This window comes from Vanessa cardui, chromosome 6 (genome assembly GCF_905220365.1).
Source record: "Vanessa cardui chromosome 6, ilVanCard2.1, whole genome shotgun sequence".
Lineage (NCBI taxonomy): Eukaryota > Metazoa > Arthropoda > Insecta > Lepidoptera > Nymphalidae > Vanessa > Vanessa cardui.
The window spans coordinates 6,610,731-6,754,909 of NC_061128.1; the positions used below are offsets into that span (position 1 = coordinate 6,610,731).

A 144,179-nucleotide genomic window follows, 5' to 3' on the forward strand; every position below is an offset into this window, starting at 1 on the left:
GTGAGCCTAAGGGACTACTAAGTGAGCCTTCCCCGCCATCAGATATTTTAATAGCAAAATAGCAATCATATATGGACTAAGATTAGCCGGCCCCAGTTCGAGACTTTATTTAGTGAAGACTCGATTTCAGGCACAAGTTTGTTCTGGTTTTCTCCGACGTTTTCCCGAGAATTATTAGCCCGGCCGGTGGAGGAGGTGTCTACAGTACTGTCGACTGCATAGCAGTGAATGTTACAGATTTGCAACAAGTCATTGGTATGCAGAAGAAACAGAGTGGGTGATAGAACGCAGCCTTGTGCAATACCCGTATTAACGAATTTTAAATCAGAGCATGCACCATCATGGCCGTAGGCAGGCGGGGGTTTTGGGGGTTCAAACCCCCCCCGAAATTTTTTCGCTAACCGCTATGGTATTATCAAAAAAATATTTTGCGCTAATTAAACAAACAAAACGTAAGTATTTATCGGTTTCTTCAGAAAATTAAGCCGTTTGGTCTATATACGACAATAAATCTAACGAAAATGAATCATTTTACGCAAAGACTAGAGGCGATAATAATCATACCCTTATTCACATTATATTAAGATACTAATTTTTTATGTAATAATGTTAGTAATTTTAGATACTAAAGAAGATAAATCTTTAACAAAATGCCATTACAGTTTTAGATGTGTAAGACAGATTGTAAAATTTCTGATACATTCTATATACAGGGTTATTGGTAATTCGACTTCCAAAAATGAATAAAAAGAAGGAAATTATTGCATATCAATCATATTTCATACGATCAATAAAATGATCAGAAAGGACGCTGGTGGAAATTCTTAGTCGAACATGAACGAATCCGTGCTAAAGGTCGCTCTTTGTTCTCTTTTTTTTTTGTTTTAAAACAAAAGAAAAAATAGATTTTAATTGATACTTTTTTTTAAATAAATTTTTGAAGTTGCATTTTTGACAAATTTTGAAAGAAGCTAAAAAACGTGATAACCCAAAATTGGTTCACTTTTGGATGATGCATATGGGGGTTAAAATTATTGCAAATAGTCACCCCTATCACCTAACGGATATACGTCGAATTTCAAATAACCCCGTATATTTTATTGAGAATATTCATACTATATTATAAAAAAACGGATAGTCGACGCTTTTTACCGAGTAGTCGCCGACTCCAGCCGAACACCTGGAAGAATACTTTGGTGCATCCTATCCCTAAACAGAGCAACCGCCCAGACCCGTCCAATTATAGGCCTTTAGCCATCACCTCCTTGCTCTCCATGGTAATGGAGTCCCTTATTAACCGCCAGATCCTGCGGTATCTAGAGGAGAACCAGCCGATTAGCGACCGCCAGTACGGTTTCCGTCGGGGTCGGTCGGCCGGTGATCTTCTAGTTTGCCTTACTCATAGATGGGCTGAAGCAGTTGAGAGCAAGGGTGAGGCATTAGCAGCCAGCTTGGACATAGCGAAGGCCTTCGATCGCGTGTGGCAGAAATCGCTACTTTCAAAGCTTCCTTTCTGTGGGCTTCCCGGAAAATTATGCAATTGGATTACAAGCTTTTTTGCTCTGACTTAAAATTCGCCAATGCTGGTGTACCACAAGGCTGCGTTCTATCACCCACTCTGTTTCTTCTGCATATCAATGATTTGTTGCAAATCAGGAACATTTACTGCTATGCAGACGACAGTACTGTAGACACCTCGTACACCGGCCGGGCTAATTTTTCTCGGGAAAACGTCGGAGGAAACGGGAACGAACTTGTGTCCGAAATCGAGTCTTCATAAAACAAAGTCTCGAATTGGGGCCGGATAAACTTAGTTCATATATGATTGCTATTTTGCTACTAAAATATCTGATGGCGGGGAAGTAATCTCCCTTAGGGACTGCCCTTAGGCTCACTTAGTAGTTTCGGACCCCCCGGCTAAAATTAGTCCACTTCAACCCCAAAAAGAGGCAAGTTTGCGCGTTAGCCGCTAAAAAAATTACCATTTCTCGTGTCTCCACGATTTCAGAAGATTCCAATAGCCGCTACAACTAGTATTGGAATACTTGACGTGGATATTGCGAGCCTCGTTCAGTTCCGCGGTCAATTGGAACGCAAAGCTAAATTAGCATCAAAAAAGCTCGGTGTGCTCAGCAAGCCAAGACAGTATTTCACGCAAGCCCATCGCCCAAAACTATACAAGGCGCAAATTGAACCCAACATGGAATATTGCTCACATCTCAAGGCGGGTGCTCCCCAATACCAGCTCCTTCCATTTGTCCGTATCCAACGCAGAGCGGCTCGAACTATCGACGATCAAGCCCTTTTCGACCTGCTTGATCCTTTGGCTTTGCGTAGAGATGTTACATCGCTCTGCATCTTATACCGAATATTTCACGAAAAATGTTCCGAGGCATTGTTCGGCTTAATCCCGGCTGCTGAATTTCACCTTCTGACATCTCGTCAAAATTCAATGTTTCACCCGCACCACCTTAATGTTCAAAAATCCACAACAGCACGATTTTTAAGACATTTTTTACCTTGCACAACCACTCTGTTGAACCAGCTTTCGCCGACGCTTTTTCCGAACCGATACTACTTCGGAACCTTAAAAAGAAGAGCGTACTCCTTCCTTAAAGGCCGGCAACGCACCTGCAAGCCCTGAGCTCTGTGAGCCCTGTGAGCCTCATGCTCGTTTGCCTCTTATAACATAAAATAAGTCGTTGGTTGTCTTTTAAATAAATGTGTATAATTTTAATAATATATTTATGCTAATTATAGAATAAACCTGTTGCTCTTTTTTCCTGGAGCACGAACCCCACCCGAAATGAAATCCTGGCTACGGCCCTGTGCACCATATATAACGACTTTAATGTTCCAACTTCCGATCTGCCAAAAAACTGGTGATCCAATTGCATAATTACCCGGGAAGCCCGTAGGGAGCTTCGAAAGAAGCGCTTTGTGCCAAACGCTATCGAAGGCCTTCGCTATGTCCAGACATGATGACATATAATCATATGACAGGTAATCTAGAAGATCGACGGCTGCACGACCCCGACAAAAACAAAACATGGAGGTGATTGGCCTATAATTGGACGGGTCTGGGTGGTTGCTCTTTTTGGGTAGCTTCACTTAATTTTAAAAATTCAAAAGTGCTAGTAAAAGCCCACTTGAATAAAGTTAATTTTGATTTTGATTTAGGGATAGGATGCACCAAAGCAGTCTTCCGGAGACCGGCTGCTTTCGTAGTCAGCAACTATTCGGTAAAGAGCGCCAACTATTTCTTTATTATATGGTATGTATGTTCTCTATATAATGTATATATGAAATGTATCATTTTACAATCTGTCTTACACATTTCAAAATTTAATGGCTTATTACACTTATTTTACACTCTGTAAAAGGTTTATCCTCTTTAGTATCTAAAATTACTAACATGACATTATGACATCAAAAAATAGTATCTTAATAAAATGTGAATAACGGTATGATTACTACTGCCTCTAGTATTTGCGTAAAATGATTCATTTTGTTTAGATTTATTGTCGTATCTAGACTAAACGGCTTAATTTTCTGAAGAAACCAATAAATACCTACGTTATGTTTATTTAATTAGCGCAAAATATTTTTTTGATAATACGATATCGGTTAGCGAAAAAATTTAGGGGGTGGGGGGTTTGAACCCCCAAAACCCCCGCCTACCTACGGCCATGACAGCCTATAAATTTGCCACTGCTAGCCAACGGCTGGCTGGCGTTATCCCTTTCAGGAGAACGTTTAGAACATATTCCACCACGCTGATTCAATGCTGGTTGGTGGAATACACATGTGGCAGAAATTCTATGAAATTAGACGCATGCATTATTCAATACCTTAAATATATTGTGCATTTAACATGGATCAATGTTTAATTTAAATGTAATCCTGTACTACATGGAATTTCAATGAATATCATCGAAAATCATCATCATCATCAGATCAAAGGCTGGGACATAGCGGTTTCTATTGTCTAATGACAAAAAAGCTGTGAAAGTTGCAAGACATTCTACAGTATATTATTTAGTATCAGCATTGCACGTGCAAAGCCAGGGCGGGTCGTTAGTTATGTATAAATAAAGATTTGTCTTTCCTAATATCTCCTGTTAAGAGATTACTAAGCCGAGTCCATATTTTTTATACCTTTAGTTAGCTTATATCGTAGTGATTGATGTAATTCTTTATGTTATGTGCATTTTGAAAGATTCAATGCATTTTATCAGCATGCAAAATGGTTATTATTGATTATTTCATGAAAAATAAAGTGTATGAATATAAATATAAAAAATTAACACACATCAAAAAATTAAATACATATTTTTATTAAAAATATTATAATTAACTTGTCACAGTTACAGTAGTCAATAAGGCACTTCAAATTGTAAAATGTTAAGTATTCAAATGAAAGGTTTACATGAAATTGAAATAATAAAGTATTGAAATATATAAAATAATCAATTTTCATATTGTGAGAATATTAAATATTTTAATGAATAACACATTTACTTCTAACTAATATATAATGTCAAAGACTGAGTTCACAATAGGAAACATATATTTCCAATGGTTTTTGTGTTCATTGTTTGGAATAAGAATTAGATTTAAAGGACTAGTAGATCTGTTCTTCAATGCTATAGTAAAGTACCCACTTAGTACTTTACTTAGTAATGTAAAGGAAAATGTTGTGATTGCTGACAAAGCAATTATTTCATTTTGGTTTGGTCATTCTGTTTATAACTTTATAAAACTACTACTTATTTAATAACAGCACATATAATTGTAAAATATAGTTTCAAAATGCATCGAAAATGCAATAAGTATCATATTTGTTTTTTTTTTATGATCAAAAACCATTCGAACAAATATAGAATATAATTTTTAATATCAATATAAACTTAATGAAGTCTATTTACAAAATGTTTTGGTCGACTTATAAAAATAAAAAATTAAATGAACTTTATGTTCAATATGCAATTCACTGCTATATAGAAATAGAATTTTTTTTACGGTTTACCTTGATAGGTAATTTATCGTGTGAAGTAATTTATCGGGGATAGATGATAATCAACTTAAACAGTGGATGGTGATTTTGGTTCATTAGCATAGTTTAGTCTTTGCAAATTAAATTACCAAATATGTGACGTAGTTCAATGATGCAAAAAATAAACAATGACATTCTGAACAAAATTGCTACTTACATTGGTTGCTGTAAAACAGCAATTACATTACAGAAAATATGAACGAATAACACTACAAGCATATCCTCTACTTAAAAATGTAAATATTATACAATATTATCTATTTGTTATAAATAACTTATTTAATTATTGCTAATACAAAATCTTTGAAAATTTTAATAGTATGATGGTAGTCAACTCTTCAATTCCTACACTTTATTTTAAAGTCCTTTAGAGTCTTCCAGATCTAACGTCAGTGATGACGCCCCATAGTTCTATTATAAATTCATCTGTAAACCCAAATTCCTGTAGATCACTATTGTCAATAGCTTCGGCAAGTTGCATTGAATTCATTTTCTTATCAGCGAGATCCCACATTTGAGTTGCTAATTCTGTGTCATTTATTCCCATAAATGATTCAAGGAGAGAGTTTATTTTATCTATGCCCGCTTGTGATTTCTCGTCGTGCTGAAATAAAATAATATGAATGTTGAATTAATTACATATCATGTACAAATAGTAATATAATCTGTTTTATTAACGTAGTATGTTTGTTCATTCACTTTATCTTGGGTAAACAAGATTGGAAATTTTTACCCTGGAATGCAACGTATAATTGTTGGGTCTAGATAAAAGTCACATGAATAGTTTATACTTATTCAGCTTAAACAATTAATTTAGGTTAAGTATTATTATTAGTATTAAGATACAGTATCAATAACTCATTTGAAAAATAATAGTAATTTACTAATTTGTTCACGAGGGCATGAGACACCTTGGGCGAATATATTTTTACATCGATTTCGATCACAGCGGCAATAGGCTATTTGACTGGTTTTTAAAATCCATTTTATATTATTTAGTAGAAGTTAAGGAACCCAGTAAAAGTTGTGTTTTTTATTTCTAGTACATATTTGCTGAAAAATATCATATTAAAAATTCCATATTTAAAAAACGCTACTTGGACAATATGGCGCTGCATATGGGATATGCGCATATGGGATCGTTGGCATCACTTTCCTGTGGTACATATAGTAGAAAAGCAAAGTTTACAAGAAAGTGACTTTATCATAAGCCCGGCCAATCAGGAGCGTTTTGTGTCACGTGACAGACGTTTGAAAAATGCATTTTTATTTATGGATTTTTGAATAAATTAAGTATTATTTTCAAGTTTCGTTAGTAAATAACCATTTTTAAACTCATAATATACACTGATTACAATAATTCACAATTTATTTTTCGCATTGTCAAATAGCCTATTCTCGGCGAAGTATAGGAAGCGTTGGAGATATTATCTATCATTCTGATAATAAACTAATTCATCGAGTGATTGAATGACTAACATTTATACCCATTTTAATTAGTTTCACAAGATATTAAATAATATGCAAAATGTTTCGTCTTACCTCATTTTCTATCGTGGCTTGGCCGTTTGCTTTAAATCTAAGCGTTTCTTTGCCTGATCCATAATTTTGTTTTTTACCAGACCTAGCGCTGCCACTCTTAGGGCCAATGCTTCCAAAACCACTTTTCAATGGCTCCACAAGTCTTATAGTAAATGTAGTACCCTTGGGTATATCTTTCAGGAGTTTAGCCACCTCATAATGTCTTTTACCGACCATGTTCTCCTCATTTAGTCGTTCAATGTGATCACCAACCTGAAGAATAATAAAAGAGAACAGTTTAATACGATAACTGTTTACTTCCTCTTGCTAAAGAGGCGAATGGCCTCCCGTTAAATATAGGGCAGTTTAGTCGATTGACACGCTTCTTTCATAACCAATAAAGATGAAATGAACATGAGCACTTATTACTTTTACGATTAATGTGGCATCCCGTGAGCATTCTAGATAAAAAAATAATATTGAATTTAATGGAACAATACAATTTTATGTTGTAATTTTGTAGTACCATGTCCTGTCATTTTCTATTTAAAAATAAACTAAAACTACTATACTAAACAAAAATTCGAAAACTTGACCTTGAAAATCAACTTCGTGGTTACTTTCACTATCGTATACGTGACCATGCGAGAGACGAGAGATAGCGCTCTAAAATAAAATGATAAGAGTTTTTGGGACCTACACGAGATAACTTAATTAAATATTCGATGAATTATAGTTACTATAATAATATAACTTATGAAAATATGCATTCACCAATGCAGTTATTATATAAACTATTATGTATTAACTATAGTATAGTTATGTAAACCATTGTAATATTCAGATGATTCATTTCAAAAGAATATAGGAACTCATAATTAAGTTTTATTATTGCATAGCAATGTCTTTAACTTTCTTTATAAGGAAATGACTTATGTCTAATGGCCATTTTTATATTTCTTTCTATAGATAATTATAATAATTCTATGTTACCTCTATATGAGGAATTCTTGCAACAATAGATCCTTCCTTTATTCGCTTTATGAAGGCATATCCTGCTCCGTTGTCAGTAATCGTTAAGCCGAGTGCGTCTTCAGTTTTAACTATTTCTATTTCCTTCGGCCGACCTTTTCTGTGTGCGAATATGAAATCTTCTAATCCTATTTGTCCCCCAAGTAACTTCTTCATATCCACTTTGTGTGTATTTAGAGTGCAAAATAAAATCTGAAACCATAAAAAGAATAATAAATGTTTGTTTCCTTTTAAGCCAATTAGGTCAGGACATACTATTTAACACGCCTAGGTGTAGCGTGGTCGTTGATAATTAAGCACATTTCTTATATTGGCTTTTCTTGAAAATTTCACTGGCGTTAATGACGCAAATCCAACATAGCTATACATTATTTTGGTCATTTATAAATTGAATTGCCAGAAAAAATTACAAAACATGATGAGGCCTGCTTTATAGATTGATTTAGATATACGACGTAAGTATTAGAATTATATAGCGTTGCTTAGTCTATACAGTAATCTTTTTGTGACAACCTTTGTGAATGAGATATAACTAAATATAATAATAGGTTTTTAACTATACCTACTATTAAATAATACCAGATTTTTATATTGATATCAAATGCCTCTTTGTAAATTGGGCCAAGACCCAATTTGAGACCCCATTGAAGAACTCGTTATAAAATAGACTACAACTAAAAAGCAAAAGGATTTTATTGAAAACTTAATAACTAAAAATCGCGATTTAAGAATCGGAAAACACTTCAGTTGGTTCAGTAATTAGTTATAATTTATACAAAATAAGAAATGACTGAAAGATAAATGTGGCTTGCTAACGCTTATTCATAAATCGAAAAATACGATTTGCTTCTTGCTTGTTTTCTTTGGTAATGGAAACTCCATATCCATTACCGAATTTCTTAGACTTCAAAGCAAAACTTCGCAGAAAAGGTCATTATATAGTGCATAAGTATAGACAATCCTTTATTCAAATAGTCCGAAATGGTGTCAACACAACCAACTTTAAAAGAACCATTGAGAAATTCTTGACAGAAGATCAATTTTAATATAAGTTTATATTGGCCCAATTAGTAATTTGAAAATGATATAAGCTTAGAGAGAATGAGAAAGACATTTTTTCACATACAGATTTCACATAACACAATGGATATTATGTCAACATCAACATCATGATATTTAGGCTAAATATACTATTGACATAAGCTTAGCAGAATAACTTTCGTTTGAAAGTCTACTCATAATTAATTATATAAATATTTGGTAACAAATGTAAGTTAATTTTCAAATTAATATTCTTGGCAGTTTAAATAATAATACTCAGTTTGATGCTACAATATTTAAATATGATATTACCACAGTTTTATGTAAAATATATTATGCGTAAATATGATATTAAAACAATTCTGATATTAAAACTTTTCACACCGACTAGCATCTGGTCTAACGAAAGTTAATAAAGTCGTATTAGGTCAAGGTTGTGAGCGATTCAGCCAAAATGTTTCTTTAAGAATACAATATTAATGAACAACAGATAATTTCTGTAAATAGTAATTATATTTCAAACACTGAAATCGAAATTTTATAAAACGTTGTGTTATTTGACTCATGACTCAAAATCATGACTCACTAAACTTTCAGTCATATTTAATTAAAATTTCAAAAACTCCGTTCGTTGGTTTTTTAGTGTTTGAGTCAAGATAAAATGCAAAAATGTGTCGCATTTACGAATAAAGGATGGCTTATATTAAGTTAATTATATTCAAAACGTTCTTCAGAGAATTGAAATGAAAAAATAATGCTATTCATTGAGTTTTCAAGATTTACCGTTGACTTAAAGACTAACTGACGTCAAAAGATATAATAACTACGTCGGAAATTTGCGAAGAATGTCATCTTGCCATTTGTACATTTTTTTAGCACATCAGCACTGTGACCTTATACATGTTGGGAAAATAATTTCAGCTTAGAGAATCGCGATTTCTGTCTTTGAAATAACGGTTTGCTTGCTTGCTCCGCTTCACGTTTTAGATGTGCAATATGCAATGCTTTCGGATTTCATATGGACATTAGCTAATATATTTTAAAATTACTCCCTAAAATGTCATGCGCACATTTAGAAAAATTTAAATAAAAAAACATTATCTCATAATATACGTCGTATAGCCACCTCATTACGACGATTATAAATGGTACCTTTTGACAGCCTTTATCTATAGATTATGTTTAAAGTTTTCATACTTCAGCTAATATGTTCATACGATAACAATATCTTGGTATTTAAAAGATCATAGATAAGTTCGATTTAATTGAAGAAAATTAGACATTGAATACATATTGAGCAATTAATTTAAGTATGCAGACTTTTTAAAACAAAAATACGTTTACTTTCGAACTAAATTAATATAGCTCGTATAGCTATACGTTAGATGGTTAAAAGTGTTATACAACAACATATTAAGTAATGTACATTACAAATTATACTTTAAGGTATTCTAAATTAGATTATATTTTATTATATTAGGTATTCTAAATATTTAAATCAATTTATAAACCTTGCATCATTATTATAAATGGTTACTCCTTTTATATTTATTTCAAGACGCACCCCGATGTTATTTATATAAAAGGTAGATTTAAAGGTATAGTCTTTATTTAAATAATACTTTGAAATTCAAAACTGAATAAACAAATCGACGTACACCGAAAATGACAAACCGGAACTAGAGCTTGTTAACCTCATGTACCAGAATAATATTACGTGTACAATGTACTTACATGTTTATGAATAAATTATGTCCATAAATATGCACTAATTGTCAAATAAGTACATATAGAAAAATTAAAAACGTATACGTTAGAAACTTATTATTTCTACGGCATGCATGTGTTTCAAAACATGTGAGATCTAAGTTAGTCGTTTATAAGCATTAAAATTTCAGGCATCGATAAGAAAATGAAATGTCGTAACACTCGGAATACTTAACTAACTTTCGACTTTCGGTAAACACGACTGCATCGCATTGTATAGTAAATTCTGATATTCGCTTAGTCGACCATCCGGTCCTTGACCCACGAGCAGTGGGTCATCACACAGTCATAGACAGTAGAACGCTTTCAATTTGAATTAAAATGAACTCTATTCGTAAACCAGTATTTCGTATTTCTATCATTTCATTGTTTATATTTTCACAGACTAATTAATCCGTTAATCAGATGGTGTTGCTATAATTTTTAATACTATTAAGAATATTGTGCGCATTTAGACATATTAATGTAACAGTAGTGCCGTAACACACGAGAGGCTGCCGGCTGCGCCCGTGGGCCATTCTACTTCCTGGCCGCCCAGCCGTGCGTGCTTCCGCAATGACAGTTTTGAACTAATTATATAAACATGCAATAATAAAACACAGCGATAACTTTCCGATTTTTATAACGCAATAAACTAAAATGTTAAAGTCGCAACACGATATATCATTTACACTTGTAAAATATTAAGTTACCAAAGCCTTTCGGGTGCATGTTACCGGGCACTTGATCGGTTTCCATTTGCATTGGGGTATTGTCACTATACAGATTATACCTACATAAAAAAATAACTTATCGCATATTATAATAAAAACTCAACCTTATTTAGTGTTTTCATTAAGCGTGAAATATCAAGAAATCGCTGAAATATTTTCGCCAGTGACCTTTACTGGCTAACCGTCACGGTCGTCTATTGTCCTATTAATTACTAACTGCTGCGTTCGACTTCGTTTCGAAAATATTTTCTTTTATCTATTCTTTCTGTATTATTTTCTGCTATAGTAATAAATATTGATTATTAAAATGATCGCTATCTCTATCTAGTTTTATAAAAAACATGCAGTTTCCGCGTACGTATGAAATACTAGTCCCACAAACTATGTTTTTTCAAATACTTATATTATAACAATTACGATTACAAACACTATATTTAGATATGATTAAATGATTCGTTCACTGATAGTGATGGCGTTCAATAATAATTAATCCATGCAGTATTTGATATTATGATGGATTACAGCGTTTTCAAAAATACATTTACACTGTATAGTCTAGCGCTGTCATAGATATTTGTAAATGAATTACAGTGGCAAGACTTTTTTGTTTGATAGTACTAACAGACTTAAAAAAAAACAACTGTTTGTTTTTTTTGTACTGAACTGCATATTAAAACTGAAATGATTGATATCTAGGTCTCCCATAGCTTGGATTAGGAGTTTACCGTCACTCTACGATCGTTTTTAGTGTAAAAAGAAATATAGAAGATGTAACTTCAATTTAAACAACTACATAAAAGGCTAGCGGTGCTGTGAGTGATCCTCTCCTAATCGGACGAAGTTTACCTTAGGAAATGGTAGGTTATAGGTCACATGCAGAGAGCTTATGACAGCAAAAGGTGTGCCTGTTCCATCCATCTTAGACACGCCCCAAAAGCACATAGGGCAAGCCCAAGACCAGAATTACCCTACTCTAAACTATACATCTAAAGATTAAGATTTTATTACACATTAATTTAACGTGCACGAAAATATCACATACAATATATTCTACTGTAACCAATCTACGTAAAAATCCCAGGCAGGATCAGCGTCCTAACACAATTAATATAAGTGCAAGCAAATCGTGGTGATGAAGAGAAACAGGCAACATTAAAGGTACATAGTACAGGTCTAGTAGTAAGGAGATCCTTTTTATTTAACACAATTAATCTCACTCAACAATAACAATTACGCCAACATCTTACATAACCACTAGCCAGTCGCTATACGAAACAACATTACTAAGATACATAGTATGCGATTTCGTGAGTCATTTTCCATACAGTTTATTACAATTAGTAAGCAAACTCACATTAGAATTATTGTATCGAACAAAGGTTGATAATTACAAAAACATACAAATGTGATCTTCTTTTAAATTGGTATACTGACAAGGTTTCCTTTAAGAAATATGCTATCTTTAACAAATATGGCTTGAAATAACTTAATCAATCAATGTCAAATACAGAACAAACATGAGGAAGAATTTTGACAAAAACCGTTTCTATCACACCTCCTAATCGTAAAGATAGTAGCAATATGTCATGTAATGAAATATTAATGAATTGGTTAAATCGCTGTCCTTAATCAACCTTGAAGGTTTATTTTTGATAATATTACTGTTTGCACAACCACTGCAGTCAGAATATAAGATTTATAGTTATTTGCGACGTCAGTACCATGTGATTCATAAATATAATGTCAGTACATGTTATCAATCCGTAATCTACTATTAAAGGTTATAGGTAGATGGCTTAAGATCCGTAAGAGTAGGAACGACCTTTACCCCTTTTGTTTAATGAATAAAAAGTATTTTATACCACAATATGTTAAACAAATTATCGCGAATAAGTTTTCTAAAAAAATTCGTGATGTAATTACATAAACATTTTAAAATATTTTCCTTAGTCTTTAAACATTCATTCATTTTCATTTAATAGGCTAATCACATACTAATAGAAAGCATGAAGTTTATAGAATATCAAACCTTAGGTTGACATTTTTTTCCCATCATAACTACTTTGTAGGCAAATAGGTAAATTCATAAGACACTCATGTTTTTATATTTAAATGATTATATAATGTATGTCAAAAGTTATACTCGCGTTAAGGTCTCTGACATAAATATTAACATCAACACATAGTATATCGTAGTAGGATATCGGATAAATGATTTAAAAAAAATGTACAATAAAAACATATACTCTATTTAATTTTTAGATAAGTAAATAAGTCCGCCCTGAATTTATTAAAAAGCAATAGATGATACGATTTTCTTTCCTCACTATTTATTGCAATTGTATGAATATTTATTTTTATTACAATGCAAGGTAAAACGTCTAATTGTCGAGTGCAGGCACTTCATGCAAACATGTTGACTTAATTTTTTTCTTATCATAACAATGTCAGCATCATATAATTAATAAGTAGTCATAGTCATAAAGTGATGTCACGGTAAACTAATAGAACAATAACTGTAAACAATCGATTTATGCTAAAATCAGTATTCTTAATTATTATTAAATATATATATATAGAGAGAGAGACCGCCTAGTAGGCCAAAATACAACTCAAATTATAAGTAACTTTGTCCAGCTGGAGAACCGTAAATACAAACATAATAGGCAGTAATTGAGCACGTGAAACGCTGTGTTTATTCAACAGATTTTAACAAAATTTAGAAACCTATGACAGGTTTTGTTTAATTTAATTGTAAACTGACAACGTCTGTTAGTCTGTGTACAAAACTGCGCCATAGCGCCACTAGAGCCAGCCAATGGAGCTATATTATTCTAATCTCTAAAATTAATTCTTTGTTAATCGTGACAATTTAAGTAAAAATAAGTAAGTAACAGCCTGTATATTTCCCACTACTGGGATGAGGCCTCCTCTTCCATTAAGGAGAGGGTTTGGTACATATTCCACCACGCTGTTCCAGTGTGGGTTGGTGGAATGCACATGCGGCAGAATGTCGATGAAATTAGACATGCAGGTTTCCTCACGATGTTTTTCTTCGCCGCCGAGCTCGAGATGAATTATAACATAAATTAAGCACATATATATAGTGGTGCCTGCCTGGGTTTGAACCCGCAATCATCGGTTAAGATTTTTCCGTTCTAACCACTGGGCCATCTCAGCTCTTACGTGACAATTTAGTAAATTGCAATTAAGAATCTTCTATATTTTTATGCACATCTTCGGCTGGAGTTCTTCAAAATAAGAATATAATCAATCTATAAATATTATAACGTGCAGCTATCGTCGTGAAAATCGGCCTACGCGTATAATATATAAAAGTGTGCAGACTTATAAAGCATTCAAGCTCTAATTTTAGAACGATTCTGTTTTTGAAGCTACTCTTAATGATTTCATTTGGTTTAAATTCAAAAAACATAAAAAAAAATAAAATCATAACCCATATATAGTTGTCCTTAATCTAGTCTAACAAATAGTCGTCCTTAACCTGGTCTACTTATATATCTTTGCAAACTACCCTCCGAATAGACCAATTCAGAGGTTGTCGGCTTTTTTATCTTAAACTATTTCTGACAAGTTTTTATTATATATTTAGGAATATTAAGTAACACAATACTAAGAGGCTTTTTGGCTTACTAAAACAGGATACTTTTTTCAACATTTTTTAAATATTTGATACTTACAACGCAGTGTTACATCTGATGTTAGACCTCACACACTGTAGACCATACCTCTGACTGATCTGAGTTTTGGATATGCAGATAGTTTGTTTATAATATTCTTTATCAGCATCAAAATAACTTGCCACAGAGAAACATGTTGTAATGTAATTTGTAATTGATAATGTACTAGCGTGGCAAACACAACCAACTATAATAGGTACCTACCTAACACCACATTTACTTATTAAATACCTTAAATATCCATATCACAACTACAATTAAATTATAAAGTTACTATCTTTAGTCATTATCACACATTAGTTCTTATCAGATTTAATTTAAAAACATGATACAATTGTAAAATAAATAGGTGATTTCAAATGTGTAGCCTATGTTTACAACTTACTGTAGAATTGTCAAATCAAATTCTAGGAAGTTATATTACAAGTACATAGACAGCGAATAAACAGGAAAAAAATACAGTAAAACTAAAATAACTGGATACAAATTACTTCAAATAAAGGTTATTGGAAGTATTACACAAGATAATAAACTATTTACACAACACATATTTTACTAGGCAATAGATTTCCTGAAATGTGTACATATGTTAGATAGTAGATATTTAGGTCAGTAAAAGTAACTATCGTCCCAAAAATCTCTTTCATACAGTTACCCCAACAAAGAAATAATGGATGGATTGTGTGACATGCTGCACCAACCGGAATTATGAAATGATTATTCTTATGATTACTCATAAGATATCATTCAGCATTCTTTTCACTTTCAATGCCACATGAATTACAATAAAAACAACTATTACAATTTCTTTACTATTACAAGTTGAAAGTTTAATTTTATTACCTGTTAAAATAAACCAACCAAAATGGGGAATAAGGTTGTAGTCCTCCAAATCCAAATCCGATATGAAGTAGGTAAATATCTAATTTAGACAGAGATAGTGCTTGATAAAGAAGTAAAGTTTAACTATAAAAAAGACATTCTATATAATATTCTATAAATGACAACCACATTTTGTCACTACTGGGCAGTGTCAGAGGAAATTGTAATACCTAATTGTTGATAATAATTTATCGATTATCATCAATGTAAATATAATATCATATTCTAAGTATTCTCTAAACACAAAACTATCTAAAAAATGAGATTACAAATAATTGTTTCATTCAGCATTTCTTCTAGACTTATTTTTAAGTCAACTATTTTTAAAATTGATTAATTAAAATCATTACTGCTAAAATAGATAAAACTTTACTTTTACATAAATACTTTTAATGGTTTTCGAAACTGTTATTCAATTGGTTATACATTTCATCAGATATTGCTTGTATATCATAGGAATTTAATAAAAAGCTATTTCACATAATCAATAAAACATGATTACTGGATATCTAAATATAGCCTAACAAGGTGTAAACATTCCATTCAATTAGATAAGTAGTTTTTGCAAGAACATAAAATACTAAAAATTCACTTGTAATATTAATCATACTATTTAATTAGAATATTTATTTAATAAATTGATAAATTGTTTCACTGCTTCATTACACAACATTTGTGTTTATTATTCAGAAGATATGTATTTTAAGAAATTACTATAGTAAAATTATTAATTCGAGTCAGTAAAATGACATTTCCAGTGTTGCAGGTTTTTAATCTCAAATAAATAGTGATGTGATAGAATCTCGACTATAATTTTGGGAATTTCGACTAAAGCACTATTACTAATTCCAGTCAGTAAAATAACAAGTGCAACTGTCACTGATACTGTTCGGCAATCAATAGACATAGACATTTAGTCATGCTTTATTTTATTAAGTATCAAAGCGTTTTTTTTATTATAAATATTTAATACATATTGCATTAAATAACACGATTTTAGAAATATGGCGTATTAAAATTTCTTACTACAACATTATTACAAAGCTGGGAAAAAATGTATAACGAGGTTCAGAGGAATTAACACTAAAAGGTCAAGAAAAAACAAGTAATTTTATACGTTTTTATTCATTGCGGTTGTTATTAATTCCGACTCCGATTCTGAATCGGTATACTCAATTTATGTAATGTATTGTAAAAATTTTAATACACTGGTAAGGTCCATATTTCTAAAATCGTATTATTTAATACGGTATGTATTAATTTACAATAAAAAAAACGCTTTGATACCTAATAAAATAAAGCATGACTAAATGTCGCAGTCTATTGATTGCCGAACATCACTATTTTTTTTTTTTTTTTTTTTGTGGCTTTTATTTGTGCCAAAGAGGCACAGATTAAGAACATCACTATTGTAGCGGGTAACCCTTTTTTGTATCAGTGACAGTTGCACTTGTCATTTTACTGACTCGAATTAAAAATCGTACTATAATTATTTTTTTCCCTTTGATTTTAAGTTTTTCAGTATATACAGGGTTACAGGTTAAGTCGACCGAAATCCTTTAAGAGAGGATAGATTCCATCATTCCTAACCGATTTGACTATGGAACCCCATATCCTAAACCTAACCCTTCTCAAGTTATTGGCCTTTGAATTTATTTTATAAAAATGACAGATTTTTTGACGATTGCCCCTTTATTTTTGTTTTGTGTCCCAATTTTGTATTCTTTTTGCTATTTTTGAGTAGAAGATTAGTTGCTTTATTATTTTAAGCTACAAAACTGCCAGTAACTATACCAAATGAGTCGTAGTAGACAGTCAATTGTTAAAAAAAATAATTACATTTAAAAAATATATTTTTTATTTCTAAGATATCTTTAAAAAAGTCTATGACAGATGTACTGCAGATATGCTAAAAAATATCTACGGCTCTTCAGCTTTCCGATAAGGTATAATAACATAGGGTATTATTAGAACCCTTGGAAAAAATCTTTAAACAAAGACGCCCGAGTAACAAACGTTAAGCCGCTCGCAGCGCCTGTTGTCCTGCAATGAGTGCGAGCGGGACATTTTTCAATGTAAATAGGTACGAGAGGCATAGGTAAAAACTATTTTGTTGTTATAGTGAGTGCTTTTTGGTAATTCCTTAATTCCTTATTCAGTCTGCTTACGCGATTCGTCCGTGGTAGGTGCGATACATAGTGCTTTTTTACTCGATTTGGCTTGTTTTCTGGACTTTTTCTTCCTATTCGTGACTGTGCTTTTTAACTGGACCTTGATTTGTATTTCTGATTTGGAACTGTTGAAAATGACGACCTTTACAAATGAAGAATATGCTGATATTCTGATTTGTTATGGGTACTGCAACTGTGTATCTTCACGAGCACGTGAAGAATACATAGTACGTTATCCTGGCCGCCGTATACCGGATATTAGTGTCTTTGACGGAGTTTATCGGCAAATTAGAGAGACTGGCTCTGTTTCAAGATGACGAAAAGACGTAGGCAGACCACGAATTCAAGACGACGACGAAGAGCAAGATAATGAGATAATTCGACGATTTCGACAGGATCCCACTACGTCAACTAATGTTGTTGCTCGAGGACTTGGACTCTCACAGTGGAAAATGTGGTTTACAGTGCATACTGCTGGTCTCTACCCCTACCACTTCACGCCAGTACATATCATCGAAGAAGGAGATCCTGCGAGGAGACTAGACTTCTGTAGATTTATGCTCAACGCAGATTTAGAAGATCCGTTGTTATTTAGAAGAATCTTGTGGACTGATGAGTCAAAATTCGACCAAGACGGGATAACTAATTATCATAACACACAAGTTAACAAACGTCACGAATAGGAGGAAACAGTCCAGAAAACAAGCCAAATCGAGTAAAAAACCAAGAGCACTATGTATGACATCTACCACGGACGAATCGCGTAAGCAGACTGAATAAGGAATTAAGGAATTACCAAAAAGCACTCACTATAACAACAAAATAGTTTTTACCTATGCCTCTCGTACCTATTTACATTGAAAAATGTCCCGCTCGCACTCATTGCAGGACAACAGGCGCTGCGAGCGGCTTAACGTTTGTTACTCGGGCGTCTTTGTTTAAAGATTTTTTCCAAGGGTTCTAATAATACCCTATGTTATTATACCTTATCGGAAAGCTGAAGAGCCGTAGATATTTTTTAGCATATCTGCAGTACATCTGTCATAGACTTTTTTAAAGATATCTTAGAAATAAAAAATATATTTTTTAAATGTAATTATTTTTTTTAACAATTGACTGTCTACTACGACTCATTTGGTATAGTTACTGGCAGTTTTGTAGCTTAAAATAATAAAGCAACTAATCTTCTACTCAAAAATAGCAAAAAGAATACAAAATTGGGACACAAAACAAAAATAAAGGGGCAATCGTCAAAAAATCTGTCATTTTTATAAAATAAATTCAAAGGCCAATAACTTGAGAAGGGTTAGGTTTACCGTTTAGGATATGGGGTTCCATAGTCAAATCGGTTAGGAATGATGGAATCTATCCTCTCTTAAAGGATTTCGGTCGACTTAACCTGTAACCCTGTATATGTTATTTTTCAGTATATATATGTTATTTATTATACACACATATTTAGACTTTTCAATAAAAATAATCAATTTTGTAGCTCGGGAAGTAATACAATTTTGATCCGTTCTGATTTCTTTCATCCTTTACAACAATAAACAGCCTCGTGTTTAGATTTCATATACTACATTTATAAAAGGACTAAATAGTATAATGTTTTAATAATGAATTTTATATAAGTTTTAAATAAAGTTACTGAAACTATGTGTCTCTTAATATAATAAACATAATAATAATATATTTTTAATTTGGCATCATGAACTTTAACAGATATTCGTCATGTTTTAAAAATTCATATAATTTGGATATTTAATACCAGGCTATCAGTAGCAAGATATTTATGATTATAAAATTATCTAGGTAGTCTGACAAAATATAGTTTTATTTCAGAGATAATATTGAGTTCCCCAAATTAATAGAACAGTTAAAAGTTAACATTACATTAATCATTTCAGAAGATATGCTTTACATTCATGATGTTGGGCCGGGAAATAAAATCATTCTGTAAAAATTATACATGAAACTGTCTTAGATAACATTTTGTTATTCATTACTATATTGCTTTATTCAATTTATATCCTACTGAGGTTATTGTAAAATATTTAGGTATTGTTTTAATATTATATGAAATTGGATAGTCTACTTACATCTTCCGGAGCAAAGTCGTAACATTCTGCTATTTTCTGATAAAGCTCTTTCACATTTGAAAATCCAGAAATAAGCCCAAGTGGGCTTCCCTGAGCCTGCTGACAATGGAATACTAATTGTGACTTTTGAGCACCGTTGTTATTGTCCACACCGTTAGATTGATGGTTCTGTACGTCTTCCACGGGAGGAGGAGGTACCGGTGGCGCGGAATACTTTGGCGCCTTCTTCTTAAACAACGACATCACGAAAAATATCACTACTATAAAACTGTAAAGTTAAGTTACTTTGTAGTAAAAGTTAACGCGAACTCATTACACTCGCCTACTGCAAAATTATTCACGTCCAAAGCAGAGAACTTGCGACACTGTACATGTGAATATCATCGCGTCATAACTTACGATAAGTTATCACTAAATGACGATACTGGATAAGATTATGTAGAATTCTATTGTTGAAGGTTCTTTAAGAGCGAATAGTTTGTATCACGGATAGAGACAGAACGTTCAAATGATCGTAAATCGTCTGACCGACTGAAGCTGTCGACCTCGACTCCCGACTGATTACTGGCTCAAGTTAACTGTCAAATCACAAGTGTCAGTGTCAGGTGACGCTAGTGAAAGAGTAAATTGGAATTTATAAACATCCTTAGTGTGTCAGAAAAATCCTTATTTAGGTACTACAAATAAATGACATAAATATTTTTAATTATTATAATGTAGTTATATTCATTGATTTATCTATAACTAATGTTGATTAATAACATTAGTTATAAATCACTCTTTCAAGAACCATATACTTTTACTATGTAGAATAAAACCTTTTTTACAAAATTTATTCTACATAATATTTTAATGTGTTTACAAAATGGAAAACGCAATGTTCACTTTTAAAATCGATTTATAAGTTACATTAAATATTTATTATATTTAAATATCAAATCGCTATGTACACACAACGCCAGCCAGCGCCACATTCATATATTTGATTCCCGCGCTTTCTGCGCTGCAATGTATGTCGAACATATTTGCCTTATACTTTAGTTTCTAAACAACAAATAGGTATGCTCTAATTTGTATTCATAATTATCTTTTTCGTTATTGGAGGCTTAACAGGGAAATTACAACCAATAACAGTACCTCCAAAATTTAATTGGTCTTGTTCAAAGGCTAAGAAGCCATGCTAATATGAATATCCCTTATCTCCTACAGCCCATCACGAAATAATTTGTCTTGTTGGCACAATTAAAACCATTGAACTATGAATTGAATTGAATGTTTTGAATTTTCTATACAAATATTGTATCTTATTTTAAAATAATCAATTTTAAGAAATAAAATAACAAATTTTATGGTTTTTTTTTTTTTTTATTGACAATTAGCAATAAGTTTACGAGGAGGCAACAGCTTTCTTCGGAGTAGGCTTTCCTTCCTTGAAACCGTTGCGGAAACGCCTTCTGACAATTTTAAGGTGACGCATACGGCCAGTACCAGTGGTCTTCCTGCGTTTCGCCTTGACTGACCAGTGGTCTGAAAATATGATAAAAAATTTTAGCTTTTAGGGAGATTAAATTAATTTCATACAGAAAAACATGATCTAATCAAATTTACTAAATATAGTTCTCAATAATTTCACATTGATCAGTATAGATGTCATGAAAATTATGATATTAGTGAGTAAATGATAATAATAATATTCTTTATTGTACACCAAGATAAGTATAACACACAGGAAATAAATATAACAAAATAAAGCATTGCACAAAAGGCGGCCTTATCGCTGAAGAGCGATCTCTTCCAGGCAACCTTGGGGCAGAGGAAATGGTCTATTAATGGCACAGGTGTACTATTTTTTAAATGGAATATTCAATATACATACATACGAGTATATTTGTGCATACAAATGAAATATATGTTTAATTATATGGCAATCAATGCAGACAAGCAATTGAGCCACTATTGACAATTGGTAGTTTAACTTAAGATACTATACTAAGTATAACTAATATAATATAGACTGAGGATGATTTCAAATATTACGTATATGGCTAGTAAGTAGTATAATGGTCTGTGCTTTTAAAGTATTATGCATATCTAATCTAATATTCTAAAGCTAATCAGTTTGTTTTTTAATTGAACATACTTAACTCAGTAACTAGGTATCCAATTTGATCCGAAGCACAATTATCAAGGAATCTATAGGCTACATAACAACATCAAGTTACAAGTGCAGAGTTTCTATGAAAAATATTCCCTTTGAGATTTTCCATTGCTTACACTAGACAAAGGAACTGTTTCACAAAGATCATGTATAATCTGTATTGTAGCCGAGCGGATTTGGAACAAACATTTAGTTAATAATAAAGGACACTGGTAGTAAGACCTGTACAATGCCCAACCAGTAAAATCAATATGAACAAATTGTATATGCACTATGTAGAGATAAACAGTTTTATAGTAAAAAATACTGTCCTCTTATTATAATGTGATGTTTTTTTACATTCTCAATACTCATAATAATCTCAGAGTAGTAAAAGAAATATAATAGCATACTATGAATACGAAAATTCTGTAATTTTCTAATATCGAATTTAATTAAAAAGTATAAAAACAATGTTCAAAATATTCAAAAGTGGCATGAGTTTGCTGTAACGAAGCCAAGTCTTTGAACATTTTAAAGAAATGATTTACCTACATTTACAAGGAACCATTTCAAAACGAATAGCTCCTCAATCATTGTAGGCCTCAATAAAAGTTAACAAGTAAGATGAATAGCACGTTCAAATAACCTTACAATATTAATATTATAGAATTACACTTACATGATCGTAACTTAGCTGCAGGGTAGCCGCACTGAGCACATTTAGATTTTTGGATATGATAGGATGATCTTCCACATCTCCTACATAATGTATGTGTCTTATTTCGGCGTTTACCGAAGCTGGATGTACCCTTCGTCTGAAATATTTACCAATAGGTTATTTTCAAAAGAACACAAATTGTCACGAAAATATTAAATATTATCAATTGAACTCTTAATCCAAGATTGTTTTATATCAAAATTTAATTATTTTATTTCACATTTACGGCGATATTCTACGATTTAATTTAAAACTTTTAAATTACACTACCATTTTGTCGGAATTTGACAACCAAAGGACGAATGAAAGAAACGTGAAGATGTTGCCAGTTAATGGCTTTTGATATTGTTGCCCAATAATATTTTTATAAAAAATTATTAATATTATTAATAAAGCTACTAATACAAAGTATATAAATATTATCAATGATATGCACGTTGAATAAATTATTGAGATGAGTAATATATATATATATGGTAAACTTGGTATTTTAAGTATATTGATATCAATGGTCGAAAGCATTACTTATGATATTAATTATAGATTTGAAAAAAATAATGCGTCGTTTTGAATAAGACGAAAATATTGACGAAAATATTGTGAGAACTCTAAAAGTAAAGTCAAGGTGAATTATAAATAGTTCAGTTGAAGATTTAAGACTATATATTTTTGAATATATATTTTTTATAAAAGTTCCATTAGGTTATCCTAATGTAAATAAAAACTTGTCTAAAAATTATATACCATTTCTTATTAAACTATTTTTATCAGCTCTACACAGTTCATATATTGTGGCTTCGTTACTGTGCTTTTGTGAAGCATTAATTTCATGTGAAATTTTCTTCTATTTTAGACATATGAAATATTTGTCTGTTAATTGAGTTATTTTTCTAATTGAGTTATTGTTTACTAATTATTCCCAAATTCTGGTATTAGTCGAAAGACCCTTCAATATATAAAAAGTCAGTTAAAAGTCGATTATACTATTGTCTATAATCATTATCGTATTTATAATTTATTGTTCTTATCACTGTGGCCATAGATAATTAATAATACATATAGACTGTGACTTGACACTTCATGTCAAATTTTTCTACGCTTCATGTGGGCTGGAATTTCAATTTCAAAAAGTCTGTCATTGTAATTGTTATTGTGAGCATCGACTATCAATACATTCATTGTTATTTTATTAATTACCTATATCTAACGTTCTCTTAGTGTTTTGTTACTTTGAAGTGTTATCCTCGTGAACAAACAGTTTCCTAAAAACAATATCAACTTAGTAATAATCAGTACACATATAAAGTAAGTACATGCTTACCAATACATCACTACAATTTTCAACGATCATAATAATAATCCTAGTTTATAGCTCTTTTATTCAGAAACGTACTTTTTTTTTAATAATAAGACGTACCTTTACGGTACATTTTAAATATCTGCGATTGTACGAATAAAAGTAAAGTTTCCATTTTTATTGTAAAATTTTGATGTAAACTTTCCAATTCTATAAGAGATTAAACCCAAATTGGCTACAAATATGATAATTTAGATATCTTTATGCAATTTTAATTTAAGTAAGTTTTTAAAAACATATGTTTATAGAAAAGATATATTTTCATTACAGAATTAGTGTGCACTTTTATAATTACATAAAAAATCTATTCCTAAACAGAGAAAAACATGGAACTTTTAGATGTTATGAAAAATTTAACAATAAAACAAACAGGGAATGAGAGTGAACAAAAATTGTTCAAATCAATAGCAGCTGATATTGATGATGTACCTACAGAAATTGTAATAGCAGAGTATACTGACAAAATATTATTAATTGTGTCTCAGTATCAAAAAATTGGGAGTATGTTAATGATTCAGAGAGACCAAGTGCACAGTCCTTTAGGTATAGACAATATTTATACAACAAAAGTTATTTTTGGTGCTTCAGGAGAGGACCAGCAGGTCGCAGCAAGATATCTGGCAGAAGCAATAAATATTACAAAACCACTTTGCATCTTTATAAATTTAAAGTCTTATGATATTGAGACTGTTAAAGCTTGCAAAGACATTATTTTGGATCTAAAAGGAGAAGAAAGTGAGTAATATATCAGTATGCTTAATAAATTCAAAACTGTCAATAAATATTATGGACAATTGGTTCTTGGTCCACCTGGTGCAGGAAAAACAACATATTGCAGTGAAATGTCAAAGTTATTGGAAAGTATTGGAAGGAAAGTAGTTTTAGTAAATTTAGATCCAGCTAATGACTGTATCTCTTACAAACCTGAAATAGACATAAGAAACTTTATAGTTCTTGAAGATATTATGGATCAACATAATTTAGGTCCAAATGGAGCTTTGGTTTATTGTATAGAATATTTAGAGAAAAATATTGACTGGTTATTAGACCAAATTAATGGTGAAAATTCAACTACTTATATATTTGATCTTCCTGGTCAAGTGGAACTATATAGTCACTATGACTCACTAAGAAACATATTTTCAAAATTATCAACATCTGTACCTCTCCAGTTGTGTGTGGTGCATTTAATTGATTCACATCATTGTTCGGATGCTGGAAAATTTATATCTGCTTTAATATTATCATTAAATGCAATGTTGAAAATAGGTTTACCTCATATTAACTTGCTGACTAAAGTTGATTTACTAAAGAAACATGCAGACAAATTAGAATTTAGCATTGATTTTTACACAGAGGTATTAGATTTAAATTACCTGCTGGATAGCTTAGACGGTGATAAATTCACAAATAAGTATAAAAAGCTTAACAGTGCATTGATATCTATTATTGAAGATTACAGCTTGGTGTCCTTTCAACTTGTTGATATGTTCAAACAGATAAGTTTATTAAGTGTAAATAATTTAGTAGATAAAGCTAATGGCTATGTTTTTAAATCCGAAGAAGGTAGACACATAAATAGTATGTTAGCCTGTGCTATGGGCATAAGTGATAAACTTGAAAGTGATTTTGAATAAATAATTTACCAATTGACAGGATGTTTTATTTATAAATAGTTGTTTTGTCATGCATATCTAATTTTTATTGTTAAAACTGGTGTCTCGTATGTTTACGGTATTATACCAAGTCATTACACTTTTCGCAATATAAAATATTTAATTGTGATTATTATTAACTTAGCAATAATTACTCTATCACCATCGCAACTTGCATTAAGTTCAATTTTACATGAAGTTAAAATAACCTCTTTTTGAGGGGCTAATTTTTTATCAATTAACATACCATATTTGTTTTAAATAGGTATGTTGAGTATTTTATATTATCAAAATCAACCAACACGTATATAATGCCTATGAGTCGATAGATAGATTAACAGTTTAATATATATAATGTTTTATGTTTTATAATATAATGGGATCTTATAGTTTTTGTAGTAACCTTGTGTACAAGTTGAATATGTAGACTCATTACCCGTGGACAACTTGTATAGTTATAAATAATAAGGTCTTAAGTTTAACTCTTTATTTATGCATAGAGAGTTGTTTCTTTTTTTTGTAATAAACCTAATAAAGTTAACAGACTCATCCATCGTGTGGGTTTGTAGCCTCTTTAGAGTTTAAGTTTTAGAGATTAGCCGAAAATGTTTAGAATATATTAATGTATTAAATACTCATATTCCTTTCTATTTACTTTCAGATGTCTAAAAGTAATCAATCCTTGTACATGAAACTTTTAGAAGTTGAAAATAGACTAGATCAATTGCTGCATCATGAAACTACAAAACCCATTCAAGTTGAACTTATGCACAAGTATAATGATATAAAAGATGCGACTCAAATTGTTATTAATCATATAGCTAATATTGAGGGTACATCAATCTCTGAAATACATAAGCGTTTGGAATTAAAAGATTGAAATAAAACAAACTTTAATAATGGAACGTTTTATTTGAAGACAAATACAACTCTTTACAATTTAAATTGATCCAATATTTTTTTTTTGTTCATGAACTAAAATAGTTTCTATGAACATTTTAATAATTTATATTATTTAGCAGGTTTACGTTGTTAAGTTATAAGTGTTTTCAAAAAGCCACAGTTCCATGTTGCTACTTCAATTACGAAAAGTGTTATGTATTACATGACAAATATTTTCTAATATATTTATTATATGTTGACAATATTAAGAGACCATTGTCAGCAAACAAGTTATAAAATGGATTAAAGGTAGTATTATTACACTGTTGAATATTCTAAAACTATAGTGAATAATGGTTTTAAGAGAAAAAATAAAATCTACTTCCTTCTTGGAATCACCGCTAATATTACATTTAAATATGTAACAAAGTATATATGAAAGCAGCAAAGTACAAAGTACGGTATGGTAACATAAAAGGCAATTATTTTATATATTCAAACATTTAAGAACAGTAAATGTTAATAGTGCCCTTTAGTTGAAACCGACTAATATAAAATCTTGACTTCCTCACGAAATATAACCAAACCTCTAACATGCTTTTATTGTTGATACACATAATTCTTAAACAAATGAAAATACATTGAAGTTAAAATTCTAAACGCTACACATCGTGTTTATTTAATAAGCAAGCAATAATATATGTTTATAATATTATGTATGTTTGCCGCATTGGCGGCTGTTTGCTAATATAGCATCGGAGCCGGGCAAGGCCCGCTTTCGGCCGTTTCTGGCCGTTGATTACGAAGTAGTCAGACGCATTACGTTATACTTTGTTAGGCAATCACTAGAGACAGCGGCGTGACCACTGTACGTGTGCATACAAGTTCTGATCATGTTTTCATTATTAAAATCAATTAATATGTTATTGTGGCAACATATTTATTTATGTTTCAGCCAGGGTATAAGCAAATTGTAAAGTCTTCATTTTGTTCCATTCTCTACTGGTGTCAACTGTTCGCATGTTTCGAACTTTCGTGTTTTCATTGAAATGGAATGTAACGTGTATTATGCTGATAAGTCGACAGTTTACCACCAATCGAGTGTATCAAGACTTTGTCTCAATTTTTGTTAGTCATTCCAGCTTAATTTAAGTATAACAATATAACAAATTTACAAAAATACATATAAAGTGAAGAACATTCGCAGTTTTGAGATTCCTAAAATGCATATAAATATATCACTAACATATCTAAGATATTCTATCGAAATAATACCCTATAGGATGTGGAAAGCTCAACACACGAATGTTCGTTCAGTTTTATTAAACGTCTATCAATAGACTTAAATCTAAGAGTTTCAGACTCGTTTCAGGCAGTCCCACAGACTAAATTTCAAAGCACCACCATCATTCAATAAATGCAATTTCTATCCTAAATCTTAACATCTTTTTTACCACTATGGTATAAAATATCCGACTACCCATGTGCATACGAAAACAGTATAATAATAATAAAACTCATTCAAAATGATCTTAGATGATTTCAACAATTGGCCCAATATGGGTTATGAACTGCTATCAAACTAGGTAGAGTTTAGTATAATGCTTGATTAAAAACTGCAGGGAACGCATACAAAGCTTATCTATATAAAGTCAAAGATTAAATTTGTTTTAAGCTGGAATGATAGCAGTTCATACATGTCGGATAATACAAAACATTCACACACAATCAATAATGCCTAAATATACAACAAGAAATCCTATAAACAAGTCTGAACACGATTGGTTTAGCCTATGAAATCAAGAAAATCTGCCACAAATGATTGACAGCGTAGAGAAACTTAAGAACCTAAAATAGTAGTATTTAAAATGAATTAGGGATTTCATAGACCAAACCAAACTTAGAAATAAAACAATAATTTGGTAAATTGTAAATATACTATGTGTAAATAAATAATGCTGACTCAGTACTCCATATGCTAAACTAAACATATTCTTTACTAAGTCATCTCACTTTTTAATAAAACATGACTTAACAATCAACATGTTAATTTTAATATATCTTCTAATTATCACTTGTCAGATAATAGATGTTACGAGAGTTATTATCTTTAAAAAGATATACACTGTACTACTTAAAGTAGTAGACTCTGAATATTTTGCTTTCGCTTTCTTTTAGGAGAACTTGTTTTCAATAAATATTATTATATATACTCCTTAAACATAAAGCAAAATAAACAGAGAGCTGATTGTCTTATTTGGGTTGAAACGTCTAATATCGTCTCAAATAGGTTTTAAACCTTGTCTTGAACCTTACAAGTGGCCACATTTTGTGCCAATCGAATTAATACAAAATCAGTCTCTAAATTGGGAAGTCTCATAGATGTTGAGGCACGTATACACGATTGAATAAATATATTCTCCTCCTTGTACATTCTGTAAGATATTAAGTATTTTTCTCACTATTTCAGATGATTGCAACCTCTGAAGAAATACGTGCTATTGAAATAAGTTATTGTTTCCCACTACGTCATTAACCATTATGAAATTGTTATTAAAAACTAGTAAGGAATACAGCTCAATTATAACACTGATATTCATCACTAGCTATTGAAGATATATGCACTGGTTTTCCAAACAAAAAAAAAATACATAAAGATAGTAACAACATTTTTGTTTTAAAATTGAACCAGTTGAACTTAAATGAATGTAATGTCTAAATATGTACTAAGAATGTAAATGTATTAAATACATAAATTTACCTTTGGAATTAAAGAAACAATTAGTTATTAACTGGTGCATCACCTTGTCCAAAGTGCTCTTGATCAGAACTATGACTAATTTCCGCCACCTAAAAAGATGGAACATGTTAACAACAAGTATGGTATAGTAATTGAGAACATGTAGAAAAAATTTGAGGTCGGCTGAAGTCTGGAACGAGGATTTTTTTAAATTTTGTAACATCCTGATGTTTGTATATAGCCTTAAGGGCTGCTGAATTTATTCTGCAGTCACCTTGTTCTTATCTAGTGGTCCATTGGCTTCCAATGTCTGAGCTACATCAGTCTTGTGGTTAGAGCTCTTTTTTTTACCTTTCCCTAAATTCTTCTTAATATTTTTTCCAGTCTTTGTTTTCTGAGGTTGAGTTCCTGTAAAATTAAATGTATTCTTTTATGATGTCATTATTTTCTTCTTTTTTCGTTAAGTTTATAGGCACTAAGGTTCTCTCAAAATCGGGTACCTTCACCATCATTTTCTGGTTGGGAACTATCTTCATGAGGACTACCATCATCAGCCGGAGGACTCATATCATCAGGCCTAACAGTTTTACTGTAACAAGAAAAACTGTGGATGAAATTAAAATAAACAAAAATATAAATATAACAGAAAATAATACACTCATAGTTATCTAAGTAATGGTTTATTTGTCACATCATATACTTGTACCTATCTGAGTATAGCATTCACATTTTTCACAATACTAGCTGAACCTATGGCTTAATCCACAAAAAACAAACATTCAACTCCCGTTTTACCGTTTTGTAGGAGTGGAGTTTCGTGAAATCCGTTCTTAATCGACAGTTGTGTAGACTGTATAAGATGACTTACAAGGATACTGCCAAATTTCAAGTTTATAGGTCTTTGTTTTTGAGATTCTGTGATTAATCAGTGAGTTCTATTTCATTTTTATAACCAGTGAGTGGTATTTCGCTTAAATATATATCGATTACATATTTAAAGTTTTAACAAACCCGTTGATGCTGAGCGTGGCAGGCTTGGCCGGCTCATGGTGTCTCGGACGACGGATACGTGTGGCGCCCCGGGGGAGAGGGGCGGAGCCACGGCCGCGACCACGCCCTCTACCGCCGCGCCAGCTGCGACCTCCGTACGCGTTGCGAGGCGTTGGCGTGTATCCCACGTAGCTCACCTAGCCGTTCACGTTAGACTTTTTAAAATATTACATGAAAATTAAAGACGTAAATACAAGTCGACGGGTCCCAAGAACAAAATCGTATCTGCGAAATTGCTACTTTACAGTGTGATGGCTTAAAGTTTTGTAAAACTATGTTTTTCGTATATGGTATTTCATATACGGTATTGTTCTACTGTTTATCTCAAAAAGTAAACACTTAATTTAAAATAAAAACACACTACCGTGTAGTTAAAGTTATACAGGTTAATAATTAACAATAAAGTCGATTTGTCTTATTTTTCCATAAGATTTTGTTCTTGGGACCCGTCGAAGTTATTCTCACTAAGTTTCAATCAAATGCGACAAGAACAATGATTACAATTTGCTTTCCATTATCCTATTTATAACGATTAAATAACAAAATAAAAAAGTAATACGTTTACTATTGCGTGGTACCTGGGGATAGCGAGGCGCGCGCGGGTGCGTGGGGTAGGAGCCGCCGCCCCATTGCCCAACCACAACACCAGCGATCTCTAGACGGGCGCCGCGGCCACGACCACGCCACGCCAACGGCTCGCCCACCACGCCCACTAGTGGGAGGGGTGGCATTGCAAACTCCACTTCTAGACCCTCAAGAATAGCCTTGCGCATACGTTCCACCTGCATAGCACGAGCTCTTTGTATTTTCAACCCATTAGATGTTTCTGTGATTTTTAAGATATTATTAATCAGTCCGCTAAATTAATTCGAAAAGTTCGAAAATATAAATAGGATATCTCAAACTAAAAAATACAAAATAGTAAAAAAAATTATGTTTTGCCGATAAATAAATAAAAATATACGAAATCCAAATAAGTTTATTAATTATTTTTTTTTAATAAACGACTGCAAAATACCACGAAACAAACCTTGACGACAGTGTCGAGATGATTGTCACAGAGTTGCGCCAGATGTTTGCAGTGTGCCGCGCGGTGCAGGTTGCGCTGTAGCAGCTTGCCGTCGAAGTAGAGCCAGGGCGCCGCCACGAGCCACGGCACGGGCGCTCCGCACGCGTCGTTGGCGAGCAGAGCCGCCTCCGCGCCCGCCATCACCAGCGCGCCCAGCTGCACGCCGCGGGAGCTCATGCCCTGAACCTACGTACCGCCATTATTAAATTTATGTTTCGTATAAGTCAAGTCAAGTAGCCAAGAGTTTCACTTTCAGTTGTATGAGCTCAACCTAACCCTAACATAACATGATATATAATTAAATTTATGTTTCGTATAAGTCAAGTCAAGTAGCCAAGAGTTTCACTTTCAGTTGTATGAGCTCAACCTAACCCTAACATAACATGATATATAATTAAATTTATGTTTCGTATAAGTCAAGTCAAGTAGCCAAGAGTTTCACTTTCAGTTGTATGAGCTCAACCTAACCCTAACATAACATGATATATAATTAAATTTATGTTTCGTATAAGTCAAGTCAAGTAGCCAAGAGTTTCTCTTTCAGTGTAAGTAGTATGAGCTCAAACTAACCTAACCCAACATGATATATATCGCAAGATAGTTAACACGGGGAGAGTGTAATGCTTCTATATTGAATAAAGTTGTTTAAGTTTGAGCTTTACTAGAGGGCTCTATGTACCATAATACTCACATTTCTAGAAATTAGTTAGTTCGTAGTTTACTCCTAACAACAACAACAGCCTGTAAATTCCCACTGCTGGGCTAAAGGCCTCCTCTCCCTTTGAGGAGAAGGTTTGGAACATATTCCACCACACTGTTCCAATGCGGGTTGGTGGAATACACATGTGGCAGAATTTCTATGAAATTTGCCACATGCAGGTTTCCTCACGATGTTTTCCTTCACCGCAGAGCACGAGATGAATTATAAAGACAAATTAAGCACATGAAACAGAGGTGCTTGCCTGGGTTTGAACCCGCAATCATCGGTTAAGATGCACGCGTTCTAACCACTGGGCCATCTCGACTCTCCTCGTTTACTCCTAAGCCACATCATTATTGCTGATTTTTATTTTTAATGTTATATCTAGGCGGACTGCCGAATGGGCCATCGATGGGCATGTGATTACCACCACCCATAGGTAATAATGTTGTAAAAAATATTAACCATTCCTTACATCGCCAATTCACTACCACCTTTGGGAATTAAATTTTTATTTCCCTTATCCCTTATCTTGTACTGACTAACTTATCCTTCAAATCGGAATACAAAAATACTGGCTGTTTGTTGATAGAATGCAATTAGAAAGCACAAAAAAATGTGTTTATTTACGACATCACATTAGAAACCTCTAAAATTATCAGTTTCTCTACTATTTTATGCATGTATTATTTATATAACCTGTCTTTTAATTTATTCTATCTATTAAAAAAACCGCATCAAAATCCGTTGCGTAATTTAAAAGATCAGACAGCGGGAAGTGAGTATTTATAATTTTATACTAAGTAGTAAAAAAATAACTTACGGTCATTTCTTGTAAGTGAAGAGCATTCATGAGATCATTTGAAAAAGCTGTAGCCAAAAATGCGTCCAACTCCTGTCTTCTTAAGATTTGTATTTGCGATGTCATAATAAACCTAATAATAATGATATTTTGTTAAATATCAACTCAATACATAAAATACATCAAATAATGGACCAAGTTTACCTCAAAACGGTGGCTAAAATAAGCAGATGTTGTGGCACATATGATGTATTTAACATAAGTGGAGTGTCGGAACGCATGCAAGAAAGAAATGCGCGCATACGACGACATTTATCATCTTGTGCTGTGCTGCAATACAACCAAAATATGTCAATATATTTGTTAGACAATTAATAAAAAAAACATATTGAAACTAGAAAAAAAGAAACAACACTCAAAAAGTATATTCAATTTAAAGTAATAAATTAATATATTTAATGCTATAAAAGATTTTATGATCAAATGAAACTAATGAGTGTGAATTTTTGACATAGACACACAAATATCTTTCAATAGCTGTGTTTCAGAATATAAAATATGAAAAGCTTACCCAAACCAGAGCCTCTGTACTGTTGGTACTGGCCAATCAAGAACAATTCCAGGCACAATCTCTGGATTTTTTCCAGGATTAACACGAGAATATATCCATTCTGCTACTTGAACAGTGGATGGACGTTCACTGCTGGTCGACGCAATGGCAGCGCCTTCATCTGTAATATTAATTATTTTATACTACTAGTAAAGGACTGGATAAGTATAAGACTATCATAAATTTCTAGATTAAAATAAAATACCTTTCGCTTTTTGGGCCATGAACCTGTGGTGATGCATATTATACAAGATAGCATAGACATTTTGTCTTATTGGTCTGAAGAAATGGTGTATAGAAGGTATTTCACGGTGATTATCATCTTCCATTAGAACGGGCAAAGTTATTTGACGGTGTGTGAGAATAGACAACATTTGAGGATGCATGAGGCCCCGCGTGTGGCGCTCGGCGCACGTCCGCAGCACCTCCGCGGGCGCCGGCGGACAATTGTCATCGCTTTGAATGTGCTTGGCAGCACTTGTTGTTGGCTGTAATCATTTAATCTGTATTTATTTACATCATTATTTGTATTCATTTCACATTTAAGTATTGAAAACGTGACGTGAGACGATACACGTTGGTATACTGTCAATTACAAAAAAAGAACACTACATGAGTCACACCTCTTTGGATGTAGGTTTCTCGTTTTTGTCAGTAGGTTTAACGGGTAGCTGTTTGACGGATGCTGCGTCCCCGCCGTCCAATGAAAGGCCCGCGACGCTGTGGCTCAATTCGTGACAGTGTTCCTCGATGCCATAGTCGGCATTCATCAATGCATTTGCCGTAGCCAATTTGTAATCTTCCAAGCCTTTTTGCTGTAATTTATCGAGTATCGAATTTTTCATAACTTCCAAGTGCTTACTTCCGATAAAAGTAAAATAAAATTGTACAAAACAAAAAAAATAATAATAATATAAAGAAATTAAAAATAAAATATAGATAAGAATTATGAAATGAAATTAAAAAGACCTGGCACATGGAAATTGTAGTTCAATTTTGTGAATAACATGCATTTCTTGCGTTTTAAATGAATGCCAATGAGTGAGTTGATGTAAAAGGCGTGGATGACCTTAGCTATTATTCTACTTGAAGAAAAAATAAATGGTAAACCTCATGCTCTGAAGACTCGCTGGCCAATTTCGAAGTGTCCAGATCTAAGGATGTTGACTGGGGACTCATGTCTGGCTTTTGATTTTTTTTGTTATTTTTCGGGCGACGACCTTGGAGCAAATAATGTTTATGTAACAATGGATTTTTATAAAAGAAATAGTAAATAAAAAAGTGTTTCTTTTCGATTGTAAACTTACCAGAAGCAGTTCTATACTTGAGGAATCCATCTTTGGTACCATTCAAATAATATTGTACAGCTTGTTTTAATTTGGCAGCACGAAGATCATTCAAGTCACCAAATATTTCAATGCAAGCAGCATCTATATCGGATGATGGTAAATCCTTCACAAATTGGCCAACAGTTTTGATAAGAGTTTCTGGAGGAACTTGTTGCTAGATTAATATGAAGAAAAACGGTCAGAATCAGCTACTTTGGTATATAAAAGTATAAATTATAAAAAAAATTTGAATATATATACCTTCTTTTGAGCAATTCCTAAGCGCTTATAAAAGTCTGTTAGACTTTGTTCTGATAAAATAACTCCACCAAGTAGTGCAGCCATAAGACAAAGTCTATCTTGGGGTACATCAAGTAACTTTGGTAAATCATGGACCATGTACTCTTTGGTTTCCAAGGAGGACTATAGAAATAAATATTAATTAGTATTTAAAATACATTTTCAATCAATATGATATTTTATATAATTGTTTAGCATATACTAACTCTATAGGTAAGTTTAAGTTGAGATGAGCTAAAATATCTTGGTGGCTGAAAAACTAAATATTCTCCAGAACAACCCACGAGACCAGCATATGTTTTTTCACGACACAACCCAACTACTTCTTGACAATGATCATCTGATGATACCATCTATAGAGAAAAATATTTTGTGATATTAATATTAATCATTAAAGTTTCAATTCAAAATCATACATGATACATTACATACAATTGGGATGTTGAGGTATCGCAAGGCTGTTCTAAGGCAAGAATGTAATCCTGTTGGAGGGACCCACCAAACTTTTGGTGGTGGGGTGCCTTTTGTTACAATATGTCGTAGCACCTGCAAAGACCAAGTTAAGTTTAATTGTTATCAAATATATTAAATAGTAAAATGTATTAAAATTTTACTTACAGAGTTAACTCTCTGTCTATATGTTGATTGAGTTTGGATCCAGTGTTGTGGTAAAGCTGGAGGTGTGGGGTGGGCTCCATTGAAGCAAACACATAAAGCCACTTGATGCTCTGCTAATGCTTGTGCCAAAGTTGTGAGAAATTGAACACAACGGGCCCATTGACCACCACATGCCCAATCTAAATTTAGATAAATTAAAAAAAAATTAGTTATCAAACATCATATAGTAGATCATTTTTTTAATTTGATAACTTATTTAATTAAAAATATAAAATTTAAATCTACAAGTTCAATAATATTTTAAAAATAAATAAAATATGTACTATTATTATATGATAAAATAACAGGCAAATATTTTAGTTAGTGTTAAAAGTTATGATATCAATCTCAAATTGCAAGTGCACTGCGTCTATGGATGCCAATGACAGTTCAATACCATTATTTTGATTTATTTAAAACAAAATAGATATTGATTTAGTAAATGGAACAATTGTATAATTTCTTGCTAGAGTAATTTGTGCTTGACGGCAGTGCAGTTTGTGAATTAATGATACTACTAAACATTTTCATTTATAAATATTAATATTACAAAATTTGGGTAATCAATCATATTATTTGAAAGCTCACATAGATGTGCTCAAAAATATAACTAGCAAGGCACACCATTAAATAATATAATAATAATCAATGCAACATAGTTAATAATTAATCTTCATTCTTTGCTAATTTTAAGCCCAGGCAGAATCTTTAGTTATTTAAAATAATAACAAAGTCAATTTACAAATCTACCTTCATAAGATCTGACTGTTAAGAATATGTAATTCAATGTATTTTCTGAAAACATTTAACTTGCAAAAATATATGGATATAACTCAAAAATTACCTGAAAAATATCCTCCGTATAAACGATCTAAGCACCCTTCTGCGTCTAGTACTAATCGAAATCCACCAGGATGAGTTCTAGCGACTCGAAACAAGTCAACACCTACACCCTCGTTTTCTAAAAATATTTGTAGATCTTGAATACCCATGGTCGTCGGCTAGTAAAATCGTCTAAAAATTCGATCGAACGGGTTCGCCTCAACTAATTAAGCGTTCTGTAAAAGATAGAATTTCTTTGGTGTAAATCAATTATAATATACTCCATTTTGAGAATGACAAGGATACAGTTGTTTCTTTTAACAGCAATAAATTATTAGATTAGTAAAAAAAAAACATGCACAAGACGGAATACATAACCGGCACGTTTTCATATTTAATTTTAGTTAAAATACAATGAATCGCGTTTATTGTGTAGTAAAAATTATATTTCTATAAGCTAAAGAAAAAAATTTCAAAGGACATCATGTACGAACCTTATTTCAAAATACCATGCCAACAGTGAATTACGGCAGCCGAAAGTTGGAAACGGAAGCCATTTGTAATTTTGTAATTTTCTAATCCTTCCCTGCTCAGTGCTCGATGTTCGTCTTCACAGATAATGTACAACTTATTGATTGATATACCATAATAAAACTTTGAACACTATATATAGTATACGTCATTGAAAATATAAATATAAACCGTATTTAACTAAACTTCCTTATACAGCTTTATGCTATAAGATAAATAAATATGTTCCTAATAAAAAAAAATGTTTTTTAAATTTAAACATTTTTTTTTTACTGTACGATATTATAGTCTAACAGTACCTCTCACTGTAAGTATACTAGACTCAGATTTAAATTACTCAAATTATGAAATAAAAACTCTTAAAAATATTTCCAAATTCACTTTCATTCGCCCTCTATAGTGATTCATTTTTAAAATATCTTAATCTGCTGTCTTCAAATTTTTGTCATAACTCTACAATTTAAACGATAACTTATCGTAGAATCTTTTATTTCTTATATAATTCGATGTGAAGATTGAATTTTGAAAAAAATCTTGGAGCTCGCTACGTTGTATGAGAAATTACAGTGCAAAATTTGACTTAGGGCTAGATACAGGCCAATTAAAATTGTTATTAAGCAATTTACTTTTATCCCCAAGACTATTAATTATTGTCGCTTTAGTATCCCTTTAGTTTTAAATACAAACTTTATATCTCTATATATCAACATTAGTTCCTGGTTTCAAGGAATTATATTTAAAAAAGAATTAATATATCCTCGCAGTGAAAAGACGATTTTTTGCATAATTTTATAATTTCTTAATATGCAAGCTTCATAATATAAAAGTGTATGGCATGATTTATTCAAAAAAAAAAGTAAATTTTGACGTTAGCTAAGTTAGAGATATAGATAATATCATAATAGCGTCACTCGCCTTGTCATTCGTTGTCTAGGTATGTGATGATTGGGCGTTGTAAAACTAAAAAAATACTAATAATGTGTTTTCACTGTATCAAAAATATAGCTTATTGTTACTTTTAACCGAAAGTATAAAATCTAGTCTGAATATAGCTTTGGAATAGCTTAAAATGCTATAAAGAATCGCATCAATAACTAGTGGAAATACATTTCATAAATTGATTTCTAAGGAGTTAAAAAAAACTAACAATGCCAGAGCAAAGCAACGATTACCGGGTTGTTGTGTTTGGTGCTGGAGGTGTAGGAAAAAGTTCTTTAGTGCTACGATTTGTTAAAGGCACGTTTCGGGAATCCTACATACCTACCATAGAAGACACTTATAGACAAGTAAGATTATTTTTTATGTATATTGTTTGCAATTTAGTATAGTTCATAATTAACTTAACTTTGAAACCTAAAACTATACAACATTTTTTTTATTTATATGACAAATAATACTTATAACATTTTTCAATCAGTATCATATTTTTGTGAGTTACACTGCTTATATTCCCTTAGCTTAAGTCCTCAAAATCATACATAGGTCTGTGTTAAAATTGTTAATGATCTTTTACTCTCGCAATATTGCCAACTTCCTTTAAAATATTATTGGCTATAAGCCAATAAAGTATCTTGAAAATGTCCTTTGCAGGACTATGTTCCAAATTGTATACTTGAAATCTCATATAATGTATTTATAGTATTATTTCTTATATAATAGTTAAAACATAAACATTTTAAAAAATAGCAAAAAAAGATAAAACTAAATATGATTATGACATACACACAAAACATCATAGAAGTATTTTAAAAGTAATGAATAGGATATATATAAATCATTGAATTTTCAGGTTATAAGCAGCAACAAAACAATTTGTACTCTCCAAATTACTGATACAACAGGATCTCACCAGTTTCCAGCTATGCAAAGATTATCTATAAGTAAGGTAAGAATTCATTAAATATCATACTAATTTTTGTCTACAAAATTTGTAACTTATTTTGTTAATATATTGACTTTTAAATACAGATATAAAATGTAATTTCTCATATTGTGATCCTTATATTACAGGGTCATGCATTCATTCTTGTATATTCAGTCAGCAGTCGACAATCATTGGAAGAATTAAAACCAATATGGCAGACAATAAAAGAAATTAAAGGTACAGAATTGCCAAATATTCCAGTGATGCTTGCTGGAAACAAATGTGATGAGAGTCCGGAAATACGAGAGGTTTCAGCTGCTGAAGGGCAAGCACAAGCACAAACATGGGGAGTTTCATTTATGGAAACCTCTGCTAAAACAAATCATAATGTTACTCAGCTCTTTCAGGTAAAATACATTTTGAATTTACTTTTTTTTTAAGTATTTCACAGAAAGTTTTTTTTGTATTAGTATAAAGGGTCTTCTAAAATTACGTAGGCTTCTTAACATTTGTAAGATTGTTGTTAAACAATCTTAAAGCTTATCTTTTATTAAATTATATTTTTATAAACCAATAAGACATTGACATTTTAATTTTAATGAATATTATTTCAATGTGTAATTTCCTTTCATTATTAGCAATGAATTAATAAATTGATTAAAAAAAAATATATATATTTTACTAATGATATTTATTAGTATTGTAAATTATGTTTCATGTTATGTGCTATGGGTTAGAGCTTTATACAAATTGGTAAATACTTTAATCATATTAAAACATTTCAGGAACTTTTGAATATGGAAAAAAACAGAAATGTCTCATTACAAGTTGATGGTAAAGGAAAGAAGAAGAAAGAGAAGGTGGTTAAAGAAGGTGGTGAAGCATCTGCCAGTGGAAGAGAGAAATGCCTTGTCATGTAATGGAAATAATTATTTTTTATCTCATTTATTATTAGTTTCAAGTAATAAGCAACATTGCGTAATACATGACAATATAATAACCATTTTATGTAATGAGGTAGCATAGGTTAATAAGCTAATAATTATTGCTTTTAAAAATATGGTCAGTCTAATAATTGAAACTTTTTTTAAAGCTAACATGCAGTCAATCAATACTTGCAAGTATAATATTATGCTATTTATATATTTGTTGTAGTTTTTTTAGTATTGTTATGAAAAATAATCATTTAATGGTAATAGTTGATATTATAAAATATATCTCTATTGGAGGGAATTCATTTGTGAAAACAATGGACAATCATATTCATATTTTTTAAGTTTTGTTGCTTAGAATGTTAATTTTTATTTTCTGCTACAAGATATACTAAATACTTGAATTTAATATAGTAAAATTGAAGAAACCAATCCATTAAAAAAGTTTTTATTTTAACATTTATAGATTCAATTATCATTTGCATGTAATGTTGTTTATTACTTGTATTCAATTTTAAATATGCTGTATTTTTTATTCTAGTCAACATAATGTTTAAAAGGATTTATTACATTGCATTTAATTAGGAAAAAAAAGTTATTATTACGCCTATTATGTCATTGGTTCTATTGTGATGGATTAACTCATCATCTTCTAAATTTATATTTTGCTAATAATAAGAATTGTTTTATTTACACTAGTTGCATAATACATAATATAATGACTGATGTGACACTAAAGGAGTGACAATTCCATATGTTAGTGTGAAAAATACAACGAAATCAAGTCTGTAGGACTTAATGTTATTGAATTGTGTGCTGATTTATATGAACAGTCATGATGCATTTTTATAAATAAGTATGTTTTGAATATTTAGTACCTGAAATATTTTTTAATGGCTTTTTTGCATATTTAAAGGGTAATAAATTTGCTCTATATCTATATCTTATTTCTGACAGTGATAATGATTTTTTTATGGAAAAATATACATATGCAAAGTATTTTCAGTGTTAATTTTATATATTTTATTTGGATTAGTCATCATATTTATTTATTTCGAATCGCCCTTGTGATGGTCTTATAATACAATTGTGTTAATGTGGTTTTTTTAATTGATCTCAAACTCTATTTTTTTTTAGTTATTTGTATAAGTAACATTGTTATTGTTAGGTATATAAGAATACTATTAATTTGCAAATGAAAAATTGTAAGGATGTCATTGCGAGATTTACAAAGAATGTGCCAAAAAATGTTAATTTATATTATATTTATATACATTAACGTTTGATTATTATACTTAAAAGTTTAATTAGTATAAAATTGGCGAAAAGTTAGATGAAAATCATTTGAGAGTGTTTTCAATTATAATTTTAATATGTTTTATTATTCAACTGCTTTTTATGAATACACTAAGTCCACAAGGAGTATCACATAATATTCTAACATGTGCAAATTTAAAATAATAATAATTGTATACAGTTTCCTAAAAGGCTAATTTAAATAATTTTGAAGAATTTTCATTGACAAAATGGTCATTGGTTATTGAAGGGTGATGTCGCTATAAATGATCGGATGTTCCCTTGCCATATTTAGAAACTAGCGCTAAATCTCGCAATGACATTTTTTGTTAGTATTGTTTATTAACTTATGCATAACTGCATACAATAAAAATAACTTATATAATTATTGTAAAAGTAGCTGTCGCTAGTTTTTAATTCACTTTATTTAATATCGTTCACTTACATATCCAATTAGAATTGTCCATAGTTTAAAAAATTATCTAGTCTATTATCCTTATCACGCAACTTATAGTGAGGTTATCTTTAGGAAAGTATGTTATTATAGGAAGGTTAAATTTGTATGAGATTGTTTAGACCGTGCGTTAATGAGATTTAATTCCAAATGAGCTATTCATTTAATTATTATCGTATAAATTATAAAAATAATAATTTGCTCGTATTTCTATTTTATAATGTGCTTTGCTTTCAGCATGATTTAAAATTTAGATTTAAAACAAAAAAAAAGATTGTTACATTGTTGAAACTGGACCAAAGTTGTTTGATGTTGGTTGAGGTATTTTTACCGTAATTTAATTTGAATGTAAACGTTGATATATTGTAGTCGGTACTCATATAATAACGTCTAGGATACACATGTGTCAAACTTGAAAAAGTGGACTGGGATGTTGGATGACAAATTGTTACTGACAATAATATTTTATTTATTTATTTTTAAAACACTACTATTTTGTGATTTTTGTGAAAGTAAATCACATCTAATAATTCTGACATTCTTAAATGTTCAAGAAATGACTGCTATAAGAAAACCTATGAATGCTGGCAAATATGTTAATAATGATGCAGGAATCATATGACCTAAATACATATACTATAATATTTAATGCATCTATAAAGCTGCCTGCATAATCGTTTTCTGCACTTTGACACCTTGAATGAAAAAAATCATATTGATCTGTTGAGTAGTTAAGACGTGGAAGTATAACAAACAAACTCACATTCGCATTTATAATAAGGAATGACATGAGTACGAATGAGTATTGCCCAATACTCGTATGCCATTAATCGACTTTGACGCATATGTATCCTAAACTTAAATGAAAATGTTTTTATCAAGCTCAATCATGTAATATTATTAAATAATCATTATATTTATTCGTAACCTAAACATATATCATGCCTTGGGTTACCTATTTAATAAATGAATTTATGTATTGTTCAAAAAAGTATTACTACATTATTATCAGGAAAGTATATGTCATTTATATTTAATCAAATGATTATTACTCTAAAGGAAACATCATATTTACATGGTTGAGCTATTTCCTACTTTTTTCTCTATTTCAACTTCACTTCTTCAACTTTGCAAAATTAACGTATATTTAGACGATTATTGGTCATCTTAAGTCGCAATACAACATTATTACTATCTTAAAAACTATAAAAATAAACAGTTTTTTTGTATAAACTCTAACAGCAACATTATCTTAAATATATGCATTTTCTTATTTGCTAAAACTTTACTAGTTCAGCTTACTTGTTAAAATATTTTTTCAAAAAATCATAATAAAGTAGCCACACTAGATACTTCACAGATAGTTTCAATTTATATGATTACAATTTATAGTATTCTAAATAAATTTCAACTGCTTAGTTGATCTACACTAAAACGCGTGTTTAACAATGCAGCTGTAAAATGAATTTATTGTACAAGTTTAAAGGGTAGAAATAATTTAGGAGCTTTACTAACTCAAAACTTCTATAATATTATAAAGATTGATTCAAATTCGTTCAGATATAGATATTAGACGAAACAACACCAAAATCATGTTAACATCTAAAGGTGCCCAAATAATAATGGCAATAATATTAAAGTAGATGCATAAATGATAAATTAATGTAATGTTTCATAAATCATTCAGACACATTTTAACTTATGGTCTTTAAAATATTCTAATTTTAATTACTTAGCTACATTACATCAAAAAGCAAGCAACTAAAAGGATAAATAACTACACATAAGTCACCATATATCCTTTTGAATTGTTTTTTTATTTGGGACGAATTCAGTCACTATAAAATGCTTCAATACAAGCAAATAACCTCTATCTACTCTAGGAATTTCTCTTTAACTATTAAGACATTCAAATTCTATGCCTAAATTTATACTTTAAGTAATTAAATTATAAATTAGTGTTCACATCTATTTAAAATGGTTCATCTTTGATTAGTCCATATAGATTCTATAGTTAACTAGAGTAGGCTAGTTGAGTATAGTGGCGCCACACGAATATTATGGTTAAAGCTTAGCTGGATTTGTGTAAGAGGTATATAATGAAACTTATTAAATCAACCCACAAGTGATAGCTGTACATATTTATAATGTTTTGTTATGTAATCAATTATGGGGTTGCGAATGTTGGTTGACCAATAGCGTTTAGAATGTAAGAAATTAAATCGAGATTAGAATTTGCTTCTTACTTAGATACTGTTGTATCATTTTTTAATATAAAATATGCTTCTTTTATCTGAACGAAATATTTCTAGTTGATAATATATTTTAATTTTCTTACAACACTACTCACTAAGCATCACAAAAATGAAATAAAAATTATCATTAAAAATGTTTATTTATTTACAAACTATATTAAAAAAAAAACATGGTTATTAAAAACATTTGTTACAATACTTAATTAACTTGATTAGACTTCGAATTAAATTTACATTTAAAATTAAATAAGTTTTATTTTTATACTATCCCCAAGTTGTATATACAAGGTTATCCATATCACATTTAAAAAAAAGAAAAAATGTGTGAAAAACAATATGAATAAGTGTTAGTCTCTAAAATGAATTATATACACGAAATATAATGATATAAATATATATATATTCAATAAGTTAAGGATGTATACAGCTAAAACTAGACAAACAATAAATTGATTTTTTAAGCAGATTTTAACATATTTTAAGTAAAGATTAACTTTATTACAGATTACTGGAATGCTAAGTTGTAGTATGACACAACTTAAGATGTAGCATCAGCAAAATTCGTAAAACTGATTACATTCGAATTAAGTACGCTATCCCAAATTATCAATATTAGGTTCTTGTGTGAATATGATCTTTATTCAAACGCTTAGTTGTGTCATACTATACAAGTTGTTGTTATTCAGATAAAAAAGAGTTTAATTTTAATGAGCATCTCCACTTCCATTATGCTTATATGGTTGTAAAATATGGTTATTATTATGACATTCACTTTCATAATTAGGTAATCGTCCGGTACTTGCTGATCTTGTCAATTTTGATTTATATGTCAGTGATGGATTGGTGTTTCGTGGTGTACCTCTTTGTTGTATTTGTGAAGAGTTAACAGAATTCAATGCACGTGTGTACACTTCTAAAAGCTTCGACAAGTTTTCGCCACTAATTCTATCGGTATTGTCCCTTTGAGGTGCACCAATTGGCTCAGTAACAATGGTATTTTGCATACTTCTATTACGTTGACTTAAACCAATACTGAGAATACCCAAAAAACTTAACTTAAATGGAATGTTTAGAATATAATTAAATATTATCATTATCAGCAAAAACACCAGGAGTATCATGAATGTAACAACCAGAATTCCATACATTATTTTGTTCAATGGAAACCACAATCCATCTGAAAAAGAAAACAATTCTTAAAATCGCTTAACATAAATATTAAATTATAATCATAATGATATTTGATCTAAACTAATATTATAAATGTGATAGTAACTCTGTCAGTTACGCACTGTTACACTTTAACAGGCATGTGGTATGAACCTAGGACAAGCTACTTTATCATACAAAAAACCTGACAACCATCCCTTAAAACCAGAGCATAGCCTCATGTGACAACCAACATAAAAATAAGTCTTACCAGTAATTCCATGAATAATAACTTTAATGGTTTCGCTAATTGTTATCATGGGTTCTGATATCAATGTGGTAAACATACGGATGCCAATTTTGAGTGGATTCATGTGTTTCAGGAATATAAGAGGATCGGGCGGTGGCACATGACACTCCGTTGTCCAAATGTACCACTTGCAAGTGTTAACAGCAGTTATGAATCTATCGAGTTCTTGTTTTTCAGCCTCCTAAAATTATTAATAAAACTTAGTATTAAATTCTACATCTTTTTATTATGTTCAATTAGATGATTTGATTGGCTTACCTTATAAGATATTAATACTTCATATAAATAAAGACCAATAATTATTAATATTATTACATGTTTATGTGATATATGATTCCACATCCACAATACTGTCAAGATTCCTGCTGAAATACTTGCAGCCCACATGATGTATGTCTGGAAATAAAATTGACCCTGATTATAAAGTTAAAAAAATTGGAATTCTGCTTTTACTGGACAATAAACTGCTCAGGTAAGATATAAAAAACAATATCATTTTATAATAGCAGTTACTATTGTAAATATAATATGCTAGTTAATTATATATTTTACTGAATATTTTACCTTATATTCTGTTAAATAAAGTTGGAAGTATTCACTCCATGCAAGGACAATCTTCTCACTGATACTTGGTTTAATTATAGCTTCCTCTATATATCCAATCGAACGTCTATACATATCTTCAGAATATGCAGTATTAGGTTTGATATAACCATCAAGAATATTCCAACGTTCTTCATTATATTTCATATGCAGTGATATGTCAATAGAACCATCCTCATTTTTCTGTAAATTTAATATATAAATTTGATTTAGTATTTCATTTTAAACAATTTCCTCATGGTGTGTTTGTTTATTGTTTTGCGTTATTGTTATAGCTTATGTTAAGTATAAAAACTGCCTAAAATGATCTTGAGCCTTGTTAACATACCTTCATTTGGCCCCCTTTTAAAACAATGGTTAATATCCTTTTATAAAACCATTCACCAATACCTATGTTATTGGTAGTTTGTAATTTTCGCTGGGGCTTGTCTTTAAGATCAGGTGGTATATCCTCGTCAATCACATCTGAATTCACATTATTCACGTAGTCCCAAGGCTCTGGGCCTATCTGGATATTACATTTGTTAAGAGCAATATTAACAAATAAAATATAAAATAATATATACATTTTCAACATGATTGAACTTTAGAATGCTTCTTTTTTTCAAAAAATCTTCACATGGGTACTTTTCACGGTCCTAAATATTAATATTCAAGTTATTATTATTAAGTTTGAGGCGAACGTTGACGACATGCATTTGAAAAATAATAAAATGTCAAAACACGAAACTTTAGTTAAATGTCAATACCATCCTTTATTTTGACTTTGCCTTAAATATTTGCCTTTGCCTACAAAGGTGACGTAACACGATACGAATTAAAAAAAGTTATTCGGTTTTGCATACCAATACAAATACCTAAAATCTAAATTTTTTAATTAATTTCATTCATTTCATATTTTAAAATTTAATCATATGGCAGTTTGTCCAATTAAAAAAATGTCTGATCGTTAATAAAACTAAATAAAAAGTAAGACAAAAATCCTTAAAAAAATATAGACCGTTATTAGTAATTATTCATAAGCGTAGGTAAAGCGTGGGTAGCTTTGTAGGCGGACAAACTAATGGGCCTACAATAGCCATAGCCTTATGGCTGAGGCTATTGTTAATCTTTTTTTATTTGTATGTGTGTAGTATTATAATGACATTTATGACATAATACTAATATTAAGAGAAAATTTATAATTTTTTTATCTATACTCCAGCCTAATTCGATGTGGAATGTTTAATAACAAAGCGTTGCTTAGCAACCAACGTCAGGCAGATGCTCAAAACATTTTTAGAAATATGTACAACAATTATTTTTGATGTTAATAAAAATTAAATCTGATGATTAATAATAAAATATTTAAGACAAAGGACTAAGCGCATTCTTGGTTATAATTATAATACTTATGATCATCTGGAATAATGTAGATCTCAAAAATAATACCTCCAATTTTAAAATGATATCAGAAATTACCTCGTAGTTATATAATTCGCTTTATTAACTTTATCTATCGCCTCCCAAACGACAGGACTCATTAAGATTAATTTGAAACAGTGATTTAGTGCTATATTTATGCTAGCCAAAACAAGATATCTTTTTTTAATCTATGTCTAATGAAACATTGTGTGTAATGTTAACATTCTTAACCTGTTGTGGTTATACTACCATTATAATACGACTAAAAATATACTCCACCAATTACGAAGAGCCTGTATCGCTATTATATACCTTCCTAAATCTGCCAATTGCTTAAAAACACTCCAAATGTTACAAACCTGCGATTTCTTTACGTCAGTATTAAAATATAGGGTTGTTAGTTTTGTAATTATATTATAGTGGTAATTAAAATTTTTTAAACTTTTATTTTAAGCTAATTTTCATATAAATTATGTATTGACCGGCTAAATAAAATTTTTGGATTCTGTACTAAATTAAAATTCTTGTCTTTAAACAGGAAATTGTGTTATAATGAATATAGTTGTAATTATAATAATTATTATTTTTTATTAAGAGTGTATCAACCCTAATTATGATGACACATGGTTTGTTTACTAAAATTCCAGATCGAATGTGGCTGGAGTATAGAGCCTTTCCTACGTGACATTGACGAAATAATCTTTGCCCTGCCGGCAAAGAATTGAGTACCTATCTAGAGCCTAGAGTTACCTACGTCTATTTGTTAAATAATAAATTAAGTGTCAACTGTCAACTGTCAAAAGTTTTGTCAACTAGCGCGCTACTAGCTTAGCTTAGTAAGCTAATAGTTATAGTTATTACGCCTGATATACTGATACGCCTAAAACTATATTTTAATATAATTATTTTTGAATTAAATTATTCTGTTAAAGTGGTTACTCTTTTCAGATCTGGCACTCGTATCAAGAAGGGGTTGTAAGCTAAATACATTAATAAAATTTATAAAACTCAGCAAGTCCTGGAAAAGAGTTAGGATTTCTTGTTTATAATCTTATAAAAATGTCTTCAATTGATTTTGACCCATCTATTAAGTTATGCTTAAAATATCTTCATTCGAGTGCTTCCGATTCAACAGAACAATTACGCCTAACGCTTGATGATGTGATTCGACAGACCTATGGGAATTCGAAAACTCTTGGACAAGTTTTACCTAAAAAATATCTTATTGAAGAAAAACTCGAATCTCCGTCTCGATCGAAGCATAAGAATGACAAAACATCGAGTATTACAAAGACTGTTGCGATTCCGCAGCAAAGTCCACAACAAATACAGATTCCAGAGAGAGAAAATGATGATGGGTCGGTTATGGATGGAGAACTTGCTTTTGATTTTTTGCAAGAAGATTTGACTTGCGTTGTTTGCCGTCAAATAGCAGTGCAAGCAGGCAATCGCTTGGTAGAGTGTGATGCTTGCCATTCACTGTATCATCAGGTAATTATAGTTTACTAAATACTTGCAAAATGATAAGTAAAGTTTTTATTTTAATAATTAAACAATTAAAATATTATTCATAATAATTAAGTTATTAATGTTACATTAGTCCCTAAAATATAAACTGTAAATTATCCAAAACCTCAATTTATGTGAAATATTTCATTATGGTATAATTAAAAAACTTTTTTTTTCAGGATTGCCATAAACCTGTAATAAGTGACAATGATATGGCATCGGGATGGCAGTGTGCCTCATGTCTCACGACTCAAGGATTTGCAAGTGGTTTTACAAATACCTCATCATCACCGTCTAAATCCCCTACTCGAGTATCTGGATCTACAACCCCAGTCAAGATATCTTCTAGCAGTTCCTCATCGTCTTCACCTTCAAAAGTTGTCACTCCTAATATTAACATAATATCAGCCGATAAAAGAATACAGATCATGAAAAAAAAGGCAGCAAAGCAACATGAAAAAAAGAAGAACAAATAAATTGAAATATATGTAGTTTGTAATAGAAAACATGGATAATAAACAATATTAACATATTATAAATGGCTTTTTATTATTAACATATTATTAATGTTATTAGTAGGCAGGTTAATCAGCTATCTAATTGTAAGTAGTTACCACTGCCACAATTGTATATTTAATATATACAATTGCCACAATTGTGAATAAAATATATACAATTGTGGCAGCGACCTTGGAAACTAAGATGTTATGTCCCTTGTGCAAGCAGTGTGCCTTACACTGGCTCATGTACCCCTCTAACAACAATACTGAGTATTGGTGTTTGGCACTAGAATATAATATGAATGAGTGGTATTTACTCAAGTAGGCTACACAAAAAAAAAGAGATTTTGTGAAATATATGCGTATAATCCATATCTAATAGTATATAATATTATATATACTATTAGATATGGATTATAATATATAGTAGATAGTTTTAGAAATATTGTTTAATAATTGTTTTATATCAGATATGGGAAATAATTTGAAAATAGTTTTGTAGAACATAATGTAGTTTTTATTTTATTCAAAATTCATTATATTAGAACACATTTTACATTTACTATAAGAGAAAAAATATCGATGACACTGACTTCCAATATATTGTTCGGTGAATTGGTGAATGTATAACCGCAAGAAATATGCTTTACACCAATGTCATTTCATTCATTTCACAGACCTAAATTTGCTATTTTTCATGGCGATGGGCTATCTGTTTAAGATAATAGAACTTTATCATGTGTAGAAACTCATAGGGATTCTATTATTTCTCTCACAATTGGATGGTACAGGCAATCCACAACCAGTATGAGATTACCAAATTTCAAAACAAGAAGGAGAAATGATAAACAAAGATTAGGTTAACAAATATCATGTATTTTTTTAGTTGAGCTGCTATTATGTATCCTAAAATGATATTTAACGACCTCCGTTGTCGAGTAGACTACACCGGTTTTCATGGCTACGCTATTCCGAGGTCCGTGTTCGATTCCCGTCCAAGTTGATGTAGAAAAAATAAAAATAAAATAGTTTTCTGTGTTGTCTTGAGTCTGGGTGTTTGTGGTTCCGTCGTTACTTCTGATTTTTGATAACACAAGTGCTTTAGCTACTTACATTGGGATCAGAGTAATGTATGTGATGTTATCCAATATTAAAAAAATAAAATAAAAATGATTACTATTATAATATATAACACAATAAATTATTTTCCTATTTATATACTCGTAAATATTATGGCCGTATAATTTCCGATGAAAACATTACCACAGTAGAAACGTCATTGTTTCACGAATCCTAAATAATCATGGATTATCATTACACTATACCAGATTTTAGCTAATTATAACGTGTCAGTTAAATCAAATCAAATCAAAATAAACTTTATTCATGTAGGCTTTTACAAGCACTTTTGAAGCGTTACCTATTTTACAATTAAGTGAAGCTACCACCCGTTCGGAAAGTAAATTCTACCGAGAAGAACCGGCAAGAAATTCAGTAGTTACTCTTTTTTAATATTTAAAAAATACAAAGTCATGTTAGTTAAATACAATTGTTTAAATTAATATATCCTGCTTGGAAGTCAACAGGTATTAACTCCACGGTTTTTTATCATCTATAAAATCTTGTATCGAATAATACCTATGCTTTTTCCAATGTATTTTTTACAAACGATCTGAATTTACGAAACGGCAAAGTTAAAAATGTCTGCAGAATTTTATTATAGAAACGGATACCTTGCCCCAAGAAGGATTTATTGACTTTGCGGAGTCGGAAACTTGGCGTTATAAGCTTATCCTTACACCTAGTGCACATACAATGATTATCACTGATTTTTTCAAAGTGATCAATGTTACTGTGAATATACATAATATTGTTGTAAATATATTGCGTCGCAACAGTGAGTATCCTACTTTGTTAAAAACATCCCGAAGAGAGTCTCTAGCTCCAAGATTATAACATTACACAGATTTAAATCATGCAAAAACAAATCATAGTTTTTCTGTCCCTTTAATTTGTTATAGGTACAAATACGGGCAAGAACTATGGTCCTGTAATCTTTAGTTTATACTTAAGGTTTATGTTCATCTCGTGTTCAGTTGCGGAGCAAACATGTAAACATCTGTATAAAATATATAGCGTAATATTTAAATTTGTATGACACAAACGAGATAAAATTCTGTCTCATGTAATATACTCGTATGTTTAAATAAACTTTATTCAATCGGGCTGCTCGGAGCAGCTTGCTCCAGTACGGATGTATAAATATACAACCGTACTGGAGCAAGCTGCTCCGAGCAGCCCGATTGAATAAATGCAGCAGCGACGCCTTTGACTTGCACTGACAAGTCGGTACAATTTGTGAATGTTTATAACAACCGATTATAATTGAAACAATAGAAAACTAGATGGATGTAGGTATATATTACAATTAATAAAAAAAAACACGGTAACGTAAGAAACAGTAAATAGGTAAGTTAAGCTGGCACACTGGTATCCAGTACGTCTACAATTTTTATTTTTTTTTCTCGCAGTGTAGCCTTTAGAAATGTACCCAGACCATAGGGGGAAACCGGGTTATGTGGGTTTCTTTCCCACTAATAATTCTTATACACAATAAGGTAACTCTTGATACGTTTGTGTATGGTCCTCTTGAAAATTTTTGAAATTATGGAGATAAGTGATATTGTTTATCTCTGTAAAGCTACATTTTTTGCTTATTTGTTTTACAACGGACGTAGTTAAGCTTGAAGGAAAATTGCCAGGGTTAAACGACAAATTAATTAAATTACTTAAAATTGGTGATATTTCTTCAGCCTGGCCAACCGATTTCGTATTTTTTAAAGATTATATAAAAGAATTAAGAAAGGAGGACGAAACAAAATCATACTTTCATTCATCACAATGTTTTGTCTTATGGTCTTTTATTGCATGTACTCCTATTTAGGTAGGCATATCTACGTTAGCGCCATATAGCACATGTAATTTATACTAAACATTTTCTCTACCAGTTTTTTCATTTGTATTCAATTTTGTAGTTGCAATAATACATATCATCATATACATTTCTTAAGTGTGATACATAAAAAAGTAGTAATAATGTGTATATATTATTAAAAAAAACTGTGCAATATTTATTTATGCCTACCTTTAGTCTATTCCAATGGAATTAGGAAAAAAGGTAACAAACATTATTTTTACGTATTTCATGCGAATCATGCGATTAAATGATTGTGCACTATTATGATTAATATATCATTATTTATAACACTATTGCACTTACCCACTTATTTACACTTTAATTTTACTTCCAAAATACCGATAACACTTTCGTCGACGTTAAAAACAAATCCATAGTGTATATCACAGATTTAAAAAGCTCTCGACCAACGATATCACGTTTATTTTGCTGTCAGATTTTGTTTATTTGGCTTATTCCTGTTATTTTTGGAATAAAGTATAATATATATTTTCATTTTTCAGGTATACCCATAAGGTAGGTATTGTTACCATTTTCTTTAACGAAATTTTATATTTTATCTCTTCTTATATGCTATAAAAAGGAAAAATACAAAATACTGAAATATAATTATGTAATCTTATAGCACTTTGTTGCTTTTATAAGTGAAATACAAGCCAAAAGCTACACTGTAGTTTCCGTCGTTATGCCAACAACCTATTGTAACCAATAGGGTTGTTAGCAGAATCTGATTGGCTGAATTCCGAGCGGGGGCGGACAAGAATGATCGGGATGCTGCAGTGACTTCAGGAATTTGACTCTATTATCTATAGTATGGGGTTGAGGATTATATGCCAGCTATAGATACCAGTAATTTGTAGCGACGCCTTCCATCTTAACGTTTCGGAGTAAACAATCAAAGCTTATCGATAGTTTCAGGGCGGAGTGTTGTGTGGGCGGTCGATTTTGTTAATTTTTAAAATCTGTGACATATGTTAGATTTGATACAAAGATGCTGGATTTATTTTAAGTAACGATATTTAACGATATTTATAAATTCATAATAATATTATTTTCTAAACTAGGTATATTCCTTTTATTTCAAATTATATGTAATGATACTCTGTGTTTTTTTAATTTACTTGCTCGTCTTCATTAATTAATGTAGGATATATCCAAAGTGTTTGCTTTTGTTTAAATATAAGTATTAAAACTAGATAGGTACCTGATTTACGTAAAAATACGAGTGTAATCTTAAAATGAATAACGGCCGGGCCCGTGTACCGAAATGTGCTCGATGTCGAAATCATGGCCTTATATCTAGTCTCCGTGGCCATAAAAAGGCATGTGCCTATCGAGATTGTCAGTGTCCCAAGTGCGGATTGATAAAGGAGAGGCAAAGGATCATGGCTGCTCAGGTGAGTTCGTTCAATCATTCGATTACCTTATTTCCTATAACAATTTATGTGAATTAATACATGAAAGTAAGATTCCTATGTAATCTACTTAATGTAGAGATATGTAATAGTTAAAGTACCTTGGTATTTCTTTACTACCAATTGTACTGTGCCGCCGATACCTTATTTATAAAGGATTTTGTTATTTTTTATAAAGTATTATGGTACCTACCTATTTTGTTGTCTTTAATTTAATGTAACTCAAAACTTAGATTCCATTTATACACCCTTTTTTGAAAAAAATACACAGCTGGTTGAATTTAAAAGAAATATTTATTTTAATTCATATGTGCATATTAAATCTAATATTTATAAAATTACAGTGTGTTAAATTAAATGTTCATATTTTTTACTTTATTACTTTTGTTTTAATAAAAACAAAATTCGTCATGAGAAAGGCAAGTACCTAGTGGTTACAAGATTTCTTTAAAAATCGACGTGTAAAAAAAACAAAGATTGAAAATTGACTTAGTATAAGTACCTATTTAATAAAATTCTTACACTTATATTTTGTTAACTATAAGGTTTTCCTACAATAGAGCTAAAATTATGGTTAATTAGATTTGATAGGGATCATCTATATTTTTCATCATTTTACCGTCACCGTTTGTTCGATTCCATTCAAACTCGAAAAATATACCTAATCATAATCATAATTTTTAGCGATCTAAGTTTGATTAAATTCAAAATTTTAACTATCTCAGGAATTTTATTTTCCACTAGTTGTCCTGCGAACTGGTACGCGTATGAATCTAACAAAAAAAATATTATTCTAGCCTAAGTTACTCCTTATTATATCAGTTATCTACCGGTGAAAGTCCCGTCAAAATCGGTCCAGCCGTTCCAGAAATTAGCCGGAACGTTTGTTCCGGCTAATTTCTGACAGACAGACAGACAAAATTTTAAAAAATGTTATTTTGTTCTATGTACCGTGTATTTAAGGCTATTTTAATATTACAAACAGACACTCCAATTTTATTATATGTATAGATAAAATGATGTCACTTATTTTCAAACGTCAAACTTAAATTTGATTTCTTTATATTTTATGAAAAATTAAAAAATGTTATTGGATGTTCATTATTTGCGTCATTGATTTCCTTGTTTAATTACTTAGGACAATAAATTATATTAAGTATATGAAAAATAAGTACAGTAGCATAAAAAGTTGCAGAGCTCATAATAATTATTATCCATATCGACAAAAATAAAGCTTAGGTGTTTATTATTAACTGTATTATTTTACGTTAATAATCTGTAACTAGATCTCTCATTAAATTACCAACAAGCAGGTATATTTTTTTATCGTTTTAATAACCGAAACATTTAAAAAAATACATTAAAATTTAGTTAAATAATCAAAATACTTTTAGAAAGCATGTGAATATTGCCGTTGAATAAGTAATTGATATTCGGTACTAGTATATATAGTAGTAGTTCATCTTAGTACTAGTAAATAGGAATAGTGAAAAGTGCCTATCATCTTTTTACTGATTTACTTGATTCATAAAACGATGGATATTCGAAATCGAAATTCAATTGTGGTCGCGAGATAAGGACGGAAGCAAGGATGGAACTGCTATTATTTATATTTTCTAGGTAACACCCTCTTTAATCTTACGGTATATATGAATAATACCTAGCATAGACAATACTTTAAGCGTAAATAAAATTGAAGATATTAATTAATGACGAATAAGTCTAATTATCGCATTCAATGTGTCTCAAACTCAAACTCAAATAACTTTATTCAATACAGAAGCATTATACTTTCTTATTGATGGTTAATTGAAACACTACCACCGGTTCGGAAAAGAAAATACCCTGACCTAAGAAGAACCGGCGAAAAAGAACTCAGCGGGATTTTTTTTTGTTTGTCTCATATTATATTATATAAATAAACAATTTAATATGAGATGAAATAGCCAGGAGACGATCGTTTCATTCCCAAGGTGTGCTATCGATCATAAACTCATTAATTGTATAATAACCTTTTGCAAACGCAACGCTTGTGCGTTCCTTAATATTTTTTTTTTAATTTGGCAACAGAGGCATTTTGAACGCTTTCTGGGATCCTGTTGTAAAACCGTATACATTGCCCCACAGAGGAGTTACTGACTCTATGCAGCCGAGTATAAGGAGTAACAAGTTTGTGTTTGTTCCTTGTACCAATGTTATGAGTATCACATTTTCTCATGAAATCATTAATATTTTTTCGTACATACATAACATTACAGAATATATATTGAGAAGCAACGGTCAGTATCTTGATTTCTTTAAATTTATTCCTTAACGATTCTTTAGCTCCTAGGTTATAGATTGCGCGAATAGCCTTCTTATTCTATAGCACAAATATGGTATGGATAGCGGCTGCGTTGCCCCACAGCACAATACCGTATGACATTATACTATGAAAGTAACTGAAATATACTAAGCGAGCCGTATCAACATCGGTACATAATCTAATTTTTTTGACCGCGAATGCCGCAGAACTCAGTCTACTCGCCAATCCGTTAATATGGGGGCCCCATTGCAACTTGGCATCAATAGTGAGGCCAAGAAACTCAGCAGAATCAATTGGATCCATCGATTCCCCGTTGATGAGTACATCGGCTTTTACATTTTGTACATTTTGTGTACTAAATTTCTCAATTTTAGTTTTATTATTATTTAGTCTAAGATTGTGTACGCTAAGCCAATGTACTATATAACTATATCAATTAATATTTGTATATATATAGTCAAGCATTTAATGTTGTTAATTCTTATGTTAATAAAATATAACTATATCAATGTATAGTACATTGATATAGTTATATGTATATGTTTTCTATTAATTTTAAAAACTAAGGAGGTGTCATCAGCAAACAATACTATATCATGTTTGTTCCCAACAAGAAAGGGCAAGTCATTTATATATGTGAGAAACAGAAAAGGTCCAAGAATTGATCCCTGAGGGACACCCATACCAACTGAGACCCCAGGAGACCTTTTTCATTTAACGTCAACCCTCTGAATTCTATTGTTAAGATAAGAAGTCAAAAGGTGTAATAAAATTATTGAATGCGATTTGCGACATGCGCAAGCGTTATCAGCATACATTCATAAGAAGCATCATACGATTAGACTCAAATCTATTTTTGTAAGAATTAAATGTAGCCTATACACTGGAATCGCAAAAAATATAGAAATCTACTTCATACAGACATATTCACAGTTCATGAGATCTCTCTTGATCGAGCAAGATAAATCTATATATCAGTCAATTGTAAAGTATCAGATTAATGATACATAAAGATTTGATTTTTTTAATTATTATACAATTTACTCACGACATTTTACTTTTATTTATGAAATAACTAGTAGTTGCCCGTGGCTTCGCTCTCGTTTCAGGGTGTTGGTTGTCATGTCATGTTGTCATGTCCTTTCTTGGAGATCAAGTTTGCTTCATACCAAATTTCATCAAATTCGGTTTTGCGGTTTGGTCGTGAAAGAGCGACAGACAGACAGACAGAGTAACTTTCACGTTTATAATATTAATATAATATAGATTAGTTCACTTTTATCCCTCTATTTTATAGACAAATTGTGAGTATCCATAATATCCCTGTCTCGGAATGTTAAAATCAAATTTCTCTGAAATACCGTTAAATACAAATATTAACATAAATTTTAATGACATTTTTATAGGTAAGTACGTATATTTTTCATCTTTTTTAAATATAAGAAATTATCATTTTTTATGGGTATACCGATAACTAAAAAAAGGGTATAGCGAATGAGTTTATAATACCATAATTCTTCTATTCTTGAATGGAGGATACTTCCAAACCTTAGAGAATAGGACCTTATTAGTTAATTAAATTATTTTAAAAATATATTTAGGAGGGTAGGTAAAATATGTTCAATTTTTTTCTCTTTTGCTTACTAAAGAGGTTATATTAATATTATGGATATCGGTGGTTTTAGATACATTATTTATGTAGAAATCACATTTAAGAGATGAGATTTTCACTCCAAAACAAAGAAAATGAATGTTTTTAATTGCAATATACTTTTCCGCAATTCCATAGTCTTATCACATCTACCTATCGCCATTTACATATTTTGAAGCTGATGATATCGACTATAAGGCGGATTAAGTTATCAAAACATATGTTATGTGTCTAACCCTTGATAACAAACAGGAGTAGGCATCTTAGTAATACTCAATTGTCTCTTGACTCTTGTATCCAACTGTCAAATGGATGGAGTTTTATATTATATAAATTGGAAACACATTGAAAACACTAGTAACGACGGCCCATATGGTAATCACTAAGGATATTATGGATTATAATTTAAAGATGAAACGTCCACGATTAATAGCACCAAGGAACTCTTCTGAACCAAGTCAAACTCCAACTCAATGAATTAATCGTCGTCGAAAAGTAGAAAGCTCTCAATACTATTAATATTTCTTTATCCATCAGAATGTAATTAAAGTGAAACTACAAGGTTAATAACACTGAATTTAATGTAATTAGATGATGAGGAGAGTCGAGATGGCCCAGTGGTTAGAATGCGTGCATCTTAACCGATGATTGCGGGTTCAATCCCAGGCAAGCACCGCTGATTCATGTGCTTAATTTGTCTTTATAATTCATCTCGTGCTCAGCGGTGAAGTAAAACATCGTGAGGAAACCTGCATGTGACAAATTTCATAGAAATTCTGCCACATATGTATTCCACCAACCCGCATTGGAACAGCGTGGTGGAATATGTTCCAAACCTTCTCCTCAAAAGGAGAGGAGGCCTTTAGCCCAGCAGTGGGAATTTACAGGCTGTTGTTGATGAGGCGTGGTCGTGACCCTGGTTAGAAGAGGTGAATGATGATAATTCAATGAAAATTGTTAAACATTTGTGATTACTAGATATAATTAATGTTCTGATTATAATTGGTTGTTATGGTCGCATATGCGCGATAAAAATAAGAAGAATTTACCTTCAGTTACGATTAAATTGAATTTTATTTTTATGTCATATGCTACTACAATTTGCCCCTGCATATACCTAAACAATTTACATGCGTCATATAAAAAACCACCAAGCTGCGTTGAAAAGCTCCGTATCTATTCTTCAAAAAGTAGAGGACACTAAGGTGTAAGAAATATACGTTACACTGCATTTATTTCTTACTAGCGACTGGCCCCGGCTTCGCACGGTTGCAATGCATCAATAGGTCATCTCAGTATAAATCGATATTGTCTAACAGCGCTTCCTGTTTAACCTAATATTGGAGCCATTAGCCATTATTGAGACTTTCAAAACGAAATTATGATCTTTTCACATTTGTTTTCTCATTTAAAAAAGAACAATATTTTAATTAATACTTATGTAATGTAAAAATTAATAATATCACAACATGTGGGGTCCTAGATATAGTGGGATCATATTAAAGCGATCCGAAAAGAGTCAAAACATATCGGTTACCTAATTCAGAAATAACATGCAATGTTAAGGCGTTAATGTGTTTTAATGTAGTGAAATCGAGACCAGCTAATGCGCTGCTGGGTTTATTTAAACAAGTGGCACATGTTTACTGTGGATGCCGGATGAAACATCGATCGGTTTGAACAGTAATGCATCGCTGTCGATGTCCTACCACTTTCATCCCGATTTTCTGTGTGTATTAGAATTAATTTAATTTTTTATCTTTGTGGACTACCGACTCTAATATCAACCTTTATCTAACGAAATAATTTTAATTTGTGCATTTTTATTCGGACAGTTTGTACTGACAATCATCTAACTGAATTTTCTTACTGAGTAGAAAAACTAGCAATATTTTAAATATAACTGTTACTTTAATTTTTAAGAGGTAGATATATTACATGATATTTTACTCTTTTTACTTCTTTCCTTTGAAATACAATATTAAAATTTTGAGAGCATATGTATTCCAATAAGTCTTTTAAACAATTTGTATTCTTCATCAGTATTTATTTGATTTGTAGGGATCGAGTTTTGTTTTTATTTCCAATGAGGCAGCGTTCGCCCCGGGTGTAATGGTGCCCGGCTTGATCCCTTGGGTGACCGTTCATCAAACACAAACAATCTTTGTTTGACATTGATTTTCCACTAAATTAATTTATATATCAGGTTACCGATCACTCAAAGTCACGATAAAGTATACAAATCGATGTTATAAGGTGTATTTTTTACAGTAAGATCACAATATTTATATGATATACTTTTTATATACATGTGTCAAATATTGATCGAATTCCTTATTTTTAGGTCGCTTTAAAAAGACAGCAAGCAGCAGAAGATAAAATCGCTCTACATTTAGCCTCAGTCGAGAGTGGAACAGCTATGGAGGCTTTACCACCCGGCCGTATATACGGTATGCGGGTTACTGGTCCCTGTCCTAGTCCTGGTCCCGAGCCAGATTCGGCTGCTGATGATCAAACTGTGAGTTTAAAAATAACAACAGTTGTAGTTAATAGCTACTGTGTTATTTTAATAAAAATTGTCTTAAGCAATTAATAAAAGTGATGAGTTTTTTGCTTTTTAAGCAGCTTTTTAAAATGTAATAATAATTTAAACGAATGAATGGGATTTTTCAGCGGATTTTACTATTAGCTAAAATATTTTAAATATTGATTGAAATAGAATTATATGTATGTATAAAAAATAATTCAAGTATTAAAGTCTTTAATTAATCAATTTTGCAAATAGGTACAATGGATTGTTTCATTATTGTTTGTGTTAACATAACTAATACAGTTTTTTACAGAATACATATTATTTAAAAATTGTAAAATACTTTTTAATATAAAACCCTTTATGAAACAATTTATTATTTTAGCCGATACACATCGATAGCGAGACAAGTGATTCTCTGCCAGACTGTTGCAGCGTGACCCCCGATTCCGTCGGAAACACGAACATAGCGACACGATCATGGTATGATTATATATTTTAACAAGTGTAACAAGCAAATATTATTGTATATTTTAAAAAAATGTCGAAATTAACTTTAATTTGTTATGTCATGTATGTTATGTCATGTTATGGTTTTGAGATCGGCGTAATTGTTAGGGCATTCATGACTATCCCTAGTTATTTATTCGCTGCATATGTAATCCATAAATTTATTATTTTTTAAAGTTTTACATATTGCATAAACTTTATCTATAAAAGGAGGTTTCATTGTACTAGTAATTTATTTTTAAAACAGTGACACAGGACACCGTCGGCCCAGTTCTTTAGACACTATGTCCATAGGCAGCGTAGGAAATAGTATATATCTAGATTTGCCATCCACTAACAAACTAATCAATATTTTACGTCTCTTATGCCGACAGTCATGAAAAGTGTCGCCTTAAATTATAGCGCCACCCTGGCGATCGAAATTGCTTTTATCATTTTCAAAAATATATTTTTGAAGATTATAAAAGCAATTTCGATGACACGAAGAATTGTGCTCCTGGTGTAAATCTAGCCATGGTAATACTGGCTAACTTACGTCGTCAACTGGAACAGCAATATTTACAGAAAAGTATTTATGTTTGGCTGAATAATAATTGATCAGTGCGTGGCTGCGTCTTTCATATTTTATGATAATCTAAAATTAATAAGTATTTTAAGTTATTATAATTAGCCTGTTTAATAATACAGCATAGATTCGAATGACGAAAGTTCAAGCAGCGTCAGTTCTGCGGGGTTGGAGATGTTACGTAAGCTGTTTCCTGGGAAGAAGCGATCCGTGTTGGAGCTGGTGCTGCGTCGATGCAACCACGACCTACTTCGTGCCGTTGAACACTGTAACGCCATACATGTAAAGAATTTCATTTTACAAAATACATTCAAAGTAATTATCTTGATATATTTTATTAACATTGTATTGGTACATTTTGAAATAATTTTAATTTTATTTTAAAGAACCTCAGATTTAAGTAAATAATATAAATTGAGTTGGTAATTAAATACTTTTTGAGAGATTACGACAACGAATGATTTTTTTTAACAGGCTCACCGAGACAAATCATCTGCAAACATTGGCTCCAGCTCGAGTCTTAGATTTGAGTCAGTATCTAGTTCAGAAGAGGTGGAAACCAGATGGTCTGCGTTTCGCCCGGTCGGGCCCAGAGCGCCGTTGCTACCTACGCTAGTGATGGGTCGAGTGTGTGGCTCAGAGTGGTTGGTGCCGCTGCCAGCGCTTCCTACGCTATCTGCTCCACTGCTGTTGCCGCTTCAGCATCCTCACGCCCCACCTACATCTTGTACCCCTGATTGCAGACAGTGTAACAGCCATCATTAAGTTTATTCTATTGATATTTATTGTACTCCTTAAATTCTTATATCTCACAATTAGGTATATGGTTACGTAATCTGCTTGGATCGTTTAAGGTATTGAGCGAATGACTCCCGATGTATCCATCTATGTTGTTTATATTGTAATAATATAACCGTTAAAGCATTGAATGAAAAAAAATTAAGTACGCAATTTTTGACAGTAGGGATGCATAAGTTATTCGTTTAAATTTATTAAGTAATCGATGATAAATGAAATTTCTTATGTTAACATAATTCTATTATTAAAGGCTTCTCATATCTTGCAATTTTAATAAGTTCTAAGTATAAAAAATCAGTACTTGTAGAACTCTCGCTGTTTTTCTAAATCGGCTAAGATACCTTAGCCGACATTATTGATGTCATGTCAATTGAAATTTCAAGTTTAAATTGTTTATTTATTTTTCTTTACTTCTTTTTTCATCGGGGAAGGCTTTACTACAATACTGATAGATTAATTAGAATGTATGTTAAATTTAGTTTATGTTAAGTATAAGCTATAGCTTTTCTTTGGAAATAATCAATTCTAATAGTATTTTATTGATCGTTGTACGCAATAAGAGAACAGTAATCTTATTATTTCTTGAGTATATTCATTATATTCCATCTCAATATTTATCTTTACATTTATATTTATTGTTAATTATATTGATAGGTGATATTTTAATGCCAAATATAATATAATACGTTACATATGGTAACTGCTGTAATTCCAATGTATATAATATACTACTTACGTAAACCGAATAAAATATCGCGTGAAAAAACTTTGATTTATTTCAAACCTTACCAATTAATTGTAATATTGGTTTAAAAAGTTTCTTGCACCCAATATATTTGGATTATATGTATTTACGCACAATGCACACAAAGTAAAATAAGGTAAAGTTAAGATTTATATAAATTAATATGAATTAGTAAACTAAACAAAATTTCCGACCCCACATGCCAGGAGCTACTGTCTGAGACAATAACAAATTCGTGACAATACTCTAAATGAAGACAGACATCTCTGTAACACTGATCTAATAACTTGGATAAACAAAAGATTATTTATAAAATTGATTAACTCCCGAATTTGTACACGACACGACTAAACGCTATGTCACTATTATTTACTGGCTTGCATATTTTTACAACATAGCGCACCGACCTCTTTTGTTGGAGTTTCAATATGGAAATTCTATTCGTTGTTTAGCACGTGAGAACAACTAAAAATGTTAGCATGTTTTTTTTTACATTTGTTAAAGTTATCTCAATGACAAGTTTTATTAACACGCCTAAAGTGTAGATGGTTTTTATTCGCCGATATTTATATCGATAATTGGTATAAAATTATAATAGATAAACATGCCATTATTTAGCCAAATAATATCATGAAAATAGCTCGAAAAAGTCTGAATATCTACAGATAGACATACATGTAGTGTAATAAGTAGTATGTAAGTCAGATGGCGTATAAATATTAAGATCGTTGCAATAATTGATCAGTAATAAATCATCTTCTTCCAAATACACTCGTTTCAATAACATAAGTCCCCTCATGGCGATCCTTGCCATATTTGGGGCGCGCGACGCGAATTTGATCGCAGTATAGTGTTGCAGCTCCAAAATCGGACCATGAGTTGAAGAATTGGATATAAATTCAAATTAAAGCAATATGTAGAAATTTAAGTTTATTCTTCGTTACTGTTTACAAAAAAAAAAAAAAATATATAACTATGTGCCGATCCAGTGTCGAGAAAGAAACAGTATTTCTAAATCAAAATGCCGCAGGCTAGAACCAGGCACAAGTTGAAGAAATACGAATGCATCTGTCTACAATCAGCATAGTTTTATTGGTTATTTGTGTGCTACTGGGCATTGCAGCACTGTACTTGATTTATAAAAAGTACAAAAAATGCCATAAAAATTGGATATCGGATGAGATCACGCAAAACAACTTAAGACGATCATTCGCGCAAGAGGCATACCCAAACAGTAGAGAAGTGACGGCATTAGAATTACGAAGAAAGTGCGTGAAAACCAGGTGTTTATATTTAATATTAATAAAAAGTGCGTGAGTGTTTTGTAAAGTGATCCAATAAAATTTCAGAAATAAACAGTAAACTGTTAAAATGGCTATTTATAAACTTTAAGGTGTTTTTTTTTTGTTAACGAATTAGTGTAGAATCTAGTAAAATAAATGTATCCTATTAATATTATTTAATCGATTAAATATGTATAATGTAAACAAAGAGTTTCATATTGCAATGTGTCAGGTCGTAGTCCCTACCATGGTAACCACTCGTAAGTGAATTAATATACTTGGTATGTATTTCTTTTATTAATATGTTGTTATAAGGGAATGGAAGATGATTTAGTTAAATGTTTAGATGAACTTAAATTGATAAGAAAATATTTAATTAAGAAGGGAAAGTTAAGATATCAAGGTAATGTTATAAAAAAGAAGTTAGCGGAAACTGAGAAAATATTTGAGAAAAGTTCGAATATAATCCAATGTATTACTTCTAAAGAAATAAAGCCTAAGTCTCTTACATTTATTGCTTCAATAAGCGATGAAATAAAGTCATACTACTCACAAATTATCAATTTATGTTCTAAGCCTGCATGTCATATGAGTAGTAGTGACAGTGATTCTAGCGAAACGTGTTCGAATCCTGAACTAAAAATGGAGTTCGATTTGAAAACAGCATGTAGTTTAATTCCTGTTATGAATAATAACGAAAACAGCATTAAAGGTATCATTGACTCTATAGAAATGTATTCGGATATGTTGTCATCATCAGGTCAAAAATTACTAATTACATTTGTTTTAAAAAGTAGACTGTCACAGAATGCTAAATTACGAATGTTACCCGAATACAGTTCTACAAAAGGCTTAATTAAGGATTTAAAAAACAAATTATTGGTGAAGAAAAGTCCTACTGCAATACAATCACGGCTACAAACTGTATCTCAAGGATATCGCACTATAGAACAGTTTGGAACCGAGATAGAAAACTTATTTGCAGATTTAACGATAGCTCAGGTAGACGGCGATACTGAAAAATACGAAATTTTAAAACCTATTAATGAGCGATTCGCAATACAACGTTTTTCTGACGGTCTAAGAAATTCGAGACTAAGTACAATTATTGCAGCACGCAACTACAAACACCTAAACGAGGCGATTCAAGCTGCGAAAGATGAAGAGCTGTCAGCTGCATCTTCGTCGCGAGGTGAGGATGTCATGCATTTCTCCACTCGTGGAAGAGGTAAGTCACATTCTCATTTTAATTCCCATAATAGACCACAGATTCGCGTCCAAAGATCATATTTCCCACAAAATAACGCAGGTAAGCCAAATAATTCCAGTTATTTTAATAAACGAAGAAATTTTAATAATTATCCACGCGGCCAAACCTATTATCATGGTAGACCTAAATTTCATAAATTGAATCGCGGACGAGATTCGAACGAGAATCCATCGAGTTCGATATCTCGTGGTAGTGGCAATAGAAACAGAGTATTTTATTCAGAAAAACTTGAACAAAATCAATCCGTAAACGCAGATAATAATAGTGAAATGCAGTTTTTTCGTGTTGAAACATAACATTTTGGCATTAAATGGCAAAGCCAAATATTTATCATTTTTTATTAACAATAGGAAATATTTTTGGTTAGTAGACACAGGAGCATCATTATCTGTAATAAAGAAACAGGCATTATCCAGTAACAGTAAAGTAATTAGAGACGAAACTATCATAAATGGTATTGGAGGTAAAATTCAGTCCATAGGTTACACTGATGTCATCTTATTTCATCGTGATCAACAGTTTCATGTTGACTTTAATATAAGGCTACATGTTTTCAATAACTTACCTTTAAAGGCTGACGGTATTTTAGGTTTAGATTTTCTGTGTCGCTACGTATCAAGTATCAACTTTGAAAACAATTCCATTACCTTAAACAAATATGGAATGGAATGTTCCTTACCACTTTATGATTCGTTGAATTATTCTAATGAAAATTTACTTATACCAGCGCGTTGTGAATCATTTCATTACTTACTTTTGGATAATAATTCGGAAAATGACTGTGTTATCCACAGTCAGCAATTAGCTGATAATGTTTTCTTTGCAGGTTGTATCAGTAGGATACGAAACAAGAGATTACTTGTTAAAATTTTAAATACCAATGAACATGATGTTACTTTGCCAATGTTTCAACCGGAAATATATTCGATTCAAGATTATGAGTTATGCGACTTTTCGTCAACTGCTAATGACTTAAATAGGGCTAAAGCTTTATTAAACATTTTAAATTTAAATCACCTCAATACAGAGGAGCGTAAATCCATTCAGGATATTTGTGCAAAGTATTCAGATGTTTTCTTTTTGCCAGGCGATAAATTAAATACTACCAATATTTATCAACAATCAATAACTTTGAAACCAAATACGAGTCCGGTATATGTTAAGCAGTATAGATTACCCCATTCTTTAAAAAATGAAGTTAATAATCAAATTACAGAAATGCTTAAGAATGACATTATAGAAGAAGCTAAGAGCGAGTGGTCAAGTCCAATTTTGTTAGTACCGAAAAAAAGTGATAGTGATAAGAAGTGGAGACTTGTTATCGACTATCGAAAACTTAACGACTGCATTGTGGACGATAAGTTCCCTTTGCCAAATATAAATGAAATTTTAGACTCTCTCTGTGGTTCTATCTATTTCTCACACTTAGATCTTAATCAAAGTTACTATCAGGTAGAGTTAGATAAACGAAGTAGGGAATACACGGCTTTTACGACAAACACTGGTCAATACCAAATGAAAAGATTACCAATGGGTCTTAAGACTAGTCCTAGCGCTTTTAGCAGAGCCATGTCAGTTGCAATGTCAGAGTTAACATTTGATAAGTGTTTTGTTTATTTAGATGATTTAGTTGTGTTTGGAAGAAATTTAAGCATACATAATAAAAATTTGATTGACGTTATGGAAAGGCTAAGAAAAGTTAATTTAAAATTAAATCCCAAGAAATGTAATTTTTTGAAGAAAGAGATTCTTTATTTAGGACATTTAGTTTCAAAAGATGGAGTTTTACCTGACCCTGCAAAAATCGAAATCCTACAAAAATATCCCATACCTACTAATACTGACGAAGTTAAAAGGTTCATAGCTTTTTGTAATTACTATCGAAAATTTATCAAAAATTTTGCCGAAATAACATATCCCTTAAATAAATTAACGAGAAAATATGAACGATTTGTTTGGACTGAAGAGTGTCAAAAAAGGTTCGAAACATTAAAACAGGCTTTGACAAGTCCCCCAGTATTAGAATTTCCCGATTTTTCAGAAAATAATGAATTCGTCATTCAAACTGACGCTTCAGGTACAGCAATTGGCGCTGTTTTGTGTAATCAAAATATGAAACCGGTAGCTTTTGCAAGCAGACCTCTTAATAAAGCCGAAATAAACTACCCCACTATTCAAAAAGAGTTACTTGCTATAGTGTGGGCAGTAAAATACTTTAGACCATATGTATACGGTAGATCCTTTACGATTATGACAGACCATAGACCTTTATTATATCTATTCTCAATGAAAGACCCCTCAAGTAGACTTCTTAAGTTTAGGTTAGCACTAGAAGAATACGACTTTAAAATTATATATGTAAAAGGTAAGGATAATAGCGTAGCGGACGCTTTGTCTAGAATTCGCATAACATCGGACACTCTAAAACAAATGAACGAAGAAATATTGTTAGTTATGACTAGAGGCCAAAAGAAGCGTTTAGAAAATAAAGTAGAGCAGGATAATACAATTAAAATTAGTAAACCTAACGAATTGTGGCCTGATCAACCACGAGTAGTTGAGGTACTAAAGATACCAAATGATTCAGTGGAAATGACTTTTATAAATAATGAGGAGTTAAATAAATTGAAAAATAATGATAACTTATACGAAGAGAAAGAATGTTTTATTTATAGTCTACGTAGAAAAATATTATATATTAATCTTAACTTTAGGGCACAATTTACGCGAGCCGAATTTGTGACTAAGTTAGGAGAATTTTGTAAAACTAGAAAAATAAATGAACTATGCATAGTAAAGAATAATGAAATTGAAAATTTCATAAAAGAATTGTTAAAAGAAATAAAAGAACGTAAGGACTGGAGTGGTCCACGTATCTATGTTCTAAGAGGAGTTAAAAGAATATATGATGAGGAAGAAAGAAAATACATATTAAATGACTTTCATTTACTACCCACCGCAGGTCATGCAGGTGTGCGTAGAATGACAAATAATATTAAAAGAAAATTTTACTGGCCAGGCTTGGATAAAGATGTTAAAACATTTGTTAGCAAGTGCATTCAGTGTCAAAAAATGAAACATTGTAGGTATGTCAAGGCGCCCATGGACATAACTACAACGGCTTCACATGCTTTTGAAAAGATCTATCTTGACGTCGTAGGACCTTTGCAAAAGGACATTGAAGACAATTGTTACATTTTAACACTTCAATGTGAATTAACTAAGTTCGTAGAGGCCTATCCTCTAAAAAATAAGGACACGGTAAGTATAGCAAAAGCATTAGTTAATAATTTTATATTAAGGTTCGGGATACCAAACACCATAGCTACAGATCGTGGGACAGAGTTTGTATCTACTGTAATGGAACAGGTATGTAAAATTTTAAATATACAAAAATTAACTTCTACAGCTTACCACCACCAATCTATCGGTGCACTTGAAAATTCGCATAAAAATTTAGGTGCTTTCTTACGCATTCAGTGTGATGGTCAGAAAGACACCTGGAGTCAATGGTTATCTTTTTGGTGTTTTAGTTTTAATAATACTGTTCACACAGAAACGAAATACACACCATTCGAGCTAGTTTTTGGTAGACCTAGTGTAATACCTTGTAGAGTAAGTCAATATATTGAACCATTATATAACCCAGATAATTATGCTTTAGATCTTAAGTTTAAGTTACAAGTAGCGCAGCAAGATGCTCGTGAAAATTTAATTTTAAGCAAACAAAATCGTAAATGTAATTACGATAAATATACAAATAATGTAACTTATACAAATGGACAACTAATTTTAATTAAAAATGAAACGGCAAATAAACTGGACACACAGTGGATTGGACCATTTGTAATTTTGGAAGATTTAGGACTAAATGTAAAAATTTTAAAATTTAATAAGCCTTATATTGTCCATAAAAATAGAACTAAACCATTTAAAACCTAAATTCAGATATTATGTACCTATTCATAAAAAAAAAAAAATTGTATCAAAACATTTCTTTTTTTTTTAATTCGCCCCCGAGGTGTAGTGTAATAAGTAGTATGTAAGTCAGATGGCGTATAAATATTAAGATCGTTGCAATAATTGATCAGTAATAAATCATCTTCTTCCAAATACACTCGTTTCAATAACATAAGTCCCCTCAACAGATTAATCTCTATTTTCTTAGATCTGTAATTAACACCAGCTGAGACTTAAAGAGGATGAAGACGACGACGAGAGAAGTCGCAGAACGCAGGACTATCTGCATTATTTGCTTTCCAAAACTCTATAAACTTCTGATTTCACTCGATTTTTAAACCCAAATTTGACGAAATATGTTGCTTTAAAAGAGTAACATCAATGAGGATGATAAAATATATATTTTGTTTATGTATGTTTATGAATACAATGAAATAAAATTAAAATTCATCAAACACGACTCAACACAATACTCATCGTAAAAATCATTAAAATTCATTATGAATTAATTTGCTTATAGTAGGTAAATGTTACTTACAATAATATTCATTTCGTTCGTCTGATTCGCTCTTAACCAATTCAAAATGGTTTGTATTTATTTTTTAGTGATTGTTGTTGTCCTTTGTATGTTTTTTGACATATTTTACGTCATCAGAACATGCTTTACCGTGATCAGTGGACGACTTTACCAAAGAAAACATTCCTTAAGTGACGTTACAGTTATTTATGGTAAGAAAGTTAACGAAACTACTCTGTTTATTATTGCTTTGAATATGTAAATACTTTGTTTTAATTTTATTTTTAATGACATTTTTAAAGTAATTTATAATAAAATGTTTTAAGTACATCTTTGCAGCGAGTTATATTTAGCGAGTTTTTTAATTACAGGTTAGATTTTACTTTTAATTTATATAATCATTAATAAGAAAACATTAAAAAGTCACGTTTATTTTATATGTTCAGGATTATGTACTTTTCAAGACTGTGATATTTTCTTCAAAGGCATACGATTAGCAAGACTTGTTCGTGAAATTGACTTTGCACGATATCACTTTTATGACAGAACTGGTATTTATTTAAGAAGTAAGCAATTAGGAATAAAGTCCCTACAAGGATCTACTCTTACTGTATATGTCGATCCGGTTCCTTTATTCGTGCCGTATAAAATAACCACAAAGGTAAGAAACTAAGTTTTACTATATCTTTATGCACTCGATGATATAAATTCGGAGTTTGGTTAAAATAAATTTTATTTTTAACTTTAAGCGGTAAACACGTGTTACACTTGTTAGTCTGAGTGATATCTCAAATAATACAGCGCTGCTTAGTGTGTAATAAGTCCTTTAGTTTTCTACACTTAGTGACGGATTTTACTGTATAAATTACCTGGTGCCAACATTAAAATATATTAACTTAAAACAGTAAAGTATTGAACCAATATACAAAGGTTATATAATGTATCGCTTTGTTGTTGTTATATCATTGGTATCATACATCAAATGAAGAATCTACTAATATTGTACTCTCCTTTCTGTTACTATCACCCCTGCGGATGAAATATTTTGTTTACATTAATATCGTACTGTCTTTCAATTAACATCACCCTTGGCGAGTATATTTAGTAATAAGGACAGAAGTGACAAATCAACACTGCCACAAATGTACAACAATAATCACATTTTCGGGATATTTAATAATAAAATTACAAACAATAATATAAACTTAACTAATATTTCGTTTTCAATCCATCACTTATAGTTTACGTATTTACTTTACATTAATTTTTATTATTTTATTTTAAACTTTTCTTGCAGCTTGTGTACTGGGACGAGAGGTCTTTGTTTTTTGAACATGAAGTTATAACACTATTTGATAGCAAAATACGACACTTGTTGGTGTCTCGTCAATATGCAATTGGAAAAGATAAGCAGACGACTGCTAGTCTTTTAAAAGACCTGCAAGGAATAAAATTGTCACCAAAATGTCCTCAGTACATACAGGATTGGTTGAAAAGTATGGAAATATCTAGTGCGAAGTTGAAAAACACACAAAATAGCTTATAGTTTTTTTCTTTATTTTAGTTGTAATAAACTATTTGTTTAAAAGTATTGTTTTATTTTTTCTGTAACTTCGAAATTGTTAAAAAACATCCTATTAATAGATGTGTTTACTAGTCACATAGTCTGTATGTATTTACCGCAAATTTGAATGGTACCTCATTTTTTTTATGTTTTCGTTTCTTTTTTTAATTTGACTAATATTATTTAAATTACTTTTGGGAAAAGATTGGACTATTAAAGTTACCTATACAAGATATTGTCAGTACAGGGTATTTTTCTATCAGAATTGTTTCAATAATATAAAAAATAAAGATAGACTTTTATCAAACTATTTTTTTTTTACTCTATGTATTTGTTCGTGTTTAAATGTATAAACAATAATATACTTTTTATTAAGTAACTGTTATCTGTTACAAAACAACAGGGTAACAGCGTTTTATGTAGTTCAAAACATATCAAAATGTAGTATGATTTTTATCAGATTACACTGAACACTTGACGGATCACTCATTAAACCTTTATCCGCTCTGGCATAATTATAGGTACTATAGCCATTTATTATTACATATCTTATAATATTTATGTATTCTTGTGTTATTCCAATGTGAAAACTATGTAAAGCGAACGAAAGAACGAACTTGAACTTCGTACCGGTTTATATACCGTTGGTCAATGACGTCAGCGATTCGTACTCGGCTGTGTACCCACTCACAGTGTGCATCAATACTTGCAGACCGGCGTACATTCTTATCGCTTGTTTTTTTTTATTTTGATATACTTTTATCAAGATGTACTGTATCATAGCGACGATAGTAGCATTATTATATATTTTCTGGGACGTTAATTACTTTCTACGAGTCGCTTTCACGATAGGCATTGGAAGATTATTCCAAAAGAAGACCGGAATAAATGAAACATCAACTATTTACGGTGAGTTATTTATTTGGTGAAAATATTCATTCATCACTTTGTTTAACATTAAGAAACTGATTAATTATTTTACTTAAACATTTGCATTATATAAATATATTTTTTTTCGTTACATATTAGTACAAAACAAAGTCGCTTTTTGCTGTCTGTCTGTCTTTATATACTGAGAACTTTAAAATTACTCAACGCATTATGATGCGGTTTATTTTAATAGATAGAATGATTCAAGAGGAATATGGTAGAGGAACACTGATAATTTTAGAGGTTTCTAATGTTATGTAGATAAATAGTGTTTATTGTTTTGCGCTTACATTGCAAACGCTGTAGGTACCTTATGAGATAGAATTAAATAATGTACTACAGTATCGTACACCTTAAAATCTCTTAGGGATAACTCAAAATAATATGTTTTTGTCCTTTACTTTATACGATAAATAATATATACGAAGCTATTTTAAGCAATACACCAATATTGCTTATCCAATTAACTTTAATACTTTTGCATTTAATTTACAACGATAAGGCTCTTTGCGGCATGTAATTTTTAAATTAATATTTTCGAAGATTTAAGAGATTGAAAATAAAGAGGATATAATGGTTTGTAATGTCATATGGCAAAAAAGTTGTGAACGATGTACATAAAAACATCCTATAGTAAATTTATATTTTCGCTATTATTAAATAAAGCGTATATATTAAAGTTAATTATGGACTAATCTTACTGGTTATTGAAGCTAGGTAACAGCTTAGCTTAATATTAAAATTTGACGAATCCTTAATGAGTTGCGACACTAACATTTACCTAATATAACTAGGTAGGTATATATAATGTAAAATCTTTTATAATAATGTTCAGTATTAATGATAACATTAGAAATACTAATTAGATAATTATTTTAACATTATTTTTTAATTTTTATCAGTAATAATTATGTTTAACGATTACAGGTTTCTGCACTACCCAAGATGTGGATATATTTTTACGGCATATGAATAATGCTCGTTACGTTCGTGAGTTGGATTTCGCCAGATTCCATTTCTATGATCGAACAGGCATTTACGCAAACATTAAGGCTGTTGATGGTCATGCACTGCAAGGTGCATCGAGCATTCGTTACAGAAGGACCATACCCATTTTTAGCGCATACAAAGTAGAAACAAAGGTGATATTAATCATTAATTATTTTGTTCATGTTAAATTATTCGAATAATTTATTCACGTTTGATGTTGTGAATACATATATAAACTATTGTTATAAAAAATAATGTATTTGATCTTTACGAACTCAAACAAATGCTTTTCATGAATTTATATTTTATATTATCAAATATTTTAGTTTTAAAATGAACATAGCGTATACATATTGTCAATTATCTAATATAAATATCGTCATGTCGAAATTCGACATATATAAAACAAATGATACAGATATATCTGCAATATATTTATTACACATTTATTATATTATGTATAAATAAAGATGATATTATTACTCATGAGTAATAAAAAAAAAATTACTGGAAATGTTCCTATAACATGTTATAGGAACATTTCCAGTAATTTTTTTTTTTTCATTTTTTCACAGTTGGTGTATTGGGAAGACAAAACTTTGTTCATAGAACAGAAATTCATAACATTGAGCGATGGTTTCGTGAGGGCTATTGTGTTATCGAGACAGAATCTTATTAACATTGACGCAGAAACACTTTTGAAAAATATACCAGGCGCGGATGTAAAGCCCGAATGTCCAGAGGAAATTAAGCATTGGCTAGAAGCCATAGAGATTTCAAGTGCCAGACTCAGAAAGAAGGATTAAAATTGTAACTAAAATAATATGCTCATGACTAAGTCTAATATGTTTTTTTTTTATAAATTATTGAATTATAAGTGATTGTTTGATTTGCATATTATTAAGTTATGGTAACTTTATAGGGGAACAAACACTAGTAGTAGAGTATTATATTACTTAATATAGCATTATGGAGCTTATCTCGTGCAGTATTGAGTTACTGTTTACACAACCTGCACATTCTGAATAGTGTAGCTGTGTAGGGAGTTAAGTGATTTTTCGGTGTTAATTTCAAAGCGACAAGACAAAGTGTTAAGAGTATTTAATTTTTAGTTGAGATTATTGTTTTTTTTTGGTTTTGCATATATTTATTTGGTATAAATAATTTGCCTTGAGATATAAATACAATTAATATCACACATCTGTGAAAGGTAAGAGTTGATTTTAAATAAAGTATCGGCCCTGGACTTAATAATCCCAGCTAATTTGCTTTGTCACGTACCGTCCATATTGAGTTACCAAAAACAACTCTTAAAGGCTATAAATGATAGTGGTTTAATCTCGTCCTTAAAGTTGGGTGTAGGTATATTATAATTATCATAAAAACTCAAATTACATTATTAAAACAAGCAATTAATAAATCAAAGTATTTTATAACTATACATAAATAAAAACCAATAAAGTTTGATACATAATAATATAGTTCGATAAATATTATATAATGTTTTTGTAACAAAATTGTACAATAAAAGTCGAAGTAAACTAAATCGAAAGCGTAAGTAGTAGTTAAAGTTTTACACAATTCAAAATGTTGTCGACCATCTCGTCCTAAAAAAACAGGACCACACAAGCGATCATCTTATTTATAGTTAAATCAACTCATCTTGTACCTTTCGTTCCGAACTCAATGGAACTAATTATTAAAAAAAAAAAGAAATTTAAGATTACAAACATATTGTGGCAATATACAAATAATTCTTTTTGTTGTTTTTTTTTTTTGTTAAAGTTGAATAACTTTACACCTTTAATTTCCTTATAAATTTCTAGCAAAGGTGTATCAGAATATTATTTTTTAGCATATGAGTTGATATCAATGAAAGTGATATAAAATGCCTAAATTATAGTTTAATTAATAAACAGTAATAATAAATATCTTTATTAGTCCGTCGCACTAAGCTGGTGGCGCTAAACTGCGTGCCGTGTGTGTCGTGTCGCGTAACAATAATAAAATATCCATTAGCTTTAACAGTTTCAGCGGCCTCACAGAAATCTTCTCAATTATCGGTATTTGTTTTTGTTATGCTACTAAAGAGACCGCTCATTATGCACATACAGGAAAGTTATAGTGGTTCTAATATTACAAATATAAAAAAGAACCGTAAATATATTTTTAGGTCGATTTTTTTAGGATTACCTTCAAAGTTATTTTTTTTAGGAGTATCGCATTGATACACGTTTTTCATAGCTTTTTGTTAAAGTATAAATATATTTTTAATTTATTGTCTGCACTGGTTATGGGACTAAGTGTTCAGCAATGGGAATGCCTAGGATTAATATCCCATCATTGCCAAATTAGGCAATGACTTGTATAGTGGGAGATTTGCTTTTTTTGGTAGTGTAGCGGACGGATTTCTGGACGAACCAGGAAGGCACCAGCGCCGCATGCGACAACTACCGGCCCGCTACCGTGAACGGGACGTTGGAATAGTCGAGTCGGGACACGCGTAATAAGCACTATGGCGTCCTATCTTGCGCCGTTAATTATTGGTTTTATCTCAGTTGTTTTGTTAAAATTATTGATTATTTAATTACAGTAAAGTGTAAATCATTTAAATCGTTATTATTATTTACACGCCCGCTATAATAGTATTATATTTCTTTAACGTGTTTTTATTGATGAATAACATTGAGATCTTGTTTATGTTATTATGGTATAACAACTATTTATTTTATAGTCAAATAGTTGCTTAGTAAATAAAATATTTCTACTACATTTTGCCCCTCTACAAAAAACATCTGACTAATATTATAAATGTGAAATTTTCTGTTTGGGTGTAATTCAATTGCACATGATGAGCGGGTCGTATTCTAAGTAAATTTAGAATAATTAAATTTTTTATGAGATAAATAGAGAAATATAGAAGAAATTGCTTAATAGTGAAAATGTATTGTGATATATATTAATTATTTTTATACACGGCAAGCGGAACGAACAGATAAAATGTAAAAATAAATGAAAATAAATCCACACATAATAATATATAGATTTTAGTTCAATGCTCAATTAAAGACCAATTATGTTAAAATTTATACGAGTTATTATTTTTACTAAGCACGTCATAAATAAAACGAACAGCGTCTGGTTCTAACACAAGTTTAACGACTGCTAACTCTTTGAAAGGCTACAATTACACATCGTAAATTTTCTTTGAAGAGCCTAATGATGGTAAACAGTGATGGTAAATAGGTATCATTTTATTATATGACATTTCGAATATCTAATGCCTTACGAGTTATCCATAAGTTAAAGCTGGCTGAAAGATTAGTGGTTCCCATTATTTATTCTACAATTACAAATATATATTAATTTGCAATATTGTATAGAATTAATAAAAACATTTCTTTTTCATATATAGTACAATGAAACATGATATTGTAATATAATGGTTTTAGTATATATTTATTATAATAGAATGTGAACAACGATTTTACATCTTCAAGAAGAACCCAAACCCTCAGTCTACTGTTATAAAATGGAACCAATATTTGTATAGTAACTTGCTCTCGTCAAATTATCGCCTGATAGTATTATCATATTTTGTATTTCCTAATCTTTATTTAAATTGTTTGTTAAAAGAACAATGTTGTTAATACCAGAAATTTCTCTTCACATTCAGATATTATTACAAACAATAGTAACTAACTATTTAAATTCGTCAAATTGTATAACAGTTGTATCAGAAAATGCTCTGTTGTTTAATTTACCTAATAGTTTTATGTATCTCGATGCGAACAATACCGATGATCTTGCTAATCTTATGCTTAACGCTTCCGAGATGGGTTGCTCTGATTATATCGTGCAAATAAATGATCCGGAAATATTTATGATTGCATTTGAAAAAGTTGTTCACATGGGAAACGTTCGAAGAAGTGATCGAAAAGTTATTATGTTACCTGTACAGAATAAACACATTGCCAGCAATAACAGCGATAAAAATTTAATAAATATACTGTCAATGAAAGAAGTTAGTTTCGTAGCGAATATTTTATTGATTGTGCCTTCAGATTCAAACAGTGGATGTGATACTTATGATTTGATCACGCATAAATTTGTTGGACCAGATGACAATAATAAACCTGTCTGTTTAGATAAATGGAATTCATGTACATCTAAATTTGAAAAGAATGCTAATTTGTTTCCACATAATATGTCTAATTTATACGGCAAAATTGTAAAAGTTGCTGGATTTACATATACACCTTATGTTTTACTCGATCTTGATAGTACGACGCCACTAGGTCGTGATGGTATAGAAGTGAGAATCGTTGATGAATTCTGCAGGTACTCTTAAAAAGATAGTCCTATGTCCTGATGTCCTAACAAAATGTTATATATTTTTTTATTAATACATGCAGATGGATTAATTGCACTGTTGAAATAGTGAGAGATGATGAACATGAATGGGGTGAAATTTATGATAATCTCACTGGTGTTGGTGTTATTGGAAATGTTTTCGAAGACAGGGCCGATCTTGGTATAAGTAAGAAAACATTTTATCAGTGACGATATAATTGAACTAAATATATGGTTTCAACTATTTTTGTTATATTTACAGCTGCACTGTATTCTTGGTATGAGGAATATGTTGTAATGGACTTTTCGGCTCCATTTTTAAGAACCGGTATAACATGTGTAGCTCCTTCGCCCAGGTTCTCATCTCTTATGTTAAAATTATAATTCAATAAATAGTCGAATTCATTTTATTTATAATTTTCATTTTTATGTTTTAGGTTATTAGCAAGTTGGGAAATGCCGTTATTACCTTTTAGTCTTTATATGTGGATTGGATTGTTTTTTACGTTCATATACGCATCATTGGCCCTAATAGTAGCGAAAGGATTTGTTGCGGATGATGTTTTTTTAACAACTTTTGGGATTATGATCACGCAGGTAATCTAATTAATGGTTTCTTAAAATGATATCCATCCCAAAAAATTACCTTCTCAGTAGTATATCGATTATCGGTGAGGAAGTTTTTTTACAATTTCATGGCTCTTAAACCAAGTAAAACTCTTACGCTTTTTCACCAGACGTTTTGTATTGATACCAACTTATCGGATTTTAAGAGGGAAGAAAGGACAGTGCATTTAAACACTAAAATGCGCTGGAGTTGTGGAGATAGTTATAAATATTTATGTTGTTTTGGTGGCCAAATATTAATTTATAAACTCAAATAAGTTGTTTAAGCGATTTAAAAATCTGGGCTCAATAATAAATGTCGACAAGACTGTAGTCATTATGATTGAATATATTTTTTAATCGATAGATAAAAAATGTTTAAACATCGATAATAGTGTTTACAAAAACAAAAAATTATAGCCTTGCCTTTAGCAAACAGACCTTGCTGCGATGGCTAAAAAAGATTGATTAAACACAATTTATGGTTATAAATTGAATACAATCTGTATTTATTCCTATAGCGAGGACAAAACTGTTGTTATTGTGTTTTTTGGACGCCAAATGTCAACTTATGATAAATCTATGTTTATACTTTCTATCTATATTTAGTAAATATATATTTGTGAATGTGTAAAACACACAAACACGGTTTCTGTTTTTGGTTAATCCAAAAATGTAACTAATCGAAAACCAAGGATTGTAAATAGACGCTCGATTATTTCGTCTAGAAAATATAAGAGCAAGATATTGATAAGATTAAAAAATATTGCGGAGATCATTTTTAGACCAGAGATCGGACCTCATAATTACTTTCTTAGTGTTAGAGCTTTGTGGAAACCATTCTGGGTGGGTACTAATGGAACTCTACTTATCACATATTCTGCCGTTAAACGGAAATATTAGATATTGTAATATTCTAGTAGGACGGTTGAGCAAGTGTTAGCACAAGTAAATTATAAGCACGAGGGGCTTAATAATCTAATATCCTTAGTTTAGATGAATATATGTGATAGAAAAAATGGTTAATATTTCTTAAGTTGCCCATGCCTATGGGTGATTTGCCCATGTCTCGTCTTCCTAATTAATGTTAAAAAAAATATATATATTATGTTATCCGACTATTAATTGTTATAATTTAGCGTAAATGCAAAAGTTTAATTGTATGTTATTATACAAATGCTTACATATATATTATTATCTATGTTTTTTATAAAATACAAAACTACTAATATTTTTGGTTGTGATATACATTTTATTTAAATAGGAGAAATATAAAAAAGATCTTTTTTGGGGTGTGCTATATCAAAGAAATTTTCTGAATTTAGTCACAGCCCGAATCCGGATTTTCCTCATGGCGAATACGCAGTGTCGTTGGATGGATGATGATGACCGGTTTAGTTTTGGATAACGCATACGGAGGTGGTCTAGCATCTACTTTCACCGTTCCCAAATATGAACCGACAATAGACACAATACAGGATATAGTTGATAGAAAATTGACTTGGGGTGCGACCCATGATGCTTGGATATTTTCCCTAATACTTTCACAGGAGGTTAAAACACTATTTTTATAAAGATATTTTCATAGGATCGATAAGAAAATTTTGTGACTTTTAATATTATTAAATTCCAGCCTTTAATACGGAACTTACTGAGTCTATTTCGTACGTATCCTGCTGAAGAATTAAATCGTAGAAGTTTTACAAGAAATATGGCATTCAGTATTGAAAAATTGCCAGCTGGTAATAAATTTAATTACTACTACCTACTATCATCATTAGAGGTATCTAGTGCTGATATTAGGTATACAAGGTGTATGTAGACGAATGTATTTAAATAATAATATTATGTTTTATAGAGAATTTTGCTATTGGCAATTATATAACTAAAGAAGCGTTATTAGATTTAACAATCATGATTGAAGAATTTTATGCTGAACAGTGTGTCGTGATGATGCGTAAAAGTTCTATGTATACGAACAAGTTAAGCGATCTCATAGGTCGCCTTCACGAAACAGGACTGTTACTAGCTTGGGAGACTCAGGTATATTGCACAAATATTCGTGTAATGTTTTGTATTTATGTTGAACATATGTTCTACCGAATTTGTGTTCTGGGAAAGATCTGATGACTTATAACTTAGGATCATTTCATAATAAAGAAAAGTTTTAAAATACTTAAAGACTTTTTAGTACATAAACAGTTTAGAAGCTCTATTACCTACTTTTAGAAGGTTGTATACTTATATTAATTTTCAGATAGCCTTGCGGTACTTAGATTACAAAGTGCAACTTGAAGTGAAGCTTTCTCGATCAAAAAGGGACGTTGAAAACGTAGAGCCCTTAGCGTTAAGGCATGTTGAGGTGGGTGTTTAATTAAATGTGGTCCTTTCAATTAAATAATAGATAACGATGTATTATTAGATAACTTTTCAATTTGCAGGGAGTTTTCATAATTTATGCGATTGGAATAATATTGTCATTTCTTACTTTCGTCGTTGAAATATTCATCCACAGAAAAAAAACTAAAAAGCTACGACGAAATTCTGGTATGACTGATAATTGTTAAATACTAATGTATTTTTGCTTTTTCCTATCAATAAATACATTTTAGCGGTTTTTTTGTTTTTATTATAGAAACAAAAGATAATGTACAAATTACATTATATATTATTAGGTAGGAACCTGGGTTGACAAATGTAACTAAAGTGTTGTTGGCTGCTGGACATGTCTAAGCAATACATAACACAATTTCTCATACTTAACAGTTTTTTAGATGCATTTGAATTATTCAAAAGATTCACGAATAGAATTGCCCAAACCACCTCATCTGTTGCGTTTGCGCACGTACCTTTCTTCTTGGAGGTGTTTATGCCACGTCACTAGAGCTCTCCAGTACTATTGCCGCTGCAATGGTTCAAGTGCATTCGGAGGCTTTTACTGTTCTGACACAGGTCGTAGGTCTGCTTATGAATGTTTGCGTCCATATCCGCCTGAATGTCTTAGGGCGATAATTCTTCTAGACCGGTTGCCATGTAGTTTATCGTGCGAAATCTTTAAACTTATGGTCAAGATGGTCCATTTGGGCCCGCAAAAGACGTAGACGTACTGTACTGTAAGAGACAGTGGAACGAAAAAGAGAATGAGAGGGAGACAAAATGAGCATCTTTTTTCGGTCGGGTCGGTTGCAAGTAGATCCTTGTCAGCTGGGATGTTTTATGGGCTGCTGTTAGATTAATAAGGAGGAGTGATGAACCTTACCTCAAAATAAGAGCTTCGTCGCGAAACCGAGCATAGAAGCCACGAACGATTATGACGTATATGAGAATGGTTATGTGAATCCGATTCTACATCTTCTTCGATTCGTTTTAAGGTCGGCCGTCGAAGAGATAAATTCTATCCGTGAATGATTACCTTAAATTCTCCCTTCCACTCTGGATTAATGTTTGTCCAAAACATTTTCTTGGCTTTGATCTTATTCGCCCGGCGTCCCTGGTTAATTTTTAAAAATTATATAGTTTTGCTCTTAATAGTTTTTACTTAACATCAGCAAATGATGAAATGCCGTGTTCATAATATGATAATTGATTATATTTCAATATTAGAGGTACAAAACAACACATGGGTCTCGTCGTCTAATAATAATAAAGATATTCTTTAGCTTATCTCATTTCACGGTCTTAAAAAAATCTCCCTAACAGTATTTTCTTAAGTTAAAAAGTCATCACTAATTATAGTAACAAAGCTGGGTGAGGTATTATTTATATATTAATGTTTCGTAATGAACGAAGCCCTTATTTTTATAAAACTACAGTAATAGCTAATCTTCCTGCGTGCCAAAGTTTCTGTCTTATGTCACGTCACCGATTTGAACCTAATTTTTTTGGTTTGCTACACGTATTGCTACACTATTAACTGTCCCAGTTCTTAACTAAATAACTGTATATAAATATATGTATTAATTATAAAATAAATAAACATTACATTAAAAATGATGTAATGCGAGATTAATTATTCTATTAATATCAGTAGAATATTGATTTACTTACGTAATAATATTTTGGAATAATGTAGTAATGCTCAATAACTATAATCATTACAAAATAATCTAATTCGTTATTTGTAGCTACAATACTAGTAGTTAAATGAAAAATTACTGACTGTTACGAAGATTAAAATTATTTGCATAAAAATTTTCTTTTGCAGGACCAGTAAATACTGTAGTTAATAGACATCATTTTACTAAATGAATTGTAAACACTGAATTTTTAAAGAAAATTTTTGCATGTTGGCTTTTGCAAGACTTTGCAAAATAGGTTCCTACTTATTTTACTGTTATTTCTATGATCATAGATCCAAGATGGCCCAGTGGTTAGAACGCGTGCATCTAAGCCGATGATTGCGGATTCAAGCCGGTTCAAGTTCAAGTTATAATTCATCTCATGCTCGGCGGTGAAGAAAAACATCGCGAGGAAACCTATATGTGTCTAATTTCATTTAAATTCTGTTACATGTGCATTCCATCAACCCGCATTGGAACAGCGTGGAATATGTTCGGAATACTCTTCTTAGTGAGAGAGGAGGCCTTAGCCCAGCAGAGGGAAATTTACAAGCTGTTATTGTTACTATGATCATATGAATGAATTTAAATCTCTGGTATCCAGTGCGGCGTGAACCATGTAAAGCCGTTGCTATTGGTACTGCTTCTGAACGTTTTCCGGCCGAATGGAATGCTGACAATTCGAAGCCAGATTCTTAAGCATGACCTCGATAGATTAGAAATGTTATCCTTTATTTATTTAAGGATTTAAGTACTACATTATCTACTGTCTTATTTATCCTATATATAATATTTCGTTAAACTTTTCATAATTAGCATTTAAATATTACGAGTTAAGTCTGTATGATTAAAAAAGGAGGATTCAAATCTGGCCAAGCACCCATTGATTCAGTTTCTGTACATCCAAGCCTAATGTGAACCATTACCACAAATGATTGTTTAATGATTAATTTGAAAGGTATTGGCTAAACGTTAATTCTTTCACTAGTAGTGGAATAGGTGATAATGCATATTACTTCCATAAATTTGTTTAGCAGGAGAGTTAGATGAGGCGCCAGTGATTCTATTTTGGCCAAATGTATAAAATTGCTACAACTGCTTTCTTTGTATAGGCATCTTTGACATTTTGCAAGGAACCCTAATTATTTCTATAAAAACTTGCTCAATTTTCGGTTTCGCATTAGTCTTTAGAATTAAATGGAATTAAATAATATTTAGCAAAAATTTTAGTTAAGGTTGATTTCTTTGGGATATTTAAAAATGTTAGCAATGATTCCAGAAGCTATTTGGCCTGTAAAAATATTGTTGCAGGTCGTAATTAGTAACTATTTGCATTCATCGTACTGTATAACTGTCGTATCTGAAGAGCATCTTGACGTTAAATTACCTAATCACTTCATGTATATTTCTGCGAATAGCTTTGAGAATATTACAAACTTGATGCTAAACGCTTCAGAGATGGGTTGTTCTGATTACATCGTGCAAATGAGTGATCCAGAAATATTTATGAATGCTTTTGAAAATGTTGTCCATATGGGAAATGTTAGACGAAGTGATAGAAAAATTATTATTTTGCCTCTACAAAGTGCTGATAGTAACAGTAAAAAACAATTACTAAGTATATTGTTCATGAAAGAAGTTAGTTTTGTGGCAAATATATTGTTAGTTATACCTTCAGATGTATCGTGTGATTGCGAAACTTATGATTTGCTTACGCATAAATTTGTTGGATTGGCTGACCACAGTACACCCATTTATTTAGATAAATGGAACTCTTGTACAAGAACATTTGAAAAAAATGAAAATCTATTTCCACATGATATGTCTAATTTGTATGGGAAGACGGTTAGAGCAGCAGGATTCACCTATAAGCTTTATATTTTATTGGATTTGGACCCAACTATTGTACCCGAAGGCCGTGATGGCATGGACGTGAGGATTATCAATGAATTTTGCAGGTACAAGTATAAATATTACATTTTTTGTGCATAGAGAAGTATTTTAATATAATTCTGTTAAAGGTGGATCAACTGTACTATAGAATTAGTAAGAAACGATGAACATCAGTGGGGAGAAATCTATGACAATCTTACTGGTGTTGGAGTTTTAGGTAATGTTGTCGAAGACAAGGCTGATCTTGGCATAAGTAAGGATATAAAAGTATAATTGTTCTTTTATGGACCTTTTTAAAAAAATATAGAATTAATAAATTGTACTATTTTGCAGCGGCCTTGTATTCTTGGTACGATGAATTTGTAGTAATGGATTTTTCAGCACCTTATATAAGAACAGGTGTAACGTGTATTGCCCCTTCACCGAGGTATTGTGCAAAATTTCGTAATAAAAAGTAAAGTTTACCGACAAAAAGTAAATTTAAACTTATCATTTTTTAATTTACTTTTTAGTTTATTGCCGAGCTGGATGTTACCGTTACTACCATTTACTCTGTATATGTGGATAGCCTTGTTTTTTACATTTATTTTTGCATCTATAGCTTTAATCGTTGTAAAGAAATTTGAAACGGACAAAGTTTTTTTGATTACTTTCGGAATAATGATAACTCAGGTAAAATCGGTATAAGACATTTCATACATAATTTTTATATTAATGCTTCAAATATTTCTACCCAAAAATTATAGATAACATTTAATAGGTACAGTATAAAATAATGCCATCATTTTTTCTAATTAGGTAACTCAATTAAATAGTTTTTTTTTAGACTTGCATTATTTAATTACTTGTAATTTAATTTAACATGAGATTTAAACTATCAATTATTACCTTAATATAAGTTAAAAATAAAATTTGTAATGTAGTCACAACCAGAATCGGGATTCCCTACATGGCGTATACGGAGCGTCATTGGATGGATGATGATAGCTGGTTTAGTTTTGGATAATGCTTATGGAGGGGGCTTAGCATCCACATTCACTGTTCCAAAGTATGAACCAACGGTTGACACAATACAAGATATTGTCGACAGAAATCTCATATGGGGCGCTACACATGATGCTTGGACATTCTCTCTTATACTCTCGCAGGAGGTCTTTTTATTTTATAATTAATCATAATGATAAAATATGTACCTTGACTTTGAAATATTTACTTAAAATAAAGTATTTATCTCTTAATAGATGTTCAAATTCCATTTATGAATTAAATAATTAATTATTTATATTATGCACTTGTTGAATTAAGTGAAATATATTTAACATTTTAGCCCAGAATTAAGAAGTTAGTAAGTTTATATAAAACATATCCCGCTGATGAATTGGAACGCCAAAGCTTCATTAGAAATATTGCCTTTGGAATTGAAAAATTACCTGCTGGTAAGATTAAATAATAAATAATTGTATCTGTCGTGTGAATACAATGTAATAATTTTCAAAACAAACTTCTTCAGGAACGTACGCAATTGGGGAGTATATAACAAAAGAAGCATCATTGGATTACACAATAATGCTAGAAGAATTTTATTTCGAGCAATGTATAATGATGATGCGTAAAAGTTCAGCGTATACAAATAAATTAAGCGATCTTATAGGACGCCTTCATGAATCAGGGCTTTTGTTAGCTTGGGAGAATCAGGTTATCATTTTAATCTTACTTAGCTACTGGTGTTTTTTCTTGCGTCTTTAGAATTATTGTGAGCCCACCCAGGCCAGAATTTGGGAAGGTATTCATTAGCATGTATCTAATTTAAAAATTCCTGTCATTAAAGTTATTAAGAGGAAGTAAATTATAAGAACGACATAATATTAAATATTTATACATTTTAATTTCTAGATAGCGCTACAGTATTTGGATTACAAAGTCCAACTTGCAGTAAAACTTTCGCGTTCCAAGAAAGATATCGAAACAGTTGAGCCACTTGCTTTGAGACATGTTCAGGTATTGTAAATTAAAAAGAATATTTATATATTCATTAAAATAATAAATCGTTTATCTCATTTAAAAATAAAAATGTATTAAATTACAGGGAATTTTCTTCATTTATGTCGTTGGTGTAGTAGTATCTCTCCTAGCTTTGGGCATTGAAGTTCTTGTACATAGAAATAAATAACAAAAATGTTGGAAGTTTCGAACTCATAACAAAATTTTGCATATTATAATATTTTATTAGATATATTTGCACGCTTAGTTACTCACGCAAACACAAAAATATTTTAAATTAGACGTAGATATCTTAATTAAATATTTAGACGTTTCTGTAAAATATTTTTTACAATATGTTTAATTGAAATAATAATGTACCTATCTCCTAGTTTTGTTTCATGCTATTATATTGTTAAGCGCTTACCATAAATTTCGAGTCGATGTAGTGCTTTTATTGACTGCAAATAAAATTATTTCTTAGACTTGTCCGTAACTTGACGTCTTGAGAATTATTTCCCTTAACTCTATTTAAATAATTATATACTTATAAAAAAATAATGCATTTTATTTTCCGTACCTATGTTTATTTCAATCTGAATAAAAATTAAATTTTAAATATTATACGAGAAAAGTCAATTAATGTTTTGGATCAGATTGGATGGTTTGTGAAAATAGTTTCAAACCCTTATGCTACAGATAAAACTCTGTTTCATTTGTATCTTGGTAGATAAAGTAAAGTAGAGCAGCTAGTACTGACGTGATGTGAATAAGTTTAGTCACAAGGCAGATATATATTTATTTGTGTAAATACGAATAGGTACACGTAAATCTAAATAAAATATCTCATCCCGATGGTTTAGTAACGAAATTGTCCAGTGTCATGATGTAGTTAAAAAAATAGTCTTCTGTGAAATTTGGTAGAGAAAAATGACGATTTTGGCTAAGTAATAAGCATAACAAGGGATCAATGAAAAAATAGTAAAAATTTAAATAAAATTAAAAAATACATCGGAAGCGGATCATTAATGGCGCCAAGTTCACAGTGTTGCCACTTGCCTGATTTATGTATTAAAATTTCTTCAAGTAAACTCTTGTGACAGATTATGTATATTAAAACCTGTGAAAAATACAGATATATATTTGCTAAAATTAAAAAAATGCAGGTAGGTTTTTAAGTTTTTTCATACATATTTTTCTATATTTCATATCTTTATTCATAAAAAAAAACTTTAATTCACTACCTTTATATGAACGGAACGTTTTAGTCTTTAGGTTTATATTTACAAATAAATATTTACAGTATCAAACTTTCTGTCTCAGAGAAGATAAAGTATTTACCGATTAACTCAACCAGGATAAGATAGTTATTTAACAAAGGCATTTTCAAATAAATGAAATAAAAGAACGCGGTTACTATCGTTACAACATAAAAAAAATTAAAATCACAAGCCACAACAAAAATCACACTTCTTTAATAATTTTATGACAAAAACAAATTTAAAATTAAAAAGAAAACGATAATTCATAACTTTTTAATTTTATTTGACAAGCGAGAAGTGTTGGAAGCTATGAAAATATTTTTTTCGATATTACATCTAGCAACATTCGAACACAAGTTCTACCAACATGTAAAAGTGAGTGGGACGAGGGTACCGCGGGAAAAACGATCGATAATTCGATACCGCTACAGAAGACGAGGCGTGCGGGACGTGTGTTAACAAGTTGTTCTTATTTGTTATTCGAATACTTGCGTAGCGTTCAGAATGTTGTAATTTAAAATCTGTTCCTGAATAAGTAATAATATTTCTCCTATGATGGCTGTTTATAAATCACTTTGTTTCGTTCTCTTCGTTACTGCATCTGCTGAATTTGTTTGGAAGCATCATAATAACGAAGAGTTACCTTTAGTTTTGGACGAAGTTCATGAAAAGTGTCCAAATATTACGAGGGTATACACCTTAACGGAGCCATCGGTGAGGAATGTCCCTCTATATGTAATAGAATTCGCCGACAGTCCTGGATTCCATCAACCTTGTAAGTGTTGTAAATATATTTATATTTTATTTTGCTACTTATATGATTGTAATAATCGTATTTATTTCTATTAAATAGATAAACCCGAAGTGAAATATGTAGGAAACATACATGGCAATGAAGTGCTTGGCCGAGAATTATTATTGGGTCTTGCTAATTACCTTTGTGATCAGTATAATAAACGAGACCGTCATATTAGGACTTTAATTCATAACACGCGCATACATTTACTTCCTTCTATGAATCCTGATGGCTGGCAATTGTCCACAGACACAGTAAGTTTAAATTGTTTATTTGTAATATTTCATTTGAAAAATAATAAATATTTAGTTGAATATTTGTTTATTTTTTTAGGGAGGTCAAGATTATCTCATCGGGCGAAACAACAATCACTCAGTCGATTTAAACAGAAACTTCCCAGATCTTGATGCAATCACATTTGAATTTGAACGCCAGGGTATCAGCCATAATAATCACTTATTGAAAGATTTAACTCGTCTTGCTGCTCCGGTAAGACTTTAAATAATTATTAATATAATAATTGTTAAGATGAATAAATACATGAAGATATCTAATTTAATTAGTTCATTGATTTCTTAAATCAGAGTAATATATTGAAATTAAATGATTTTTATACCAAATTAATCAAAAATTATATTGTTAGTAAATAAAAATTTGTGTATCTACTTAGTTGGAACCAGAAACCAGATCAGTGATGCGATGGATTATGTCCGTGCCATTTGTGTTGAGTGCAGCAATGCATGGTGGGGATTTGGTCGCTAATTATCCTTATGACGAGAGCAGAAGTGGTGCTCCTGTATCTGAATACTCTGCTAGTCCTGACGATGATACCTTTAGGTGAGACTTTGTTAAAGCATTATTAATCAAAATATAAATAGTTTTCTAAAAAAAATTATTTATAGATATGTATTATTGATATGATCTTAATCATGTCTATAGTCTATATAAATACATATGAATGTTTATTGATTCAGTCATAGTTATTTTGTTAAGAGCGGATTCTATGTTTATATTTAGTATTTTTGTTTTATACTCACTCAAAATTGTATCAAATAAACTAGAAAAAGGATGTATGATTCTAGTTACGATCGTTGGGCCTTAAATCGGTAACAGTATGATTGTCCGAACTTGAACAGTTCATATAATAGGCTTCAAGTAATCGGCACCAGCTATACCTAGACTATGAGTGCCTTCCTGTGTGAGGCGTGAAAACAGGGACACGCAAAAAAAATAAATAGCGGTTTGTTCAATAGCGCGTTCTTCATTTTGTTTATAATTTGTGGAAAGGCAATATTTTTATTTTTTAATTTATTCTCACCGTATATTATTACCGTTGAAAAGCTTAACGCCTCAATTCAATTACGGATTTATACGCGGAAATAATATATATGAACCGAGAAAATCGTTCGATAGGCCTCGAAACGAAGCGTGAAATTAAATTAAAGTGGAAGGTAGGGAAACGTGATAGGGCTCAAGCATATGTGTGGTTGCAGGGAGCTGGCGACGACGTACGCGGACGCGCACGCAGACATGGCGTCGCGCAGCCGGCCGGGCTGCCACGCCGGCCCCGACGACGCCGGCGCCTACAACTTCGGCAAACAGGGCGGAGTCACCAACGGCGCCGCTTGGTACAGCCTCAAGGGAGGTGCGTCACCTACTACGGCACTTGGCAGATTTCTAACCATTGATTAGGGGTTGTCCATTAATCACGTGAGGCTTGAAAGGGGGGGGAGGGGTTTGATAAAAATCACTAAAATAACACAAGGGGGAGGGGGGGTGTAGTAAGATATCTCGTGTATTTATTTTTTCGTCTAATGCGCGGTTTTTAAACAAATATGGTCCTTAATTTCAGAATAAAATAAGATTATAGTTTATACCTGTATTTAAATTAAGATAATATTCAGAAAATTTTAAGATTCTAAGATTGTAGGTACTAAAAATACACGTGATGTTGAGAAGGGGGAGGGGGGGTGGTCTTAAACCTCACTACGTATCACCAATGGGGGAGGGGGGGGGGATTAAAAATGCTAAAAAAAGATCACGTGATTAATGGACAACCCCTTAGGAGTCAAAAGTTACTGTTATCAATAGGGCTCTGTGCAAGCCCGGGTAGCTACCACCCACTCACCAGTTATTCTACCGCCAAATAACAGTTCTCAGTATTGTTGTGTTCCGGTTTGAAGGGTGAGTGAGCCAGTGTAACTAGCACAAGGGACATAACATCTTAGTTCCCAAGGTTGGTGGCACATTGACGATGTAAGGAATAGTTAATATTTCTTACAGCGTCATTGTCTATGGGTGATGGGGACCACTTACCATCAGGTGGCCCATATGCTCGTCCGCCAACCTATTCCATAAAAACAAAAAAAAAAAAAAAACAATCAAACTGTTTCCATGTTCATTATGTTAGAATCCGAAGTGTCTATGTATCAAAACTATCCAAACATTATCCAACTTGAAGACAAGTTGAATAATTTTTACGCTATGTTTCAGTTTGAAACTATTATTCCTTTAACAATGAACCAAATCATAAGAGCTTAAGTGAACATTCGTTACGATTTAACAGGATCTTATAAACAATGTCGGTTTTGCTGAAATTTATTAAGAAGTAGTTGAAATACAAAAGTTTGAATTATTAAAACATATGTTCTAAGACAAATTAGTAGAACAGGTACATATAAATTATTTAAAAACGCTTGTATATATTTTATACGTTACGATAAATTGTAATGTTTTTTTATTGCATTCGTTACTCGCGTTAAGTAAGATAATTACACTAGTTTATATAACAGGAAACGCAGAGAATAAACGAATCAACACTGACATTTTACGCGGCTAGCCATGAGATGTGAACTGGTTTTGTAATGCTAATTCTGTACTTATTGTTCATGTATTTAGATTTATGTTGTCGAATTCGCTCGTGAAGAAAAAAGTGGTTCGGACTATATGTATTAGCGATGTTCCGGTATCATTTGTCTTAACAAATTTTAAATAAGACAAAGTTTAGTTTAATAGGCGTGAATTATTGTAATCAGTGAATATTATGAGTTTGTAATGGTTATTTACTAACGAAAGTTGAAAATAATACTTAATTTATTCAAAATACATATATAAAAATGCATTTCTTCAAACGTTTGTCACGTGACACAAAACGCTCCTGATTGGTCGGGCTTGTGATGAAGTCACTTTCTTGTAAACTTTGCTTTTCTACTATATGTACCACAGATTAAAATACAGGAAAGTGACGTCACCGATCCCATTGCAGCGCCATTTGTCCAAGTAGCGATTTTGCGTGTTATTTAAATATTTTTTCGGCAAATTTGTACTAGAAATAAAAAAACAGCTTTTACTGGGTTCCTTAACTTCTACTAAATAATATAAAATGGATTTTAAAAACCAGTCAAATAGCCTATTACGAAAAATATTTATATTGGGATGTATTTTCTTTTAAATATGTATTTAGTTTGTAATTTAGATACAGCGAAAAGATATATAATATTTAAATACTACTTACATGTGATTTTTGTGTGTGCCTAAATACGTTTGTATTTGTAGAAGACCTTCTAGCTTAGCTGGTAAGGAACATTTTATTGGTATGATTTCCTCAATGGCAGACAGTGTTATCGTTTTTGTTTGAAACAACTGCAGGCTACGAATCCGTGTAACGTAATTCGATTATACAACTTTAGTATTACTTGATCCTTAGCTCTCCAAAATCTATAACTGCATTTGGTTGCTTATTATTTAGCAGTATTCTTTAAATCATATATTTATCTTACATCGTTCGTCTAGTTAGGCTGCATGTCCTGAGGTCCTAAGTTCAAATCCCACACAGGGATATATAAAATGATTTGACTTTTTCAAGGATTTTTATATTTAACAGTAACTTAATATATTTTAAAAGAAATTGCAATGAAGTATTGTTTCGAGAAATCCAAAAACGTGACAAGATAATTGTTCACAGGAATGCAAGATTTCAACTACTTGGCGACGAATGCGTTTGAAATAACCCTCGAACTGGGCTGCCAGAAGTACACTCCCGAGAAGGATTTGGAGAAAGAGTGGATTCGTAACAAGGATGCGTTGCTCGCATTCATATGGAAGGCCCACTCCGGCGTGAAGGGAATCGTGAGTGACGACTCCGGTTTCATACAGAACGCCATTATATCCGTCGTCAACATCACCGGACCCGTTCCTAGACCCATCCGACATGACATCACCACTGGTAAGTTTACACGTCACACACGCGGATAGAGAGAAAGGGATGAACACATTAAATATATATACTCGATAGATATACTCGATAGATATACTCGATAGATATACCTGATAGATATACTCGATAGATATACTCGTATTAACAATATTAATTCAAGTATTAGGTTTCTTGATCTATTATCTATAGCTAGTCTTTCTCCTTAGTAATTCCCATATTTTTTTATGTCAATAATCTATACATACAAGAGAGTAGACAAATAAGAAAATTTCGCATTGAATTCGGTTTATAAGTCTATGACATTCATTACAGATTCCCGAAATAGTGAGGTTTTGAATGTTGGCGAAATTGTTACTTTAAATTTGGAAGTAAAAAAGACATTATAATTAAATACATATATATTCATCAAGAATTCTTCGTAGTGCTTTATATAGCAGAGCTATTGAGAAATTGCATATTAGAATATTTCATTTGTTTTACTTCTTAGATTGAAGAATAATTTGATATACATACGTCCTTATTCAGGTTCCAGGCTACTTAAATGTCAAATTTCATTACTTTCGATACCAGTCTTTCTGTTTATAGACAGAGTTTTATTACTTTCACATTTACAACAATAGCTTATATTTTTATAATTAATCTTATATAAAGATAGTGTTTGTTACAAAGTAAATATTGATAATTCGGTAGCCAGGGCTGCACTGTTGCGATGTTATTTATAACTTATTATTAAGTAATGTTGGATTAGAGAAGAGCTCGTTGTCCGCTCGTCATTAACGATATCGTATCTCGGTCTGGGTATTTTGTGAAAGGTTATAGGTTATAATAATTCTCACACCACTGTCAAGGTCTGATGGTCGTTTTTTGTCACAACAAATGCAAATTATTTACTAATTTTATTATAATAAATGATTATTCAATGTTTGTGCTTGTCATTTGTTGTGACAATCATTTGGACTTGTCATTAAAGATGTTTGGTGGTCGTGACAGACTGATTTTAAGGCAAATCTATTGAATCTATCTATTACATTGTTTCATTAATACAAATATGAGTTCCTACGCTAAATTGTCATAGCTATAAGAGCCTAGCCTGATCGAGGCCGGTCTCCTAGGTGGAAATAGAGAAAATTAATAAATATTATGAATTCCTTGCGAGTCAGTCCGATGCAAATGCGATAGTTCAATTATGAACGCATACGAACTTGTATCTGAATGAACATAATGTGCGCATCCTGTCATATAATTGCGACTGATATCGAATTGTGTTTCTGATCGAACGTCGTACCTACTATTAAGTATAACAATAATTTCACTAGATATTCTCGAAAAAGTCTATCTATGATCTATGAACTCTCACTCCAGTATATGAATATGATCTATGAACTCTTATCATATTCGTATACTGGACATTATGTTTTTTTGGGTTCAAAATCCTTCAATTTTCAAATTAAATGTATAGGACCGTAAACAATCGATAAGAAACTCATTTGTCACACCGATTATAAATAATAATATATTTCTTTTTTTAATAATTTCCATTTAGTCTTTTCTACAACGTTATAGCATATGCTGTCGCGTGTTAGGCCGTAAATAAACTCGATTTTTCACTATCTTGGTGTCGTCTTGGTATTTGGGATTACATTGCTATTCGAATGAATTTCGATATTTAGGCACATACAATGGTAACCCACTCACCCTTCAAACCGAAACAAAACAAAACTAAGTATTGTAGTTTGAGGGTAGAATATGTGATCAAGCTTAGTATGACGTAAATAGAATAAATACGTAGGCAGGCGAAATATACTAGTCGGTCGAATGCAATAGTCGTCATCGTAAATAAAATAGCGCTATCTAGTAATCAATACAACTGTGCCCGGCCAGTGTACTTCCCACAAGCCTTATCGCGTCGTTTGCGGATGCGGAACATTTAAACCAGTGACAGGTGGTCCGTCGCCAGTTCGCCTTCCCCATCGTACAACGAAACTCTCACCCCAAATGCCAACGAAAGGTCAAAATTGTAAATTGAATGACGAAGTTGTTTACGATTCACTACCTTATATACTGCTCTTATTGTCATTTTAACAATCAAAACAAAACAAATCAAAATATACTTTATTCAAGCGAGCTTATACAAGCACTTTCGAGTCATCATTTAATTGAAGTATAAATTAAATGTATCCAAAATGTATGTTGTATTTTGTGCCTCAATTGTAGGTATTGCTTTAAATTTAATGCGTCAAGCCAATTAATTACTATGAAATTAATTCAACCGTACTTTGAAGTTTCTCACTATGCATTTTAAAACGTACGAATGTAAATCAATATAAGTATATGTATTTGCTATAAATAAATCTCAGCTACCATAATGTCAAAATATAATATTGATATTTAAAGATATGAAAGAGATTGTATTTATCAATCCGTTTTTTTTCTGGCCGCGAATAAGCAAAAAAGTAATAATTGTAAAAGCTTTATTATTTATGAGCTGAGATATGTTTTCCGTATTAAAATTGTTTCAAATATAAACATCAATACGAATAATATAAAATGCGAAAGTATAGTCTGTCTGTGATTAAATCAATCTTGATGAATTTTGTTTCGAAGCAAGCTCAAACACCGAGACAACTAAGGTGTAGGCTAGTTTATGGTAAAGTGGTCTTTGATGAGGAGTAGTAGTACAGTTGTAGATGGATTTATATCTAAAACTTAATTTATAAAAGGCGGGCGATGCCTCGAATTCAGCTAGTATATCTTTATAGATATAGATTGTATATTTAATTTGAACTTTAAAATATATAACCAGAACATTAGGTCGATATTTAGAATCGTTTACGGAAGGAAGATACATAGTTCGTCAAAAAATATAAATTAGGTTTATTTTTTACAATTATTCAATTATTCCAGGTGTAATGTGCCAAGAATTGACATAGTAAACTTTTTTAGCCAAATATCTGTTAATAATATATTTCTAAACTTTGTTTTATTAATAATAAAGACTTTTTACACAGAACAAACTTAAGGATGTTTTAAATGTGTATGTTTTTACTGTTAAATGAATCACATGACATAAAAGCAGCGTTCAATTTAATAAAGATAAATTAATTTAAATTGTAGTTTAGCAATTATAACATAATTATTAAACATTTTATAAAAAAAAGAACCCGTGTTGACGACCTTCGTGGTCGAGTAGTGTGTGGTTTTCATGGGTACACCACTCCGAGGTCCTGGGTTCGATTCCCGGCCGAGTCAATGTAGATTATAATTAGTATTCTGTGTTGGGTCTGGGTGTTTGTAGCACCGTCATTACTTCTGATTTTCCATAGCACAAGTGCTTTAGCTACTTACATTGGGATCAGAGTAATGTATGTGATGTTGCCTCATATTTATTATATTTATTACTTATTATGTTACTAAACTTAGTTATAATGAAATTAGAGTAAATTCACTCATTTAATATATCACATTAGCATCCGCAGAATATGAAAAGAAATGAATGATAGGCAGGAGAAAGGTGTTTTCCAAATATTTTTCTATGCACCTACATTACATTCCTGTATTATAGTTGATTTTGTAAAGGAATACTCGTCTTTTATCTGGAACACGAACCCCTTATCCGATGAATAGAATGTCAACAAGATCTATTGTGTCGTGCAGTGAATTAATGGTCATTGCGTTTGTAGGCAATTACGGCTTGTGACGTAACAGACAATGAGTATTTAGTGTAACGTAAGGAACGTTCTGTGAATTAAGTTTTTAACATACTATGAACTTTTAAAGGCAAGTTCGATCTCTTAAGGCCAATTTTTATGTTGGACGGATTATGTGCAAGTGCCGCTTGAGATTATTAAAATATCTTCTACTGCCAAATATCTATCTTTTATATTTTATCTGTCTTTGAATATTTGAAATAAAAAAAAATAGTTCTATATATTTATATTGTTAATTAAACATCTATGCACAATACTTATAACATAGTTATATTTATAAAATAATTATAAGTTTGACAATTGATTTTTAAGGACGTTTCTTTTGTGCTAAATAATTGGTTCAATAAAAATGTGTAATTTTTGTTTACTTCGTTTTATCTCCAAATCGTAAGCTTACACTTGCTTATCACGTGCAATTATGCAAATAAATCCGTTTCCAATGCAACTGTGTTCTTAAGTTACGATGACGATATCGCTTGGAATTCGGCCAAAATACAAAGTTGTTAGAAAACAACTTTTAACAGCATAATAAAGAAAAACAAAATATTTTTAAGTAAACAATAACACGACCGAGAGAAAATTAAACACTTATGGTATATTTTGCTATTGCATGTAGCAGATTGCAAGAATTCAATGTTTTTTCTTATTGAAAGAAATTTGTGTAATCGAGCTTAACTTTTACGAATTTAACAGTTTAATTTGATTGTTTATATTTTAATGTGTGAGAGATGAAGTATTGAGTTTGAATGTGTGGTCCATAAATACTGAGTCTGTCAAATTGTTTGAAGAGCAAGCGTCGCTCGTTCTTGACGCTACGAAAACAATTTTAAGCACGTACCGTCAAACGCCGCTATTTTTTTATTTTAGTAAGTTGGCTTGGTCAGTCAAATGGGTCACTCGAGAGGTTATGTTTCCTGTGCCTGTATTTACACTGGCTAACCCTTCCAACTGGAACCCAACAATACCAAGTTTGCTGCTTGGCCCTAGATTATAATTATGTGCCCACCAAAGTGTTTTCATTAAAAATGTAGAATAGTGAAAAAAATTCAACGTAATGATTAAGTTTTAATTATCTCCTATGGCTGTAAAGTTCAATAGCTCAAAGGGTACATTTACTTAAATATCAAAGAAAATTAATTTGTACCTTTAGTGTGAAGAACTCGTAGTTTAATTGATCACTTCATTATTTTTTTTAGAATCGATACAATCGCACCAATTAGAAAAGAAAATATTTTATAATAAAATAAGGGGTGTTTTAATAACGAAGCTACTAACCGATAAAACGAAACGAAACCCAATTTATCTCGTGTGATGCTGCATTATGCGTTTCAAGAAAAATATTACAGGTGTATTCGCGATATCTATATCTATAAATACTATTCCAGATACATATTTTATCTGATGAAATTGGACTTAGCCTATCTACCTTTTAAACATTATACGAAGGGCATACAGAGGTACAGATGGTGTGTTCTTTTCAGGCGCGTACGGTGACTACTACCGGCTCCTGACTCCCGGACATTACGAAGTGACAGCCAACCACCCCGGCTACTTCCCAGTTTCCCGCATCGTCACCGTTCCGAAACATCAGACGTCCGCCAGAGTCGTCAACTTTAGACTTGAGGTAAATTTTGTACACTTACATCATCAATTTGCAAACGGGGTTGAGGCCATTTGACAAGAGGCAAAATCTTTATGCCATGGTAGTAGAAGTATTATAAATTCATTTATTGCTGGTAAAAAAATCTTTCTTTTTTTAACTTTTAAAAAATACAGAGTCATATTAAATACTATTATTTAAATTAATATATCCTACTTGGAAGTCAACAGGTATATCGAATAATAAGCTTTTTCTACCAATGTATTTTTTACAAACGATTTGAATTTACGAAACGGCAAAGTTAAAAATGTCTGCGGAATTTTATTAGACATGAGAACCGGCAGGTGAAACTTAGCATAGTAAAATAATATATTTATTTAAAATGAAATGTCAATCGACTCCTCTTATTCGATAGTACACAAACATTCCTTTACGATTCGGATTTGGCTTGACTCCCACCTTCCAAGCAAACGCTATTATTGATGCTGGGTTCTTCCCGCCATACGCGTCTAAGCGACTACATTCCATGTTTATTGGTGGGATAATTTTGATCCTTAGTCGGCTCTCACTTTGGTTAGGTTCCATTCTACTAAAATACGGCCAGACACACACACACACACACCAAAGTTTTAATAACGCAACTCATAACAAAAAAACAAAAAAATGCTTTTCGAACTTAGTAAGATTGTTTGAAACGATTAAAGTTATTCAAAAAGAGTTTTCAAAAGTAGGTATAGAAGTTTCGATAAATGATTTTATTGATTGATTCTGTACTTTTATAGCGGTATTAGTAAAAAGTTGCTGACCTTGTTAAAAGTAATTCAATAGTATTGTAAGTTTAACTAATAGAAGCTTACGTTTTATATTATTATATTATCTTAAGGATGTTTCTTTGTAATTAATAAAAATATACATAGAATCTTCACAATAGTAGTATTGTCCTATTAAATTGTAAGTATAACATTAGTATTACATCGTTGAGTGAATCGTTATTGAAGTATCGTTATGCTAATGTAATATTTTAATTAAAGCAGGTGTGCAAGAACGGATGTTATCATTTAATCGTGTAAAAAACCTCTTTACTAAAATCACGATTTATAATTTGCGTATTAAACTCACCATAAATATTTACTATTTAAAAATAAAACGGTTGAAAAAATATATATAATAAATACGTTTTTTATAGTATTTATCGTATCAGAAATGTACGCGTCAATTTTAATATTCTTATTGATTTTCAATAATCAAATCTAATGGAATATGACAAATTAATTTCCACACGTCTTCAGCAATAAGCTGACGTCAGTGAGTGGGTTCCAAATTGACGTCAAGCGTTCACACATGAGATGCGTAGGTGCTTCAATATTAATTTGTATCTGCGGTAAATCAATTCAAGTATAAAACTTCAATATAGACGAAATATGTAGGTTTTCAGATTTAAAAATCTACATTGAAGTTTGCTTATGATTGAGTTAAGCGTATTCGACGTCACGATTACATAATAAATTAGTAAAAAAATTAAAGTAACATTCTGTAAATTTCCCCCTGCTGGGATAAGGATCCCCTCTTCCATTAAGGTGAGGGTTTGGAACATATTCCACCAAGCTGTTCCAATGCGGGTTGGTGGAATGCAAGTGCGATTAAATTATACACATGGAGGTTTCCTCACGATGTTTTCCTTCACCGCCGAGCTCGAGATGAATTATAAACACAAATTAAGCACATATATATAGTGGTGCTTGCCTGGGTTTGAACCCGCAATCATCGGTTAAGATGCACGCGTTCTAACCACTGGGCCATCTCGGCTCGGAATAAATTAATGAGAATTAATGAAATTAGTAGCGTGGGATGGCTTCCTGGGCTTTATATGGGACAATTTAATGTTGAGTACTTAATGACATAACTAGTATTTATGAGGCTAAAAATTAAAGTCTTGTCTGGTTTGAAGCAGATTAATGATAGAAGTAAATATACATAGGTATTTTATTGTAAATAATAAACTTCTTATAAATATTCATTGCATTAACTCTTTTACTTTAGAGTTCCGCAAATTCGATGAAAAATTTCAAATGTTATACAACCTTGTCTGACAGTATTTCCGAAGACATTTGATATAAAAAAATGCGCTTTCATGCTTATTATGTTGGTAGTTGATATTTTATTTGAAAAGGTGTACAAGGTATTGTAGTTACCTTCATAAATTATATATAATCAATACGGGCCAAATTCACGATTTATCATTCCATAATCAAACACTTGTAATATAATGGATATGTCATTGGTGATATTTGTTCTTTGCGCTTTATTCGATGATAAGGTTGTTTGAAAGCGCGTATGCAACATATTTTGTTTAACAAAATGCCTAGAGACAGATTTATAAACAAAATATACCAGCCAATTATCTTTTGAAATTTGAAATGTCATTATTATGTAGAAAAATACCAATTATCCTTTGAAATATTATTATTATGTAGGGGCAAACCCGAAGTTTGAGATTTGGAAATCCATAAATCGGCGACATAAACTCGTCATATTTATATTTTAATCTATAAATTACATTCGTGATTCCGGATACAATAATTATGGCATAATAGGCTATTTGACAATGTGAAAAATAAATTGTGAATTATTGTAATCAGTGTATATTATGAGTTTAAAAATGGTTATTTACTAACGAAAGTTGAAAATAATACTTAATTTATTCAAAAATCCATAAATAAAAATGCATTTTTCAAACGTTTGACACGTGACACAAAACGCACCTGATTGGTCGGACTTATGATGAAGTCACTTTCTTGTAAACTCTGCTTTTCTACTATACGTAGTAAGGTCCAAAAGTTTCCGGCCTACCCGCTTTGGATTCATCAATGATATTAAACTAGCTTGACATTGAAAAATTACACTTTTGTGTTCTACCCACAATTTAAAATGTTCTTCTATTTCATTTATTGTCAAAGTTATAACCTTTTGAAATCAGAAAGTCAGCAAAAAATTCGAAATTGATAAGATTGAGTATCGAGCCGTGATCAAATTTTTGACAAAAGAGGGGAGGCCGCCGTCTGAAATCAAACAACGTTTGGATGCTGTATATGGACAATCCTCTCCTTCATATTCCACCGTAAAAGAATGGGCGAAACAATTTCGTTTAGGAAGACAATCAATTGAAGATGAACCCCGCCCAGGACGGCCGTCTGAGGCCATTACGGACGAAAACATTCAGTTTGTCGAAGAGAAAGTACTGGAGGACAGGCGGCTAAAGACAAAAGAATTAGCAGCTATGACGGGTCTTTCGAAAACAACTGTGCTCAGAATCCTCCATGAGCATTTGGGCATGAATAAGGTCAGTGCAAGATGGGTCCCAAAACTTCTTTCTGCTATTCAGAAGCAAGAACGTGTGAAGTGCTGTACTCAATTTTTATCGCTGTGAAGGCCGACAAAAAGAAGTTTTGGATTCAATTGTAACAGGAGACGAAACTATGGTTCTTTACTGTGATCCTTTGTCTAAAAGAGAATCGATGGAGTGGCGTCGTCCAAGCTCACCACGGCCCAAGAAAGCCAAGGTGTCTCAGTCACAAAAAAAGATCATGGCCACAATATTTTGGGATTCCCAGGGAATATTACTAGCGGATTTTAAAGAGCGTAACACAACTATAACAGGCGAGTACTACGCTTCCTTACTACATCAATTGCGAGATGCTATTAAAGAAAAGCGTCGAGGAAAATTGTCTCGAGGAGTGTTGCTGCTTCATGACAATGCGCCGGTCCACACAGCGGGTGTTTCCAAGAATGCGGGTTCCTTGAGCTCGACCATCCACCATATAGCCCTGACTTGGCCCCAAGCGATTATTATTTATTTTCAAAACTGAAATCTGACTTGCGTGGAAAAAGGTTTAACACGGATGAAGAGGTGAAGTCCGCGGTTTTGGCACATTTTGAAGATAAAAATGCAGACTATTTTTTTAAAGGAATTGAAATGTTAGTAAAGCGATGCGAAAAGTGTATTCAAATAAAAGGGGACTATATTGAAAAATGATAAACGTTGTTTGAGATTTATCCTTCATTTTATAGTTCAGGCCGGAAACTTTTGGACCTTACTACGTATGTACCACTGATTAAACATACAGGAATGTGACGTCACCGATCCCATTGCAGCGCCATATTGTCCAAGTAGCGTTTTCGCGCGTTATTTAAATATGGAATTTTTAATATAATATTTTTTGGCAAATATATACTAGAAATAAAAAAAATAACTTTAACTGGGCTCCTTAACCTCTACTAAATAATATAAAATGAATTTTAAATTGTATTTAATAGCATATAAAAATTGAGCACCTAGTTATCGATATATTCAAATATATGTGTAAATTTCAGCCAACGACGAGCTGGTTCGACGACTATAGCTCCTTCGGGCTGTACCCGCACGGCCTGCGTGACGGCCAGCCGCGCATCTACAAGCGAGACCTCTACCGTCAGCTCACCGCCGCCCTGCTCGACCACCGGGACTCGCACTAGGACGCCACCACCCACCACCACCCACGGGTCGGATTTAGGGGAGGGCACCAGCCAACTGCCCTGCCCTCCACAAGAGAGGCATATAATTCCGACGAGTTAACAATTTCAATGTACTATACGTTTAGATTTATAGATATAGTCAAATTATAATAGTATTACTACTAACTCTTTTGAAAGTTACTGGTACAAAGACTAAATAAATTATCGACAAACCCAACTGACTGGAATGAAAATGTTCAAATTATTTTGTAAACTTGTAAGTAGGTCCTGTGTTGCTCCAAGACCTCCACGCCTCCTTTGTGTGTCTCCATTTCAGGCCCTTAAGATCTTTAAATCCAGTCCTGTCCGTGCACACGAACGAACTACCTACATGAATAAAACTCGCTAAACTTTTCCGTAAGAGACTAAAATTACACTATGATTTTATTTGATCCATACTGACATTGAATCAAGGAAAACTAAATTTTTTCGCGTCATCTTCCTACGCTAAAAATAGCTTATTTTACATTAAAATAAAAATAATACATTGTTTTGGCAAAACTGATCGCAGTGGCGTCAAGGCATTAATTCGATCGTTATCAGAGGTCACACTCTGAGATTTCATTATAGAACGCTACTTCGAGTTTCTTAAATGAATTTGGTTTTACAGGATATATATGACAATATCGCAAGTTCATTGAAAATGCTTTTTAACTTTCATTGTATATGTAAACATAATATTTCGTCAAGCATACCTTTACCCCTTCTGGCTTTCAAAAATATATTTCATCCATCGCAACGCAATGTCATTCTTTTTAAGACTATTTCAGACTTTAATTTTGTAACGATTTTTTAAAAACCTCATATCCCAATCAATGGTGTGCCTAGCTTAGGTTAGTTGCCTATACTACCTAATGAATAACCCGGTATCGTCACCATATTTAGATAACATGCCGGAATTTATTCAAAAATCGTCGTGTGCACGAAGCTGTTTATGAAATGAGCTACGACGTAATAATATAGATCTGTATGTAGTATGACTATTATTTCTTGTAAATACTTTTAAGGTAAATAACAATATAAATGAAGTTACCATAAACGTTAATCATAGACCTAAAGTTTTTTATTTTTTATTTAATGTTCTTGTAACAGGCAAATATATATATATAACTTTTCAATCCCATTCAAACCACCAATCTTCAGTAAAAAAATATCAAGTTTTTCATAAGATATAAGTTATATTGTTTAATAAACAGTTTTGAAGTGAGCATTCCAAGGCAATTTGGTCAGTAAAATATAAAGATTTCAAATTTGTGTAAAGTACTTTTATGTTATTGTAATGTATACATATATAATTATATACCGCATAAATCATCACACTTATCCTGTTTACAAATGTAAAATAATAATGTTTGTAAATGTATTTCAAAAGCAGGATAAAAAATAAATAAACCTCACATATAAAATCACAAGCGTTTTGCTAATAGCTTTTTTATGTTTTACAAAACAAACATGTCTTAATATATCTTTATTCATTATAAACACGATTCCATTTGATTACTTATGTCAATTTTGTAATTTCCAAACTTCAGATAATAATTCTGATATAATACCATAGACAATTTGAAATCTCAGATGAAGAAATTTTAATCATTATTTATTTTTGACATCGACTTTTAAGTCTGCTCAAAGAGTCACGTGAAATATGTTATGTAATATATATAATTTTTAAATGATAGTTACCAATGTTTAATTTTATTTATTAAAAAATGTTATGCTGTCACAAAATTGTATCTAGTCGGAATAATGTATGACTTTTATTAATATAAATGAAAAAATAAAATAAATTTACCTCCCTACCCTCTGATAAATTCATATCTTATAAAGAAAACTGACTAAACATTTTGTTACTAATATAATCCCTATAAATTGTGTAAATTAATAGTATATGTGATTTTGATTGTCTTTTAATAATAATGTAGTGTAAAACACTTATTAAATAAATATTTATGCAATGAACTGCTTGTGTTTATTTCTACAAACTGTCAATTCTTTTTTTTTGTTTGTTAGGTATAAATTGAATAGTTGAAAGTAGTATAATTTCAAATTTCTTAATTTCAAGTAACATTAATTGATATCTAACATATAATTTCACAGTGGACACATGGTGGACCTTATTAAATACTTATATATAGTATATTACGTTACTACGAGCTTAAAAAGATATAGTAGTATAGTGTGATTTTTGTCCCAATGATTATGGGACGATAGCTGCATGTAATAGATCAGTTATGGTCTCATCTTGGAGAGAGCCGTAGATGTGCAGAAAATTAAAAAGGGCTCTTGATTGCGATTTACTGAATAGGCTATTTGACTGGTTTTTGAGATCCATTTTATATTATTGAGTAGATGTTAAGAAACCCAGTAAAAGTTGTGTTTTTTATTTCTAGTACATATTTGCCGAAAAATATCATATTGAAAATTCTATATTTAAATAGCGCGCAAAAACGCTACTTGGATAATATGGCGCTGCAATGGGGTCGGTGCAGCCACTTTTCTGTATTTTAATCTGTGGTAAATATAGAAAAGCAAAGTTTACAAGAAAGTGACTTCATCTTAAGCCCGGCCAATCAGGAGCGTTTTATGTCACGTGACAAAGGTTTGAAAAATGCATTTTTATTTATGGATTTTTGGAATAAATTAAATATTATTTTCAGCTTTCGTTAAATAATAACCATTTTTAAACTCATAATATACACTGATTACAATAATTCACAATTTATTTTTCGCATTGTCAAATAGCCTATTGTTACGATTTAACTGAAAAATTGAGGGTGGAAAAAGTTACTGGCCAGGTAGAAAGCGGCATTATGGCTGTATATATAAAAATAAAAACAAAATTTTAAACGTGCGAGTAGACGTCAGTTTAAAATATTATATTTTGATTAAATATTAGTTTAAAATATTATTAGATCAAAACAAAACGAAATAAAAAAAAGAACCATTAAATGAATGCGAAGTTTCGCGGTAAAGCCACTGGTTAACCTAATGTTGATAATAATACAGTATTTAGGATAAATTCATTTTATGAAGACGCTGAAAAAAATATTAAGAAATAAAATGTGATGACTATTAAATTTTAAATATCTTTGTTAGTGCTGAGCTACAGTTCAATCTATTGATTTTCTAAGCGTTTCATTTGAAAGGCTAAGAAAAGCTTTGAAATTGTCGGATCAGATTTCCCAAGACAGCTCAACCATCTTGAAAATAATGGGAAGTTTCCTTTCATGCATCAACTTTCTAAATTATGATACGAAAAAATGTATTCATTTTTGTTTTACTGACGGTTTACAATTTAGGTTATATCTACAATATAGATAGGTGATATCGAACGAAACAAAAAAGAACTATAGTCATTTGTCATTTGCGTAATGCGTAGTAGTGCGTTAAAAAATACAGTTGAATTATGCTAACATTTATGTCATATAAAAAATAGATTAAGATATTCATATACATTTTAAGGTAAGGGGCACGAATAAAGGTACAACATAACCATTGTATTTACTATGAAAGTTACTGAAACTTACTGTTTACAATAGTATAAAAAAAATATTGATCTGCCTGTTTGACTTGAATTTGAATTTCAGAGAATCCCCAAAAATACGATCATCTCTTTACAAATGATTGAAATTTATTGCAAGTTGGCCAGCTATTGTCTTGTTCGTTGGCTGAAAGAACACTTTATCAATGTTATAGCTAAGGTAAAGTAACTCGCGTGTTTCTACCGAGTGTTCTAGATTTTTTATCCATTCACAGTGTTTTTTTTTATTATGATAAAGGCGTAAACTGGTCGTTTGTAGTTACCGTTGTACGGACATTTGCTGGAAATCGTATAATATTTTATAATTGCTTCAAAAAAAAAAAAAAACAAAACATTAATAAATCAGTTCCCGAATCAAGAGTCCTAGTTATTTAATCTCATATTGAATTGTTTATTTATATAATATATAAGACAAACAAAAAAAAAACCCGCTGAGTTACTTTCGCCGGTTTTTTTTTCTCTTTTTTTTATATATAATATATATAAATATAAATATGAGTTTGATGAAAAAACGAGTTAGCTAGTACGATTAATCATAATTTGATAGCTTTAGACTCTTTTATGTTATATTCAGTAGGTACATCTAATATATCTCTATATCACATAAGTCATAGAATTTGTGGATTTCAGGAAAATATGTATAAAAATAATTAAGATTTTGTTAAAATTTGTTTATTTCACATTTACTTAGTTATATCCATCTAAAGATACCTACAACATAATATTATACATTTACATAAAGTATGGACGGATCAATTTAAGCAAGGAGGCTGTAGATAACAATTTATTAAGTTACGTAAAATATTTTTACGTGACATGCATTGATAGTGATTAAAATTTAAGTATAAGTATTGAAGTTGATAAACGTCTTAACTTTAAAGGAGCAGTATATCAAATGTATGTCATATTTTAAATCGATTTAATGCTGCTATTATATATGTAATAACAATAAGATGCTCTTATGTGTCCAATATCAATACAGTGGTTAACAAAATATTAAGTTAATACTGTTAATTATAAACTAAATTCACAGTATTGATGTGGCTTACAATAAATGCACGAATTGTGCCCTGTTTCATATAATTTTAAATTAAGATTTCCCCTTACATTGATACTTAAAAATTTATATTTGAGAGGGTACTCACTGATATAAGCATTAACGCCACGGCAGCAAAAACAATTGCGCCACTATAGATAAAGTTAGGAGAGGTTTTATTTATTTATTATAATTATTTTAACATATAATAAATAAATACGTAAACTGTAACCTGAGCTATATTGACGCAATCCCAGAATATTTGTTTACTGCGGCGGCGTTAATACCGTTAGTACCTTTAACACAATTAGATAATGTTTAAGCTAAAATTGTGCGTAAATAGTTAATCTGACGAAGATGATATCTAATGTCTTATATACATAATATTTATAATTAATTATTTCGTTTCTGTTATTTATACAGATAAATTCTTTTCATAGCACCAATTTGGCAGTTACATTTTTTTATACCAGCTGAAACAAACTTTAGATAAACATCTTGATATCTCACTGGTGAAATGTTGTAATTGTTAAAAACAATGTCCTATATCATTGTATGATATGTCACAATTGTGACGTATGGTGGCTAAGAGTTTGTTTTTATAATATCGCTAATATGGAAAATTATAAATATTGAAGTAAAATTATTTGAGCATGATAATCATACCTTCAGGACTAATTCCAGTAAAACGAACCAAATTAAATCGCTCAAAAAAAAAGTTTTTTAAAGTATCCATGTAATGATGTATTCATTTATTACCACTTCAATTTAATTAACATCATTATAATATTATTATTTTTTAATAATTTAAAGACTTATACATATATTTCATTTTACGAATATTGCCTGAATTAATTTCCATAACATTGTGTTCTACAAAACAAACATAAACTTTAAAAATGAATTCAATTTATAATAAATCTACGTAAGTATTCTTTAAATAATTTGCTCCAAAACATTGTTGAGCAAATATAGATCTATACTTTTTTTCCTCAATATATTCTTGCTAATGAAAGAGCCATTTCAATAACAATAATGTATTAAAATTATCTCTACGAACTCGTTCGTCATTGTTCGACTCGTACACTTAAACTACGGCACCGATTCGTTGCATTCTTCGAGTACAGTATGTTGGGGTAAATCCGGATAGTTTTTGTGGCAATGCAGATTTACATTTAGGAAATGGTCAAAAGGTCAATGACATGTGACAAACTATGTAATATGGTGAAGATTCTCTACATTTTGTTCGTACGTTTGGCAGTCGTGTATTGCTCTTTGAAAATGGAACATTGTACATTAAAAAACAAAGTCTATGATTATCATCATGATGACAGAATTATTAGGCTAAGTAACGAGCAAACTTAATAATCCCGAAGAACCGCTATTAACCCAACATACTATATTACATTAAAAAATCTAAGAAATGACAAATAAAATTCTCACTTAATTCAATTCAGATCTACATCAGATTCAGAATCGAATTGATACATATGGACATAAAATGGCACGGGATACACTAACATTAAGATATATTTTGAGATAAAATCCGTTTTGTTAATAAAACATTTGATTGAATATGAATTTTAAGAATTATCCGAAATAAGTTTAAACCTAAAATATAAATCGATACACATCTTGGCGTTTATGGGTAGGCCTTATATTACTATTAGGTATACTCAGTGATGTGTACAATTATGTTAAAATACTATATACATTACTCGTTATATCACGTTCTTCCACGCTGACACAGTTTTGAATATGAAGCGTCTCCAATTAATTAATCAATCTGAAAAAAAAAAATAAAAAATTACTTTAACTATGAGAAAATTTGTATTGACAATACATTCATATATTACGATACATTGCTTGTTGCATTTCATGTTACTTAATTACTTCTTTTTCAATTTTATAGACACTGATTCACAAAGCATACATCACATCTTACTACAAGTACTAGTTTCTAGAATTCCCTGATTGTTTTGTGTTCGGAATGTCAATTATTATTGCAACGGTGTTGGCATAATTGTCTATAGTTCACATCTCTATCAATTAGTATTCTCAATGACACTGAAAGAAATAGACATCGAAAACAAGTATATGTGAATCAAGAGAGTGGGGGTGTAACTGAATCAAAGATCACAACAAAATAAGTGAATTTTCAGGTATGTATAATAAATGTTGTGCTTGATGGTAAGCGAAAAATTTGAGAAAACTTGGCCCTGATTCTGTATGCCACCGAAAACGCAAACGCGCTTGTAACGAGCTCGCGACGCGTTTTTGGCTAAAAACGGTATTCCGAATGCCACTGTCAAATCAAATACTATACCTAGGGTTGTTTAAATCGCGTCTTTAACTCGTTTTGAAATGTCAAAATTACACGCTTTCAATCTCCGTGTTTTGACGAAACGCGAATGTCAATTGACATAAAAATTGAAATAAATATGTTTTTAATGTGATTTATAAATTATATTTATAGTTTTTAGAGTTATATTTAGTTAAAAAAGTGTTCATGTTCATTTTATGTTACAAAAATATAAAGGTGATAAAAATTTTTTACCACACGTATGTGCGATTAAAAGGCTTAGAAAATCAACATATGCTTTAAAAATAAAGTGTGCATTAATATGCGAGATATAACAATACTCGCTAACAGTTTTATAATCTAAATTGACTGATTAATAGAAGAATAATATCAAAACATTAAGACCATAACCATTTAATATCCATGCAAGAATGTTAAGACGAGACAAAGAAGACGAGGTAAAGAAGACTTTCTACGTAATAATGGGCAGTGTATTAAACTAAAGCTATTTTTATAAGAGATGGTGATGATCCACAGGAAAAAGGAATACCACTAACTTTAAAACAACTGTGTGAAAGTGAATAAATTATTTTACATAAAACTCATAAAAAGGTGACTAGTTTTAGTAGAAAAAATATATGTATTTACTTAGCCACTACATTTCTATCATAATGAAACTAAGTAAGTTGATATAAGGTTTTGATCTTGTATTTCAATAATAAAATAAATGTAAGAGAATCAATGTAGACTTTAACTCCTTAAACAAAAAATAAATAAGGCAAAATTATGTCATATTAAAACTGCAATATTGTTATTTTTTAAACAATTATAATTTTCTTTTTATGTGTTTAAATTGAGAAGAATATTTTAAATGTTTGTTGTATACATAAATTTATATAAAAAATATAACTAGGCATATGTAAATATATTCTAAATAATCCATCAATTTAAATTAATGTTAAATCAGCTCGTGCTAATATTATGAAATAACAATTAGTGTGTAATATAGTGTTTTCTTTTAGATTAAAAGTTACTCTGCTAAATATTATCATTAGTAATATATTTTATAATTCTGCATTTTTAATAAGATTATTTATTTTTATTGTCTCTTATCAGATAAATAACATTTTTATAGAAACATAATTATGCAAAATTTTAAAGTAAACCCTTTTTGTTACCCTATGTTATTTTAAAAAATTCTATATATTTGTGTTGTACAAAGTTTATAACTTTATTTGCTTAATAAAATACAAATTAAATTTCTGTTTTAAATTATATAACTGTATTGATTCATTGCAGTTTGACATTACCTATTTACCTAATTATTAACATATCTAGAAGTAATAAAATAATTCCAAAAAACCATTTTCTTTATTTTACTTAGGTATAATATAAATAGTATAGTATAGTATAATTAAAATAAATATTAATGAAAGAATCAGAAAAATATATATTTGACTTAAAATATATTTATTTGTCAAAGCAATTTTACATAAGTACATTTGCATTCATTAAACTAATAGATTTCCAATCTGATTTCCTCTTTTGAACTGATTGGGAACTAATATTTCAGAAACAATGCTTGTAATATTTTGACATTACAAAGTAATCCTTCCATTCTTTAGAAGTTACATAATTATTTAACAAATGATTAATTTGAAACTAATTCCATTATATTCATGATGATGATGATCTCATTCTCAGTTGATTTCATACCAATGTAATGTATATGTAAGATTGGCACAGAACACTTAAAGTATTCTGTAGTTGTTCTTCCCTACTTCAACTCATCATCTAATATCAGTGTGTCCAAGGGAAGCTTAGCTAGCACTGTCCAATCTTTTCATAACAGTCCTTATTCATAAATTAATATGTTGAGTGTCTAAAAGAAATGAGCGATATATATATATTAAGGTTTAGGTTATAATGTATTAAGGTTAGATTTGAAATAGGTACTTCAATAAATTCAATTCTAGGTAAAATATCATTTACCTTTATAGATAACCATGTTACTACTGGTATAGTGCCACCTTAAAACCATATACTCGAATATTTTAAGTTCGTACTGCAGTATAATATGGAAATCGAATTGATAATATCCAATACGTTAACGAAAAGGCGAAAAGTTAAAGATGTGTCTGTGCATCCATTCCATTTGAATATATCTTATCACTTTGGTCAATTGAATCGTTTGCTAAGAGAAATTTAACGAAGGTTTAAGAAAAAATCTATTTTTAAATAAATATTATTTTTTATGACATGTTTACATTTAATTTGACATTTTTGTTAATAATGACGTCTGTCTTCATTTCCATACGTTCCGAACAACTTAGAAAAAAATATATATTGATTTAATTTTTTAAAATATTTGTATTAATTGGATTGAATTATATTTTTACCGCTAGCATTTATAAATATACAAGCTTTCGTATTATTTTATTTTCAAATATTTGGCATTAGATAAATAAAAATTAATAAATTTACTTAGAAAAAAACCGGTAAAATTATATTAAAATAAAGGAAATGAATCGGAATGTACTCTGTGTAATCTCTCAAAAAAGCATAGACAAATTCTCTTATGGCATACAGAATACCATTTTAAGAAAACGTAACTCGGCGTGTCACGAAAAGACGTTTGCGTTTCTTAGTTTGTTATTACGTCACTCGTTTCGACTCGTTACGAATTGTGGCATACAGAATCAGGGCCCTTGTATGTAATGCATACAATTCTGTAAATTTCCTTCTTCTTGCGCTACAAGAGCGTGGCAGACTGGAGTCTAAAAAAGCTTATGCCAGGTACATTTACTTATAATTAGGAACTGTACATTTATGAATATAATTAACAGGTGAAATAATTGCATATTCAATAAATGGGCGTTAATTAGAAACACAGAATTGCAAAGTTACTTCATTCCCTTAAATTTGAAGTGAATCTTACCGGTTTTAATCAGTGCCTATTTCGATGCATGCCGGAGTGACGACTCCCCGGCCTCGACTGAACTATGGCGTAATGATCGCTGTTGTCCGATACTGATCTGAAATAAAAATCAATTACAAATAATATTATTTCTTGTTATAATTTTATAATTGAATTAAATACCAAATTATCTATTATATTGAGATTTTCGTCTTCGCTGTGCAATATTTTGGTATTCATATAAAATAAAAGCAGTGCTAATTATTCAAACGAATGTTATGACAAATAAATTAAATTAGTAAAGAAATAATCATGTTATATCAATCAAACATTAAATGATTCTAACAAGGAAAGTTACCTCGCCGAGTGTATAGTGGAGGATGGGTACCTGCTGCCGTACTGACTGCCGTGCCAGCTGCGGTAAGGGTCATAGTCTTCCACCACAGATGGGTCCTTCTCTATCACCTGTGAGTACATGAACGAGGTGTTATCGTTGACCCACACCTCATACATTAAGGCCACATTAAAGCCAATGATGAGCCGTTTACAATTCGAAAATATAAAATCCTTAATAACATTATCGAAATATAAACGTGTACAAAGTAGCTGGATGAATGCACAGAATCGGTGTAGGAACGGAACACACAAGTTAGTAGTAATATTGACTATTATAAACATTTTTAATCACAGATGAATAAATCGTCGCACATGAAATTATAAGTGTTAATCAATACAAGTGCAAAATTCACACAACAGTTTAAATAAATACAAGTAATTCGAACGTCATTATATCCTTTAAATGGTCAGCAATTACTTGAATTTAAATAAAAAAATCTTAATGAGAAAGCCAATTTGTCACGCGGAGGTGTTACTCACATCAGTCCTTGCACAGGAACAAGTCATGGCGGTGCAGAGGAAGCAGTTGATGAGCAACATCACGAGGAACATGACTCCCAGTGCGATCGCTAAGTATAAGAGCCAAAGCGGCCTTATACCGCTCTCTGAGCATGCCAAAGCTGCAACTATAATTTTACATACATTTTAAACAGAGAAATATCTCAATATATTTATGTATTTTTTTATACAATTTCGTCATAATACTTCGTAGTCTAGTCTATAGAGGGTTTGTAATATTAATTTTACTTGTTAGCGCAAATTACTGGCGACTACATAAGCTTCAAGCATTCGACCTTCGCTATACTTAAGGAAAACAAACTCTTAATTACACGACGAAGAATGTTACATTTGTACCTATTTTGTATCGTATGTTCTGATAAAGTATTAATCATTAACAAATATTTTTATATGACTGAATTATGTGTACAACAACAACGACAATAACAGCCTCTCCCTTCAAGGAGAAGGTTTGGAACATATTCCACCACGCTGTTCCAATGCGGGTTGGTGGAATACACATGTGGCAGAATTTCTATGAAATTTGTCACATGCAGGTTTCCTCACGATATTTTCACGAGCACGAGATGAATTATAAAGACAAATTAAGCACATGAATCAGCGGTGCTTGCCTGGGTTTGAGCCCGCAATGATCGGTTAAGATGCATGAGTTCTAACCACTGGGCCATCTCAATTATGTGTAAGCTTATAGAACACTAAATCTGGATATTTACCGGCACTGTCGTTCGGATCGAGCACGAATATCCCAGTAGAGGTGGTGACGGAACCTTCCTCATCCGCCGGCTCTGTCCGTCCGTCTGTCGTACAATCTGTGGCTTGGCAGCTCCCTAAATGACATAACTTCCCATAAATTTCCATGATATTGGATCAATACTAAAATTCTATATATATTACTCCATTTTAAGTTGATATAGATTTTCCAAAATGTTAACTATTCCAACTTTCACCATAAAGAAATAAAAAATAAATACTATTAGTAGAATAAGCGCTAATATAATCTTAAGATTTTGCAAAACATTGATACCAAGTTAAGATACAATAAATAAAGACAAAAACAAACCTTTACAAATACCGATGTCACATTGAAAGTTGACTTGCGACGAGTCTGGGAAACGAAACATGGATGCTATCGCTAATTCCACTGCGCCATTTTCCATTTTCACTGTCACTGATTGTTCTTTTACAGGACATCTGAGAATTTGTTATGAAAATCATTAATTTTCCATAGAAATATGACGAGAAAATACATATAAAATTTTAAACTAATAATTTGTCCTTCTCTCCAAGAAATGGGATGTTTTTGATACTTTTTATTTTATATAAGTAAAATATATGGAATATTATGAATAGAAAAAGATATAAGACATATACCAAATAATTTAAAATTAATCATATATATGTGATCAGTAAGCAAGAAATTTAATTAAGCATCATTATTGTTGTTACGAGTAATTATTACGAATATAACGTACCCTCGTTTGTCCAGCAGATATACAGTATTGTTGCGCATATTAAAAGCGAAGCAATTCCTCATACGTATTCCATGAGCACCTGGAAGTAGATGTAAAAATATTTATAATTAAACATGTATAAAATGTGTTCAGTATAAACATGCGTCAGTTATAATTACCATCAGACTTGGTTATTTCTGCGCGGAGAGTATAAGGCATTCCAAAGGCTGCGTTTAACACCTTCCGTCCTTCGGAATTCAACATTCGTAACGATACCAGAGATGTTTCGTTTCTGTGTAAAATGATATGAAAGTATGTTTTAATTACAAGTAACATGTGATACACCTATGTACATAAAAATATACAAGTGATTTTAAGAAATCGCCTTTTTAACAAATACTTTGGAAAATGTGCAAATACAACTAATGCTACCTTGATTAATACTTATTGTCTTTGTAAACATGTATATTTATGGCCCAAACTTGTATTATTGACAATCTATTTCAACTGGTACTACAATACTGACTAAAACTAATTCTATAAATCTATATATTCTAATTTAACTAAAGCAAATTTTGGTTTGCGTCTGAGCTTTTTTTTTAAATAATAGGAGCAATGCGCCATTATAAGGAATTAATGATATTCCCATTTACTACTCCAATTGAGCTCAAAATCAGAATCGGGGATGAGAGTTAAATTTAATTTATTCAGAAAAATGAACCAATAGACGAAACCAAGATTCAACTGATCATATTTCATAAAAATGAATTAAAACTTCAAAAGAAGAAGTATTTCGAGCATATCGAAAGAATGAAATACTAAATGTTTCGTTTAACTTGTTTTCGTGTTGGAATTTCATTTAAACATACTTCAAGTCTCTGCCGGTAACAAACTTTACATTGTTACGTTAAGAATTTATAGTCTCTGTTATACATAATAATGTACAGAATATATAGCCAATCAAGCGTAAACTATTTAATCCACGCCCTGACCTCGCGTTTCTGAATCCGGCCTTGCCACACGTGATGACATAGAACTTGTCGTCTGCAAGCTCGAGTGTTCGGTGCACGCGAACAGCCAGAGGCAAAGATCGCTCGTCTGTGCGCTGGGGACAAATTGATATACACAATACAATATTATCGTTGTCAATCTTTTGCAGATAATCTACAATTTAGTTTTAGTATTCAGATTGGCTTAACTTTAATAGATCTGAATAAAACAAAATCTTTGTACTCATTTTTAATATCGTATTAATAATATCTTAATATGAAAGTTATTAATAAGACAGACAGACAGAATATTATGGATGTATTGTGTTGGTGTTATTTTAATTATGTTACATAAGACATCAAATCCTTTTGAATAGGTTTAAAAAGGAAACAGTATGAACTAGACATAAGTTAATCTTATTACATGATACTATTCAGATTTTTAAAACAAATACAACAGCACTCATATTGTACGAATAATTTTGTGGCGCATGCAAGCAAAGAGTGGTTTACGATAAAAAAAAATTTAACTTTGAGATTTAACAATAATGTAGAATCGTTTACGTTATTATAAGATGAGCGTAAAGAGTTATGAACTTTTGGATTTTCCAAATTTCATTAAATGTATTCGTATTTTATATTAAAAGTAGTTATTTTTTTATTTTACCAGTCTGAAAATCTCATATAGGACATTTTAACAATAAATAAACTTACATTGTTCCAGAATATTCCGCAATAATCCGGTGAACCTGGCGCTGCCATGAGGTTAATGTCGAAACTTACAGAATCGGTTCCATTACCCAGCGTCATGCAAGCTGGCTTTCTGGAATATTTTCAAATATATTTGTAAGGATAATACCCTGCTTACCTTATATATTGTACTACTGTGTACATAACAATTTCACATGAATAAATTATGTTTTGTAAAAAAATAGGTACTGGCAGCAAAAACATTCCGAATGAATTGATAAAATAATTCCAATATAATAAATAATTACCTGAATTCTCGAGCATGCGTCACTCCATTGAACGGCTGGCTGAAGTTGATCCTGATCGACATAACACCAGTCTTACACGTTGCACTAACTACGGGCGTGAAGTCACCACTGCTTTCCGTGTTCTGTTAACAAAATTACAGGTTTCATTGATAATAATCTAAATGTATAAACACATTTTTATACGCAGTAAACGTATAAAGTTGTTTTCTTGAAATTGTTCGCAGAAATTTTTATATCGCATAGTGCCTAATCAAATCGTTGTATTCGATTAGGCTACATTACTCCTATGCAGGTTGGTGTATACACCTGTGGCAAAAATTCATTAAAATTGGACACATGCAGGTTTTCCTTCACCGCTGAGTACGAGATTATTAATATACACAAATTAAGCACATGTAAATTAATCATCGGTTAAGACGCACGCGTTCTAATATCTCGGCTCGGTTGCATGTCTGTTGCAGAACATTTGATTTTAAGTACAGAATGTACGGGCTAGTTTACCAATACGAAGTAATGGTATAGGGTCGCGCCCTAGGGGCGACCGGCGTGCACGATCTCATCTCCACGATCTGCCTTGATAGTTTCCTTACATTACTCAAAGCCAAGTACAACCATTACGCTTACATACTCGTGGAAATGAGTTAGATACACTTAGACTCCACTTAGCTATCGGTTCTTGGAAAATTATATTTCCATAAGTTTATTTGTATGACTAATGTAAATTTGTGTAACATCCGTTCAATACGGTATTTTATCTATTACATTTTTATAGCATAATAATATGTATATCCAAGTATTTATAAATTACCATTTTTATTTTGAAATAAAGATATTTTAATATGTGTGATATAAAAATTGTAACACACTATTTATAAACGCAAGGTCTTATAAAAATGCTTGCATAATCGTTTTAAAAGATATATGTTTATTTAAGCAGGATCAAAATATTTATTTAAATCATAATTTATTATAAGTTGCTAAGTAATGACCCACAAAAGTCATATGATAGAACCTATGTGAGGGGTGCCAACTTAACAGGCCTGAGGTCAATGGACGTCTAGGCTCCTAGATACAGGTCAGCTCTCGACGCGTACTTTAGTTACTACGATTGTTTGAACGTCGTCGTAAACATAACGATGTCAAAGAAATTTACAAAAATGTTGAAAAGTTTATCATGAATGAATTTACTTTACGTAATTTTTAAATTCAGATTGAAATAAAATGTGCCGTATATTATATCATTTAAGTCCAGATCTTATAATATTATTCATCCATGTTATGTATTAAAGACCTTAAACTAGTTATGTAAAAGCAATTTTTAATTTTCAGCACCGAAAATGTATTTTTTTCAGGGGAGTTAAAATTCCCCGTGATCAGAAGATATCGGTAAAGTACACTTTATTAAGAATATCGTCACATTGCGATATCACAAGAGGTCTTAAGATTTAACATTATATCATTTTGAATATTATATCAACTGTGTAAATTATAATTACATTATTATTAAGTTTACGGTGAAAATATAAAGAGTTACTTTGATAACTACAGCATCACATTGTATCTGCAATGCATTGTTTATTGTGCTCTTTGATTGACTGACACTAAGAACAGGAGTTATTAACAATAATTCTTCCTGTAAATAAAACATGAAATTCAGTTTGAGAGCAAAATATTAGTTGTGTGGCTACCAATTATTGTTTATGCTCAAAATGTAAATAAATATTAAACTGAATTGCAAGGTAAACCAAACTTTCAAGGCAAAGCAACGTTTACAATCAATAGTTGGCTATTGTGGTATTTAGATCACTAAATACAATAAGATTAACAAAATTGTATTAACTATAAAATTAAATTGTATATTAAGTATTTGAATTGTCATATTTAGCAATATCAAAAATATTAAATTACCAAATTTACTGTAAGTTACTTAAACGTTAATGTAACAACAATCAAAGCCCAGTTAACTTTTGCTTGAATCCGAATGGTCATTGGTTGATGGCAATCTATAGGCGACCAACGAGCGGCCAGTATATTAAAAATAGATCTGACTTTAATTAGCGTCTTACAAACTATAGATTACATGTCATTATTTTATTTATCTGAGACCTATTGTGTGTTATGTTTTAGAAAGTCCAGTGTTTGTTACTTCTTAATGTTTTATTCACAGAGATTAAAAACATTTTAACGGGATTAAATACGGATATATGTAATTGAATAATGTGTTTTTAATCCGCAATATAGCCTATATGGGCCATATAGAAATGTAATTGTCTCATAACATTAGCAACCTTTCATACAGCCTCACTATCATTTGCCTAACGGTTCTTCTTTGATGCGTTAAAAATCACAATAAGAAGAAAAAGGGCTGTACATAAAACGTAGATATATTTACTCCGTAAAGCGGATGTTCTTAATGTTCTTATCTAAGATAATCATCTTTTTAAAAGTGAATTATGTCGAATGGGAAGTACAGAATAGTTGAACCGTTGGATATAGTTCCGTTTCATAAAATTGACGGTTTCGCTATGGGTAATCATGGAATGTAATCCCGTGATCTCAATTAATCTGACGTAGTAAGAATTCTTGATGAAGGTTTCCGATAACCGTTACAATCCGTTACATTAATTGTGTTCTCAAAATATTTGAAAATAGAAGACGTACGGTGTTCGTTTTTTGAAATGGGTTAGTTCAGTATAATGATGCAACTTAGGTTGTGCTTATATATTACATAAGAAAAGCGATAACTTTATCCCTATATGTATCTGATTTGACGTAATCAGTGGACCGACCGGTTTGGTGGCACCGATATTTCTTACGACTTCGTCATCCTGTCCAATTTAGGACAGTTTTAGAGCAAAGGCAAAAAACGCAAATATACTTAGAATAGATTGTATAACATGTTTTATTTTAAAGTACATCGAGTTACAATAATATTTAACTCTGAAGGTTATTCTTATAGAAGAACCAATAACAATTATTATATATTTTAATATTTATATTATTTTTTCGACAAAAACCATTATTAATGTTGCTATAAAATTTATAAATAATTTTATACAATAACCTAAGGTAGGTAATAAATAGGTAATTCGACAAAATATCAAATTTATTCTAAATTGTTGAAATAATGTGAGGTGTAAAATAATATATATTTTTTTCATATTTATATTTGTAAAATTCGTGTAACAAATGAGATTTTAAAGATGATCACGACACACGGTATGTGCAAATAGGTGGTTTCCCACGGATTTTCCATTGTTAGGTACATCCATGGTGAGAAGGAAATGGTCAATGATGATTACTGACTATGTGGCGAAGACGACCGATTGGTGGAACTAATGATATACCATTACTTGGCCTTTTAGTATTTAGAAACTTGAAACAAAGTTGTAAAATCTACTACCCAGAAATAGAAGAATTTGCAACTGTAATTTGATCAGCTTCATAAATTTATTTATTTCGTCTCTCTAAAATTGAGGCCTACTAATAATTCAATATAAAATTATTTTTAAAAAGTTACAAAACAATTTAAAAGTATGTACATCTAAATGTGCTTGAATATAATATACATTTTAACAAGTTGATCCTTCCGCCTTAAAATTGAATGCTTTGGATATTTTAAAAACTTATATTTATCTAATATGCATGGAATTTTTTTTATTGTTATTACAAATTCGACATACAAAGAGTTGTCATGTGGCGGCTGAGAAACAATGCTCTCCAGACACGCCTAAAATCAGATAAGTTTATCTTTACAAAGACTTTAGATACGCCGTGGCGTAAGAATTTTTTCTATTGGTATACATATTGATTGAAAAACAATTTAGGCAAAACCTGTCACGTCATCGACTAACTTATGTAAGATGTCTTTGAAATGCTATACTAACTTATTCAATAGATCGAGAGCAAAACATCGTCGTCTATCAATATTTAGGATAATGTGTAGCGCTAGTTAACTTGTCCGTACCTGCAGATTAAGTTTTTGTTATTATGTTATAAATAGGCCTATTAAAGATAGCTTTGTACTAGACAATAGACTCAAATAATTGAGCGTTTAAACTAACCGATGACCCTACTGATGAGGATAACGCTATTATATTGTCCTTGTTAGCTTGCATTACGAAACAAAGCTATATGATGGATGTTAAGGATGATATTACGCATTAATGTAAGTTGGTCGAGGTGCATACTGCTTGCAACACATCATATTATTTTATTGTAATCTTTATTTTGAATGTTATAGAGGTTATTTTAGGCTCTATGCAAGGTCCAATGTACTTCCGCGAATATCGTTATCAAAGCACGATCGAACGGTGCTAATCAGAGCGTTTCGTGCACACGCCTAATGTTTTCGTTAAGTTTTATACCAAATCTTACACGCTTTACAAATTACATAACGGTGACTATGTCCTGTAAATAAAATATATTCGACTAGTTCAACGCTTTCTGTAAAGCCTCTTAATTTTCCTTTAAGAATTGTTAAAAGAAACAGTTACATAAAGTTAAGTAACGCAATAATTGCAATGTTTAAGGAAGAAGTGACCTCGGACGGTGTCGTGGAGGCCGTGAGCGCGGGTGTAACTACTTGATCTATTACGCGATCACTTGAACTAAAAACTATTAGACGAATTATGAATTTAAAAATTGCTACAACCGATAACAATTTAAACAAAAGGAATATTTAATAGCATACATTAAATAAATTTTATGTATAAATATTAAAAGCCGCTCAATGTAGGTCACTTGTACCATTGGATTTCATTTTTAGTTTTTGACCTTTATAGGAACTTTTGTTTCAATAAATGTACAGTTAAGTGACACTATTTGTGTACACACGTTATTATAATAATTATGTTTTATTATTCTGTGATGAATTACCAAATTTGCTTTACAGTAGGTTGTATTTAAGAACATTCTGAAAAGGGTCTTGATTTATGTAGTCATTATTTATTCTACAACTTTCTCGTGACACATTAGGATTTTGTAGTCGTGTAGTGTAAAATTACATCTTAGTAGATTTACGAGGATTTTCCCTTATAATTTTGCTAATAAATTATAACATAACATTATGATATTCATTACTTAATGTCATAATTATATACATAGAGGAAGAGATAAATAACAAATATTGTTCTTAGTGGCAAAGTTTTATTTCTTTGATTTATTTTAAGGTACTAAAGGTTATTGAAAAAGTACCTTCAATAAGCCATAACAGAATTTCGATGTATTGATATTAATTGAATGTGCGATACCGAAAAAAAATTCTTCGATAAATAGATGATAGGGGAGACACATTGGATTTATATAAAACCTTTTTAAACTTATTTTTTGAGAAATATCTGATCAAAAAAATAAGAAGAAATAGTCGTTTGGATGAAGGATGAAAATGCAGGTGAACTGATAGTGATAAAGTTCTTCCAATTTTCTTCTTAGATATAATTAAAGACCGCAAATTATTATAATTATGACATACACCTCGACATGATATATGCCTTTATTAGCGACATTCTCATTGAATAAATAAATTATTAAGGGGTAATTGTAATTATAATATAATTTCGCAGTTTAAATCGTAAATAAATAAAAAAAATTATACAATATATACTTAAAAGTTATAAAACGTAAACCAATAATTTATGTATCCTTAACAAGTTTCAGTTGACGTGTTTAAAAAATATGTATTTGTTGTTTTTTCAAATAAAATCATTACACATTGGGATGACGTTAGTCGATGTCGCCTTGAATTCTTTATTGTTATGCGATGCACGCTACACTTGTATGACATGTTTGTACCATTTGCCGCCGTGTAATGCGATGTCACACCATTACAATGTATTCCTATACTAAACAATATTGAAAATATTTTTAAATGCCATAATTTAAAGAACGACAAATCGAAATTTTCACAGCGTAGTTTCTGACTAAATACTTTGTGTTCTATGATTGTATATGCTTCAGTTGATTGAATCTTACTGGTAAATGAGACAAGAGTCGAGATTATCCAGTGGTTAAAACGTGTGCATCTTAACTGATTATTGCGGGTTTAAACCCAGGCAAGTTCTACTGAATTTTCATGTGCTTAATTTGTGTTTATAATTCATCTCGTACACATTGAAACAGTATGGTGGAAGATATTCCAAACTTTCTCCTCATAAGGGAGAGGAGGCCCTAGCCCAGCAATGGGCAATTTACAGGCTGTTGTTGGTTTGTTGTTGTAATTTGTGTTTAAAATTCATCTCGTACACGGCGACCGTCGGATAACACCGTAGTTGAGGCCTTGGCGCAGCAGTGGGAATAAGAGGTTGTTAATGTTATAAATACTGGTGGATCAATTTCTACAAACATACAAATATATATATTTTTTGACTATGCTCTTACAAACAAATTTGAGTGGTCAGTTTTCAAGAATCAAATTAATTTTAAGTTATATGTTATATCGATAATACCCGCTAAGGAACTTCGTAGTTACCCTTTTTTGTTAATCACTTAAATTTAGTAATGAAGCAAGTACATATATGTATGTACGCCTCTAGGTTATGTGCCTACCTACGCCTTTTAATTTTCATTCAAGACCATAAAATAGTTAAAAGTTAAACGCAACTGATTCATTATTAAAACAGTCGACTTGCGAATGCGACGTGAGTAATATACTCGTACTTGAGTCACAGTTGCTTCCATGAATGACAGTCGTATCGCTTCAGGTATTTGATCAGTTTGTTTATAACAATTATGTCAATATCGTACTCATTTCCTATGTACATCATGTGTGGCCTCTTAGAAGCTGCTTGTATTACTAAGTTTGAAGGTTATTATCATTCTTTTGTTATAAATTGGAAATCGTTAACAAATTTTAATACCTTCGATTCAATCATAAATATATGAGTATTTTAGTTCAGAGGCATACTTAAGGAATTAAATTGATTTGAAAAATTATTTTGTGATTAAACCTGCAGGCGTTGTTTGAAAATCAGGCATTGGAGCAGAGTAATGAAAAATTCTCGTCATCAATATACTTTCAATTTTGTAATAGATATATTTTATAATGATGTTCTACATTTTCTTGGAAGCCAGACCATTATACCATTCCTTAAATTAGATGATAAATAAAAGGGATTCTCATACTCTTAATGCAAGAATATAATAGCTTCAATTAGCGATTCATAGAGTGTACATTGCAAACCACAATAAACAATTAAAATTAACTCTCCAGATTTGAATGTGATAGTAATTTATCATTTGTCCGAACATCGATAATACATCATCAATACGGATCGACATAATCTATTGGCACATTATGCAGTAACCGCCTTTCATCATCAATACGGAGACTAATGAAATGTAGAGATTATTCGTTCCACTATACAGTCTCTTGTTTATAATTATATCTACTTTGCATATATTATAAGCAAATAGTCTTCTTTTCAAAGATACAAATGATATAAACACTCAAACAATAAATATTTGCAATACGGAGACTAATGAAATGTAGAGATTATTCGTTCCACTATACAGTCTCTTGTTTATAATTATATCTACTTTGCATATATTATAAGCAAATTGTCTTCTTTTAAAAGGTACAAATGATATAAACATTCAACAATAAATATTTGCGATAGAAATGTTATTTATTAGGGCATGCGTGGGCGCCAGTAGCCTTGCCAGCACGCCTCTCTTACACTGGCATTGGTCTGTGTGCCTTATACGGTACAGTTGAATTCAATATCTTGTGCCATACGATAACTCGTTGTACAAATGGTGTCTAAGATTATATGAAGCTGATTTATTTTTTAAATACTATAAGTAAAACAAGTATAGATCTATTTATACACGAAGGCGCGCCCCTCCACGGTTAATTATTATCGGCGTACGAGAAAAAGAAAAAATACATAAGAGTACTTAATTTAGTTTATTTTATTAAATACTTAAATTACGTAGCTTGAAGAAAATTAATTAATGGATAATTGTGTATAATGTAGTTGATGGAAGATAAATAATAAATACTTCGCCAAATAGCCACTTCAGTCCCCAAAATAATCCCATCTAAAGCTATTTAACTAACTAGCTATTTGTCCCGGCTCCTCACAGGTAGAAGAGTCTCTACAGTGAATGTTTACATAAAAGGAGAAACATACAAAGAAAGAAATCTTGATTTTTTTCTGCGAGGAACCTTCGCGGGCGTATCCAGACAAAATGGCTCACCAAAGTTTCAACACAATCGGATGAATGATTTGACATCACATTGCGGGCGTAAAAATAAAAAAAATATTTTATTAAGGAGTTTTACAAGATAAATTAGTAATTTTTTAATCAGTATATAAGTAATTGACAATTGTACTCTCTTAAACAATAAAAGATCTACAATGTGATAACTATATATTGAGCTCTATGAAACAGAAATAGTATTAAGGAAAAACAATATATGTATATTTTTATTATGTGTGCTTTCGTTAAAAATCAAAATGAATCCTATTTCAAACATATCTGTCAATTTATACCAATATAAAACATGTTACCATTAACAATACCCTTAACTAAACTTTCCCGATTCTATACCGATTCAACTTCGATGGAACCGCAATTGCACCCTCGTGTTAGTAAAATAGGAAAATTATTAAATTTCGATTCCATTGTGATAAAGGGACAATTTGTTAGAAACATTGCCCATCGATTACATTAAGTGATTTAGGATAGGCTGTTTCTAAACTATGTTTATAATAAGACGTATACAACATAACGTTGGCTGTAAAAAGTTTTAATTTTCCACATAATAAATTTTAATTTTATAACAATGCCTCGAACTTACCAAGTCATGAATATTTATACAACTGTGCAGTTGACTAACTCCTACAGAATATTAACATTTAAAAATGTGTGGTTATTGTCCTTGTGTCCGTATCACACATATTCATCCTACGTCACATAGCTTTGCTTAGCGGTTTTACTCGTGTTAAGTTTGGATTACGTATAAATTTTAGATATACATAGCATGCTCATAGATTAAATTCTTCCTTAATAAACGGGCTTTACAACATAATTTATTCAAATCAGACGTTTCTTGATATTATCGCGTTGAAATAACACCAGTGCTGTAACTCTATTATTATAATATAATTAGAATTATATTAAACTTTTTACTTTATGTTTAGTAGTTCAATGAACGTATAATGTATATATAAATTTACATGAGAGCTTAATGTGATTTATCGGAATATATTATAATGTCTAAAATCTCACTTTACCGTTTATTTTTACATAACCGTTTTGTTACCTTTTTTTTAAACTTATAATTTAACTTTATCCCAGGTGGATGTATGCAGTTCTTAATTAGAAATGATTAGCGTTTGTGTGTAGTTAGTACATTGACATAAGTATGGTGTAGCATCATATATAAGTAGTGCGTTACCTATGTTATGCGTATCTGGGTTAAGCGGCGTTATGACACGCTATTACGTTGTCGTATTTACACATGTGCTTTCGATGAATGAAGAAACACTAAATAATGCGCACATATCTATAATGAAATTCTGTTTGTACGTTACGCTTTGCCCACATGATAATTTTTGATGCTTTCACTTCGCATTTCCTTATTGGAAAACATAATTACACTCCCAGTGAAATATTACTTGTCCGTAATGAGAATATTAAACTTATAAAAGTCACTTTACATTATTTATTAGTCATTAACAAGACCTTGGGTCTCTACTATAATGTGTAAAGTAAAAAACACAAGGACATTTTCAATATTAAAAACCGGTGTTTATTCATTAGAAAATTAAAATTGCGTTCAATTAAATATAGGTTTAAATACGATGTGTGATTTTTATTTAAAAAAAAATTGGTATTTAAGGAGATAAAGTTTTGAGTACCTGTCGAACTTAACAAAATATGGAGAAATATCTACAGAATGAGATCATCAGCATCCCTATGTGAGTGCGCAGGTTTCGATAAGAGGATTGTCAATTACCTGCGCAAGCGCCGTGGCTAGCAGCGTGCTGGCGAAGACGTATCTCCAGGTAAAGCACAACATGTTTCACAAGTTTGTTGTCAGTTGTCACAAGTTTGTCGAGCACGGGTCAGCGCGTCATGGCGGCCGGTCGGGGCGCGCAGCGGAGCGACACTGCTGAGACCCGAGTGCCGCTGCACGTCGAGTTACGAGAACAACAAACTTTACTTTCTGTGAGCGTCGGAGCGGCCGTGTTCACATCTACGTGCACTATCTACCGAAGCCTGTCAAAGTTATTCCAAAAGCCTACGTCTAATAAGCTTTAGGAAACAATCATTCCGAATAGAGCGTATGTTCGAATAAACATTTATCACTACGCTTTATGTATAATTCGAGAGTTGATTTTGAACTTGTTAACAAAACTTAATCTAGTTTCATATAAACATAAAACACTATTTATAAATATTGTGTCATTAAGAAGTAGTAAATGCTCTTTTTGTATAATCTATTTATAGAGCATAAAATGTTTATATTTAGGAATCAAAAAACTCTACTGTGAACAAGAGTCGCATATGCAATGTTGCGTCGGCGTGCGGGCAGGCGTTACGACACACACCCACAGGCGCACCTCTCACCTGTGTGGAGTAAACCATTCGCACACTTGCAAACATACAGGTACGGTACCGGCTAATCTTCCCCCAAAAAGTTTTATTCTTATTATACCGGTTGCTACTGACATTGCAATGCCCTTTTAATTTTTTTTTAATGAAATAGATTTCTTTGATAATCTTTTCTGGATCTCAAAAATGATGACTGCCTTATTATTATATACCTTTATGTTCATCATATATATAAATAAAGTAAAGGTGAGTTTAAATACGTGTTGTGTTATAAAATATATTAATATTTATAATAAATATATAAATATATTAATATATAATTATTCCTATAAGAATTCGTTCGTAAAAGATATCAACGCGTCCAGAACGTTGCTACAAATCATTTAGAACAAATTGAAATTGTGAATAAGGAATCACGAGGTCGCAGGAATGCCGTTTGCATATTCAAATGTAAGGGGAAGCAAACCCACGGTTATAAAAGGCTACGATTTTTAAATGAGCTATTTAGCATACAAAAGAGACAAGCTATTATTTAAACGTTTAATTATATTTGTGTAATATAATTAAGATTTGTTTTAATTATTGAAGATAAATATCTGTCACATTGGTTTACAAATAACATCAAAAATACTTTGTTAAATAATATTCTCTCAAAGTCTTGTATATTCCGTTGTTCTGCGCCATCTCAGTGCAACATAGAGCAACTCTTTTGTTTAGTTCCCCGTAAGCGCGGCGATTATAGATGGCGGTACCGTCGCCGGGCACGTTGCCGCCCTTAATCAATAATATGTGTGGCGTGCGCCGTCCCGCCGATTTTCACTTCAGTCTCTTGGAAGGCACCCCCATTTACATTCATTTTCCTAGCCGTTAAAGCGCAACCAGTGCTCCGTAAGCCGATTCTCTACGCTATCGGATTTACCTTGCAATATGTAAGTATAACCTTTATATAATAAATCCAATTACAAAGAAACATCATTCTTATCTAAACATTTGATCCGTTAACTGAACTTGTGGAAAACCTACAAATGGCTATGATTCTTGTGTTTTATGGGAGCGTGGTAAAGTTTAAATGGGTATATAGGGCGGGGAATAAGTACGAGTATGTGAAATATCGGTCATTTCGAATAACAAAAGATTATAATATGTTTAACTTAATTTAAGATATGTTTTATCGTAGTACGATTATATCATAATACCCGATAAATTCGACTGACCCAATTTTAACAAAATGTTTTAAATAATAGTAAGTCGTTTATAATTGAATAACATATAAAGCAACGGTGATAAGTAACAATTTATATTTTTATATACATTTTAATTTATCATTTTTGTCTTACTTATTTTTAGTCACGACATAATTATAATTACGTACATAATAAAATGAAAAATATCGTAGCGACTTTTGACGAACATGTATATTTTAAAATTAATTAAAACGTATAATTATAAGAATATACTTTATTTTATAAAATTGATGTTGTATTTTTTAATATTTAAGAATAATTTCAATGCACTTTTTATATATTTTAATTTTGGAAGTATGAGAAGATGAACAATGGGAGCGTGCCGTTTATTTTTACGTCGACGTGAGGGTTTTTGTTTTAAATAAAATATCTGGAATGTTGGAGTAATTTTCAACCCCTAGGCGGTGGGTGCTTAGTCGACTGTTCGGAAAGTGACAAATGTTACATGTAATTTATGTTTCAACTTGGAACTACGAAAAAGCATTTTAGTAAATTATTTGAGTTACTAGTAATGAATGAGGTCGCATTATCGATTTCGTTTTTCATTCATGATTTCTTTTATTCTGTATTAAATTAAGGTATTCCCGTGGGAGTTGTATTAAATCAAAGCTCGATTAAGTTGGGCGGTATTGTCTTGATGCTACTGTTGACCATTGTTTTACTGAGTTAGATTGGATTTGGGACACAGTTATAATCATGACGAATTCTCAAATATATATAAGTATAAATATATTAACTAAGATGTGTACACTAAGCTTTCTATATTATATTTATCGATGTAACTACTATTAATCTACGTTATGTTTTGTTACGTTAACACTACTGCATCTAAATAGAGAATACCCATATTCGTACATGACTGTACGTTCTCGTATTGACACTACGTTAAATTAAATAAAGTTTTAAAGTACGTCAGCTATTATTATTATAAGAAAATATTAGATATGAATAATAAAACTGATAACTACGTGTCGCATTTTTGTCACTCCTAGTGAGATCGATTCTCCCGTTGAAAAATGGCATGAAATTGGCAGGACTCCAGAAAATTTGGGGCGCTGTTTGTCAAACACAGCGGTGTAGTTTAGAACCACTGAATATTTATTACTTTAACGTCCTTACGATTTGATCATGTGTGGAATACGACACGAGCAGGTTTATTTCCGTATAATTACCTAACTTTAGAAATCTTTAGTATAGTAATTAGAGGTAAATAAGATATCAATACGTTTATACAGTTTGTAACTTTATTTTTCTTTAGAATTAAATAGATTAAGAAAAACCATATTAATAACGTTACTTAAATATATATATTGTGTATACTTTTTCAAAACTTCTTTGACTTCCACCCTCAATTCATCGATTCCCTCGTCGCCGAGTTGGCAGAGCTCCAGAAGATGACTGGCGCTGTTTGTCGACCAGCGGAACATAGTTTAGAACCTTTGAATATTTATTGGTTTTGTTAACAAGCTGTTAAATGTCTTTACGTGAAACAAATACTATGAGTATAAATAAACGAATGACTCAATTAATATACCTAAATCAAAATTTTGTAAGTTTGATACTTATACGTATTCTTTATTTGATTTGATTATAACTGGCAAGAAATTTGTTACTTTTAAATAATGGATGTAGTTTCTTAATCATACAATTAGTAATTATTAAGTGAAAATAAAACAAAAAATGCTTTAATATATATTTGTTTGCTCTTTAAATAGAAACTGGAAACCGTTCCGGGAAGCATTAAAAAATTGCATCTTATTTCCAACGCTAACGTAAACTAAATTGCTGGCACCAAAGCACGTTTCGAAGTAAAGGCAAATAACCGATAATGTGTTTCGAATTTCATAAAATAATTATTCTTTTTTTATGCAAAACGTTTTAACATATAGACAAATCTTCTCTGAGCCTTTATTCTTTTCTATTATAAAATCCCGCAAGATGCTTTCATATTTATTTTATTTGTATATCTTATATCCAATAATGTTTAAATAAGGTATTCAATTCAATTGTATAAATATATAAATCAATTGTTAAAAATGTTCCATGGTAATATCAAAACATAGAATGTTAGTCAACTTAGGTTAATTATGAATTAATCCCAAACACCTTTGTAAACCTTTTAATCAACAAAATGTTTACTTAAACTTTTAACTAATTATTATTTACGGTTTGCGTAAACATATCCCATGTTTGACTTTATCCGATTATAACTTAAGGCTTTTTATCTCAGGGATATTTTTTCAATAAATTTATATATACAAATATAATAAGTACCTACAGGCGCTAGCGATCTCTTCGTCCGTATTTTGCATGTCTGTCCCAGGATTTTTTCGCTAGTGTTTTCTCAAATTCATTTTAAAATCCCTAAAAGAATACCGTTTCAACTTAGCCTCAATGGTAATTTTAAGTAAAAGGTAAACGGTTTAAATATATGTCTTATATAATTTCGTAAGTATTAATACTGTATGACAAATAAATGGATCTTATGTAATCGGTATTGTTTTTGCAAAAAAATATCTTTTATTTAAAATATACAAAATATCTTTTACAATTTATTCTTATATATGTTGCAATTTTGTAGAATCGCAACGGAAAACATACATAAAATAAAAAAAGCTTAATAATATATCTTGATATTCTCGAAAAATAAACAAACAAAAGTTACTTATCTTATTACATCAGTATGACTCGACATCGATCTTAAAAAGTAACTCTGTCATCCCATGAATAGATTGAGGCCAAGAGTCAACCCGAGTATGAAAGTCAAGGGGCAGGCAATGAGCAGCGTCTTTCGCATAGTTTAATTTCGTTATAAATATTGTTAAAAATTTAATATACTTATAACACACACACACAGACACACACACACACAAATTGTTTTACTTTACTTTGTGACTGATAAGTAACTATATTCAATTCGTAACTATCCCGTTCGCTTACCTCATTGAATTAGGGTTGGTGTAAAGCGCTTTTTGCGGCCTTTCATGTCATCCCTAAGTTAATTCTTAGTTGAATATACTCGGTGGTTGTGTTTTGTGCAAGCCTGGGTATATTACCCATTCATAGCACATTCTATCGCCAAACAACATTACTCAGTATTGTTATCCAAGTTATAGTCCCTTAATGAAGCAGTTGTGTTGTATAAAAAGAAATAAGCATACATTTTCTAACACATCCGTAACATTGTATTTTTATTCTTTGTATAAAACCTTTTTTCGAGCGCCGAAAACCTTATTTAGATGTAAAAAGACATTAAGACTCCTTTATACATATTATCTTTTGTATGTTGTAACATAGTTTGCTTTTGGTAAGTTTTTCATACCGCTTTAATGTATACAGTAAACGTATTCGTACAACTTTAGGTCTTATTTATCACTTTTATGGCGGTATGTGTGTATTTAGGGTAAGCATGAACTCGAGAATGGAAGTCAACGGGGCTGAAGGAAGCTTTGTGAGGGTGGAGCGGAGATCCGGGTCGTTGGCTACTGGCCAAGAGCATACTGGGACAATCGAATTAGAAACAGACACGTCGGCAATTATAACATAACGAATAATACAAAAATGGTCACAAACGTGTTTTGATTTTAAATGCATCAATCGTTAATATAGAAAATACTCCAATGATATATGTTCAGATACTTATATTTGTTCAGAATAATCGAGTGAGTGGTTTATTTACAGAATTAATGAATTCAGCTTTCTGAAAAATAAAAAATAATGTGTTTTTCTTTCCATGAACTCCTGCCTCGAAAATAATCAAAGCCGTTTCAAAATCTATGCTTGTCTGGTTCGTCTATCCTATCTTCTCCAATAACCGTACCTTTGAGTTTTGTCGCCACGGTGGCAATTCGGTCTGGTTATCATTATCATTATTACATCATATTTTAGATGTTTTCCTATTGTATATTATATATATAGGTAGAGTACATATCTTGAGTATAAATGATGATATAGAAAAATGTATTTCTAATAAACTCGTATTCGTGTAATTGCGGAAAGTTTTAAATTGATAAATAGTTTTAAATAATCGCATAATTAATGAAATATCTTCTATTTTTTTCTTAGTGTCGAATACGGATTAAACAATGTAGATAGGTCAAACAAATTGCACTCGAGGTTATACGGGTAAAGTCCAATGATTACTTATTCTACCAATGATTTGTATGGGTATGTTCCGTTTTGAGCTGTGAACTAGTGTAAATTAGGCCGCATGGGACACATATATTATTTATTTATATTTTCCCACAGTATATGAGCCCGAACTCTATCAATTTACAAATAAAATATTACTTGAATAATTTCGTGTCTACAGTAAATCAAGTAGTCAACTTTGATATAAAAAAATAATATTCAACAACGTACGTTCAATTTGCTAAGAATTTCAAGTCACGCAAGCTTTAGCCGAAATATTAACGCTTTCGTGTTACATAAGGTTTATTATTAAAAATGTTAAACCAAAAATTATAACAAGATGTAACATCTGATATTAATTTATTAAACATGAATTGTTTTAATTCAGAAGTTGAAGGTTTTTTTATAAAGGTGTGTTATGTATAGCGATGATTCGAAATATTGATACTGGTTTTAATATTATGTACTAGAAATTTCCAGGTTGAAAGTGATTAAAGTGCTTTTGCAGTAAGAGGGAATAAAATCAATAACAAAATAAATGTGTCTTGTTGGCAGAACCTCCGTCCTATCCTCGGTCGCTATTTGTTCCGATACTATTGACTTCTGCACTTGCGGGTGAACATCCCGAGGTATGTTTATAGTACACTCTACTGAATTTCCTTTACAAATACTACATTTAAAACGTAGACAAGGTAACGCTTGACTTAGTTAAGGTATGTCCTTGTGTATCGATAAATTTACCTTTTTTACATAAGTATTCCTACATGAAACCTAAATATATTTGATTCGAGTATACTCGTACATCACGTTTTTTTAACAACTTCTATAAGTGTCAAGTGGCCCCAGATTATCTCGCAAATAACACATACATAAGGGGATTAATTGGCGTAAGTGTCTTAAGCTGTATAACGTTGATTCATAAATAGAAAATCTAATAATAATTTTCTTAAGTTTAATATTTAGTAAAAGCAATTGTCATTTCGTGTCGTTGTAAAGTTTAAATAAATTTAGTTCAAGCAAGTTGTAAGTGCCTTGCTTGCTTTTCGAATAGTTTTGTGTACAGTCAATGTTCGACGTCTAGATTTTGCAGGTGTTGCAAGTAAGTTAACAAATAACTAGAGCTTAGACACGATAACAAAAATAAAAAAATACGAGTCAAATAATCTATACATTAATATATTGATAATTGCTAATATATTCTCTTTTTGTATAGACAAATAACATACGTTATACATATCATAGTTATGCACTTTAAATATTTTATATTGTACTAGGAGCGGTCAAAATAGATCGTTCAGGGTGCCCTGGAATCTGTGGCCCGCAGGCCGCGACCACAGCAACCCTGTCTTTCTCAAGCTTCCGAAATTCATTTACTTCCAATGTCAATTACCTGAAAAGAAGGTAAGTTTTATGCTAACAAAACAAATCTTGGTATGATCCGGGGAGCCATTTATTTCGTCAGCGCACACTACAGAGGCCACTTCGAAACGCCTTAAAGTAATTTTACATAAATCTTAATAAAGCGAGTTATAATTTGCGCCCTTTCAAAATGACTCCTTCGGGTCATCTGCACGTCTTTTGTTTGAAACTCAGCTATCTTTAAAGATTATTTTTTATTTCTTCTTATTATAAATACTTCTTTCGTTTCATTATTAATGTAACTGCATTTTAATGTTTTAACCTTTTATGAACCCTATTTTAATAAATTTTTAAATTGTGTTGTTCATGGAATCTCAAATATTATTATACCAATTGATGTCTTGTTTTCTAATTTATTTGTGTTAAAATATTCTGCTTTGAAAGATTAAATGTGTTTTTAATAAAAAAAATATGAATATGCTATTTATTGACATATTTAATTGCTGAATTATCAAGTGAATCGCACGCTTGATAATGCTTTCACTATCCACTTAGATCCTAATCAATCTCAACTTGATAACTATTGAGAAATTAAAGTCAACTATTGACAAGATTTGTCGATGTAACTATATATATATTTATGTAAACGCTGAATACAGAAGTTCAGTTTTTTAGTGCATCTCAAGGAAATATATGAACTTTGATTTCTCTTTAGTTATGAGAGATACCTTTCACATCCTTTTGCCGCGTACCGTGTAGCACTCATCAGCTCTCAATGGATTACCCTTGGTCTCAGTGCGATAATATAGAAAAAAAAAAAATTAAAAAAACAATCATCATCCGTGCATGATGCTTAATTCCCTCGTCGTTGTTGTTATTCCATGTGCTTTTTAGAACAGGTAAGCTGTGTGGAATAAATCGATTAGGGCGCGTACATAATTATTTCAGCTATACCATTTTCACAGCGAAGCTCACGTGCATTAGTCTTTGTTTGCATTTGCTTTAATTGGTCAAATTGTTTAAATATAATTTGAAAACAAAACTACTGTTGCTTATAAATAAATATCTAGCAACTGACCTTATTAAAGATTTATAATGATAAAATTTCAAGATAACCTTTAATATCGCAATAATCGTTATTTTATTAAATGAATCACGTAATCGAAAGTTAAACATGATATAAGATAGTATGATTACAATGGAGAGGGCGTGGGTGGCTACATTGTGTGTGTCGGTTTCGTTTCCCCGCGTGTCCCTGTCCCGGCGGTGGTGCGTAGCTCAGCGGAGGCGTTGCGCAGATTCAGTTCGGGAGACCTGCAGTCCGAGTGCGATGAAGGCGAGGTGGATCCTTACACCGGCCGACCGGCCACCACTAGCCAGCCCAAGCCGCAGAATCAGAGGCCGGCCTCCCAGGGTAAGGACTATTTTACTGTTACTTTTTGATATAAATCATTAAAAAAAAAAACAATTGAAAGTATAACTTGATTACGTTATATATTATCTCTATAAATACATCTTAATTAACCTCTTATATGTATTTGAGTCAATTATTCTATTTTATTTTAGTTCTAAAGAGACAAGTTTATTTTTTATTTTTGGCTTTATAAATTTTGCTTTAGCGACGGGCGGCAGTATGCCAGCTCCAAGTGCCGGTAGCGCTGGCTCTAGCGTCGGTTCTGGCGGTGACCTCTCCTTAAATCTTCGAGGCGGATCGCGTGGCACCTCCGCGCCATCTTCCCCAGCCAAGTCAAGGGAGTCTCTACTGCAGCGCGTACAGTCGCTCACAGGCGCTGCACGTGATCAAGGAGCTAATTTGTTAGGTATTATATACCACTATATTTACTTATTAATTACTAGCAAATTATATAAATTGTCGACGAATAAAATTATAATGAAAATAAAAATTTCTTTTTTTTTTAGTAATTTCATGCAATTATGTTGATTTCTGTATAGGTCTGTTAATTAATCATTATTTTATTAGTCGCTACAAGTCGTAAAGATTTTTAGAATTAATCAAACTTCTGGGTGATATTGATATCGACTATAATTACTAAATATCTTTATTACTTTTTAAATAGGAAGCGTGACATCTGTAGCTTCGGTTGGCCGCGGCTATAACCGCGACCGGTGTGTCACGCTACTGGTGGTTGACGATCAAAATACCGATTGGTCAAAGTACTTCCGCGGTCGTCGCTTGCCTGGCGAGTGGGATATCCGCGTGGAACAGGCTGAATTCCGTGTAAGTAATAAGCATGTAATGGAAAAAGTCACGATCGCAATCAACAACGTTAAACCCATTAAACAGACTGCCTTTTCTTGCCTATTTATTATCATAGAGCGGTCTTGTAGCTTTGTTATAAGGCTGTAGATTGAGGAATGGAATTGGGGTAGAGATACCTCTGTAGCAGCAAGTCATTTGAAAGTTGGCAGGAAACAGAGAGCATCTGTGATGGCGTCGCACTTGCATATTATCCGCACGGTTGGCAAACCTGTTTAAGATTGGTCAGAAGAACATCATAATATAAGAAGAACACCTTTTATTATTCATACACTTATTGTGCTTCGATCACCAATCTGATTCAATAAAATATGCAAACATTTAGTCTTCACTTAAATTATTTAAATAAATAATATATTTGTTAATTATATACAAATGTAGATTTGATATAATTACATTTAATACAATGTTTAACAAGGAATTTCACTCTTTATTATGTCCCGAGTATGCGTCATGCTGTTATTAGTGACTAATCGATTACTTTATACGACATTATGTCTATTTTTACTCTGTATTGTCGGAAATGAAACCCAACAAGTAATGTGTACATTGATAATGATGTTTAATAAGTCTAATCTTTTTATCTTTTAGTAATAAAAATCAAAGTCATTTATCTCGTATACTCATTTGCTGGCTAACTTTTAAATTTCTTCCCAGACTGTGGCATGCATTGAACTGCTTTTATTGAGTTATAATAGGTTGTATGGTAAAATTTCTTCATATTAAATGTTGTAAAAGGATATCTATAATTATTATTTTAATGTTTTGTAGTTTGTAACTTCAAGAAGTGTAAATGTCTATTGAATGTTTCGAATGCTGGCAAGGTTCACCTTGACTTAGTAAATTATTTTTAATATTTAGATATTATTAATAAATATAGATTCGTTCCATTAATATTCTATTAAATGTAAGGATACCTACAGAAAAACCGTGACATATATTTTTTATAATAGATAGGAACCAGTTTTTAATTTATTAAGATTTGAAAAACAATTCAATGATTACATAGTATTCATACTTCTATAATGATAACATTGTTTAATGGAGTTTTATGAATGTAATCACTTCAATAAACGCAACTGCGTTTGCTACGCAAAATATATAATCAAAAAATCTCGACTACTTTAATTACAACAATGTTAGGATGAAGTTCGAATGATTATTTTTAAGCACATGAAAAGTGTATTTTATATAGATAATTATCTGAACTACTTATAGCAAACAAAATTGCACTAATAATATGTCCAAATAACTCAATATATGGGCTACCCACTCAGTATTATTGTGTTTCACATTGTCTTATATAGTTACACTACAATCGCAAATAATAAGTTTATTTTATAGCAGTGTCAAAACGAATATAATATAGTATACTTACTAGGTAAATGTCACCTTCACCAAAAGTCTGTGCATAATTTCAGCATAGAGCGGTTGTCGTCGTAAAGTAGGTCACACACACTAACACGAAATGAATAATTATTCTATGATAAAAACACAGATCTACTTACTTATATCAATAATTCAAATGTATTAACAATTAATTTCAATTTGTTGGTCAATTAGAAGTTACAACATAAACATGATTATTGATAAAATTGACGGAAGATTTTACTTATTTTGTTATGATTGAATGTTAGTAACAAAAAATAAAAATCTAATGAATCTTAATAAAAAAAACTTAATAATTTACATTAATTACAAGTTTTAAGTTTTTGACGCTCATGTTAAACTCGTAAAAATACCAACTTTTTTGCTATTTCTCTCGGGATTAAAGTGAATTACTGGTTTAATAATTAATAAATATCGAAAAATTAATAAACATTAAACGTGAACTTAAAACTATGCTGTTTCAGCCCAAATATAATCCCTTTATGGTTGAGTGATTACTTCCATCGTATAACATTAAATGGAATTAATAGATCGCGAATAAGCCTCGCAAGCCATTACAAAGATTGCTCGCATGTCGATCATTTAACAACTGAGTTCAATGTATGCACTTACGAATATTTACCGCAAAGTTAAGTAAAATTAAATTGAAAACTACTGAACGTAAGCTCGTAAGCCAGCAGATTTTAGATCATTAAATAGTTGGCAATTTATTAGGTCAATTTAAATTGTGACTCATTGTTGCAAATTTAATGCATTATTTATAGATACTATTATATATTATATATTCAATTCATTTCAATTAATGTGAACTAAATTGTTTTATTTTAAGTTAGGCTTATAACAAATTTGATAATATTAATTTTGTTTGAAATTAATACATGGATTACTTTGCGATTATTTAGATTATGCTTATTTTCCAGATTTTATTACTTAGTGTATATAAAATAAAATTTCAGGAAACGTTTGGTGCTACACTGAACGACTTCAAATTAAAGATTTTAAGAGTTTAAATATTTTGATATGACATAAAAAATAATGTACATTCAAGTTGTTAGTCATAATTATATCCTTAATAAACGAATCTGAAGCCTTGCAAAGCGAAATTCACAAGTTAATCTTGATCCTAACTTTGTCGTTACCGGTTTTAACGTGAGAAAAAAGATATTCGTAATATTCTTTAATCTTGCGTAACTTACTAAATCTATCAAAACTGTTTAGAATGTAATTATAGTCAAATATCGCTAATTGCAATTATTTCCGTAGGAATTGTCTGTGACCGCAAGTTCCGATGGAGCAAACGTGTCTATGGCGGTCTACCGCAGCGGAACTAAAGTAACTCGTTGCTTTAAGTAAGTATATTTAGATATATTGATACCTATAACTATATTTCTAAGACGTATATATTTCGTAAATTGCTAAGACCGATATTAGTTCAAAGTATATCTTTTTTAGGTTTAATATTAATAAGGAACTATTTATTCTAATTATTTTTGAAGGTGATATATTTGTAGATGAGAAGAATCTTGTTCAAGCCCATTTATATAGGTACCGTCAATTCGAGACATGTTCTATAGTTGAGTAGTAAAACTTAGTATTATTGTTTTCAAGTTTGAAATATGAGTCAGCCAGTGTAAATATAAACACAAGGAACATAATCTAAGTTCTCAAATTTGGTGTTGCATGAGCGATATAAGGCAGACCTTTTCATGGCCAATTTTCTCGTCTACCTACGTATACTTTGAAAATAAATTAACATTAAACTACAGTTTGTTCGCATAAAAAAAAAAAATCTTTTATGAAATTTGAGCAAGAGAAATACAGTCAACTATGTCATGCATCATGTATTTTTCTTAGTTGTTTCTTTAATGGAGATAAATGTTTTAACTTATCCATTATTTTTAATTATAATTTATGGTAATAATATATTTTTGTACATTCAATTCTTAAATAGGCCAGACTTCGTGCTGGTGCGACAGAACGTCCGCGACGCTGGCGCCGACCACCGAGCGCTGCTACTCGGTCTTAAGTTCGGCGGAGTGCCTTCTATTAACAGCCTTAATTCCATCTACCACTTCCAGGTAACTAACTTTTTTTGTGTACACAATTGACTTAAGAAAAATATATAATTTCATTCCTCTTGTGGCATGTTTATACGCTAATTAAGCACAAACTATTCTAACAATGTTAGGCATAATAGAGACTACGCCGAAGATTTATCGTTTTCAAGCAGATTAATTTAGATTTGCATCAAATTACCGTTACTAAAGAAACTTGGTTACCCACTAGAGGAAATAAATTTTTTAATACATATTTTTTTAATATAAAACATTTTTAGACATAATTTATGGTTTCACTTTTATTGTTCATGCTAAAAAATGTTTTCTAAGTCTTAGCAAAATATATGTACCGCTGCCTTGTGAAGTATATGAAGAGAAATAACACACATGTCATTAGTATTACCTTATAACGGATTAGGAAAAATGTCGTTGAAACGAAAATCTGCCAACCGACGTTAATATTTTTTGTGCCTACATAATACGTTCCTAAGTACTTACTGCAAAGGGGCTTCGGAGAAATTGTTTCAAAGCAAAGTTTATCATTTTCATGAAATCATGCTATTTTTATTACTAAGGTCCTATATATTTAAATAAAATTCAATTAAATGTAATTAGATAGAAATATGCGTTTTATTTATAAATATTGGACACTAGAATAGATTTTGGAATATCTAATGTAGAATATTCTAAACGAAAACTATATTTTTTTTCAAAAGTTAATAGCCATAAGTTAATAGCCAGAAAGACTAAAATAAACGGTGTCTCGCCATAAATCAGTCACGTTAATGGTTGCAGATGATATTATTAAAAGTAGAAAAAGTAGTCAAATTTACATAGTGATAAATTGCATGACTCCCCGGGGGAAGTTAAAAATGTCAGAACGACAACCAGTGTGTAGTTATGTAGATGAGTTTCTAGAAGGGTTGTGTTACTGGATAAATTACCTTGAGTTTTGTTTTTTATATTCAAATGCGAATGCTTATTTTTGTGGTATAACATCATAATTCAAAGATTCTGAAGTTTAAAAAATGTTTATTCACATGATCTTTTAATATGGTATTTATAGGATGCTTTGATTTATATAAACGATAAAATCACATTACTTTGATCCCAATGTAATTAACTAAAGCACTTGTATTAGGGAAAAGCAAAAGTAACGACGGCACCACAAATACGCAGACCCAAGAGAACATATAAAACAAACGAATTTTTTCTACATCAATTTGGCCGGGAATCGAACTCAGAACCTCGGAGTGGCGTAACCATGAAAACCGGTGTGAACACTACTCGACCATGGAGGTCATCAAATACATATATTATATTGTTTAATGTTTCATTAAAATATGTAATTATTATTTTTGCCTAGGATCGGCCTTGGGTGTTCGGTCATTTGCTCCAGTTGCAACGGCGTCTCGGCAGAGAAAACTTCCCTCTCATTGAGCAGACCTACTATCATAACCACACAGATATGGTAAGTTTTAATTGTAAGAATAAATGTAGTCGATAAACACTTTTGCTATATTATTTCAAAAGGCGTACAAAAAGATACTTTTTGGTTTCAAGTCTTTATTGTAATTTACTTACATCACTAGTTTTTGTTAATTTACAGTATTTAACTTAAATATAAATATAACTTAAATAAATAATACAAAATAACGTCAAATTAACTTTTGTCAAAGTGACAAAACAACAATTTCGAACCGCCAAAATATTTTCACAAAACAACAATTGGTAATGATTCTCAGTAAATTCGTCACTAAAGTCTTATATAGTCATAATTTAATCGAATCGCATCGCTATCTTATAAAGCGTTACAGCCACACGCTTGCTGCCTAATTTTCGTCTTAGTTCTATTGTTAGACACCTCCGTGACTAGCCAGAACGTTAATCCTTTACTCAATCTTGCGAGTAATGCATATATATTCAACACAAATGTTTAGTTATTGCGCGTAATAACACAATTACAAGACTGTACCTACGAGGCTTGTTAGGATGAAGATTTTGGCTTAGTAACTCATCGCGTTTCTACAAATTATTAGTAACAGTATAAGGTAACCGGAATTTCAATGGAGTCGAGTCAAATATACAAATGTTTGTTACAATTAAATGTTTACGTTTGATCGAGTCGTTCGATGAATCAAGTCATGGTGCTGTTGAAGTGTTGTTTCTGCAGGCATCTCGTGAGAGCCGGGGCCCTGAAACGTAAACCATTGTAAAGTATTGATTCATAGCCACCCAAGTACCGGAGGGAACATCAAAGTGTCTATATTTAACATCGATAAGTACATGAATAATCCTTAATAAAGTTTTCAACATCGTGCTTATTCTCAACCTGGTAATAAATTTATATGATATAATTAAATTAATTGGATAATAAGGAATATTTTCGATGGTCAATTTATTTCATAACCTGTATGAAAAATGAATCCTTATTGATTCATTACTTTTTCAAAAATAGAAAACTTTTTACGAAAACGCATACGTATACAAAAATAACTTATAGTTACAGTATATGGAAAAATTAGGGTATATAACTGATAAAATACATCGTTTATTATTTAAAAGTAAAGGCAATAACAAAATAAGTGTTATTTTTAATTAATAATTATTTTTATCTCAGCTGTTTAGGGTAATTGTTATATCGAACTTAATAAAGTCGGTTTAAAGTACAGAAAGGTTTCTAAAATATTACCTAGTCCAACGGCAGCGTCTTTCGCGGTCATGAAGGCAGATACCATGTCGCTCGTAGCATTCGTCGTAGCCCGCCACGCAAGTGTTTGGTGATTTCGTACTGCGTCTGTTTACGTGTACCTGTGAATGAGACAATTCCTCATATTAATGTTAATTCAGGAACGCTAGTAATATAATTTATGATTCAAATATATTTGAAAGTTTATCTGAGCTATTTTTTGTGCCAATATTATATTTATCGAGATTTAATCAGAAAAAAAAGAAGATAATTATCACAAAATGATTAAATGTATTCAATTTAAAACACATTTTTCATAGTTTAATTGGATCGATTTATACGTGGAATATTAAATGTCAATTACTTTGTTTTTTGTTGATATGAAATAAATCTGAGTCCTGAGCGATTATAGTCAATTAAATATGTGCTGTATATCTTAATTAGTAACATAAGTATTAAAATAAATGCAAATACACTTTCAAATATTGCAATCATGTTGTTTTGGTTGAAATCATAAAGTTTGTATTGAGTTTCAACCGACGAACACTAAGCCTTTAGTTAAAATCAAATAATATAAGCACGTAAAGTGAACAACGCAGACGGCTGAACGAGGCCTTCTTTTATTTAAAACTTTTATAAACGAAAGGAATACGTGACTCGCTTACATGAAAAACACGTAAAATGAAGTTTAAAGATATAACATTTGCGGCATTTACTCTTGGCTAAATCTAATAAGCTTCGTTTAAGTCGAGCATCATCGTCACTTGCACGTCCTCTCTCTTGCATTCCTAGCCTGCATTCATGTTTACTTTGACAATATTATGACGTAACTTTTTACGTTTCGCCTTTGAAAATAGAATGTTGTTTCATTATGATGATGATTTACGATTGCATTTTAAATTAAGAATACATTATTATCATTATAAAATTTTCCTCAATAACATGTCATTGTTTGGGAAACTGTGTATTCCATATTAAATTAAAACAGTGATTTCATATTCCATCACTTAACTATATTTATGAAGTTTTGCTAACGTTGACATTTTCAAGAACGAATTTAAAAGTATTATTTTAAAGACCATGTACCAAATCTAAGACTACTTGGGATTGCAGTACACTAAATCCTCCTACAAGAGTTAGTAAAGAATCATTAATAGACTACAAACCTTTTACAGTTTGTATTAATTATGTAATGAGTACAAATATATTTTTAAAATACGTATTACTGCTCACCTTGCACGTGCAGCCTTGTTTGTAGAGCAGCCTGAATCCTTTTCGTTGTCGCGGAGTGACTTCGCGCCACTTATTAATGTAACCGCAGAGATGTATGTGAGCCTGCAGATGCACAATGCGACCTAGAAATAATTAGCAATATATACTAACAACTTATGTCTTATTTTGAATTAAATATTAATTTTAAAGACCATTATTTCCAACCAGTACTCAAAGGTTGACTAGAAGAATAATTAATGATCATTAATAATAATTCCATTTTTGAATATGTTTAATTTTAAAAAAATAAACTTAATTTATTTTTATGTGTATAAAATATGTGTATAATAATAAAGCAAGGAAGGAGAAAACACAAACAAATAACATGGATGAAACTGAAATAGAAACATATTGAATCAAGGAAATAAATACATGCATAGAACAAGTTATGTCGTA

At 31.1% G+C, this 144,179-nt stretch overlaps 15 protein-coding genes across 21 annotated transcripts in view; 9 read left to right on the forward strand and 6 right to left on the reverse strand.

Annotated features, from left to right (window-relative positions):
- Positions 1-4,318: 4,318 nt before the first annotated feature.
- On the reverse strand, positions 4,319-20,552 carry LOC124530301 (PDZ domain-containing protein GIPC3). Its single transcript, XM_047104409.1, has 4 exons — positions 19,984-20,552; positions 7,571-7,801; positions 6,599-6,850; positions 4,319-5,660 (listed from the first exon to the last, which is right to left on the reverse strand). The coding sequence occupies exons 1-4, from the start codon at positions 20,224-20,226 to the stop codon at positions 5,424-5,426; spliced, it is 963 nt and encodes a 320-aa protein (XP_046960365.1). The 5' UTR covers positions 20,227-20,552; the 3' UTR covers positions 4,319-5,423.
- Positions 20,553-21,327: 775 nt separating this feature from the next.
- Positions 21,328-23,209, reverse strand: LOC124530686 (60S ribosomal protein L37). Its single transcript, XM_047104941.1, has 3 exons — positions 23,112-23,209; positions 22,803-22,938; positions 21,328-21,510 (listed from the first exon to the last, which is right to left on the reverse strand). Exons 1-3 carry the CDS (start codon positions 23,112-23,114, stop codon positions 21,371-21,373), a joined length of 279 nt encoding a protein of 92 aa, XP_046960897.1. The 5' UTR covers positions 23,115-23,209; the 3' UTR covers positions 21,328-21,370.
- A 701-nt stretch (positions 23,210-23,910) lies between these two features.
- LOC124530436 (GPN-loop GTPase 2) lies at positions 23,911-29,368 on the forward strand. Of its 4 annotated transcripts, none has more exons than XR_006966472.1 (3): positions 23,911-24,146; positions 24,469-24,933; positions 26,515-29,368. XR_006966472.1 is itself a non-coding variant. In XM_047104605.1 (3 exons), the coding sequence occupies exon 3, from the start codon at positions 24,951-24,953 to the stop codon at positions 25,833-25,835; it is 885 nt and encodes a 294-aa protein (XP_046960561.1). In that variant the 5' UTR covers positions 23,911-24,146; positions 24,469-24,699; positions 24,787-24,950; the 3' UTR covers positions 25,836-25,851. The 4 variants fall into 4 exon arrangements, 3 of the variants coding, with proteins under 3 accessions (XP_046960561.1, XP_046960560.1, XP_046960562.1); XM_047104605.1 differs by lacking the exon at positions 26,515-29,368 and having other exon boundaries at positions 24,469-24,699; positions 24,787-25,851; XM_047104604.1 differs by lacking the exon at positions 26,515-29,368 and having other exon boundaries at positions 24,469-25,851.
- LOC124530435 (constitutive coactivator of PPAR-gamma-like protein 1) lies at positions 26,746-37,464 on the reverse strand. Of its 2 annotated transcripts, XM_047104603.1 has the most exons (20): positions 37,308-37,464; positions 36,836-37,049; positions 35,953-36,131; positions 35,767-35,880; positions 35,541-35,687; positions 35,296-35,457; positions 35,014-35,209; positions 34,817-34,926; positions 34,330-34,521; positions 33,912-34,194; positions 33,668-33,827; positions 33,301-33,426; positions 33,118-33,229; positions 31,556-31,780; positions 31,104-31,307; positions 30,487-30,662; positions 29,976-30,064; positions 29,750-29,883; positions 29,497-29,585; positions 26,746-29,170 (listed from the first exon to the last, which is right to left on the reverse strand). In XM_047104603.1, exons 2-19 carry the CDS (start codon positions 36,981-36,983, stop codon positions 29,517-29,519), a joined length of 2,826 nt encoding a protein of 941 aa, XP_046960559.1. In that variant the 5' UTR covers positions 36,984-37,049; positions 37,308-37,464; the 3' UTR covers positions 26,746-29,170; positions 29,497-29,516. The 2 variants fall into 2 exon arrangements, with proteins under 2 accessions (XP_046960559.1, XP_046960558.1); XM_047104602.1 differs by having other exon boundaries at positions 26,746-29,585.
- A 788-nt stretch (positions 37,465-38,252) lies between these two features.
- Positions 38,253-41,456, forward strand: LOC124530681 (GTP-binding protein Di-Ras2). Its single transcript, XM_047104934.1, has 4 exons — positions 38,253-38,630; positions 39,134-39,229; positions 39,355-39,615; positions 39,994-41,456. Exons 1-4 carry the CDS (start codon positions 38,493-38,495, stop codon positions 40,126-40,128), a joined length of 630 nt encoding a protein of 209 aa, XP_046960890.1. The 5' UTR covers positions 38,253-38,492; the 3' UTR covers positions 40,129-41,456.
- A 3,180-nt stretch (positions 41,457-44,636) lies between these two features.
- On the reverse strand, positions 44,637-46,920 carry LOC124530323. The gene is made up of 5 exons (XM_047104450.1): positions 46,536-46,920; positions 46,169-46,390; positions 45,863-46,000; positions 45,566-45,785; positions 44,637-45,322 (listed from the first exon to the last, which is right to left on the reverse strand). Exons 1-5 carry the CDS (start codon positions 46,782-46,784, stop codon positions 44,850-44,852), a joined length of 1,302 nt encoding a protein of 433 aa, XP_046960406.1. The 5' UTR covers positions 46,785-46,920; the 3' UTR covers positions 44,637-44,849.
- Positions 46,921-48,434: 1,514 nt separating this feature from the next.
- LOC124530684 (integrator complex subunit 12) lies at positions 48,435-49,651 on the forward strand. Its single transcript, XM_047104938.1, has 2 exons — positions 48,435-49,102; positions 49,300-49,651. Exons 1-2 carry the CDS (start codon positions 48,671-48,673, stop codon positions 49,594-49,596), a joined length of 729 nt encoding a protein of 242 aa, XP_046960894.1. The 5' UTR covers positions 48,435-48,670; the 3' UTR covers positions 49,597-49,651.
- An 880-nt stretch (positions 49,652-50,531) lies between these two features.
- Positions 50,532-62,338, forward strand: LOC124530458 (doublesex- and mab-3-related transcription factor dmd-4). Its single transcript, XM_047104632.1, has 7 exons — positions 50,532-50,596; positions 53,101-53,113; positions 53,824-53,994; positions 60,313-60,486; positions 60,884-60,981; positions 61,696-61,877; positions 62,046-62,338. Exons 1-7 carry the CDS (start codon positions 50,532-50,534, stop codon positions 62,336-62,338), a joined length of 996 nt encoding a protein of 331 aa, XP_046960588.1.
- Positions 62,339-70,191: 7,853 nt separating this feature from the next.
- On the forward strand, positions 70,192-71,737 carry LOC124530585 (protein THEM6-like). Its single transcript, XM_047104814.1, has 3 exons — positions 70,192-70,358; positions 70,593-70,807; positions 71,444-71,737. The coding sequence occupies exons 1-3, from the start codon at positions 70,214-70,216 to the stop codon at positions 71,690-71,692; spliced, it is 609 nt and encodes a 202-aa protein (XP_046960770.1). The 5' UTR covers positions 70,192-70,213; the 3' UTR covers positions 71,693-71,737.
- A 636-nt stretch (positions 71,738-72,373) lies between these two features.
- LOC124530593 (protein THEM6-like) lies at positions 72,374-74,507 on the forward strand. The gene is made up of 3 exons (XM_047104822.1): positions 72,374-72,619; positions 73,568-73,782; positions 74,206-74,507. The coding sequence occupies exons 1-3, from the start codon at positions 72,478-72,480 to the stop codon at positions 74,434-74,436; spliced, it is 588 nt and encodes a 195-aa protein (XP_046960778.1). The 5' UTR covers positions 72,374-72,477; the 3' UTR covers positions 74,437-74,507.
- A 2,761-nt stretch (positions 74,508-77,268) lies between these two features.
- On the forward strand, positions 77,269-86,710 carry LOC124530459. Its single transcript, XM_047104633.1, has 19 exons — positions 77,269-77,971; positions 78,046-78,170; positions 78,246-78,339; positions 78,421-78,580; positions 79,915-80,142; positions 80,223-80,331; positions 80,448-80,632; positions 80,847-80,951; positions 81,031-81,136; positions 82,794-82,798; positions 83,878-84,605; positions 84,669-84,793; positions 84,874-84,967; positions 85,053-85,212; positions 85,464-85,691; positions 85,868-85,976; positions 86,051-86,235; positions 86,434-86,538; positions 86,627-86,710. Exons 1-19 carry the CDS (start codon positions 77,271-77,273, stop codon positions 86,708-86,710), a joined length of 3,636 nt encoding a protein of 1,211 aa, XP_046960589.1. The 5' UTR covers positions 77,269-77,270.
- Positions 86,711-88,191: 1,481 nt separating this feature from the next.
- Positions 88,192-102,815, forward strand: LOC124530529 (carboxypeptidase E-like). Its single transcript, XM_047104718.1, has 8 exons — positions 88,192-88,557; positions 88,636-88,832; positions 88,912-89,067; positions 89,249-89,415; positions 90,072-90,223; positions 92,543-92,803; positions 97,983-98,125; positions 102,473-102,815. The coding sequence occupies exons 1-8, from the start codon at positions 88,335-88,337 to the stop codon at positions 102,611-102,613; spliced, it is 1,440 nt and encodes a 479-aa protein (XP_046960674.1). The 5' UTR covers positions 88,192-88,334; the 3' UTR covers positions 102,614-102,815.
- A 5,747-nt stretch (positions 102,816-108,562) lies between these two features.
- LOC124530387 lies at positions 108,563-126,974 on the reverse strand. 3 transcript variants are annotated; one of them, XM_047104543.1, is made up of 12 exons: positions 126,766-126,974; positions 116,802-116,923; positions 116,518-116,626; positions 115,807-115,919; positions 114,994-115,106; positions 114,836-114,914; positions 114,424-114,554; positions 114,077-114,190; positions 113,325-113,470; positions 112,837-112,913; positions 112,470-112,566; positions 108,563-109,015 (listed from the first exon to the last, which is right to left on the reverse strand). In XM_047104543.1, exons 1-11 carry the CDS (start codon positions 126,826-126,828, stop codon positions 112,479-112,481), a joined length of 1,155 nt encoding a protein of 384 aa, XP_046960499.1. In that variant the 5' UTR covers positions 126,829-126,974; the 3' UTR covers positions 108,563-109,015; positions 112,470-112,478. The 3 variants fall into 3 exon arrangements, with proteins under 3 accessions (XP_046960499.1, XP_046960500.1, XP_046960498.1); XM_047104542.1 differs by having other exon boundaries at positions 108,564-109,015; positions 112,807-112,913; XM_047104544.1 differs by lacking the exon at positions 112,837-112,913.
- A 6,396-nt stretch (positions 126,975-133,370) lies between these two features.
- LOC124530460 (synapsin) overlaps positions 133,371-144,179 on the forward strand; it is a 61,331-nt gene continuing 50,522 nt past the window's right edge. The window contains exons 1-8 of the mRNA XM_047104634.1: positions 133,371-133,431; positions 134,014-134,140; positions 135,397-135,512; positions 135,718-135,918; positions 136,177-136,337; positions 139,029-139,114; positions 139,717-139,843; positions 141,189-141,293. Of these exons, the coding sequence (XP_046960590.1) occupies positions 133,371-133,431; positions 134,014-134,140; positions 135,397-135,512; positions 135,718-135,918; positions 136,177-136,337; positions 139,029-139,114; positions 139,717-139,843; positions 141,189-141,293 (984 nt within the window). The remainder of the gene's footprint in view (positions 133,432-134,013; positions 134,141-135,396; positions 135,513-135,717; positions 135,919-136,176; positions 136,338-139,028; positions 139,115-139,716; positions 139,844-141,188; positions 141,294-144,179) is intronic.
- The window catches only part of LOC124530315 (tissue inhibitor of metalloproteinase), a 40,841-nt gene continuing 38,046 nt past the window's right edge, over positions 141,385-144,179 (reverse strand). The window contains exons 5-7 of the mRNA XM_047104431.1: positions 143,745-143,866; positions 142,515-142,633; positions 141,385-142,017 (exon numbers count right to left, since the gene is read on the reverse strand). Coding sequence (XP_046960387.1) covers positions 141,960-142,017; positions 142,515-142,633; positions 143,745-143,866 — 299 coding nt within the window. The 3' untranslated portion in view covers positions 141,385-141,959. The remainder of the gene's footprint in view (positions 142,018-142,514; positions 142,634-143,744; positions 143,867-144,179) is intronic.

Excerpts from the sequence above, each read along its gene's own strand:
- LOC124530436 (XM_047104604.1), top strand. The coding sequence starts at position 24,951 with ATGCTTAATAAATTCAAAACTGTCAATAAATATTATGGACAATTGGTT.
- LOC124530684 (XM_047104938.1), top strand. The coding sequence starts at position 48,671 with ATGTCTTCAATTGATTTTGACCCATCTATTAAGTTATGCTTAAAATAT. Across the intron at positions 49,103-49,299 it reads GCCATTCACTGTATCATCAG|GATTGCCATAAACCTGTAAT; the intron begins GTAATTATAGTT and ends TTTTTTTTTCAG.
- LOC124530593 (XM_047104822.1), top strand. The coding sequence starts at position 72,478 with ATGTACTGTATCATAGCGACGATAGTAGCATTATTATATATTTTCTGG. Across the intron at positions 72,620-73,567 it reads TGAAACATCAACTATTTACG|GTTTCTGCACTACCCAAGAT; the intron begins GTGAGTTATTTA and ends TAACGATTACAG. Across the intron at positions 73,783-74,205 it reads CATACAAAGTAGAAACAAAG|TTGGTGTATTGGGAAGACAA; the intron begins GTGATATTAATC and ends ATTTTTTCACAG.
- LOC124530529 (XM_047104718.1), top strand. The coding sequence starts at position 88,335 with ATGATGGCTGTTTATAAATCACTTTGTTTCGTTCTCTTCGTTACTGCA. Across the intron at positions 89,068-89,248 it reads TAACTCGTCTTGCTGCTCCG|TTGGAACCAGAAACCAGATC; the intron begins GTAAGACTTTAA and ends GTATCTACTTAG. Across the intron at positions 98,126-102,472 it reads TCGTCAACTTTAGACTTGAG|CCAACGACGAGCTGGTTCGA; the intron begins GTAAATTTTGTA and ends TGTAAATTTCAG.
- LOC124530686 (XM_047104941.1), bottom strand. Across the intron at positions 21,511-22,802 it reads TGCAGCTAAGTTACGATCAT|ACCACTGGTCAGTCAAGGCG; the intron begins GTAAGTGTAATT and ends TCATATTTTCAG.
- LOC124530387 (XM_047104542.1), bottom strand. The coding sequence starts at position 126,828 with ATGTTGTGCTTTACCTGGAGATACGTCTTCGCCAGCACGCTGCTAGCC. Across the intron at positions 115,920-116,517 it reads GCGGAATATTCTGGAACAAT|CGCACAGACGAGCGATCTTT; the intron begins GTAAGTTTATTT and ends ATTTGTCCCCAG. Across the intron at positions 114,191-114,423 it reads TGACATCGGTATTTGTAAAG|GGAGCTGCCAAGCCACAGAT; the intron begins GTTTGTTTTTGT and ends TATGTCATTTAG.
- LOC124530435 (XM_047104603.1), bottom strand. The coding sequence starts at position 36,983 with ATGGGTATTCAAGATCTACAAATATTTTTAGAAAACGAGGGTGTAGGT. Across the intron at positions 31,781-33,117 it reads TTCACTTACAAGAAATGACC|GTTCAGGGCATGAGCTCCCG; the intron begins GTAAGTTATTTT and ends GGCGGTACGTAG. Across the intron at positions 31,308-31,555 it reads ATCTCGACACTGTCGTCAAG|GTGGAACGTATGCGCAAGGC; the intron begins GTTTGTTTCGTG and ends CGTGCTATGCAG.
- LOC124530681 (XM_047104934.1), top strand. The coding sequence starts at position 38,493 with ATGCCAGAGCAAAGCAACGATTACCGGGTTGTTGTGTTTGGTGCTGGA. Across the intron at positions 39,230-39,354 it reads AAAGATTATCTATAAGTAAG|GGTCATGCATTCATTCTTGT; the intron begins GTAAGAATTCAT and ends CTTATATTACAG. Across the intron at positions 39,616-39,993 it reads ATGTTACTCAGCTCTTTCAG|GAACTTTTGAATATGGAAAA; the intron begins GTAAAATACATT and ends AAAACATTTCAG.
- LOC124530458 (XM_047104632.1), top strand. The coding sequence starts at position 50,532 with ATGATATTTAACGACCTCCGTTGTCGAGTAGACTACACCGGTTTTCAT. Across the intron at positions 53,995-60,312 it reads AAAGGATCATGGCTGCTCAG|GTCGCTTTAAAAAGACAGCA; the intron begins GTGAGTTCGTTC and ends CCTTATTTTTAG. Across the intron at positions 61,878-62,045 it reads AAAGAATTTCATTTTACAAA|AGGCTCACCGAGACAAATCA; the intron begins ATACATTCAAAG and ends ATTTTTTTTAAC.
- LOC124530585 (XM_047104814.1), top strand. The coding sequence starts at position 70,214 with ATGGTTTGTATTTATTTTTTAGTGATTGTTGTTGTCCTTTGTATGTTT. Across the intron at positions 70,359-70,592 it reads TGACGTTACAGTTATTTATG|GATTATGTACTTTTCAAGAC; the intron begins GTAAGAAAGTTA and ends TTATATGTTCAG. Across the intron at positions 70,808-71,443 it reads CGTATAAAATAACCACAAAG|CTTGTGTACTGGGACGAGAG; the intron begins GTAAGAAACTAA and ends CTTTTCTTGCAG.
- LOC124530459 (XM_047104633.1), top strand. The coding sequence starts at position 77,271 with ATGTTGTTAATACCAGAAATTTCTCTTCACATTCAGATATTATTACAA. Across the intron at positions 78,171-78,245 it reads CAGGGCCGATCTTGGTATAA|CTGCACTGTATTCTTGGTAT; the intron begins GTAAGAAAACAT and ends TTATATTTACAG. Across the intron at positions 78,340-78,420 it reads TGTGTAGCTCCTTCGCCCAG|GTTATTAGCAAGTTGGGAAA; the intron begins GTTCTCATCTCT and ends TTTATGTTTTAG.
- LOC124530323 (XM_047104450.1), bottom strand. The coding sequence starts at position 46,784 with ATGTTGAAAATGTATATATTATTTTATATTTTATTTGTTAATATTGCT. Across the intron at positions 46,391-46,535 it reads TAAAAGGGGGCCAAATGAAG|AAAAATGAGGATGGTTCTAT; the intron begins GTATGTTAACAA and ends TTAAATTTACAG. Across the intron at positions 46,001-46,168 it reads TTTATTTAACAGAATATAAG|ACATACATCATGTGGGCTGC; the intron begins GTAAAATATTCA and ends TTTTATTTCCAG.
- LOC124530301 (XM_047104409.1), bottom strand. The coding sequence starts at position 20,226 with ATGTCGTTGTTTAAGAAGAAGGCGCCAAAGTATTCCGCGCCACCGGTA. Across the intron at positions 7,802-19,983 it reads ACGACTTTGCTCCGGAAGAT|ATTTTATTTTGCACTCTAAA; the intron begins GTAAGTAGACTA and ends TTATGGTTTCAG. Across the intron at positions 6,851-7,570 it reads CAAGAATTCCTCATATAGAG|GTTGGTGATCACATTGAACG; the intron begins GTAACATAGAAT and ends ATTATTCTTCAG.